Source organism: Corvus hawaiiensis, chromosome 15, assembly GCF_020740725.1.
Source record: "Corvus hawaiiensis isolate bCorHaw1 chromosome 15, bCorHaw1.pri.cur, whole genome shotgun sequence".
Lineage (NCBI taxonomy): Eukaryota > Metazoa > Chordata > Aves > Passeriformes > Corvidae > Corvus > Corvus hawaiiensis.
The window spans coordinates 13915531-14059709 of NC_063227.1; the positions used below are offsets into that span (position 1 = coordinate 13915531).

The 144179-nt window shown below is 37.3% G+C and overlaps 1 protein-coding gene across 2 annotated transcripts; it reads left to right on the top strand.

Annotated features, from left to right (window-relative positions):
* Positions 1–1889: 1889 nt before the first annotated feature.
* GABRG2 (gamma-aminobutyric acid type A receptor subunit gamma2) lies at positions 1890–69042 on the top strand. Of its 2 annotated transcripts, XM_048320186.1 has the most exons (10): positions 1890–2016; positions 25970–26118; positions 27741–27808; positions 28564–28784; positions 31833–31915; positions 32600–32737; positions 61552–61704; positions 63248–63453; positions 65582–65605; positions 67048–69042. In XM_048320186.1, the coding sequence occupies exons 1-10, from the start codon at positions 1910–1912 to the stop codon at positions 67321–67323; spliced, it is 1425 nt and encodes a 474-aa protein (XP_048176143.1). In that variant the 5' UTR covers positions 1890–1909; the 3' UTR covers positions 67324–69042. The 2 variants fall into 2 exon arrangements, with proteins under 2 accessions (XP_048176143.1, XP_048176144.1); XM_048320187.1 differs by lacking the exon at positions 65582–65605.
* Positions 69043–144179: the final 75137 nt, after the last annotated feature.

Genomic DNA, 144179 nt, shown 5'->3' on the forward strand with positions numbered 1-144179 from the left:
TATATATAGATATGTATATATATATATATAAACACAGAAGAAGAGAGATACAGAGAGAGCATTTGAAATATTTTATAGCTTTCTATCACTGAAGAGGCTGTATTTCATGAGCTGGTGGAATAACTTAATTAACAATAAGACCATTGGCTGGAAATATTAAGAAAGAGGCTTGCAACTTTTTACTTTGTTTGTAAACACTGATAATACTGTGTTTACAAACACTGATAATACACAGAAAAATACAGTGACTGTGTTAAATACTAGCCCACATAATCATCGAACTATCCAGGAACCAAGACATATTTCATTCAACTAATAATATTGATCTATTGTTTATTGTTAAATGCATTGTGTTTGGAAACAGAAAAAATTAACTTGATTGCTGAAGGCTAGATCTATGTTTTTAGAGACTCTGAGACAGCAACTACTGTATCTAATTCTGATGGATAAATTTCATTCTGCATTTGGACACAGGGAACTAACAGATTGTCCAGGGTATTAGAAGGTTTCAGCAGAATCTGTGTCACATTTGGTTCAGACTAGACGAAGTACAGCAAGAAATATTGATGTTTTTATTTTATTGGGAACATTTCACTTTCCCTTCATTTAAGTTTTCTTTAGGATAATTATTTATTTATTTATCCCTTAAGTGTTAGAAAAATGGGCTTGGGACTGAAAAAAAATATTCCTGATGACTAAGTTTGCCCATTCCCCCAGTTCATAAATGTCATTAGGCAGGCTTGTTTTTGTCCATATTTACTTTAATCTAGACAGAAGAAATAGGGGAGGTAAAAAAAAAAAAGTTATTGTAGGTTGTAGTCCAAGTACCTATTTTAGACTGAAGTGCTATTACTTTAGGAAATCATGAGATTCCCTGAATTTTTTACTCCACTATTAGTTGCTAAATTGCATTTTTGGACAACGGAACTTGGGATTCTGGTTCCAAAATTTGGCAACGTTCATCTTTTATAGTGCTCTAGTGTTTCCTCTCTGGCCAGGAAGTGTTTCCTGTGTCTGTGTAGCTTCATTTTATTAGGGGGAGGGGAGATAGAAACCTTGCATATTCCCCCTAATCCTATCACACATTAAATCACCTCATTCATACCGACTCCACCAATGCCGCTTTCCCCATTTCCTGAGTTACTTAGCAACAACCATTCCTCCCTTTTCCACTCCCCCATCCAACCTTTCATTTTCCCCCCCCCTTTGCAATCATGATTTCCACACTGTTTAGAAAAATGAGGATGCTCAGCAGCATAGGGCAAGCTTTTCCTTCCAACCTCCTTTTTTATGCCTGCCGAAAATCCAGGCTGCCTGCATATGTGTAATCAAAGGTTAAAAAGCACCCTGGCTGACACCACGCATGTGTTAATCTGTGCTGCAGCAGAGTGCATCATTTCCACTTTGACCTCAGAGTTAATCTGCATTCAGGCAGAAGCTCCATTGCTTTACTCCTTTTTTTTCCCCCCCTCTCATTTACTCATTGTTGCTTTATTGGATTTTGTTGCATGTGTGTCAGTGGTTCCGTAAATGTGTATGTTCTCCTTTCCTTGACTGTCTTTATTCTGTGACTGTCTGTGATTTTTGCTTTTTGTTTGGGTTTTATTTTTTTCCTTTTCTCCAAATTATATTATTTCCCTAGATTTGGAAGCTGCCTGCTGCCTGAGGTGACGTTTTCTGATTATATCTGCAAAGGGCTTGAGCAGATCTAATTTCTCTCGCCCTGCATATTAATTCCCGCAGCTGGGCGCAATGTCTCATCCCACTGACGGGACCTGGTAGGGAGGAGGGAGAACTACTACCAAAAAAAAAAAAAAAAAAAAATTAAAGAAGGGGACGGATCCATCTGCAACCAAGAGGAAAGGGGGGAAAAAGCTGGGGGGGGGGGGGGGGGGGGGCTGGAATAGAGATGATTCCTCCAAATCCAACAAGCCTGGGGAGCACTGCATCCTTGAATCCTGCATTTTCTCTGAAAATGATGGTGTGGGCACTTCTGTTCCTCTCTCTCATCCAGAGGTAAGATGCGTTTTCTGATTCTGTTTGGGAGGGTGGGGGGAGAGGGAGGGCTGGGGGGGGTGAAGAATCTGAGAATTTGCTGAGCTGTGGTGAGAATACCAGAGGTTTGGATAGTGGCATTGCACTCGTGTATCTCCTAGCAGCTGAGATCTTAGAATGTTTTATTTCTCTTACAATTTTTGTCGCTCTGACATGGACAGGGAGGGCGAGCAGCGGGTGTGTGTGATGGTGGTACATGCCGGGGTGTTCATAGAATTTGGTACCATATTAATGAAGCCTTTTATCTCTGAATTAATTGCTTGCTCCGGTGCATGGAGTTACACGGCAGCTGTGTTTCGTGAGCAGAATGTCCTTGCATTCCTGCTTGTTTTCCCGGAGCGGGCAGCCTCATCATGGCTGTGCGGGGCTGCGCGGCGGCGAGCGGCGGGCAGGGCTGAGCACCAAGGACAGGGATGCGGGTCCCGCACAGGTCCCCCCGGTTCCACACAGCTCCCCCGGGTCTCTCACAGCTCTCCCGGGTCCCTCACAGCCTTCCCGAGTCCCTCATAGCCCCTCGGGTCCCTCACAGCCCCTCGGCCCGGCACCATCCCTCCCGTGCGGGCGGCCGCGGCTCTCCAGGGGATGCGATAGTTTTCGGATTCGCATGAGCTGAATGTCTCCAACAGCATTTCCCCCCACACCCGACGCGCTCTGCTGACAGACAACCTGTGCATGCTGCATATGTGCATCGGATACCTAAATGGAAAAGGGTAAAAATCCCAACAGCAGAGGAAGCAGGAGTTCATATGTGGATGAGCAGAAAGTGGAGGGCGGGAGTATTGCTGCAGTGCCAAGCATTGCGCTGGAGCAGACATTCCTGCACAAATGTGTGGACTGTGCATTTAACAGGTTAGATGAGAAAATATCTCTGCACAGCAAAGCGTGTGGCCTTTTAAGAGGCAATAGACTGCTCCCCACAGCTGCATAAGACATGTGGTCACTAATATCTTTGAGAAGTTAGTGCCCACTCTCTTTGCTACTACTAATGCTGGATTCACACAGGCTCCTCAAATTTACCTTCTTTCTCCTTCCTTCCTTCCTTTTACCTGGACACAACCATACCAAAAAGTGAGTTCTTTCTGGTTTTTTTATTTAAGAAAAATCAGACTTCATACCAGCAGTGGTAGGATCCTAGATCTAAGCCAAATAAAAAGCCAAAATGATTGGCCAGAGAAATTAAATTGCTGGGTTTTCAAGTAACTTTTTCACACAAAAAGAACTTTGTAAAGAATTCCTGTGAGAAGAAACTAAAAATGGTTGAAAATTGAGTAGAAAATGAAATAAAACTCGGTGAGTCTACCATGAGGGTACTTCGGTGTTGGGAGTAAGACAGGTGTGAGGTATGTCTGACCCTTACAGAACCAGTTATGGTTAACTACCTGAACACAGAAATGGAAAATTAAATTTTTACAGGATTTTATGACATGGACTTTCATATTATTTTGACATAAAACTTCCACTAAAATAATCCCAGATACTTATTTTAGCACACTTCCTTCTTTTCACTCATCTTTCAGAAAAACATTGCCTGAGAGGAATTTTGCCAAAATTATTTCATAGGCTTTAAAAGAAACCCTTCATAATGCACCTTAAAGTTTTATCTCAGCAAAAAGTTCTGTATTCTGTTCACAGCTATCTATCTGATAGCCAAGATGGTTTCCTCTAACAACCTCCTGACCTCATAATTTTAAAGAATAAATCATAGACCGAGAAATAATAGCAACACGTAAAGGGAAAATTCTTCTTAGTGCTTTACAGAAACATTTCAAATAAGTCAGCATGCAAATATGATTTTAATTCTAACAATAAGGACATTTTCCTCCTCCGTTTTGAAAGAAACCTTATTATTAGTTTTGGAAACTCAAGGACCAAGACAAGAGTTATAAAAGTTGAACTTAGATACCATTTATTTATAGCCAAGATGAAAGGTTTTCTGTGTTAAAAACTCATCAAACACTTCAGAAGGAGGGGACTATTATATTGTGTGTCACTTTTCTTGGACACTGAAATCCTGAAGGGCCAACTGAACACTAGCAAAGGTGCTCCATGTTAAACATCTGAATAAACGTGTTGACATCAATCAGAATACACACAGAACTTTAAGTATTTGCAGAATCTGATCAAAGTAATTGAACACATTTGATTACCATTGCTGTGCAGAAGTTTGAACTCTATTAATACAAAAAATTACTATATAGAGAAATTTATTGTTGCAAAATCGTTAATATTTAGAAGACTGAAGACAGAAGAGGAGAGTTAAGACATCAGTCAGGCAGTAATAGAAGTAGCTAAAATTCTAGCATTGATTTCGGTAAATCATGATTTGAATGAATTCAGAACAAATGTCATTTTACAACACTGCGGTATTTTACCTTTACAGAATTTGTATCAGTTTTATTAAATGCACAAAATACATCCTTACAACAGGGCACACTAAAGTTTTAGGAAGTGCTTTCTTACAGTTGGTTTCTTGATATTCATAACTGGACTGCAAACTCCTTGCATAAATCATCTTACCCATCAGATTACTGTAACAGCAGTGTGCAGTCCATCACATGGACTTGGGAGCTATGTTCAATGAAAATTAGTCAGATCATGCTCCCAGTTCCTAAAACTTGTATATAAAAAATTTTTGGATCCAGAGACTATTTAAAATTATTATTAAAACCCAAAAAATTGTACACCTGATGTGGTTTAATTGGAACTACTTATCTGATTGTCCTTATTGAACATACAATAGGTATTTAAAACATTACATGCAATAGAACTCACCAGCAAAGTTTCAAAATTATGTAATGCTGTACTCTATACACTATTTATATGTGGAGTTTATCAGTTATTTTTGCAGAGCTTTAACAAATTGCCAGCAAAAGCTACATAATACAGTGGAAATTAATGTTCAGGTGGGAAATGTGGGACTTTTTTTTTTCACTTGTTAGTGCCCAAAAAGTTTCATGGCAATGTTTTTACGCTGCAGCTACATGCCTAAAACAGAAGACTGTCAAGACTGATCCAAAAAAACCCCCAAATAAAGCTATCATTTTAGCATCAAAATAGTTTGGTGCCTAAGTGAGTACTTTTTTTTTATTAGTAAATTACTGAACATGGGTGTAAATAAAATTGTTTTGCTCTTGTAAAGTGATGTGTTATAATAACAAGGACTAAAAGATTATCTCTCAGAGGGACAGTCACTTAGAATTACTGTAAAACTTGCTAACATCAGTTTGGCGTTAATCCTGCAGCTGTAGTTCTTCATACACTTCCAATACACAGTGTACAACACTAACACTAAGCCAGAGGTCTCATTACTGGAATAAGGAGTTGCTCAGCAAGAGACAATTCCTCACCTCACAAGGATTGGTCCCCTTTAAAGAGGCGTCATGACAGAAGATGTGAATCTAAGTGCTATTAAAATATGACTTCATCCTTATCTATGATATTATGAAACTGAATATTTTATATACTCTAGTGTTTGTATCAGCACAGCTAAGGCTGTGTGGATGCAGGACCTGCACTACTTGAGCATGTCAGGGGGAACAGGGGAATGAGCCTACCTATGAGTTTTTCATAACCATGCTGCACTCCTGACTGCTGTGAGCTGTAATACTGGGACACAAACTCAGAACAACTATTATTGTCATAAAAAGAGTACCAAAACTACTGACCTAAAGTAGATTTGAAAATTAAGTTTAATTCTATTATAAGTAACTTAATGGAGCAAAAAAAGACTACAGTCACTGTTTCCCTACTTGAAAATATATGATTTAGAAATATGGATTAAACCCTTTAACTAACTTCTGCTGGAGTGACTAAACCACCTAAACATAACCTGCATGTCAAAACTCATGTATTCCAAAATACTCCAGTGAGTACTCAAAGCGATGTTAGTTGTCTCTTGAAAAGTCTGCATCTTTAAAAATCTAAAAAGTGAAAGCTGGTAATAAAAAACCACAGAAACTAACTATAGTAAAAATATCTTAGGAAATTAATTTGCTCTTTTAATATAATATTTCTCATATTATTGATATTATATGTCTTCTTCATGGCCATTCAAATCATGCTTTAGGGTCTTAAGTTTAAAATGTTCATGATTAATGGTAATCTGTAAAACGCATCTTGTTGATTTGGATTGTGGTTGCATTGTTTTCCTTTATGCTACATTTGCTTTATTGACATAGGTCACTAAATTCTGTAACAGTTGCACAAAAATTTAAAAGGGAAGAATAGGAGTGAATGGATGAAAGGAAAAGAAGCAAATGTCTTGTCAAGGGGAACTCTTTCTAAATCTCAGTCCCAGTACAATTAAACTCCTATATTCTTAAGTAACGACCACCACTTTCTCCAATAGAAAACTGAATTGTGAATTGAAAAATAAATTATTAAATTATTAGATAAAGCATTAGACACAGCTGAGCAGTAACATGCGTATAGGATGGTTGATTTTTTACAGTACCTTGTAGATATACATCCAAGTGAGCTCCAAAGCAGAGGCAGTTTTAAGGTCACTAGGTCTGACTGGCACTGTCCTGCAGAGAGAGATGGACTGGCTCATTCGAAGCTGGCTCAGTACCCTCCAGCCTTCCCCTTGTTACAGGGAGTGTCAGCCACTCCAGCTGTAAAAATTCTATATACTCCTACATACAGAGATTCCATCAGGGTGATCATTTGATTACTTATTTTTAGCTTTCATCGGGATAACTGGAGTCTACTGGGGTTCTCTGTTGGTACAGTCTGACCTGCAGCTTTGCAAACCGTTGTACCTGCAGCTCCACCCACAGAAAACTTTAATGCAGAAAAAGAGGTGGCTTGTGTGAGACTGGCAGTGACTTCTGTAAGACTGCAAGTGAAGAACAAAGTAGAAGCTGGGGGCTTGATTAATGTGAATTCAAGCTCAGAAAATCACACAATCACTGAATAATTAGGGTTGGAAGGGACCTCTGGAGATCATCCAGTCCAACCCCCCTGCCAAGGCAGGGTCACCTGGAGCAGGTGACACAGGAACCTGTCTAGGTGGGTTTGGGATCTCTCCAGAGAGGGAGACTCCAGGAACCTCACTGGGTAGCTGTTCCAGTGCTCTGCCACCCTTACCACAAAGAAGATCTTTCTCATGTTGAGGTGGAATTTCTTGTGTTTCTGTTTACAGCCATAACTCCTTGTCCTGTTGCTGGGCACCACTGAAAAGAGTCTCAACAAATATATATAAATACACAGATTAAGAAAAAAACCGCCAAAACCTGACATAGGTTGTCAGATCTGAAGGAGGTTTTTTTTTCATTTTCATGCTCCATAGCCTATTTAGTGTTGTACTTTTTGAAACAGATTTCTATTGCAATAAAAATTTCTTTTAACGCAAATGATAAGATATAATTGTCCATTTTCTCAGTTTTGCCTACTAAGAAACCAACACCCTATTGACGCCTAATGCTGAAAATCTCAACAGTTCTGGGAATCTTCTCACGTGACAGGCTTTGTTTTATCCTCTCGGTAATCCCTATTCCACTGAAGTCAGTCTGTTGCTGAAGGAAAAGCCAGGACATACCCAGTATAGATTCTTACAGGTAGTTCTGTGCTCAGCTAAGAACTGGGAAATCACCCAAAGTTAAATTAGAACTCAGTAAGGATCTTCAAAAAGTGTTCCTTACACTGCATAATGCTTTGCAGAAAGCTCTCAACCTACATTCCAGCTAACTGATTTACAATACCTCTAAATATTTTTTCCTTCAATCCTTCTTTTTTATTCTATACAGATGATCAACTAAAACTTTACACTCCAGCTCACAGACTGTAATGCAAATTGATCTTAAGTGGCACATAGGTCTTTTCCTGGCCCTCTGGACACAAAGGAATTTCTCGATTCTAGAAAATGAGTTGTTTTCTGTTAATGGAAGTTCTGAACAAGAACCAGGGAGGCTTTTTGACAATATAGGAGAAAGAGATGTGTTCATTTTATTTTTAGAAAAGAGATGACAGCTGATAGAAATGGACATCCAGATACCTTCACTGGAAGTAGAGGTAAACTTTCTGGGCTCAAAGCAGGAAGCTATTTACTTAGAACAAGATGAATTCCTTATACAATGAATAAAAAGACTGCAGAAAGTACCAGGAAAGAACCATAAATTCCAGAAAAAAAGAGCTCATCACCACAGTCAGGTAACTATAATTATTATTAGGCAAGGAAGATCCTTTCTCATAGAATGAGACTAAAACTCACTCAGCACCGATGAAATTAGGGACTACAACTTCCCCTAGGGAAAATACTCAACACAAAATAACCAGGGTGAAGAGGTATTTTTAGTGATGGAGAGATAAGAAAGGAACAGTACAAAGTTTACATTTTAGATGTACTTTTTAGACTCAATATGGTGAGTGACTTTTGATGACTTTAAACTTAGGATTTATTGCATGCTTCCTTGTGATAATGGATTATGGCCTAAATTGTCATGATGCTATAAAAAGCAGAGCATAAGAGTCTGAATTCACCTAGAGTGTATACCTATGGAGGTGTAATGTCTTTACAGGAGTTTTATTTATGTGAGCACCTGCCTCAGAAGAGCTCTGGTGCAGTAAGTAGGAGCTTTGCTGTTTGAATTGGGTCTGGTTTCCTATTTTGATGTCCAGAAGTAATCTACTTATTTGATTCTCCTAATTAAGAAGAAGTTTAGCTTTGCGTTAAGCCAGAAAGTGGAGAAAATAGCAAAACAGAAAATAATATTCCTTGCTTTTAAATTTGTAATATGAAGCGGTTAGAACTTAATTTATATCAGAATGTGTAACCATCTCCTTCAATGGGAGAAATTTACAAAAGACCTGTATTTGTTTTTTCATCCGTATGAAAAGAGGATGGTAGAGGGAGATAGTGACTACATATTTTCATAAGTTCTGACACCTGCCAACTGGCTCAGACAAACTGAGGCAAAAGAGGGGCAGTGGTGGTAGGTTGAAGAAAACTATTGAGAGAATAGTGAGGATTATATCTAGTGTGATTCTGGGGAATTTGTATAGTTGTGACAGGAAATTAATATGCGAGTCTTGTCAGTCAGTCTGACACACAGTGATATCCTCTTATTTATATAACAGTAATATTTTTAACACAACTGCTGTCAAAAAAAGGAGGCTTTAATGCTGATGAAAACTACCAGTGACTGCATAAGCAGAAGAGAAACGTAACAAATACCTTCCCATGTAAATGAATACCTCAGCTGCATAATGTTTTTTTCATGTGAAGTCCTAAGCAACACAGAAAAAGTTGACTACAGCAGCTTTACTTGCTCTCTCTTATATAAAAGACATAGAGTATGCAGTGAAATTATCCCTGGCTGAAAACTTACAAAAATGATTTTTTTAAAAAAGTGAGATGGTGCACAGCCCAAATATTTATAGATTCAAAGGGACAAAAAATATTTTAAAATCTTTTAAAATCCATTAAATTCACTGATAGCATTTCATTATAGGAAATCTCTAGGTGCATGTTTCTGGAAGAGGAGACACTTCACCAGTGATATTTCTGCCCTTATATTTTGCTCTTATCCTCTGCTATTGGCAGCTGCCAGGTGCAAAATACATGGCACAAAATATCACTGATTTGACCCAGAGTAATGACTACATTATGCTTACTGCAAAGTGATAGCAGGCAATAGAAATTCAGTAAATCATACAAGAATCTTAGTGCAACAGAAAATCACCACTAAGAAAGAAAATCACTATTGTTTAAATCAGATTTTCATACCTTGAGGATAAGTTCTATTTTTTCAGATCTAGTGGAAGGACATTTTCACACATCTTCAGTAAAGAACAACATAATGTGTAGGCCTAGCTGTGAAATCTGGCCATTGTGTACAAAACTAAATATTAGTCTTACAAGACAGAACATTCATCTATTTGCAGACAGCCGCAAAACATTAAACAAATGTCATTTTTACTATACCTAAAGCAACATACACAGATTATTACCATAAATAAAAGATCAATATATGTAAAAAAGCTATTTAAAATAAATGAAGGATAATAATGAGTTTTTGGAAGGAATGGAATTAGAAGTTATTTACTTTTTATGCTTGCGTTAGCTCTTTCCAAATGATGCAGGTAACCATGTATGAAATGGTATTTTTTACTGAATGTCATCTTGGACTTTGGTGTGAACCCTTGAGATGGAAAGCTACCTTTTTTTCTGAGCTACTTATCTTCTTCAACTTTTTGAATGCTCCATGTTCTGCTGAAAAATACTTCTGGTTCTATACATTCCTGAGAAATGCACCTTAAAGGATATCTCATGCATACCCATAATAATCTTCTGCCAGAATTCCTACCCCCCCAAAATTAAGTAGGTAATATGAGAAAATTAGTGTTTTTCTTCATTAGTGGTTCAATGTTATATTGTGTAACACAAATAGCATGTTCTGGTCATATGAAGCTTTTGTTAATCCATAGCAAAATATCTTCAGATCCAAACAGAAATCTGCCTGCTGGAACAGATTGGAGATTATCCACTGAATTCCACTTTCATTTAATTCCCTTAGATTATTTTTCAAGAGAGAGAAAAACAGACAGCAGAAGAAAGAACGAGAAAGAGAACCATTAAGAGCAATTAATCAGATAATGCTAGAAAGCCTTACTAAACTAATCAATGTATTAGTCAATATATTATTAGGTGATGGGACCTACTAAACTACACATATGGGACCTACTAAACTACACATATGTTTGCTAAAGCTGGAGAAGTGTGTCACCAAAGCAGAATGAGATGTGCCCATGACAACCACATACAGAGATCAGTTATCTCTTGGGCATTTTGTGTACATCCCATGGAAGGGCGGTAGAGTTTGTACTCTGCTTTTCCTCTCCAAAATCTGGTGAAGACACAAAAGACTTCACACTACAGATTAGCACTAAAAGGGCTTCAATCAGGTGGACAGCAGAAACTGAAGCAGGCAAGGGAAAACAGTTTATCAAGGAATCTACAATGACTTTTCCCCTCTGCTACCCTGATTAATGCCTCTGGTTTCTACTTTTATAGCCCTAAGAGCCATTCTTCCAAAACTTAAGCTTTTAAACTGACTCTCTGTGCAGAAAAATAATCACCTGACTCCCCCAAAAATCAATAACATAATTATATATGTAGACCATTAGCTCATGCTTATTTTTGGGAATGGACAATATTTTCAAGACAACTGTGAAACCATGGCACAAACAGAAAAAACAGGAAAGGCAAACAGGCATAAAAATGTTAGTGAATGAAGAATGCCACCATATATATATAATTAAAATTACAGTCAGCTTGACCTTCTTAGATGAATTACTGATAGTCCTTAGAGTTACTTAATTCAGAGAGTAAGGACTTCAGCAATGAGTCCAGGAAGGTTGTACACTTGCTATGAATAAGAGGCAGAACTGAGCCTGGTCTGGAAGTGAATTATGAAGACTGGAATTATAGAACATTTTTAACATAGTGAAAAGAAGCCTGCTTCACCTGCTTCAAATAGAAAACAAGTGGAGGGATTGGGATGATGAGTTATTATGTTCAAATTAACAAAGATGATAAATGAAGAGCAACCATTTGCATGAAGTGAAGAGAGCCTGGGTGTGTTTTGGGAGTCAGAGACCAGAGACATTCCACACTTGAACAAGAACACAAGTGAGAAAGCTGGTAGTGGCTTCAGAAAGAAGATGGGACATGTGAACCATGTAAAAATATTTACACTGCCAAGAACTGTCTTGATAGCTGAACTTGAATATTGAAAAGACACCTTTTGGATTCTCTATATGTAACTTAAATGATGCATTCTGCTCCTCCAGCCTGTGAGGGCTCAAATGTGTTTTGAGTATTACAATTTTGTTTTGTAATGGAGCAAAGAAATCACTATTTTCTGGGAAGGTGAAGATTTGAAAGAGGGGAAGGTTACCAACAGTAACATACTTGGAGGTCCTTATAATACAATTACAAATATTGCTACTCTTTTACTGAAACAAAAAAAATAACCAGTATCACAGACCACAGTGTATTGAATAAACATTGGATATTTGTAAGCTCTTTGGGGCAAGAACAATCAAAAATACATTAACAATTACTTTTCTCATTTTATTTTCTGGTTTCTAAAGGAAATGATAAAAACCTCACTAAGCTGCTTTAAAGACTTATAGCATGCACTTAAAATTACTTAAAACCTTAATAAGGCTCTAATGCGGCACATGAGATTAAAGTCATGACAAATCTTTCAGGCCAAATTCCTAAATTCCATGTCCAGTATAACTAACAAGGCTCTGAAACCCGTATTTAAGAATCAATGGTGAACAACATGAAAATATTATTCTCTGCACTGGTTATTGTGATCCAGAACTACAACTCTGCCTCCTTGATGTCAAAAGGTTGTAAATCTAAGGTACCGCTATTTTGTCCAGGTGAGGACAGTGTATCTTTCCTCTCACCACATGCCAGCAGCACCTCTAGAGAGAGTTCATTGCTCAGAAATTAAATTATGCAATTCTAAATTACTTGCTATTAATATCCAACCACTTTCAACCACTGTTTTACCCACTTAATGCATTTTAACCACTTAATAGCCAACCACTTTTACTCTGGCATACTTCTTAATATGTATTATTTCTATAATGAGTTCCAAAACTTACTATTCAGTCATCTAGGGATTACATGTGTGAAAACAATCCATATATAGATTTGATTTTAAAAAGGAATAGGAATAATTTTAGCCTTACTGATTTCAAAAAGTGGATTTTATTTCAGACTTTGACATAAAATTAATCTTTGGCCAGAAACCAAGAAACTCAGCTCTCATGGTAACTTTGAAAAAGTTCTGGGTATGTGAAGGCTTAAGGAGAAAACTAGAAGGGAAAATTGTTAGCAGCTTTAATTACACAATTTGTTAAGGAAGGAAAAAAAAGAAAGGAGAAAAGTACTATATCTGTGAAATAAATTTTTATGTTACCATCCCCAAAGCTCTATATCTCTTCATCTCTCTATAGTAGATAAGCATAGATGTGATTAAATTCAATGCAATATATATTCAGACTAAAAAATGAGAAACATTTATTACCTGCAATCATTACCTGCATATGCAATTTTCTGAGCTCCTCAATAAAATAGTAATGAAAGGATTTAATGAAAAAGCCCAGAAGTTTAATAGTCAAATTATGTCCAATCATAAATAGTGCGTATTTTAAATAGCTCTCCTTTTAGTTAACAAGTAAGAATTCCAAATGGTATGTAAACAATTAATTTCTTTAACAAAGATGTCATGTCTGCAACGAAACCTTGAAAAACAGGCTGAGGCAGCTAAGCTGGGCTTCAGTTTTGCAGGGTTTTAAGCATTCAAGCCTTTATCCAGGAGAACACTTTTATTTGTCTTTAAATGTTTACCAACATGGTTTTCTGCACGAGGATAAGAATACTGAGCAGCTGGCAGTATCGAAAGCATAATCCTGGAAAATCTGACAGATGTAAGCTAAAAATGCAACATTTGCCAGCAAATATATTCCATTTATGTCCTCTCTTCTAAATTATTTCTTTGGTAATCTGTCCTGGAAAACTGTAGATCTTAGAATAGCACCTGTTTTTTATTTAACAAATTATCCTGAGGTGTGTTTGCCAAATTCCCCAGGATCTCAGGAGAATAAATTGCATGTAAAGTTTTACTTCAGTGGCTTCCAGTGGAATTTCTTCTTATCAATACTCTGCTGTTATTCTGCATAAGCCTGTAGCTCCTAAAAAGCTGCTGGATTTGTAGCAAGGGAAAACTGAAGATGGATCTATCCATGTGGGAGATATGCTATGATTAGTAAAACATCTTTATCCTCAGCTTCTGTTCATCTGCCATTATTTTCAGGGGTTTGCAGGTGTCCATCCTCACCTGATGGTCCCATCAGCATCTGCTCAAGCCATGGAAAGAGTCTTGTTTTTAAAGAGTTCCTGATTATGAAGTTTGGGTAAGATCCATAAAGGACCAACAAAATCTCTGAAGCCTCATGGTGCCTCCCCTGTACTGATAGAAATTGGGGTCTGAAACCCTCTGCATTTTGCCAATGAGCCTGTTCTGAGTTGCCATGATGCTTTGTCCAGATACCCTAAATTCCATAAATGACACCACACGTAGCTGGTGCTTACATCTCTTCCAGGGAGACCCCACAGCTGGGCATGGACTAATCCGAGATGACTTAGTAAGGCCAGATGGTAACATCCCTGCTTGGTCTTGTATCGATTCACCATTAAAGCTCTTTGCTGTCATGCCATGGGGGTGCTCCACAGAGCTCTGATGGAGCCAAGGAAACCTGATGGGGAACTGGACACTGTGGCCTGAATATATGGACACTTTGGTTTTCAACTGAAACAGTCTCTGCACCACATTTAGTGGATCCTTTGACTTAGCCACAGTACAGAGCTGCAGGAGATGAGGAGACAAGGAGAAAAAATAAAATCCTCTTACATAATCTCTTGAACTGAAGGAAACATTTTCACCACTGTATGTCTTTCTGGACTTTGTATCATTCCCTGCAGCATCTTCAGCACCCTGTGCTAAATATATTTTCAAACTCTAGTTACATGAGTATACATGTCTTAGGCGTTAATATGGTTTCTTCTCTCCAGGAATTTCTGAAACAAATTGGTACTAGTGTTGGATAAACTTGGCTCCAAATGCAGTGTTTCAAAATAATGCTTTTGGAATATGTCTGTGTCATCCATATGTCATCCACAGTAGTATGTCATCCATATTACTTCTGACTCTTGTAGCCAGTTACACACATTAATCAAACCCACTCTTAGCTTCTGCTTGTACTTGGTTATTGTTCTTATTCTTGCTCCCTTTTCCAGTTGTGAAGCATCCAGCTTTCTCTAGCCCTGAATAACACCTACTTATAAAACAAGTTTCTAGTAGCTTTCTCTGCAAAATTTTCTTTCCTTTTACAAAGAAAAACTTCTCTGACCATAATCGGAGCAATGACAACTTATAAAGTAAAATTCTATAATGCTGATGAGAGTCAAAAAAGGTATGCCAAAATATTTGTGGAGGAAAAAGAAAATTCTGGGAGATATATATTTGTATGCGTATGGAATAGAAATTGCTCCTACTTTCCTGGTGTTTTGACGAGCCTTAATAGTCACATTCAAATGCAAAGGATGGGAAGATAGGCTTTGCAGTGATCATCATGCCTAGCCCACTCAAATGTCAAAAACTTCAGAGCTAGGTAGAATTTGCATGTTATGTGCCTTACCTTTTACTTATTGGAGATTGATAGAGAAATAAAAAGATAAGACACTGAGTGAGCCCATACACAGTTTCTTCTCATTAAAATAAATTTACAGAGTCACCATAATATTTATTAGTTAGGACCTTTAAAACAATTGACCATTTTTTCAGAAAAAAGATTCTGAAATTCTTGCACATAAAGCTGAATATACTTGTCTCTGGAAAAGAGCAGCATAAATAGGCAAGTAAGATGTAGCAGTTTGCATCACGATTTATGTGACGATTTTTGGAACCACCGTGAGTGAATTCAGCCGCAGCCCAGCAACACACTACAGCCACTGCTTTGCACAGAGCCTGCATGGCCTCAGGACAGAGGCTTGTCAGGCCAGCTGGGTCTGAACTCCTCTTGACCTGCCCACAGCTTCATTTTACTTGGTTTAGCTGCCACAGCCATTTATCTAATTGACCAGGCATCTATGGCTAATTTTTTTGACTTTTTGCATGGTACAACCAGAGTTTTATTTAAACAATAGTAACAAGCCATGACTCCATGGAGAATGAGTTACTGACATTGCTGTGTAGTGTGGAGAAATCCAAGGCTACTACAACTGCAGAGGCATTGAGAAATGGACTTGGAATGCAGCATAGCAGGGTAAAGGCACAGAATCATGGAATCATTAAGGCTGGAACAGGCTTCTAAAACCATTGAGTCCTGTCACTAACCCCACACTGCCCTGTTCACCACTAAACTATGTCCCCAAGTATCACATCCACATGGCTTGAACACTTCCCAGCCGGTGATCCCAGCACTTCCCTGGGCAGTCTGTTCCAATGCCTGACAGCCCTTTCAGTGAAGAAATTCTTCCTAACATCCAACCTAAACCTCCCCTGGTGCAACCTGAGGTTGTTTCCTCTTGTAATATCCCCTGTTACCTGGCAGAAAAGACTGACCTCCACCTGGCTACAACCTCCTGTCAGGGAGATGCAGGGAGTGATAAGGTCCTCCTTAAGACTCCTTTTCTCCAGGTTAAACAGGCATGGGGTGACAGGTAAAAAACTCTACCTGGGTGGATTTTAGAGCAGAGATGCTGACAGTCCTCACCCAGAAGCTGGTATGCTTATATGTCCCACATGACTAAGGAGACCCTGAGATGAAACCATCCTGATAGTACCAATCACCAAAGAAAGTTCATCAAAACAAATTCTATAGGGGAATTGCAGAATAGTTGTTGATGATTTTCCTACTCAGCTGACATACAGACATTAGTTTGCCACTTACATTCTTAATGTATCACACATCTACCCTGTTATTAGAACTAAATTCCACATCCACCCCTGCACAGTCTGTTTTATGAGCATGAGTGCAAACAGCGTCTTGCATGATATAGGTTGGTTTATGTAGGAACACATGGGTTACTATTGGTTACCGTGCATTAAAAATGAAGTTAAATCAGAAGCATTGTTTAAAAAAGAAACAACAAAAAACCAGTTTAATTTTCACCATTTGCTTACTCTTATTCTGTGAATGAGTTAGCATGATGTAATTAAAGATGTGTATTGAGCAGCTATTTTCTGTTCATTCAGCTCTTTCTTCAGACACATTTTTATCTAAAAACATTCCAGTAATGATACTTCCATGATCTAAGAGAAGTAAGAATTATTAATACACTCAGAATAAACCTATATTAGTTTCATATTTATTTTTTACTGGCTCCCTAAACACTTACCTGACCCACTTGCTTTACCAACAATATGGGCTTTAATGTTGCTGGTAAGCACAATGCGAAGTCATTCCCTAAGGAATGGTTAGAGATTATTTCTTCCTCCATCATGAGATGATTTAGCATCATACCCAGTCTTCATCTAACACAAATAATAAGGGACATTTATGTGCTTATGAATGTTGTAAAAATGGTTTACACTTACATGCAGAGCAGGTATCACTTGGTTTAGCACAGCAAGTAGAAGAACACTAGTCCTTCAGCTGGGGTAAGCATTCCATGTTCCATGTTCCCAGCCCAATACTAGGAACACTTCATTATAGTGCTCTGCTGTGTACTGAGATGTAGAAGACAAGAATGAAAACATTCCCTGACAGATCTAATTCTAATAAGGATTTATATTCAATTTAACTTGAATTTATGTTCAGCCTAACTTAATTTATAGCTCGCACTGGTAGACCAATAAAAGCAAAAGGTATTTTAAATCTCAAAAAAATGCTCAGGAGTGTTACTCAATAAGCAAAACTGCTGACATTTCTAGCACCTCACATGTTTGTTTTTAAACATTGACAGATAGTGATGAGAAGATGACTACATCGTGAGTGACTGATTCTAGAAGTGACTTCCTTCTGGGTGAAATTATCATTGCACAAAAACATTGTGCAAGAATTTTTCAAAACCACCAATATGAGTGCCTCATAGGGTATTACAGAACAAGAACCTATTTTTTCATTTCTCAAGTCTAATCGAGCAATAGAAATGGGGTTTTTGAGTTAATATTGTTTAGATAGATGGCTAGAAGGCATCCACGTTTTCCTAACCTTACTCACTGAGAAGAGAATTGAGCTTTTTAATTTATAGTGAGATTTTAGAGCAATCTTTTATAAAAGCAATGTGCATCATTGGGGAAGAGATATCACATGGAATACTAACAGGTGACAATTATATAAGATAAAACACAGCCAGAAAGAATGAAATGAGCTCAAACTAAAACAGACCTAATCAAATCACATTTCAGTAATGACCGTTTACATCTTCTCTTGAGATTTGCTAGCTATATTGGAAATCTGTGGGAACTGAATAATAGCAGCAGGCAAAAATCATGCCTTAGATTTCACATTCAGAGATGCATAGAGTGGTTTAAAAAAAAAAAATTAAAAAAGAAGAGGGAAGGGAATGGGAGGGGAGAGGAGTGGCAAAAAGAGGAATGTGAAAGAAAAAAAGAAACCTTCTAAAGTTGACATAATTCCAAGATTAAAACTTTTACACTTAGATATAGCTAGATACCTTCAAATAAAGCAGATCAACTCAAGCTAACCCTATGAAGCAGAAGAATATCTGTAGCTGTTTTTCCATTTTCTGTTTGTTTCTAATGCTTTTGCTTGCTGCTAACACGAGTATCCATAACCACAGTGAAACCAGACAGAGAAGTAGATTATATAACCTCCAGTAAATAAAATATAAAGAAATATAGTCATACAAAATTCCAGCTCAAAAAAAAAAAAAAATTTGAAATAATCATCTTAAGTTATGGAGGATTATCTGAATCATCCAATCACATCTTACACTCCTCCAGAGCTCTCGTAAGTATATATGCTGCACTTCAAGCTCAGGGTGTTCAAAATGAATGATGTATGCTTGTTTCTATAATTATCTTTCTATTCCTTACTGGCCTAAAGAAGTTTCCTTCATCTCTCTATCTCTTTGCTATCCTCCCTCAGGGTAACATACAATTCCTCTCCATACCCACAAGTTTTATAATGTGGTGTAATTCAGCTTTGTTTAATAACAACAATCTGTTCTGATAGACCTGGAGATGTAAATCCCTTATCAATTTATTTTACAACATATCTCAATGTTCTGCTGAAGAAACAGATTCTAGACTGGGTGCTACATTTCAGCTTTTGGTTCTTTGCCAGGGCTGCTAACACTGGTCCCTGTTTCTGGTAATTTTTGTGACAACTGGCTGTGAGCCCATTTTGTTGCCACTAGAAATATTTTAAAAGGGACAATAATCCTCATGGTCACTCACGACTTGAATCCAATCAGTTGTGCAATGCAAAAATTGCACTACAGTTTTTCAACACAGTGAACTAGAAAACACAGTAAATACTACAAACTAGAAATTTTATTGTTAGCACTCTCAATAAATGCACTCCAAAGGGCTTTTTGAAAAATATTTTCATGAACTGACAGGAACAAAACAAAGCATAAACCAAGTTAAATTTTTAATTTTAAACCTTTCTTTATAAACACTTGCTGTAGCCACATTCAGCTGAATCTGAAAAGATGGAAAATATATGCTTTAACAATAGCTACAAAGAGCAAAAATTTATTACATCTTAGGTGCAGTAAATGTGAGTGCATGTCTTGGGCAAGATGTACAACTGTAAGATAAAGCAGTCTGCTATGAGTGACAGTTTTATAGACATGAATACAAAACCACCACTGCCATATAATATTTTAGAAGTCTGTGAAGAGGTTTAAGAACTGGGCTGCTTTACCCAAAATGGCTGACAAGCATCAGCGAGGTTACTGGGAGTTGCTGAATGACTACAAGAAAGCTTGTAAAATCCACAGCATGATCCACAGGTGCTGTGTTGCCAGGTATCATCTCTTCATGGGAACAGAGTGTAAACATTCACAGGAATCCAGACAGCTTTTAAATCTCAGGGCAGGCACAGTTTTCAGAAATGACTGATTTCTGGCAGTCTGGGGCCTTCATGTTCAGTAAAGATGACTGAGAAGTCATTGCTGGGACCACTCATTTGTGCTCCTCTAGTAATTTCTGGCTCTTAACCATTTTGAGACTTGTGTGGTCAGTCCCATAGTTTAAGTGTTTCAGCTGTACCTATTTCTTTATGAGAACTGTAATATTCTTTTAATAATTATTTTCAAATACACTTCAGTCCCTCTGTGACTTAGGGATGACAGAAAAATTCAGCTTTGCTTTGTTTTAAATAATAATGATTTCCTGCCAAGGTTTTAACTACATTACATAATTTGTGTAGTACATGGAATGATAGGTGCAGCAGAAGCAGTGCCTAGGAAATAAACTATCTTCTACAGATGACCTAACTAAAATCCACACCACCCAAACCACTGAGTAGAGGTCAAAACTGTTTTCTTTCCTCCTGTTAACTTCCTCAGCCTCCCTTACTACACGAGTAAAACAAATGGCCAAAATACAGCTTATACTCCCTTGTGGCCATGTGAAACAACCTTTGCTGAAAACACTGTGAATCCAGGATTTCAGGCTCTTCTGGAACATTATAGCTCCATCCAGAATTGTAATTGCAGCAGCACCACAATTCTAGGTGGAGGGAGTAGGACTACAAGACAGTTTCTCAGTGATTCTTAGTCCAAATTTCTCAACTTCATTTTCTATTATGGAACTTCTGATAACTGACTGGATCTTCTCTTTTCCTCTCTAAGCAAAGCATCCAAGTTCCCATCTTTGATGTGGGAAACGATTAGGGAAGAGATTAATCTTCGCATTACATGATTTGCAGTCCTAAGAAAATTGAAGATTGGGTATTTGTGATGAACATTTAGTAGTAAAAGAGAAAATACGTGCCGTTTTTATGGCAAGAATAGTAACTCAGTCCTGGGCATAGCCTTGGGATTTAATCCAAGGACAAATGGACAGAACAGAAACACAAACAGGACAAGAGAATTCATGGCACAGCTTTGTGAAAACATTTTCTGCTTCAATCAAGATACCTTTACTTAAAATATGAGTCAACAAGGGAGAATTTAGACACTGTTAGATTTCCAGAGACACTGTATTCTCTTACACATCTGCCATCTCCACATACTCATATGTCACATCTGCCTACAGCATCTCTGTATGCACAGTGGGAACCTGGTATACATCTTTCCTTCCCAGTGACCATAGTCTCACCATGAATAATGTATGACCTATAGATTAGGGTAATTTTCTATGCACATCAGAGAATGAATTGAACTTGACTCTTCATTAAATTGAACGGTGCTGTTGGTTGAACTGGCAAGCCATGTTTCAGTTCTTCCCTGAGATGTAGAAAACATTGGTGCTTTCAACGGAAAACTTGTTTTTTGTTCAAGTAGTTTATTAAATCTTTGCTGAAAGCTCTGTAGCCTACTTTGTATAAAAGATGAAACTGCCCAGATTTTTTGATAAATAAAATTAAGTTTTTAATTAGTTTATTAGTTATTCAGTACTGCTACAGGTCCTTCCCTTTAGGCACTTAGTGGCTACTCTGATTCTGCTTGTAAACAGCAAATATTGGCAATTAACTCAGGTGAAGTTTCACAACAAAATTCTTGGTAATAGTTAAATTTAATTTTTTATATTTAGAAGACATAGAGGACAGAGCCACAGCAGGTACAAACTGGTATAACTCATTTAAAGTCACTGGAACTATAGAGGTTTTGACGAGCTAAATATATGACCTCATATCTAAAGTCTGAAAGACTCACCAGCCATGGAAGTTTTTTTTTGCCAGAGAAGAGTATGCTTTCCCTTCTATTCCTTGTAACAAGATATGAAAATCATGTTCCTGTGGATTAGAAATAATACCTTATTTCAAAGGGATATCCTTAGTGAGTTATTGCTCACTACTTAAATAATCTGTCCCCCAATTTAGACTGTAAAATTATTGCTGCTGTCTGCGATATTAAATAATGCATGGCCTATCTTTACCAACACATGGTAGTATCTTTCCAAGAAACATTACATAAGATTCTCCTGGCAATCACATTAGAGTGTCTCTGATATAGAGATGACAGCAGAGATCATCCAAAGTTAGAGTGTTGACTTTGTGTTAGCAATTAACTAAAACACAGTAGTTTTGAAATGGGTAACCTATGCTTTATGTTAATTTTTGAACTAAAGAATTTAAGCCAAAAGGCTTGAAAGCATAATAATGTAAGACAGTTAGATACCATTAATATAAGTATTTCTTAAATTTTGCTAAAGTGCTGATTATTTTTACATAGGCATCAAACTTACTTGCAGGGAAATGAAAGCACAAAAGAAAAGAAATCATGCTGAATCTATTAAAAAAAAAAAGATTCCTGAACTGTATTGTGGACTTTTGTGGCTTTGGACTGCTAAGAGAATAGTGTATCAGCACATTAACAAAACATTTAAGTAATGGGCTTGACCATGTCTTCTGAATAAGGATCAATAAAGAAGATGGAAAAAAATTGTTTTCCTAATGCATCAGTGATTTCCCAGCAGAGATATCCTTTTCTACAATTTCAATGTATTTCCAGTACAGAAATAATGACTTTAGTGCTAAGGGGCCCATAAAGGAGGATATGACAACAGAAGTGAGCGTCACTTCATTAATCCTTTTTCTCTTGACTGGTGACCCCAGTTCTACCTGCAGTGGGCACCTCTGCCCACCAGGATTACACTTGCACCAAGAATGATTAAATGTTGCCCAGAGAGTATTGCAAGGAAATGTATGGATCAAATACACAGGCAAAGATCTGAAGAATAAGTTCCTGAACATTTAGTTTGTGTCAGCCTCAGTTTGTGCTAAAGTTACTCCTCATCAGTTAGCACTCAAAAGAGCTACATAAATGTTATAAATCAAGTAAAAACTTCAATGTAGGATTTGGATTAATACGTGTTTGTTCTAGGGAGGAAGCCCCTGACATGGTAAAAATCTCATTGGTAGAATGAGGTTTTTATGTAATTGTAGAGTGAGATACCATTTTATAGATCTTTGCATAGATTATTAAGAAAACCAGATCTAAATTAATAAATTATTATTAGCATCAGTAATTTCTGCCCTCTTCCTGCTTTGTGAAGAAGTATTTCAAGTAATTTGAGACATAAAAAGAGCTCCCTGAATGTTAAACACTTGTGGATACACATGTATCTAGCTATGGTTGTGATTACCATCACAGCCACCACAGGCAGACTCAGGTGGCAAAATGAGCAGGGATTGGACCAGATGACCACCAAAAGTGCCTTCTAACTTTAATTACTCCCTGGTTTGAAGTTTCAAGCTTGGGTTCTGACCCTCTTAAGTAATCTCTTTTCCAGCAAGGGAAATGTATGTATTTATGGATTTATGTAAAGCAGTTTTGCAGACATCTTGCAGTGGCATTAGTATCACAGTGGGAATATCTCATATGGTGAGATTTTGTATCAGTGTCTGAAAGATGAACCTTCAAAAAATTATGGTTTAATCTGCAAATAGGTAAATATGTTTCTTTTCATATCTATATTACTAGATTTGAAAATTTCTAGCAGTCAGAAAAATAAAAATAGACTTCAATATGCATTTGGGTGGAATCTAGGCTTTAACAAATTTGGTTTGGACATTAAAAGCACTTGCAAAATTTCAGCCATATAATCAGAAAGACTGAGCTGAAAGTCTTAAGGAGATGAAAGGGGCTTTGTCATTATAATTTTCATTGTATTAATGGCATTGCACGGCTAAAGCTCTGCTCATCTGTCTAGAGATGCACCTCTGATTTTTCTGGCTGGAATGCAGGTTTACACAGACAGAAAATTGCATACCCATGCTAACTTATGATCCTTGTGGCATTCTTATAAAAGCTGGAATTCAGTAGCATTTTTCGCCAGCTGCATTGGCTGTGTTTTATCTCCTCTGTCTCTCACTAATTTCATGAAGCATTTACTGGTTTTGGAGACGTGGAGTGCCAAAATGGCTTATGATAAGAGATGAGCAAACATACAGATAGCTATTTCTGTCAGAGAAATAATTTCCAAGAAGGAATGGAAGTTTCAGTTACTGTGGGCTGCTGTTCAATAAGGTTGTTCTAGATCTGAGAAAACTTCTAGACAAACATACTTCTAATCTTTTACTGTCTAGTAGACCAGATTACTAATTAGCTGGTTTGAGTTTTCAAGCTTTCTCATTGCACTGATATTCAGTAACATGTTGCGTTTGTGAAAGAATGCATTTGATTTTTTTCTTTTCCACGCAGAAAAAGGTATTCTTTTCAGAGAACAGCTGTTTAATTGCTTATAAAACATGAATAAGGTTTTTTATACATAAAGTTATTTTTCTTCATTCACTTTGCACAGTTTGAAAACATAATCTAGTGCATTCTGTTTGCAAAGACTTTATTTCAGAAGTATTTCCTTTCCTCCAGGAGAGAGAATTTGGCTTCGGTTATGTTTCTTTGAATTACAATTAGATCTTTGAACTCCAGACAACTTAATAAAAAAAAATTCTCCCAATTTAATTAAATTGGCCTGTTTGTCAGTACCAGCAGAATACCATGGAGCATATTGCCAATTAAAACTCTGCTTTTGATTCCTAATAAAGCACTACAGGTCCAGGCTTGTGCAGCCAGAATGAAGAGTTTGGGTTGCCAGTTCTTCGCCTGGGAAGCTGAAGCTCCCAGATACCCATGGCTGGTGCAGGGCGGGTGAAGTGGTGCCTGGAGGCTGCAGTCAGTGGCTCGTACCCAGCACATGTAACAAAGGTGCAGATCAGATTCATTACCAGCTTCCAAGCTCAACTCAGAGCAAGACTAGCTCTCTCTCCATGCTACACATTCCTAGTTGCTACAGCCCTACGCAATCTCAGGCTGCTTCAAATGTCCCTGTGCCTTCAGCACCTCCTGGGAAGCAGTGTCCTACACTGAGAGGCAAAAAAAGCTACAGCTCTTTCCTGTTAGGCTGTGCCCAGGGTGAAGAAAGAACCCAAAGCCTCTTTCCTAGTGAGACTGTATTTGTGCATTTGGCTTACATCTCCCAAATACCCAACACGGGAAAGTGTTTGAGCCATGCACTCTGAGTAGGTACAAGCTGGATGCAGCAGGGGAGCACTATATGGAAGAGTGTGCAAGACCTCAGCTGAGGCTCTGGGATGAGTCACCCCTTCACTACTGCACCCATGACCATGACCAGCTGCACCTCTTTTAATCTTGTGTGTCAAGCAGAAGATCCAGCCCCCATGAGAATCTGCTTCTCTGTGCTCTTTCCCACTCCTTTTCAGATTCTGTCTGAAACTGGAAAATAATTAATTTTTCTGGTTTTCACCCATTTGTACCCAAACTCTCTCCACTGGCTTAAGACATTTGTAGTATCATTAATATTTTCCATATCCAGCCAGCAGCATTCAAACTTTGTCACAGAAGCAGGTCAGGAAAGAAGGGCACTGGCATATTATGCAAAAAACCATACGGTTGCCTAGCAGTGTTCAGCTGATTACCACTGACATTCTGAAATGAAAATATCTGATTATGTCATATTCTAAAGTAGTTTCAATGTTCTCCTCTAGAACTAGAGGCACTGATTTTGAGAAAACAAAACATCCATTAAGACTAGTCTACACATTTCTGACTCCGAACTTGCTTTTTTTACTGTGCTAAGCAGGTTGAATTAGATCTGCTGTCGTACTTCTGAGTAGCAGAAAAACCCCAGCAGACAGACTTTTTTATCCTCTGTGGGTTCTGGTTAGCAAAAGTGGAAAGGAAAATCCTTGACAAAAATTTGTGCTCAACTTTCCAAATGCACAGTAAACTCAAGTTCATCAGAGTGGAGAAAGTGGAGAAAAGCTGTGTGAGAAGTTTGAATGAATCTAATTATTGGTCTTGTCTTGATGATGTGTTTCATCAAATCATTCTCTCCTATAGAAGTAAAGCAACAACACTGTGTACATAATAAGTGATATTTTGGTGGAGAGTTGCATAAGCTAAGTGACAGATTTATTTCATAACAGGTCCCACCTGAGTCAATGAGAGAAAAAATAGGCATAACAAAGGTGATAAGCGCTGATGTTCCTCTGAACAGACAGAATGTGATCTCAACCGTACTAAAAGGAAACGCTGATAAAGTGAACTGTAACCTCAACTGTTATGCGGCATCTTTAGTGGGAGTCTAGTTTTGAAAATGGGAAATTTTTAAAATGTTTTTACAGTATTATTAAAATCTAAAAGTGTGGGTATTGTCTTCCAAAGTAGTTACCTACAAATTTGTATTTTTCAAGGCTTTTCTTTCCTTCATTTTTATTTCTTTAATAGTTCCACCCAAAAGGGAGATGATGATTATGAAGATTACACTTCAAATAAGACTTGGGTTTTGACTCCCAAAGTCCATGAGAGTGATGTGACTCTTATTTTAAATGGCTTGCTGGAAGGATATGACAACAAATTGAGACCTGACATAGGAGGTATGTTGGTTTTGTTTTTAGACCACTTTTGATTAAGCAGCAAAGAGAAAGAATTTTCATGTCAGATTTTGCTACCCAGGAAGCAGAAGCCATTCAAAGTAGTTACGAGAATAAAATGCAATGCAGAAAAACATCAGAGGTATGTAAAACAGTCATGATTTTGGAAGCTGACATCAATTAAGATTGCTGAATCTATCCTAAGACCTCTAATAAGAGTGAATCAGGCTGCTTTTAATGATTTACCTGCATAGGAAGTTCAGAATGTAACTTCTGGGGAATGAAAAAGCAAGTTTTTCCTCTTCTTTTTACACCTAAGAGATTCTGTTAGAGAATCACAAATAATACATTGGAAAGAAAGGCCAAAAAGAGGGTAACACAGCCTAATCCTTGTAGGATGTGATGGATACAGAGCCTCTGAGGGCAGCAGGCCTGCACAGACTGATGCAGCCTGAGCCCTCACTTGCACAGCAGGGCAGGAAGTGACAGAATAGGGCACAGAGGAATAGGTTCACAAAAGATAACTGCAGTCAAGCAAAGCCAATCTGCCCAGATGATTCCCCACAGTCAATGTAAATATACAGAGCCAAGCCTGGACTCAGAATGGAAGCCTTATTGGATTGAATCACCTTTTGGAGGAATCACCCTCTCTACTGATTACTGAGGTAACTCAAAGGAAAAAATCTCCCTGAATTGCTGCAGGTCAGTTTGAGAAGCCCCATGAGTGCACAGAGCAGGCAGACAATACAGAAGAGGATACACCAGTAACAAGATTATAGAAAAAGGCACAGAGATTTCATGGATGAGGCAGGCAGAGGAAAGCAGAAAGCAGCAAGGTTAATGAAGGAAGCTGTTTCTAACAAGTTTATAGAGCCTTATAAACTAAGGAATTTTTCACAGTGAAGGATAACATGAGTCTTTAACCTTCAGTGTACGTATACAGTGTAAATTAGCAGAGGAATTTGTCTTCACTTAAACCAAGACTTTAGAAACAGAAAGGAAATAAAGCATTCCTAAAAGCATCTGGGAAAAAACCAATCATTCTGTAAACAAGGTGTATAAGAAGAATAAAGCTGAAATGGAGTAATTTCAAAATAATTTAATGTAACAACTATTCTTAATTCTGTCTAAGAGCCTTAAGTATTATTTTGGCTTTAGGCTCACAAAATTGTTACTCACCTACAAACACCTCTGCAGGCAACAGCAGTCATTTTGCATTTGGCATTATTATGTAGAACAAGTGATGCAAGACATCATAAGAAAAATAAGTTTGCTTTCATTGCCAGTGTTTTGTTTTGATGCATTGCTGTGACCTGATACAAAATATAGATCCTCTCAGTCAGACATGAATCTCTCTAAGCTATCAGCACTGGTTTCAGTATTTGTTCTCATAGCATAAGGGAATTTGTTTTGATAGAATAAATGATATAAGAATTTGTCTCAAAGTGTCTCCAACTAATTTCAAACTGAAGACAGTGTTGCAAATTTGTATTTATTGTATATGTACCTTTAAATGTGAGGCAACCACAGAGGAGAGGTGCCATAATAACATGCTTGTGCTTGACTTTCATGTAGTTGATTTTGACCTTCATGGACGTTACTGATTCTTGTTGTTTCTTTTGCAGTTAAACCCACAATAATTCACACTGACATGTACGTAAATAGCATTGGCCCTGTGAATGCTATCAACATGGTAGGTAAAGGACTGCCCATTTTCCTTGTTACAAAGTCTCCATCATTTTGACATTACAAAGCTTCCATTAGTTCTTAACGTTGTGGCATACCTATATTATTTTTAACACCTCATTTAAATTATGGATGGGAGGACTGTATGAGCTATAAATCTGTACAAACAGGAAAACTGAGCTATATGCTGAAAAAATGCAAAACCAATAGTTTTAATATATCCTCACATTTTTATGTGCTCTTCTTTCAAATGCTTTGCAATACTTTAAAACTGACCTTCCAGATTGCTACAAAATTGGGAAAACCATTCATGAGTGATATTACCACTCTTGCCACCAAGAGATAATAAGTAAAAGGCCTAGATCCTCTCCAGAGACTTCACCGTTTCTGAGATTAACCAGGGGGCACAGGCAATTAAAGTCAGCTCAAGCTTTTCCTGTCCTGGATTCAAGGAAATAAGTAATTGTTCTCTGACCTGAGCAGGTGTGGGTTGAGATGCAGGGACACAGAATTAGAAAGATGCATATAACATTCACTTGCACCTTAGTTTTACTCTCAATGTTAAAATAATAAATTGTTTTAAAACAATAATCTTTGGTAAAACATGCCTCAAAAATTCACTAGAAGAGTTTGGTTTTATCAGTTCCAGTATCACCTTCTGTAGCTCACCGTTTTTTCACAATAAATTAAGGAAAGCGTATCAGGAGTTATGTGGAATGCTGAGTGCTATGTTTTCATCAGTATTTCTGGTTAACACAACAGGAATATACAATTGATATATTTTTCGCCCAAACGTGGTATGACAGACGTCTGAAATTCAACAGCACTATAAAAGTGCTCAGATTAAACAGCAACATGGTTGGGAAGATCTGGATACCAGACACATTTTTCCGAAATTCCAAGAAGGCTGACGCTCATTGGATAACAACTCCTAATAGGATGCTCAGGATCTGGAATGACGGCAGAGTCTTGTACACATTGAGGTATTTATACCTAACTTTAATTTCATTTTCTCTAATGAAAGCCAAAGAGAAAAATCCTATGAATTCAGGTCATTTGACATTAACCTGAAAGAAAAAAATACTGAGTTTTCCTATTTATTTATGCAAAAAAACCCTGAAAAAGGGAAGTATTTAGAAGATACCAATTGTATGAAATTTATTTTATATTGGCACAATAAGTTTTATTTCTTCTTATAGATTGTCCTGTCTTGCTCCACAATAATCACATTCCTATATTAACATTAATATAATCATTTTAATAGTAATTAGCCTTCATTTTAAGGTACGTTTTATTGTTTGCCATTGGTTTGGTCCTTTTTACATTTTTGTTGTGTTAAACTCATAAATGTGAAATATCCTTGAAGTAGATGGTACAAAAGGAGCTATTATATACATCAAAGGCCTCTTACTCTGAATTGATTACAATTTAGCCAGATGAAACTCCACCCAGAAAAAGCACTTTATTCCTTAAATATCTCAGGCAAACAAGATTTTACAATCCCAGCATTGAACATTTAACTCAAACCTATGGATATGCCCCCCTCTGTTGCATTGCTCGGTTTGGTTTTGCAAGCTGCAGCCTTCTCAGAAAGCGCTGCGAGGCTGCTTAGGATAGGGCGGCAGTTCCGCTCTTCTGTAGTCCTTCCAGATGGCCCTGCAAACCTGCCCCTGCTAGCTCACAACATGGTAACAGTAAAGGAGGCGGGAAAGGGTCCCTCCATGCGGGCCTCAGAGGAACTTTTATTGCATGTCGACAAGCCAATTCCCAGAGGCAGAGTGAACCACATCCTCTGGGAGCTTGGCAGTTCATATGGGGAGGAGGGAGGTGGGGAAAGCACATGGATGAATGATCTCAGGGCGCAGGGGTGGTACATAGGCGAAGTTGGGGTACTGGATCCAATAGGGAGAACCAGAGGGTGTGGCCAGGGCTAGAGCCAGGGGAAGGGGGGAATACAGCACCACACCCTTCCACCAAAATGGATCTGAACTTGATATGCTCAACCTGTCCAGGTTCCTCAGTCACATGTATAGTTTTTCTTTTAAGACAAATTACCTTTTCAATAATTAAGTTATGCATATGCCATATGCAACAACTCAAATATCATATTCCAAATGCTCATACCTCCTAAATGTGAAAATTCTGTGGGAGTTTTTTTATACTTTTTCTTGCATGTCATGTAATATTTGGGTTTATGTAAACTATAGATAAATACAGCATTTTTTCAAGACAATTTATAATTTAAAATGAGAGTGCAGAATGAAAGATGACAGACATAAGATCATCTGAGTTCTAGACTGCATTTTCTCAAAAGTTTTTTTTTGTTTTTACTTTATTGGGCGCCAAAATTAAAGTTTTGAAGTACACTCATAATTTTAATGAATAGATATGAAGCTTTGGTTAAGACAACCTTTTAATGTTGCAACTGTCTGAATTATGAAAAGGAATTTTATTTCATAGCTATTTAACATTCATTGCATATTGCATTGCCAGAAGAGGTAATAGAATGATCAGAATTGAAATCCAATGCAAATCAAAGTTAGTCTGATAAAGATGAGCCTAGATCCATTTTTCAAATGTTAAATTTGGACTTGTGTACACTACTGTCTGTTTGGACTTTATTACTTTTCTCTTTAAATCCCTTGGTTCCTCTCATTAGAAAGAGATGTATCTGGTGGAACTTGGAAACCGTTATCTGCTATCAATGTCTATTTAGTTGTGCTAGTGAGTCACAGCAAGCACCAGTAAGGATTCAACCTCGATTAACTCAGAAATGAAATGTGATATCACACAGCTGGGATTCTGTCCTGAAGAGGGATCCAGAAGGGATCACTGATTTTTCTCAGTCACCTCCCCCCAGGTTTAAGAACCACCCTACCCAGCAGGAAGTCAAGTATCTGTGGTACTGAAGATGATGAAAATGAGAAGAAGAAGGGCAACAGGAAAATCAGACTTTTTCCTAAATCCCTAATGCAGAAAAGTTTCCTTCTGACTCCATGAACTTGGTGGTTCCAGCATTCCTCTGCATCCTACAGGATAAGACTCAGGGTCATTTGCCCATAACACCTTCATTCAAGAACCTAGAGACAAACCCAACTCACAGAGCTCATCATTTAGACACCGCAGAATCAGAAAAGACTAGAAACCTACAGCTTTCCTAGAGACTCCCTGGGGAACAAATAAACATTTTACCCCACACTTTTCTTTTTTCCCTCTCTCACCCCACCTCTTTCAAAGTCCAAGTATCCTGCAGTTCATGGGTGGGCTGGGAGTGAATGAAAAATGGTAGAGTTTTTAACAGGAACATCAGAGGGTACATTTCATCTTACTTGGGATTTCTGAAAGTAATTGTCTTTACCTGAGCTTAGCACCTACACTACCTGAGTTATCATGGAGACCCTCCTAATATTCAGTGGAGACAAACATCTTTTGGTACATTTTTTTTCTGATTAAATTTAAATGTCTTATTTTGGAGTGAGAGGAAGTGTATCCTCAGAGCGCCTTTGCACTAGCTGTGAAGGGAGTCTAGATGGCTGTCTTGGATGCAGATATCTAAATTTGGACTCCTATCCATCATTTCTGAAATAGAATTTTTGTCACATAAAATACATTTTCCTAGTGCATTATGGCATGTTGTGACACAAAGATTTGTCACTGCTCATGAGATGACCTGCATATCTACTTATGGATTTGTCAGTCATGAGTAATGCTGACACTTCAGATGCACAGGAACAGAACTTTAATACCTTCTTCCATTACACAGTCCGGAAAGTAGATGATCAGGGTCTATGGAACCAAAAAAGAAATATTGCTTATCAGTAACCATGATGTCTTCCTATGCTTGGAATATTCCAATAGTTACATAGATAGAAATAGTTTACTTTATATATATATAAATAAATACATATAATGTTCGTATATTTTGTAGTCAGGATCTGTATTAGTAAGAATCTTGCTTTGCTTGTCATGATGTAGCTTTCAGGACAAACTTCTCAAGTGCATTCCCTATATCTTGATCTATTTCTTTTCAGGCTGACAATTGATGCTGAGTGTCAGCTACAGTTACACAACTTCCCAATGGATGTCCACTCCTGCCCATTGGAATTTTCAAGCTGTAAGTAACATGCTTAAAAATATTCCTTTTTCTGACCCACACTGAACTGCTTATTATAAATTTATTTTTACATACTTAGAGTCAGCGAAGGTTATGTTCTTAATTAGACATACCCCACTGGTTTTTACTTTTATTTTGATCTTATTTTCAGTACATGTATCACAGATGTTCACAAATATCATTAAGGAGTGCTATAAAAAAAATATAACATTTCTGGACCCCATGTGATTAATTTATACTTATATCTGAGCATGAAACAAGAAATTTTTACTTTCAGCATCAAGATGTCATGGCCTCCCACTTTCTCTCTGTGCACGGGTGTTTTACTATTGTACTAGTTGGAGTCAAGAGTCTGACATTTTGCAGTTAGATCAAGGTGTGAATTCCTGATCCAGCTGCAGATGGATCTGGAGGATGGGCAAAATTGCATCATATTAGGTCCACAAAAGTGGAAAACCTATTTTTGAAAAATTTATCTCAAGTGCTATTATAATTTATAATTAATAAAATGTGACATTAAGTAAAAGGCACTAGTAACTTGAGAAAAACATATCTATAATTTACTTACAGTATGCTTCTCCAGTTCTTTCCAGAAATAGAAAGTAGTATTTTTACTCCCCAAAGCACCCTAAACCCTAGCAGTGACTATGAAACAAAGCATTCTGTATTTTCCATTGCAATAAGATGGCTACCCCAGAGAAGAGATCATTTACCAGTGGAAGCGCAGCTCGGTGGAGGTGGGGGACACCCGGTCCTGGAGGCTTTACCAGTTCGCCTTTACAGGACTAAGAAATACAACTGAGGTGGTGAAGACTACTTCAGGTAAGACAACTGAAGGGTTTACTTCCAGGTTCAGTTAGGATTTTATTAACAAAATTAAACCAAGAAAGATACCTCTCGTTAGAACTTAGCATTTACACTGCACTGAACAATTACAGGCTTTTCAGTATCTATGGAACCATCCAGGCTTTGGCATTTCTGAACTCCTAACAGGGAGAAAAACAAGTTGTGTCTACTGTCCATTCTTGTCCTCCAAGAAAAACCTCTGACTGTCAGGACAAAGCCACTACTACAAAGGGTGGATGGGTAAAGGAACTTGCAGTGTTTCAGTGCAGGAAACAGCAGAACTGAGCCACTAAAGGATGATCTGACACTGCATTGAACATTTTACAGTCCCCTTCCCACTGCCAGACACAGAAAGTAAGCCTGCACAGAAATGACACTCGAAGTCCCAACCTCTTCACTACAGAGGCTCTGAATTTATTTTGTTCCTTAACATAAGGCACATTCAACTCCCATTAAAGAGAACAGCCTTACAAATCAGAGTCTCAGATGGCTTTCCTTCATGTTTCTATCTCCTTGGAAACAAGCAATGGAATTTAGAATGATAAATGAGGAAGTACTCAGTGTTTAATTTTAACCCTGCTAACTAAGCAGAAGAATATATTTTTCTAGACATATATATTGTTTTGTTTCTCAGTGGAAAGAAAACCAGTGACTATGAGGAAGGATGTAAAGAGGAACTGCATATTAATATTCTTCTATGTGCATGATATCTCTTTCATTTCTTACTTTCAAAAAGAACAATGAAATTTAAGCAGGTTGGGTTTTTTTAAGGCTGCTTCCAATTTTTACCTTACTTTATAGCTCTGGCAAGTATCTTAATTTAAATTCAGACATCTGTGTTCATTCTGACTTCAGAAATACCCCCACCCATTTTATTTCTAAAATAAGAACAGCATTGCTGTTACATTCAAAAAGGAAAGTGAGATACGCCAGAGTTGAGAGGAGCCTGCTGTACATTACACAGGAGAACAAACAAGGAGATGAAGAATTAATTCAAGCTCCAACTCACGAAGCTCTGGACATTAGGCGCCAATGATGTGTTCAGTCTCATGAGCAGGGCAAAACAGAATGCAGCAATGTACGCCTCATGGAGTCTTCTGCCATTTTAGCCAAGGAAGGTATTTAGTCAAGTATTCAAGAAAACATTTAACTTTTCTCATTTTCCCAGGAAAACAAACATAAAGGTGCAAAAGAGGACAGGAGAGCAGCATGTGTGTGAACCATAGCTGCTAATAACCACCATTACACAGGGCTCTCAAGGCAAAAATATAACAAGCAATACATACATCTCCCCTCAGACAGCACAAACGCAGCAGTGTACCCAAGTGTGCTTCCAGTCTCATCTTGCTCACATTGAAAACTAACTATATTTCAGCCTTAATTTGAATTTCTTCTATTTGCTATTTTCTTTAATTTTCTGCTTGAGCCATTCTTGAATCAACTCTTTTTTTTTTTTTTTTTTTTTTGACCAGAGATAGAAAATAATAAAATCTTAACATGCTACAAGCTTCATATACCCTGATTGAGTGCACTGGTGACTCAAAAGCACTCACTAATGTTCTGTTAATGTGAAGAAGAACAGTAAAACACAAAAGAGCAAAAAATCCCTTTCTCATGCAAAGAAAACCTTCTTTTAGTGTAAAGTCATTCAAGCTTTTAGTATTCACCTGGAGAATTCCTATAATGTAGCATCCATAATTTTTACTATGATGAAACACACCAGTCCGTTTAATTTGCATTAAAGAAAAATAATTAGCAGCTAGGATGCACATTAAAGCAGTGAAAAGTTGTCACTCAATTCCTAAGTCAAAAAGTACATGAAAGCTACTCAGACTCCTGAGCTGCTTTCACAGGCCTGCTGTGTACAAAAATTTGGAAAAATGTCCTGTGTACATATTTCTTCTGCTGCAGTTACCCTATGTTTGATTTTCATTGCTCCTCTTGTTTTTATGACCACAGATACGCAAAAACAGATTTTATTTTGAGATAAGTGTGGCATCTGTTTAGTTAGAACATGGGGAAAAAACCCAACAGCATAGGGGTTGACATGAATCTGGTCTATTTCCTACAAATATTTTCCTAAAGCCACCAGAGCCTAAAGCGTGTTCATGGCTTACTTAAGTGACTTATTAGCATGCTGGCCACTACATTAAGTCCAGTATTCCTCAGACAGACCCATATTCTACCTATAATTACACTCTTAGGATGCACATATTTTCAATAGTTTCATGAACAGTAAGGACAAAAAAAAGATTCCAAGTTTATTAGCAACATAGGTGCAGCCTGAGTACACCAGTTAAATGTTTGAGTGCCCATACAGCTAAAATAAGTTTTGACACTTTATGCCATTACTTACAGTGCTGAATTTCAGTAAAAACTGATGCCAATGCTTTGGCAGAGACAGAATCTGAGGTACAGTGGAGGAGGCAATGGAAAAATTCATGAGATGTTGGAAAGAGTGCTACACTATACTCCCAAATACTCTTCCCCAAAATTAAATTTAGGTGAAAAAAAATCCCAGAGAAATCAGAACAAAAGAAGGGGTGTTAGAGAATACAAAATTGAACAGTTAGAGAACAAAAAGAGCCTGGGGCTAGTGTTACGACATTTGTAACTCGAGTAAACTTTCAGTGTCATGATTTACTCCATTTCAAAACAAATTCTTGTTTCCAGCTTTATACCTCCCAGCAACCAACACCTTGTAGTCCTTGAGGGCTGTGCTTGCTTGGTGTCTGGAGAGAGACTCAGCATGGCTGAGATTTGGCCATTACAAACTCCACTACTCTCTTTCTGTCATGTCAAAGCTGAACATCTGAGCCATGGGCTGAGTTATGGGCAGAGAAGGACAAGGCTTGTTTGAGTGTAATCTTCCTAAGACCTGATGGTCTTGCTGAAATTAATGCATTTATCTGCTGCTCTTCCTTTGCACACACTGCAGAAATGCAAAATTAACTCAAAGGGCCAGATGTCGGAATTCTGTTCCTCAGTTAGCAAATCCCAGCAAATCCCAGCAACAGCTGAAAAAAACCAACTGGAATATTACAAACCATCCCTCTGTTTCTCTTATCTGAAGTGAGTCATCCTGAGTTATCAGCTTGTTTCTCTCCAAACTGAACATTTACATGCAACTTTAATTTTCTTCAAAAGTCACTGACCAAGCAGTAAGAAATTACTTAGCTAATGGAATACACTGTCCAGTAATGGTGGGGACTTTTAAAAAAGTTAACTCTAAACTTTCTGCCCTATGAACCTTTCCTTAAAATAACTAAATAGTCCATATACATTACCTGTATATATTTTTTGGTTTTGCACTAAAATCTACCTTGTGTAAACAGCATTTTAGTTTATGTTTATGATTAGTACATAAAAACATTGTATTTTAGCACAATAGAGTACATGTTAAGACTTAATACCATCTGTGTTATATAAACTACTACAGTTGACCTCACACACTTAGAAACTGAGATGGGTTTAAGATATTTTGTATTATTGAAGTATGTCCATAATCACTGTTCAAACAGTGCATATCTTATTAAGAAACTACCACTTCTCGTGTGTGACCTTTTTGCTCACAGTGTAAGGCCCCATCCACTGAATGGCAATAAGATTCTCCAATAAAAAAGGGATGAACTGATGGAAAAGTCTAGAGAACAAAAATTCACCAGCTTGCAAAATCTGGATGCACACTGCTATGAGTAGCTCTTACAAAGAAAGCAACAAGTGATACCGAAGTATAAGATTTGCAAAATAGAATGCAGACATGGATTATATCAAGAAGGACATGTTGCACTTTGGGAACAGGAAAATAGGACATTTCAAAATTTGTAATTAGTTACTTTATTTAAAGAGAGAAAGATTGTAGGAAGGAAATAATCAACTGCACAAATACAAAAACATCAGTAGTTTTGCAAAAAAAAATTGGGGGGACTGTAGTAGTCTGCAAAGGACAGAGAATGTGATACTATTGCAAAAATCCTGCCTCTGGGATGTATTACTCAGTGTTGTGCGTAAACTTGGGAGAAATATTCACTGTGCTGCTCTGTGAAAAATTTATGTCAAATGGTTGCTGCATTCTGCTTGATTAATAAAAAAATCACTTTTAAGTGCAATATTTTGAGAAAGACAGGGTAGTGCAGGGGACTATAACAAGTAAAGAGTTTAGAAAACATGACAAATACTTGGAAATATGGAACTAGTCTGGAAGAAAATATTATTGGTGATCAAAGGAGTAAAACAAGCATAATGGTTTTAAACCGTAACAATGATCAACAATCAGAGAGTTTATGAAATCATATCACAAACCAAGAGGAAAGGAGTAGCTTAAATCTTGAAATTCTTTCTATCAATAGGTTTCTAAGAATTTCATGCAATTCCTAGACAAATTGCACTTCTACTCACTCTTCCAGTTGTTTTGAACATACAAAATATTGTACTATGCAAAACAGTTTGTAAATGTGTACTTATTCAGGACAGATGGAGTTTCTGGTATTCCCAGTTCATTTCTGTGACTGGGTAGTTCCTTTATTTAGACCAGACATTGTCTACTGCTTATTTACAGAGCCCGTCCTGAATTTTTAATTAGATACAAAGGCAATATAAGACTAATAAATAGCAATTCAACAAGCTGCACAGGAGCCACAAGACTGATCAAGCAATATTTGTAAATGCCTTTTATTTTCTTCCTGTTCTGCATTTTAGAGAGCTAACAGCAGCTGTGCAGTAGAGACAGTGCATTGCTCATAATTGATAAACAAATCAGTAATTAAATCTTCATCTTGCTATGCATCTATTAAACCACATAAGTAAATCAGGGTCTGGTTTCTGTTCTATGAGGAAAATGTGGTCAGGGCTATTATTCTATGGAAGAGGATGTATTTTCACGCTTTTATATTTTATTTCAATGTTGTATCCTAATGAATTGAACTGTTGGCAGACATGCAGTCCCCAGAGGTTTCATAATGCTCAGAAAACCCCAGGAGTCTTCTTCTGCTTCTTTATTAAGGCAAAATATGACAGCTGAAAATCAGATTTGTAGATCTGCATTGGAAAATAGTCCTGACATTAAAAATAGGCATAAGTGGATTACCACGTAGAAATCCCTGCCAGCCCTATACACAGCCTCAGATTCTAGGATGGGTTGACTACAGCATATGGCATATGGCATTGCCAGGGAGATGCCTCGGAGAACTGAAAACATTTCCTGTCTGAAGATTTTAATCTAGTGAATGGGTACAAGATACTGCTACCTGCATCTTGCTTTTGGCAGAATTTAAACATATTTGTATCCACTTTGCAGAGGAGCAAATAATGACATAGTTAGGTGTAAGTCAGAAAACCCAGATAACTATTAAAGTGTTCTGGGTGTTGTTATTGTTCTCTTTATGGCATGGGAAGGTATTTATCTCAATATCCTTATTTTTTTGAAAAAGCTATAATAAATTATTACCTTAAACATGCTTGCTAAAAGAATACTTTCTCTGTAGGACAGTGAAACATTTAAAGCAGAAGGCAGACACAATAGATTGAAAGGCCTATTTTTATGTTTGCTGCCTCAATGGAAATCCTCAATTCTAAGACAATAGCCTTAAGATAACCCTAAAATACATTAATAGATGCACCTTGAGATTTTACTCCCATTAGGAATATCCACCTATCCTAGTAAACGAGTCAACAGGGAATATTTTTGCTTATAAATTTTTTTTTCATTCAAACTCTCCCTTATTTCAACTTGCACGAACCACTGTTTAAAGTTACTGCATCCAAATACCATCATTTGAAAGAAAACACAGGAGGAGTTTAATTATTTGACTTTCATTTGATTACCATTAAAACAGATTACAGACACTTCTCCGAGCAGGAATTCTGCTATGGTGGCAGCTTACAACAGTTTCCTATTGCTCTTAGGGGATAAAAACCAGTCTAAGGTAATTACACCTGCATATTCTTTTGGAGAATAATGGATAACAGATATTTCTAAAATGTGAACAACAAATTTTTCCTAAAATAATCCAGATACTCCTGCTGGTCTGTCATGGATCAAACCATAGTAATTAATGAACATTAGTACTAAAGTTTAACTGTTGAATGGTTCGTTCACTGAAAATAATCTACATTTCAGGATCATGTCTTCAAAGAGTAAAACTGAAGTATGATTCCCTTCATTCCTACCTTTTGTATTCTACAATTTTTTTCAGTTGGTTAGTTGTGTGGCAAATTAAGAATCTACATAAAAATTTACACAACTGAATAAAAAAACTAATTCAGTAAGCAGGCATTTTGAATCCTCCCTGTCATGCAGACTTCCAAGATCTATGTACGTGTACTTTTTTAGAACAGCAAAATTAGAACTCCTTAGAACCATTTATCCTTATATAATCCCTGTAAAGACAGACAAGACTACAGGGAGAAACCAAAGGCTTCCCAAAAAGCTGGACAATGAAGTGCAGACATGAAGGACAGAGACCTGTCCTGGAATGGCTGGGAAGAACTCAGGGCAGATACATTGGAGTCTCTTCTATACTGGCTGCTTCAATCCTTGGCTAAAAATCAACACAGTTGCCTTGCCACTTTCTTTAGTCATTCAGACACCTCTCTTTCCATCATCTGCTCTGTAGTTTCTTTTCAAATCACTATGGACACATCCTGTGGCAGCAGAGCAACAGCAAAACCAAGGCCATCTTAACAGCACAGGCTGAGGCCATGGAATTTAACACAAATGCCATATCCAACAAAAAAGCCTGTGGATCCAAGCAATATAGATAATTAATATCCGGTGTTTCTGGTTTCAGCTCTGTGTTCAGTTATGACCACAATAAAAATGATCTTGCCAGTTTATGTGGCAGGGGGAGTTGCACCCATGTGACATAGACTCCCATCACCCTGCTGATTGCTGTAAGACTCCTTGGAAAGATCTGGATGGTGAGCAGGGAGAACCACCCAGCCATGGCAGCAGCCACGGCAGCAGCCACGGAGCCATGACTGGCATTGAAGGGACATCACCCTTTGGAGTTAGTGCAAAAAGCATCCAGAGCACTCCTTCACTTTCTAGTCTCTTTCACAGTGAGAGGCTAGATCTTTTTGGTTTAATAGGCAGGAAAAAACCCAAACACTATTGCTAGAGAATCAATATGTTTAAAATTCTCACAGAATGAGAAAATCTGACTTTTCTGTTCAGGTTTGTATCTATAGAGATTCAGGTTTAGGCATTCAAATCCACCTGCTTCTACCTATCATATAAAGAGTTGAAAGGCTCTTTGATGATTACTTTCCATCTTTTGAGAGGGGTTAAAGACTTCCTTAAAATTCCATTGACATTAATTCAGCCTTTTTTTTTTCTCAGTTTTTCCTAGAATCAGTGCAACTGACTCACCTCAGCAAAATGAAATCATGACTGTCCCTGATGAAAAGGGTTGTTGGGGCCTGAAATCCTTGTCATAATGACTTCCTAACTGAACAAAGATTCTTGAGGGTCAAGGTTTTTTTCTGAGTCTGTCTTTCATAAGGTTTTCCATATCTAAAAACATGGCTTGTTAGAGCTTAAACTGAGATTCAGAAAAGTCAGATAAAGATAAAAAGAATTAATATACAAGTAACCAGAGAATAAGGGATAATGTGGGATCTTACATGCATTTTCACTGAACTTATTGCTGGGTAATTACAAAAGCACAGATGTTACAAGCAAGATTGGTTTTGCATTAAATATACTTGTGTAGATATAATAGAACACTGCCTTTAAATAATACTTGTTTATTTGATAGCAAGAAAATAATTAGATCTTTTAGGATATTTGAATTATTAAAATTTTTAAAAAGCAGAATATTGAACATTTCTAATTTTATTATAAAATCAGCAAGTTAAGAGGTTGAGTCTATATCTTAAAACACTTCCTGGACATAACTAAGCATAAAAATTTTTGTGATGCCTCTTACGCTCCTATGAATATATTTTCATAAGTACTGGTGACTCCTTGAGACAAAGCATATTATCCCAACTCCCTTTTATAATTCCTGTTTGGTAATGAAATCATCCTACTCCAATCACTGACTGACTTTCAGAAACATCACAAGAGAAAATCATTGTAATGTCACTCTAGCCAGTTGCAGCTAGATCTAATTATAACGAATTGCAAGGAGAAATCTTTGGTTCAAAAGGATTAGACCAGGTGATGTAGTAGTTAAAGAACAATATATAGTCACAATTACTTTAGAATTAAAATAAGTCTGAATATTAAGAATTTTTACAATAGTTAATAAGCATGTTTAAATTACTGATTTAAATAAATATATTTTTAATGCGCTGTTCAAATAACTAAAGTTCAAGCAATCCTGTGATAAATCAGAAGGTTCCTGCACTTCAGCCTTTCATCTGCAGAGTACTAGATAATCTCTGTAGCCTATAAACTGCTCAGCATAAGACTGACAGTCCATGTCTGTACTGATGTTTCACTTCCAGACCCTTATGTTCAAAAAAACATGTTTGTAGTACAATGATTATAAAATAATGTCTTGGACCTTTTCTTCCCTTGGCCTTACTTTATTATTCACCATCTTCCTCCTTTCTCAGTGGAGAAAAATTAATTCATTAAGGATGTTTGAAGATGAGGACAGCTTAATGTTCCTAATGTGTAAAGAGTAAGGATAGTTCATTTGAAATACGTTTAGTTTTACCTGGGGCACATATATGTCCTAAATAATAAACATATTCCTCTAAGGCTGTTCTTACAGAGTTAAATCCCTTCACTTTGCAAGTGCAATTTCTAGTTTCTCAAACCCCTGTCATTACATTGCATTTTTAGTAACCTACTTATCTGTTTTACTGGGGGAAGTTGTCACTGTATTTGAATAGATATAATTGAAAGTCTGGGTGGAAGTAAGACATACAAGTCTATGTAACATGTAACAAGAGCTAGGCAGCATCCATGGGAGCTAGCAATACTCAAATCCAGCCAAATGTAAAAAGAACTTGTAAAAATAAAATAAAACTAAATTAACATCTCTAACTTTGAAGAGACCTTCACAGTGAGCTTTAGTTTTTAATTATTTTTATCAAATAAAATGGGAGAAGCAAAAAGAAAATACACTAGGGTGTTACATGAAAATGTGTACATGATGTACAAACTACTGCAACTCTCCGTTGTTATCTTGTGACTACAAAATATTCTACTTACATTTTTAGATACATGTTACCTACAATTCCATATCGCATCCTACAATGCTGACAACACATTCTCACAGAGGAATATAGTAGCCTAACATTAAGCATGGTCATAATATTCAAATAGCTATCATCATCGTTGTATACTTCTCAAACATTAACTCCCTCATTTTGTATTGTTAAAATAAATTCTGAATTGTAAATAGTGTGTTTTAACACTGTCTTTTGAAACAAGGCATAATTGCCCTCATTTCAATGTACATTACAGAAGCTAAAAATACAGCCACTTATCTCTAAAAGTGATACAGTATATTGAGTTCTTTGCTACTCTCAAGAAGATTGCATAATTAAGGCTAAAGAGCTGCAGGATAAAATTTATGTAATAATACTTTCTTGTATCATGCCCTCCACAGGAGAATTTGAAAATATTTTTCAAGATTTAATGCACAAAGTAGCACAACACCCTTTGTCAGTCTTAATGCTAGAGACTAGAAATGTTTATTAAACTAGTCATTAATTGCTATTTTTTCTTTCTTGTCTATTGTTCCAAGAATTGAGAAAATTATGAAAAAAATTGACTAATGCAGATAATGTATTCTGGTTGATTGGAGTTCAATTTCTTCTATTTTAGTCTTGAGAACATGACTTTGAAGAGGAAGTAAACTCATACTGTGTAGGTAACAACCAGTCATACACAGTTGCTTCCATTCTCAGTGCACAGGTTAAAAATATTCCCCAACAACTCACTTCCCTTGCCTCCCTCCAGAAGTCCTACAATGAGTTCACACCCTACCCATTCAAATTACAGAGAGCAATAACTATTTGACCTTACTTAACCCCCCCTTCTCTACTTTTGCAAAATGCAAAAACACACAATTAACAAAGAATAAGCATTAAATTATTTGATTACCTTCTGAGGCTACCCAGTAATACTTACTCAAAACCAGAAGAAAACAAGTTTGAATGCTTTCAACCATCCTTGTAGTTCATCAAAATTTCCTTTCTCATCTTACAGTAGCAAATGTCTGGTCTAGTAGATTGTTCCAGCTACCAAATCCTGAGATGAAACAGCAGTATCTTGGAACTGCATATGTTGACTTTGGTTATACAAATACAAGAGCAATAACCAGGGCATTCATGACAGCATACTGTCACTCCAGCTATGTTTGCTCTAGTGCTAAAGATTTGATCTAAGAAAAAAAGTTCTTGAGTAATTCTATTATTTGATTTCATCATGGAAAAAGCAAAAACATTACTGAATATGAAGAAAATGAATTAATTTTCTTCCCATTATTATTTTGGAAAGCAAGGATTGTCAACAACTGTATGACAATATTTAGAGAAAAACTAGCATACTTTCCAGAATAGGTATAGGAAAACCTTCAAATATCCTTCCACTCTGAGAGAAAAAAGGTACCTCTGGTGACAAGAAAAGTAAAAAATTTCACCAAAAGAATTTATTATTAGTGAATAGTGCAAAGACTAAAAAGCTACAGTCAAAAATAAATGTATGATAATCATTAGTATGCCTATCTGCATGCAGTGCTGCAGAGACTACTCATGAAAAAAAAAAAACCAACATAAAAATAATTTTAAAGGAAAAAGTAGCTTTTCAGGAAAGGGCAATGAGGAGTATTACTTTTATGGCATTGAATTCATTTACTCTGGAAATGTAAACTTGAGAGATACAAACTCTTTTTTCTTAGAGATAAAATTCCTATGATAGTGGAATTTTATTCCAAAATCAAGGTTGCTAGCTCAAGGTAATACAAATGAACAACAAATAAATAGTTTCATGTTGAGAGCTCCTTGAAGAACTTTGTTTACACCTGTATTTGTGCTTTCCAATATTCATTTAGCATAAAAAGGTGTTCACATAGAGATGTTAGGATCAAGAAACAAGGAGGAAACTACATCAGTAAAACAAATTGTTATTATCCAGTTTAAAAATAAAAGAGCAAAGAAAATTAAGACTGAGTATAAACTGGAAGGAACTTAGAAGGTTCAAAATATACCCAAAAACGAGATTAAAACCAAACGAGGTTAGATGTTGGTGCCAAAAAAATGATGTATTTTATTTATTTTATAATAGAAAGAAAGAGAAAAGGAAGAAAGAAAGAAATAAAGAAGTGTGTGGGGGGAGGGGATGGGGAAACAGGGAGAGGTGACAGGAGTTAGGTGGAAGCACAGCACATCCGAGGGTCCCAACGACATCTTGTTGCTCACTTCCACCTGGTCTGCTGGTGGTGAGGGTCTCCCATTGCCACTGTGGCCACGCCACCACACCCACCACACCACACCCTGCCACACGCCACTACAAAGAGTAGTGGATTAATATATGATTCGGGAAGGTGGGAACGCCCACATGCCTCCCTTGCAGGGGGCCAGTTTGTCACTGTCCCTTGCAACACTGAGGATCTGTTACATCACTTGGGGTGTAGGGTAAGGGCACCCCTTTGGGAGGGGCCTATAATGGGCCATGTCACCCCCTCTGTCCTTCATGTGGATGCAGCTTCTGCCAGGGTGCAGGGGCCCCTCAGATGGGCTCCTCTGCACAGTGGAGGATGGGTGTTCATGGCTTCTGACCAGAGGTTTTTCCAACACACACCCAAAGCCTCTCTTCCCCCCACCTTTTGGTGCAAGGGTCTGTGCAAGCCTGGCAGCTGATAGCCCCAGGGCTGTGGTCTCCACTCCTGAGGTGTTAAGCTTGTGCTCTGTGAATGTCCCCAGCCCTGAGTTACTTTATCTTATCTTCATCAGCGGGCGGTGTAAAGCCTCAGTCAGGGCCCCATTCAGGGTGTGGTAGTGTTCTCTGCAGCTTTTATAATACCGTTTTAAAAGTCCTTCATGAAAATGTTTAAGTCATAAACATAATATTTCAGTCTCTGACACATGTATTTTTCAAACACTACCATCAGTCATCTTCTTTTGAACTTCTAGAAATAATAAAATGTCTAAAATTGATCTGGCTGAGAACTGCTGGAATGCACTTTGAAAACACCACTGCCATTTACAGGTTAAAAACTGAAAGTCATGTTAAAAACTAAGGCTCCAAGTTCAGTAGAGTAAAAAAGGGTAAAGCGGTATTTTAAATGCTCTTTGGATACTCTTTCTCTCCCACATGCAGTATGTGCACGTGAACAGCTAAGTGCTTCCTAGGGCATGTGGCCAGCAGAGTTGAGCCAGGAGCAGACCCTGCTGCTGGGCATGGCACTATGGAGGAGCAGTGTTGCATTTACCTGGTGGGAATGTTGGTTTCCAGAAGGAAACTGGATGGCATTTCCATACCTGCATCACTTCCAGGAAACTCATGAGCCCCTTCAACGCAAATATTTTGTTGGGTCTGAGAAGTTAATGTTTGCAATTTTATTGCTTTGCCTCTTAGGCTTTGAGTATTCTTCTCTCTTTATGGCATCTGAGGTAACATCATGACTGTCCCAGAGAGAGTGAATGACCACTGCATCATTTCTGCAGCCAATCTGTTACCCCACCCTGAAGTCTGGCAACTTCTACAGAAAGATAAATGCAACACACATTGAAAGACTCTTTTGATCATATCGACCTTTTCTGATGCCTGCCACTTGTTGCAGCCTTACCTCTCTTTTACAAACACAGGGCCTGAATTTCCAAAAAAATAACGTAAGAGACCCCACAGAGATCTGGCTTCCAGCGACATATTACATCGCGATATGTAGGGTGCACTGCAGCCTACATGGTACACCTCAATCCATAGCTCCCTCACCACAGTCCTGGGGGACTCCAAATGCATGTTTCTCTGTATGCCACACAGTGCTTCAGATCCAGAATTGCCAGTTCAATTTTAAAAGCTTCCCAGGACATAACATTTTCAAATGTTAAAAGAAAAAAGTTTTAAAAAGACATTACCCATGGGATTCACAGTGTTGTAACCTCACTTTTAAGAAAGTATTAAGAGGTTGCACTTTTGGGCCTGAAAACACAATGTGATGGCAATACACACTGTGACATGGAATGGGGACTCCCAGGGGAACCTGTTTTGTACTAGTTGTGAACGTTATCCTGAATATGTCTGTTTGAGAAATAAATAGCTCTTCAAAGGTATCCTCTTGAAAAGAGCAAGACATTTAAATACCTTGTAGGATTTGGACTAGGGTGATTACATACACCTAGAAGCTCTACCTCTATCTGTGAAGCTGGTAACTGAAGCTTCAAGATAGTTATCTGTAGTCTTTAAAGATTTTTTTCACATCCTGTACTAGATTTGTTTGACTTCAAATGGCAATATTGGCTATAAATTATTCATGATTCATAGCTGTCTCTTTAGAGACATGATCTTCAAACAAAGCATCCTCTTTAACTCTGTTCTTCCCTTCAGGCCTGTTGAATGCAGGCCTGTGGCCTTACTCTTGGTATTAAGTACAATTTTAGAACATCATCTCTTTGTTTGCCATTTTTCATAGTTTCCCTTTCTTTCTTAATTTCTCAAACACCTGCTATGTTTTTTAAACTCTACATTTATTCACTATTTTAATAATAACCTAGTTCCTTCTAATTCGGTGTCTTTATTTCTTCTCTGATTTTAAAAATCCTTTCTTTCCCCCTTCTAATAGCTAAAGAGATACTGGTTTTAAAGGCTTTTTCTTCAACATTTTTACTTTCTACCTGATGTCAATAATATCCTCCTAGAAAGCTCAAGAGGTTAAAAACACACCCAAACACATTTGCCATCTCCTTTCGTAGCATATAAATAACTGTTCTATTAGAGCAAGGTTTTTTTCCGTTTCATTTCCTCACCAATCACACCTTAGACAATTTTGCAACACCTACTTTAGCCAGTGAATGTTTCTGCTGCTACCTGTTAACTTTGATTGTGAACAAGATTAATTTGCACATTGATGAAGATTTGCACCTGGCTTCTGCAAGACAAAACACTAAAGAAATCAGAAACAATTTGGAATCTGCACACAGAGCAGGCCTTGTTCTCAGGCAAACCAATTGCAGGAGAATGAAGATCATGTTTACCTTTCAAACACTAATCCACAATAGCCTCTTCTAGAATAATGTCTCAAATTGAAAAATAAATATATTTATCATATTTTTATAAAAATTTTTTCTAAGTAGTTCTAAGCACCAACAATAAGAACATATTTTTAAAAGTCATAGATCTGAACTCTGGAGCACTCTCTTCCAGGTAATTTGGTAATCTCTTTATAGTTATGGCTTTAAAGTATGGTTTTAACAGATTTTAGATACTTACAAAATGTTGACAATAAATGAGTTACTCTCAAATAAGTCTACATAAATACAGTTCCAGATTCTTCTAGTGGAAATATTTTGCTTTCATTCTGAGCTTTTGTATGTATGTTTTGTAGGATTTGTGGTATTTTAAAATCAGAAGTCATGTGTGTGTGGCTGTATGTAATACAGTAATATATGTAACACATCACTTATTTCTGTAATACACGTGACTTCATAAAATTTATATTCCTTTTATTAAGCTCAGTTCATGGAAAAATGTAACACTACAGCTCTAAATCCTATGAGGCAGGCACCCTTCTTGAAAAATGCACATCTATGGGAGCAGCCTGCTCCTTTATGGTCTTTCACATCCACAGCAGGAGAAAAGCACAGCTCACATGGTTGTGAATGCACTTGTCTCACATGTGAGACAGCATGTTCTGCTCACAAAGGAGGTAGGCAACAGATATGTAATCACTGAGACAGAAGGTTGTGCTTCACATGCCTTGAACAGACCATGCGAGATGAAGCAAATTGTTTTGTTCTTTTGAGCACTGTAGAACTCTGATAGAGCTAAAAACTATCACAACTATCTTGGCTTCAATTTTAGGCAGCCATATATTAATAATTAGAGGAAAACAAGTGCACTGTCATCCACCTTTAAAAAGACTAAGATCATCTACACAGACCTATCACCACTGTCACCATAAAGCATCTGGGGAGGAACTCAAAACTGGAGCAGCACTGTAAGTTGCAGGCATAGGTGAGAAGCTTCCTTGTGTTTGATAGTCCAAGAAATCAGTACTTCTGTCAGGCAACTGTTTCTAAGGGTCATTCTACCAGTGTCTGTGTCTCAAGAAAAGTAATCATTCCATTCCTCAGCAGTCCCATGGCATTCTATATAAGCAGAGAAAAGAGATAACTCTGCCTATAATTGAGCAGTAGTGATGCTGGGAACCCTGAGAGCAGCTCCATTGGGCTGTGGGTTCAGAAAGTTGTCATGTAACACCTTTCCTGGTATACAAAGGGACCATACATTGCTACACAGAGGTACTGAGATTACCATGGTAATGAAAATTATAATTAAAAACTAACAAGCAAAACAACAATAACACCACCTCAACAAAACTATGAATACTGAAACTTCACAAAAAATGTATTATTCTTCTCCCTTCTTTCCCCTTACATGAAATACACATAACAGAGAAATGTTCAAGACTAATTCAAATAGCAACTCCTCCTGGTGTACCCAGTTTCCATGTCCACCCGCTAACAAAGATGAACACTACGATATGCACTGGAATTCCCACACAACAAATTAGCATTAGAACTCAGAGAGGTGTGTGAACATACTTCCTTCCTTCCTGTGTATCTGGGTAAACCATGGGTTTCTGAAGAACTGAATACATCAACAAGTAGCCGTGGAAAGCTGATTGGGAGAATTCCTTGCAGGTTTCTGCAAGCTTTTCAACACGAAAGCCTTTATGATAAACCCATGAATTATTAAGCAACAGAATTATCTTTGTTATGTAATTTCATTTTAAGTCGAGATTCAACAGAGGCAAGTAACAGAAGTTTAAAATGCATTTATGTTTTTCTGCCAGCTGTATCTGTCACTGATAAAAGAAACAGAAAACTGTGGACTGTCTCTCTCATAGGCATAATCACTACCTGGTTTATACACTTACTCAGATATAAATTAACTAGTAGATGAAACATTTGGTTACTCTTCAACTACATAAATATCCCATAAGAATCAAGGGTATCAGGAAGTTCAGAATTACCACAGTCATTCAAGAAGCCATATCACTGAGTGTTTTGTCATATTCTGAATATGGAAACATTTTTTTAGTGAAAGGTGCAGGGATCCAATCCTACATGTCAATGACATAATAAAACAGTCAGGCATTTTCCCACATAAGTTTAGAGCAGAATCTCCAGATGCTGTTGGAACACAGTGTGCATGTGTTCCAAACGACTTTCATGGGCTAAGAGAAACAGCTGTTCCATCAGAGACGTGGGACTGGACTTGAGATCTCTTGCCTGCTTCTTCAATGTCCTGATCAATAATCCACACCCATTCTTTGACATGTTTTTGGGCTATGATGTTTTCCAACAGGACAATTTACATTTTACTATGTATCTTTGCTGGGTTCTTGTGCTCAAAGACATTTTCTTTTCTTACTGAGCTCTCTAAAGCCCACGACATTTGGTAGATGACCACACTGCATTGGGTTTGATCTGTACAACTTTTGTTCTTGGATGTTTTGCCTTCCAGGGTCTCATATTTAAGTAAAATTTAGTCTTTTCTTGGTTACTTGAATTGGTTTCCTGGGGGTTTAAGACTAAATATCCACTGATTAAATATCCTAAAATATTTAACGGAAGCTAAAAATAAATGGAATTGAAACACTCAAAAATAATAAAAAAAAAAGTCTATCTAATGCTGGAATCTGAGCAATAAAGCAGGATGTATCCCTCCCAACATCCCTTGGGCTCTTTGTTTATGGTACTGTCTTCCCAGTAATCTCCCTGTGCACCCACTGGAAGTGAGATGCTGGTGTTTGAGTCGTACTTTCTTGTATAAATATTTCTTTTGCTGGGGTGTTCAGACAGAATGAATCTGTGAAATCTGTAGCTCCCCTGCAGAACATTGCCTCCACACAGTCATGCCTTCTCTCCTCTGGAGAGGAAGTAGAAGGAAACATCAAATTTTATTGCAGCCTCAGGTTATGTACTACTGTCTCCGGGTCCTGAAAATAACTGGAAACATCCAAATCAAAGATTAAATGTACTGTATCCTCAAATTCGTCTTCTCTCCAAATGAAAAGTGTTCAGAGGAGTTCAAGAATGACCTCTGCCATGCAAGACAATTCACAAAGATATAAAAGCAAATATAATAAGGGGTGTTTATGAACTACGTAAGTCATGTGCAGTCTTTCAGCAACCTGGACTTGCACAAAGCTCATGAAACAGTACTAATTTCAAGGGACTTCTCCAACATGTCTGTAAGACTGTTGTTATTTAGACCAAAATTATTAAATACTTGATTTTTTTTCCCTCATGGCATTCACCAAATAGGCCTGTATTGAATTTTTATTAGCGGTTTTTAACCTAGACTCGAAGTGTAACATTTATTTAATTCCCATTTTTACATCTTACATTTCTCTTATTACCCCTGGACTTGCCCAAACTCTCTTTTCAGACAAATCCTTTGCAGAGTTGTCTAGAAAGCCAAATATGTAGACCTATTGTATGGTATGAATCTTGTGGTTTGCCACCCAATAAAACAAAGACAATCACCATTTTGTACTTTCTTTCTCAGATGCAAACCGCTGAAAATTTCAACATGATAAAATTTACATAGTTTTGACAATCTTTATTACATGCCATTTCATAATTCCAATAGTGTGTTTGATCTGAAGTACCATGGATGTGTTGTACTTCATGCTTTGAACTACAGAAACAGAAGTTATTTCCAGTTCTCCCTGTAGCAGGCAGGTTTGGATGCTGTCAGAAAGTGGTTATACCATCTGGATACCTTGAAATGAATGAAATATAATAAAACATTTTTCTTATTTGTTTACATTGGTGATTGCACCATATCAAAACCCGCATTATTATGGCAATAGGTTAAATAATCAAAATTAAGCAAGTCATTATTTTAAACATTCACAGAGCCCTGCTATAGGTGCATAATTTTCTTGAAACAGACAGCTTTTCTTGAGGTATTCAGGTAACAACCAGACATCCAAAAGAGCCAAGGACACAGGATGTGTCAGGCACAGCAAAATTCCTGACAGAACAGCACCCTAGCTGGTGCTGCTGCCTGGAAATGATGACTCTGCTTTTTACCTTACCAGGGATTTCCAGTCATCCTCCCATTTTCTCGTCTCTGAACTGGATGACAGTGACTCAAACAGTTTCTTTAGAACCCAAATGACTCCTGACCATTCAGAGATGAGACACTGAGCTCACATCCTTGGTTGATGCTTCCTAGGCAAGGGGGGAATGGGAAAGAGAGCAGAAGGTTCTACAGTTTTAAGATTATTTGCACATTGGAGCATAATGGTTCACTCACAGAAGTTGCAGCTTATTGCTGCTGCCACATCTAAATACTAATCCTGCACACTAAAAGCCCTCCTGTGTTTGCTAATGCCAATGTAATAGCTTATCCACCTTCACAGACAAGCAAACAAAAAAGTTGTTTGTAAATATGTCACAAACTAGGAAAAAAATCGTATCATGGGCAAATATGTAGGATCAGTAACATTCATTTTCCTTTCAGACTTCTGGCACCCACAGATGAAACCTTAGAAATAAACACACCTAAGTTTACATTCAATCCTTCAGTACATTTCCACATACTGATATTTTTCAGCAACAGAAAATTCTCAGGCTAAATCTTGTCTCTATGATTTCAAAGAGAAGGTGGGAACAGTAATAGATTTTAATTACTGTCTAGTGTCATTACATTCTTTCCTCCTATAATTAGAAACTAATGAGATATGGAACACATTCTGTCAAATGAACTGAGAAAACAGCATTTCAAGTGGAATGAGCGGCCAAGGACCAAACAAAATCCAGAACTGTTGGGCAGAAAGTCATGTCATACATAAAGAAATTTCATTTGCTTGGATGAGTGTAATGATTCATCTCATTTTGCAGAAGTTTCATCAGCCAAGATTTTAATTTCAAAAACATAAACCAATTGCAGCTCTCTTCTGCCTGCTCCCACAGGAAATCAAGGTGTTTAATGCCAGACATATTCACACACAGACATATACCTTACTTCCCTAATTTTTAAAAACTGTCCCCCCAAAAAAAAGCAAATCTCCCATCCCCTGCTCTCTATCCAGCTGTGCAATGCAGTTAGGATTCATCCCTTGGAAGGAAAATTGAAAAGCAGTCTTGCAACTATCTGAATCTCAGAGATAATCTTATATAAATGGACTACAGTGCAAGCTATGTCAAAATCTTGATGTTGTTTTACCTCATTGCATAATGAAACTATAATCACAGCTTAGAAATGGATATTAAAAATTTCTATTATTATATTTTTTGGGGAAATCACTCAGTACAATTGCTGTGCTGTATTGGCAATGACCATGGCTCACCCCAGTCTTTGTGTAATGCCAGCAGTCAGGTAGGGAATGGCACTGCTTCCATGTGCAAGTCTGTTAAAAGCAAATACCGGCAATGCCATGGCATATTTTCTTCCTTTGTCCTAAAGGCTAAATATTTACATCATTTTATTTCACATCATGACTTCTCTGTGACACAATAGTGGTATTTTGCAGCTAAACCTCAGAGGGAAAGAGATTATTGAGCATTTTTGGAAAGGAAGAGACTCTGGGGTTTTTTTAACTCTCTGTCCTTATGTAGTCTAAAAATCTGTCAATGAAAGAATAAAAAGCTGTGAAGGACAGAACCAATGAAAAGGGCACTTGGCAAAGAATGAGATAACAAGAAGGTCTCATGGTCAGATACCTAGGGAACAGTGTTCTCTCTGATTTTACCTTTTCCCCAGACTTTTCATTTCTGGTTGTGGGAACAAATAAGTCTCATACATATCAGCTTGTGATTAGCACTGTGATCAAATTTCTGTCCTGTCTTTATGAAAATGAATTCAGTCATGTGCCCAGTGATCAAATACTTCAGCCAAAATTATTTTCCTGACATATATGTAAAAACATTGCACTGTAAGAGGGAATGTGACAAAATACCAGTTTTAGAAGTACATTGGCACTGAACTTGACAGACTTATGAACTTCCTGATCTGTTGGAAAAAAAAAAAAAGAAGTCACTTTAGGTTTTAAACAAGACAAATATTTGAATAGGTTAAATCTGAATCCTCATAGAAAACTATGTGTTTAGAACAAATATCATATTTTCTTTATGACATCTCACTGAACCGTATCTGCAGGCTGGCTCAGTACCCTCACCGAGACAGTAAATGCCAGCGAAACTCCAAATATAGACTGTCTCAAGGCAAGAAAAGAGATGGGCACAAAAGCCAAACGAAGATGCATCAGAACAAGTACACCAATCTTAAACTATTTACATGATTTTTCATCCTAGATTAGAGCTGCACTGTACAATGTAATGCGCCATCTGATACTTGCTTGATTTGGTAGAGAGGTGTAATTCCTGTCTCCCATTCACCCTTTTTCCTGCCTTTTCTGGGGGCAGGGATCTGCCTCCAGCCACTGCTGAGCGGAGCGTACACCAAAACTCTGGTACCAACACCTGATTTGACATAAAAGAGAAAAGGCTTTGTCCATGTTCTTTTTCTTTCATTTTCTCTCCACTTGCAGCAGCTCTTGGTAACCTTGCTGCCCTCCAGCGTGCCAGGAAGGCACACAGTGGGAAGGAAATCAGCTGCTTTACAGGCAATACCCCATAAGTTTACCAACGAGTTATTTTCTATTATTGCAGAATATCTGTCTAAAAATGGCAATAAGCCTGACTCTTTTATGAAGGATGCATTTAGAATCCTTTTGGTTGCATTTACTATTATTTTAATAGTCTGTACTAACTCAGCAACTTTTTAAGAACTGAGTGAATTAGAAGCTCCTATAGGAGATGTTCATAGACATCATGCACCACTGTTTTAATGGTATTTCTACGTACCATAACTAAACCCAAGAAAACACATCTATTCCATCAAACTACCATTTACCAATTCCTTCTTTTAAAATAAACCAAGAGTACTAGCTCTGTCTGCTGCCTAACAGAAAACAAGACTGCTGGCCATGCTAACAATAAAAGAGAGAGAGAGAGAACAAGGATGTATCTATTAGCTATTTATGAGAAAAAGAAGATAAATTCTGCTGCCACAGTTGTTCTTCATTAACAATTTATGCAGTTTATATTCATTACTTGTAGCACAAAGGTGATGCTACTTTGGGGATATTTCTATCACACAAGAGTTGGTTTAGTCCTTAAAAGTGCTCCTCTAATAAGAGACCCACACAAGTCAGTTGTGCCATTCAGTGTTTGTATAAACACTCAATGACAAGAATAATTAGAAATTTTTAAGATTCAGTTTTCCACTGGCAGACTTGCAAGCTTTTCTCATTTCTATCCTGAGGCGACAGTGCCCTCCTGTGGCACGAGGTTTTTTTATTTGCTTTTTCCCCTATGCATACTCCATCCGGAAAGATGAACTGGATAGGGTTTCCCATCTAGAAGCATGTCATTTATTTATATACTTGTTTATATGAGTTTATTTTGAGAAAAGGTTCCATTTCTATCTATATTTTCACATGTCTCTTTAAACAAATATTTTAAAAAGTGCTTGCTCTTCTCTGTATGGTTTCTGTATAACTTTAGGAGATAAAAGCCCATTGGGAATCTGGACAGCTGGTGCACCTCTGTGTCTGTAGGAATCATGTGGTTGTTATTTGCTGCACTAACAAAACTGTGCCTATTACATACCATATAATCTGTGACCTACATCAATCCTAGTTTCTAGTCATTTGATCTGTCCTTAAGGAGCAAATGATGGCTAGAAATTCTGGGAGAGTTTGGATAATGCATTACTCTTCCATCTGACTCTTTTTGGCAGTTTCACAAATTCATGTAGTGGAGAAAAACTTCAAATTTTAAAATAATATAATAAAGACCACTTGGTAGCTTTTGCTGGCAATTATTGATTCATTACCAATGTTCTCCTACATAATTTATTTTCTCCACAGATTTTTAAATTTTAAGCACAAAAAGCTCTAAATTAGAAACATTTTCAGAATTACTAAAACAGACTTTGATTTTTATACTACTAAACAGTGACAAAAATATTTAAGGTATCTAAATACTCAAAGAAAATCCTGTTTAGACCCTGGGATAGAACACTTGCCATTCCCCAGGGAGAAGAGCTCCACAATGAAACTCCTGACACCGTGGAGTCAGCATGAGGTGATGAGCTCATGTGCTGTAAACTCTCAGCACACAGATTCTGGAGATTTTAGGTAGTGGAATATATAAAGGAACCCAGTTTGAGAAGAAGAGAGCCACTTCTACCATCCATCTGTTTTTGCGGTGCCATTCAGAGTGGTGTGTAGCTTTGTAAGAAACAGAGAGAAATAAATTCTTCTTATAAACTCTCAAAAACCTTACACATATGGACATGTCTAAGCACACATTCACTGTTTTCCAAAGCTTTTAAGTTAGCCAAAAATGACTTAAAAATGTGAACCCATAACAAGGCAACAAGGCCAGCCCTTCACCTAATTGAATTTCCCTGTCAAAACTCCATATCCTTAACAGAAATGAAACAATGAATTTTCCCCACTCAAAAACCATCTGAGAAAGAACTGAAGTAACACATAAAAATAACCTGACCATGTGGCCAATATATGATTTTTGAAGCTCTTCTGTAGTTCTTTTAATAATTTAAATCCAGCAGTATTTTAAACAACAGAAAGCAGAATCTCATAATACTGAGAGACAATCTTATCTCTAAGTGTTGCTACCTGAACTATAGTTAAGACACCAATTTTTTTGGGTGTTATAAAGCTGTTCTTCTCTCTTGCATTTGCACTAGCTTCCAAATCAGTTCTGAGTACAAATTAGAGGCTTTTTCCCCCAGTACCTTACACTTTACACAGTCACTTAAACATGCATAAAGAGCGCACTAATGGGTATAATTTCCCGTTCGCTTCACACAGGTATAAATGACTCTCCAACCAGGAAGCAATGAAGGATCACACCCACCGTGCTGATTAAATCACTTAAGTACAGTGTACATTCCCCCGGCTATGCTTCCTGGCACAACTAATTTCTTCTATTGAACCTTTGGGACCTAGGCCAGCACATAAGGACAGATGGTTCTTCAAATCAGGAATTCACTTCTCCTACTGTTGTTCCCCTACTGAGCCCAAATCCTGGTATTCAAATCACTATATCCCACAACTACAGGGTAGGAGGAAGACCACAATTTCCAAAGTTCATGTTGACTGCTATGAGCCTGTGTAAATTAGGATGGAACAGGACTGTTAGAAATAAAACCTTTTCCAAGGGCTTACTCAGGTCACGTGCATTGAACACTGATGCATTAATCTAATTTTCAAATTATCTCCTACTCTGGAAATGACTTAAGGTCCATGCACTTTGTGTGCCCCAAGAGAAATATTCAACTTCCCATTCAGAGTGGCAGCACGAAGATGCTGTGTCTCAAGTCAGAACACTGCTCTGCATCTCTTTATCTTTCTCTTGATCTTCCAAACATAATTGGGAGGAATATGCACTTAGTAGAAAATACGATATGAGCATTTACACATGAGGATAAACATGACCTGGATACCATTTTCCTGAGGGACTGAATTCTGGTTTAAATATATGTCACTGAAGAAACTGGTTAACTTGCTATTTTATCTTCATAGGAAGAAGATTATGTCTGTCTATATGCAGATGCAAACACAGATGACTACAGAGGAATAGGAGAAATATGTATATTCAGAGAAAGAGAGGAAGGGTCTAAATATATGAAGGATGAGTTATTATGCTCCTCATTGTAATAAGATTATTTTTTCCAGAGAAATTTTGTATTTGTTTAAAAATTGAAAATTATCTAGGTAGTATTTTCTAGACACATGTAATAGTTCTACATATCTCAGAATGTATGGTAGGAATGTAAGGTCTCTGGTGAAAGGCTAAGTAATCCAAAATCTTCTAATTAGGATGCCAAATGTCAAGTACTTAAGGATGTTGTCTTACAAAGATACTGCCAGGTTGCACTATCATTCATTTCTAAAAAACTCCAAAAGTGTATTAGTGCTCCAAACAGCAATCTGGCAGTCTTGAGAAGCTTTCTTGCTGCAGTAGACAATATTGGACAAACAAGAGCCAGAGCTCAGGGAAAGGGGATGAAATAATAATGAAAAGATTATCAATTTGCCCAGGGAGGACTAATAAATGACACTGTGCTGAGGATCAAGTCTGGCCATTTTTTACTAAACTAATGTCTTAGTTTGACAACTTCATGCAGGCATCACACCAGGAGTGAAAATCACCTGAGGCACAGAGATAATCTGAAAATAACAGAGTATTTAAGCTGGTCTCAGCTAAAGAGCTGAGAAGTGCATGAATATAGTCAGAAAATAAACCAAATCTGGATAAAAACAGGGCTGAGGCAAGATTCTAACATGAAAGGTGTGATTAAAGCAAAGTACTGTCAAGTCCACATTCCACAGGGGTCTTTATGCATTTGACGTTTTGGATGTATGTGTTGTGACCACTGAGACTGAGTCCTGAACTTCACATCTTTGGTCTTGCATTATTCTGTATGTTCAGAGTACTTTTGTTATTCAAAATCTCAGAACACCTGCTGTTATATCATTCCAACATCACTTAAAGTAAACTTGGCAATCCCAGCAAGATACTTCTCTGGAGCATCCTGCCACTTAGTCCTGTTTTCCTTATCTCTTTATTGTCACAGTTTTCCCTGGCTGGCAGTTGCGCACCCATGGCTTTTCACTCACTCCCCATCTACCACCTCTCCCCAGTGGGGAGGAGAATCAGAAAGAAAAGGTAAACCTCATGGGCTGAGATAGGAACAACTTAATAATTAAAACGAAGTATTATTATTAGAAATATTTTTATTATTAGAAATTATAACTGTAACAATAAGGGGAGAAAGTAACAGAACCCAAGAGAAGCAGGTGATGCATAATGCAGTTGCTCACAACCAAAGACTGATATGCCCAGCCCATCCCCGAGCAGTGACTGGCAGCTCCCAGCCCACTCCCCCAGTTTATGTACTGGGCAAGACATTCTAGGGTGTGGTATATCCTTTTGGCCAGTTTGGGTCAGATATCCTGGCTATACACCCTCCCAGCTTTTTGTGCAACTACTCACCGGTGGAGTATGAGACAGAAAATTCCTTAACTTGGGGTAAGAACTACTTAGCAACAACAAACATCAGTGTGGCAACATCATCATTATCATGCTAAATGCAAACACAGCCCTGTGCCAGCTACTCAGAAGAAAATACACCCTTGTCCCAGTCAAAACCAGAACATATTCAAGGCCCGAAGAGATATTAAGTACATTACAGAATTATTGACTTGCTTTGTCTTGGCAATTCCTAAATTCCATTTGTTTTTCTACTTTTACCTTGAAAAAAAATGTCATCTGTACATCCCACTTCCCAAAACCCCAACAAAGCAAGGTAAAATATTAACATTATTCCTTTCTTTCGTAAGGATCTCTGAAACATTCCATAACACAACAGTGTCTGCAGCATCAGCAGGCTTTCAGATTAGAAAGTAAAATGTAATTCAAAAGAATTTACACATCCTTGAATGACTCTTCAGATTGGTCAATTCCACACTGCCTGCCAAGTTATAGTTGACACTGAAGTTTTTGCTTCCCCTGATTTATCTTCTCCATTAGTAGAAACTTTAAACCTCATATAAAATATATACGGTCTCTTATTTCCCTGAGCTTTCAGTAAAACATTTCGAATTCTACAATGCATAAGAAATAAGGTCTGCCAGAACAATGCTGTGGACTTTGAAATATCAGAAACTGATAGAGTTTCCTACAGATATAATTCTGGAGTAGTTTGGATTTTTCATGCAAGTGTCAATTAGGGAAGAAAGTCTTTGCATAAAGGAATGTGCAACAATATTTGTGAGGGTTGAAAAATCCTACAACAATTGTATCACTTTTTAACTTTTGGAATCTGTTAGCAGAGAGATGTTCTTTCTAAACATAATTGCTTATGAATTCGTGTATTAAAAAAAAATAAGAAAGAAAAGTAAAAGAAGAAAGAAAAGCAGAGGGAATTGTGTTTGATTAGACATGAAACACTTGCATCTGGAGTGTCTCCAGTTTGTGTAGCAAATGTCCTGTGGGCACTGCTAATGCTCTATGGGAATGAATTGTACTCTGATGTGCATCTTCAAGATGAGAGAGAATTCAAAGTTCTGTTTCACCACCAGTGACTGGACTAAGGCCTTTACAAGTTGGTTTATGTTTTAAAAGGTCTTATGGATTACATTATGAACAGCAACAAAAAAATTAAAATAATGCATAAAATATAGACAAGTCTCCATGGACACCAGGGGATTACCACCAAAAACTGACCAAAGAAATGTAAATGGAAATGGTCTATAAAATGGAAGGTCTGAGGCTACTCTCTCTCTCCACACATAGATGTATATTAACAATTAACATCCATATGTTATCCATAGCCTAAACCCTTGGGCTAGGTTTGCACACACAGCTGTTGAACAAGGACAGTGAGGGAGGGCTTAGCACTATACCTCGGTCTAGGTCATCTCTATTTAGCTCTTTTCCTTCTCAGCACAGGTGCTGAGGTTTGGATTTGACGCTAATACCTGTAGGAATGTTCTGGCTTGTGTACCGGAGTCTGATATTTTCTGTTCCTTTGCATACAAGGCAGGCGGGCTACAGCTGCCAAACAGTTGGGCAAAAAGACCTGTCCAAGTATAGGACAAAAAATGAGGAGAAAGTAGTTACCTGGGATCTGGTACATCACTCATCTACTCCAAAGGAGCCCATAGCAGTTGGAACTTCAGTAGAAAAAACAAGAACAGCAATAAAACATCTGATTTTTAAACTTCAGTTCTGGGCCTTTTGTACCTTTTTATTCTTATCTGTATTTGGGTTTATATTTCACCTCTTACTTCTGGAAATTCATTGTCCCATTAAATTTATATAGTAACAGTGAGCATGAAACACTTCTCCTTAAAAATATTTGCATGGAAGTAATACAGCTACTGCTTAAAGTGATCTCTACGATATCATAGCAGAAAAAAATTGAAATATCAATGCTATTAATAGCATATATGAAGGTGAATGAATAAAAGGACAATTCCCAAAACTGAAAAAATAATCACTTCTTGGGAAGTTAATATATGATCCACAGAGATGAAGAAATGAGTCATACTGTAATTTTATGGCTTCAGCTTTGCACTGCTGCTGCTGCTGAGTGGTGTTTTTTTAGGTAAGTTGGTTGGGCTTTTTTGATATATGAAAGACATGCACATATAATGCAATGTTAACTGTGAACTAAGGAAATAGTAAGACTGTACTTATTACAACTGTTTGCTCATATTCAGATGTATCACCTTATAAACTGCATATATAAAATTTGGGGGCTTTATGTCTTTGGTTTAATTATAACATAATTAAATTAAAACCAGTTAATTCCAAGAATATGGACATTCAAATTAAAAAAAATAACAAAGAAGCACCAGTCAAAAAATATCTCTGAAGTTTCTTCTCTGGTCAGGTTCAAAGGGATTATTCTGGGGGAAATTAAAATTTTAATTATGCCTGAAAAGAGGAACACAATGTTAACTAAAGGTACTGATCTAAGCAGAACTTGCATTAGCCACAGAGACTCTTTGATAGTGCTGGAAAACTATCTCACTCTAAATTTGCAAATCATATCTTGTTTCCATTAAAGACTTCTCTGGGCTGCATTTCACTGAATTGCAATGAAGTCTTTGTAGCCTGGGGTTCTGTAATTCCTTTGCAATCAAGATTTTTCCCAGAAGTGCTGTAATCTGAAGTAAAGATAAGAACTGAGAACTAGGGTTGTTTTTTTTAGTTTAGAAAAATAAAACCATAACCAAAAAAAAAACAACAAACCCCAAAACCAACCCACACCCCCCCCCCCCACTCCGCCAGCCCGCCCCCCCCCCCCCCCGCAAAAAAAAACACATCAAAAACTGAAGTTTTGCTGTATCCTTGAATCCAGATGGAATTTACTTAATAATTTGAGAGGGAAAAAGAACCTGAAAAGACAATCACAAATTACTGAATAAGAATGATGTGTTATGTACACCAGAGTAACTTCTAACCCAGCTTTTGGGGTCACTTAGGAAATGTGGGTTCCAATCATTTTAGAGGAGAAAATACAACAGATGATCTGCAGGCAAATAAAAAAATGAATTATTGACACAGCATAGCCCTGAAGAATAGTTAAGAACATGAATAATTTAGGAAGTACATCTGAAAGCATGTGACATTTGAGAGTGAAGTTGGGAGCACACTAACAGGGACACAGAGACTCTCAGAAGGCTGGACCCCCACCACACACTGGGGTGCTGCAAGAGGATCATACCAGGCAGGTCTGGTTATGAGGAGTGACTTGGGTAGAAGTCATTCTATGCAAGGGAGGTTACCCTTGAAATCATATAGTGAAGTTACCTAAGTGAATCTGCTCGACTTTATTTTCACAGTGTGGAAAATCCACCGGATCTTGAGCTACAGCAGTGTTGAAGATGATGTATGCATGTATTTGTCATCAGTATATCTGGTGAATCAGTTTAATATTTATATACACACACCCCAGACATGGAATAGGAAACCCCTAGCTCTTACATACAAATGTTATGCTGGTTTTTTAACATATTATTCTATTTTGTTCTGCTTTTGTTTTACAGGAGACTATGTAGTCATGTCTGTCTTCTTTAACCTGAGCAGGAGAATGGGTTATTTCACTATTCAGACCTACATTCCCTGCACACTTATTGTTGTCTTGTCCTGGGTCTCTTTCTGGATTAATAAGGATGCAGTTCCAGCCAGAACATCACTGGGTGAGTTTATCTTTCCTGTTTTCTTCAAGCATTATGATGTTTAATTGACACTTCTGCAGATCACCAGTTTGTAAATATGAAAAGAGACAACTTCACATGAACTCTCCTCATTTAGAGGAATGCAGTAACTTCCAAGGAATAACATGGTCTAAGCTGTATTTGCATCTCTTCCTTTTTATGATGTCAGATTCTGACTATTGTAAATTGTCAACAATAAAAGCTGTCACATTTTTTCTGGTTACAGCAGTATTTTTTATAAACATCAAGAGGATGGGGACACATGGTTGGATTAGAGGCAGGATGCATTAGTTTCACTCGTTCTACTTCCATATCTTGGTGACTGGCAACACAAATTAAATAATTACCAAGAAGGAATCCACCTTTCTGGGGTGTGTGTCCAAGCAGTAATAAGGGGAGAATGTACACCATGACCACTTTAGAGACCAACAATCAAATGTAGACTTCAGGCAAAAAAATCAACTGAATTTGGTAGTATCCAAAACCTTATACATGAAAATGTGACATGCAATTAATCACAATTAGAAATTTCTACACATGTAGCAACTTATCCACAAATAAACTAAGAGAGACCAAATTAATCTTGCTTGTGCAAAGCAGCTGTAGTCATAAGAAATAGCAAAGCACAAACATTCAGCTAGAGAAACTTTAACACATTTTCTTCTTCTACATTAAATCCACACAAGTGAGAATTATTTCAGTTTTTCCTTCTGCATTTTCATTTCTTCACAGAACCACAGCAGAGAGCACTGGAGTGTAAAATAAGGGACACACTTGTAATTCCAGTCTCCCTAGAAAGAAACATAACAGAGGGCCAGTGGCTCCCATAACAGAAAGCTTTAAGCATTTTATTGTTTTTTTTTCACATCCTCCTTAAAAAGAGGTTATAAAAATCTGCTTTAAAGTAGTACAAAATTAATAAAGGCATTCAGCTGTTACTTTAAATTTTACTTGGATACACAAAACACACTTATCCCTCTGTTGAGAATAAGTCTATTTGCACCACTAAGAAGGTAGTATCAATGGTGTGAAATTTGCCATATAAAATGTGGTAGATTTTAAATGTTCTGATGCATTTTTAACATTTTTCACATCACAGTACATACAATAATGTTCTGAAAGGGAAGGGATGGTGAGGCATGTCACAGTACTTCTCTTTTGTAGACCCTGCTCTTGCTCTGTTTAAGAATTTGAACACATAAACACTAAACTTCAATTTTCAATAAAGACTCCCCAGAAGCCAACTACAAAACCAAAACCCTGAATTAAATTTCTTAGAATCAGAATCCATCTAAACAAGTATTCTACAGAGCAGCACTGGCAGTGACCATGTAAAAATGTTGCATACCCCTGTTAATCCTCTAAGCTCCCACTGAATTGGCATTTCACTGCTAGAATGTGCTATTGAATATTTGTGCTATATGTTTGAACTCTAGGCACACTTCAAAACCAATCAGAGAGAAATAACTGGCAAAATCAGTCTGTTACTTGAAGTAATATTATTTGTTTTCTATCTATCTGCTAGGAATTACAACTGTCCTGACAATGACCACCCTAAGTACAATTGCTCGTAAATCTCTTCCCAAGGTCTCCTATGTGACAGCAATGGATCTTTTTGTGTCAGTCTGCTTTATTTTTGTGTTCTCTGCACTGGTGGAATATGGAACTTTGCATTATTTTGTCAGCAACAGAAAACCAAGCAAGGATAAAGACAAAAAGAAGAAAAACCCAGTATGTATCTTTTTACCAGCAAGGCCTAAAATTTAATTAGTTTTTCTGAGAGAGCATTTAAATCCTTCTTTATAATGGCACCTTTTTTCATACTTTTCTATTACATATATACCCATACTTTGTAACAATAGGAATGTAAATATTCACCTTGAGAATCAAAAGCTCATGTATTACAGTTTTCTGGATGCCAGAGAAAATAATTATCACGGTGTCCCACAGTGGTAGGGAGGAGAGGAGAAATCCAACAGGCAGGAATTGTGCAGCAAGATTGATTTATTTAATTATTTTACAAACTCTTTTATAGACTTTTTTCTTCATAGTCTTAATTGGTCAAAGGATCAGCCACCCCCTTGGGGTGATTGGCTAAAATCCTAAAACATCCATTGTCAAAATATTTTCCTACTGTACTATAAACAAATCTTTGCAAGGTCGCAGGTGTTCATAGTTTATAGAACTCTACTAATATCTTCCATGAGAGAGAAAAATATCTCACGGGACTGGAAAGAAGCAAGAGAAAGTCTTGCTAGCTGCATATTTGTATCCACAATTAATTTCTTAGGATAAAGATCATTTTTAACCAAAGTGTTCTGCAAATCACAACTACCAAAGCCATTATTTATGCTATTTATAGATCTCTTTATAGAAAAGATCTCAGTTTCTGTGTCTTAGTATTAGCAATATTCTATGCCATTAACTTATGTCCACATTATTGACATGGCAATCTTGCTTATCAGGAATACAGTTAAACTTTAACATTCAAACTGTGGTGTGTGCTTTTTCTAACTTCCCCTTAAGCATCTCTTTCCTTTCCATTGTTTCCCTAAATTCTTTTTCTTGTATTTCTTACCTCATTTACCTACTTCTCTGCCTTAGAAAGTGATTTCGCAGTAGTTTATAATGATACTTACAGATATATGCTACCCAATAACAAAAAAAAAATGTATATAATAGCAACAATAAAAAAATCCTGAAAATATGTTCAGTAGTGATTTGGGCTTTTGCCCAGACAGGGAAAGAATTTGCTGCTTATTTTGTCCAGGACAGATTTCTCCCTGCCTTTGGCAACTGAGCTGGCAAATGTATTGTCTAGAATCTCTAAAACATTTAGCCTAATCATCTACCAAAAAAACCCTAAAAAACAAAAACAAACCCAAACCAACCCCACAAAACAGAAAACCCCACAAATAAACAAACAAACAAACAAACAAACCCACAACAAAACCCTCAAACCAACCAACCAAAAAAATACGTGAATTTTGTAAAGGAAAAATGTTTTATGTTAATAAAGAGTATTTTCATCTCCATTTCAGGCATCTAACAAAGAATAAAGTAATTTGGATTTGCTCTGGTAAAATATTCAAGGACTTTTGAAGATATTTTCTTTTAGTTTTAAAATACATCACAAAAATGGATATAGAAAAATAGCAATTAAGGAACTTTCACTACAAACTATTCCTATAATTTCAAGCGTAAAAGCTGCTGAGAAGTAGACTGTAATAAAACAAAGTAATGATAAAGTGATGTGTCCTGTGTTAGGTGGAAATAAAAGTGTCTGCGTGTATGAGTGTCTTATGGAGTCAGGTAAAGGAGCAAAACTAAATACACCTCAGATTTAGTTGTTTCACTTTAAAGCATCCATAAAAGGACAAATAACTTGTTCTCTACACTGCTTATTTGTGAGCATCTGGGAAGAAACAGAACTATAAATGTTTGCCTGAATCCTAATCACAGAGCCTAAAAACCTCAAAAGTAGAGTGTTCAGGGCACAGTCTGCAGCTAAAAAGTCTTCTTTCTAAAAAGTGCTTCTATAAACTGTGAATGGTCTTTTTCAAAACAGCTCAGCATAAAAGACTAGAATCCCCTCAGGACATGAATATCTAAAAGGAGTTTGATATCTTACGTCTTTGGCCCAGATGTAGACAAGACAGTGACAAATTGAAAATGTGGGGATTTATGCTACAGATACTTGTCTCAACTGCTGTAATACCAACCTTTCTATAAATTTAGTTCTTTGTGACTTACCATGTTTCAGAAATGTATTTTTAATTTACATTATTTTTGTCTCTCTTTCCTTTCTTTAATTTAAAACAAAACCCTCTGATTCTCTTTTCTGTCTACAAAATGAAAGCTTCTTCGGATGTTTTCCTTCAAGGTATAATGTTTTTTGGAATGGAAATTCACTGCATGCAACTGCTGAATTTAACTGTTAGAGTTTAGATAAGAGTGGTGTTTTGTTGGGTCTTTTAATTAATGAGACAACTAAGCATTCTACTCTAGGTACTTCCTAATTAAGTAGAATGGTTACATATTTCTAAAAAATTTGTAGAGTTGATTCAGCAGCCTAAATACAAATGGACTACAATTCTGAACTTACCTAAGTTCAAGAGTGACCAACATTACTGGATTGCATGAATTAAGAGAGTTTAATTTTAAAACATTTCTGCTCCTCTCTCTGAATTTGCCATGGGATCCAATAACACCAGCTGTCGTAAAAACCTGCAATACACCCTTTTAGAACTCAGCTCTGACCCTGGATTTTTAACCTTTGTGATTTCATTCCTAATTATAAAAGCAAGACTGTTCTGATGTTGACCTGAACGAAACTCAATGTCATCATCAATTACTCAAATGCTGTTCCTATTGCAAAAAAAAACGTCAGAGTTTTGAAAGGGTTTAAGATGCATATAGATTTTTAATGTTGTCACTGGATCAACACACTTAGCAAATTAGCAAATATATCTAGCTGTGTTCCACATCTAAACCTTATCCCCATACAGAAATGCTGATATTTTATTTAAAAAAAAAGAAGGGGGAAGGGGGGAGGAGAAACCACATTAAATAAATTACATTGAATTTACATACTTATGAAGCAGAATTGTTATGCTACCCTAAAACCATGAAATTTCAATGCCTATCATCCCAGTGTTCACCCAGGGCTAAAATGTGTTTTAAATGCTGAAAGTGCTCAATTCATTCTAAATATATGTGTGTATATATATATGTACAGCTACTATATAAAATTCGGAACATGTTGAACCTTCTAGTTGGTGAACATTAGTAGGTGGTGAACTGCATATATTCAAATAATTGGAGAGTTTTATAGAGATTCTCCTAATCTTATTCAAAAGACCTAGTTTTTGCCTTTTTCTTGTATATATGTATTTGCTTTCTCAACATGAACCGGCCCTATTAAAATCCTGCATTTCTAATTGTTCAGTTCCTTTCACATGTGATACACAAACTGCTTTCAGATATCAAGCAACTATGTAAAATATAAAACAAAAATTCAAAATACCATCAATTACATTCCTGGATGCTTCATTTAACCTCTAATATTTACTCGGTTTAGCTTTGAAGTTCATTGCCCATAGCTGTTAACTTTAGACTTATTTAGGTTGCTTTCCTGTAAGGGGGATGATGTGATTAACTTTAATTAGCTCAAGGTAATACCACCATTAGAACACCTCAGCAATTTCCCATGTACCCCCCCACAACCATCATGCTCATGTTGACCATTATCTCCTGGCTGGTCTGGTGATAATAACAACGTTTCTCCCTCTGCCATCTTTTTCTTTTTTTGCTACTCCACCTTAGGCACCTACTATCGACATCCGCCCCCGATCAGCTACTATTCAAATGAACAATGCTACACACCTCCAAGAAAGGGATGAAGAGTATGGGTATGAGTGTCTTGATGGCAAGGACTGTGCCAGTTTTTTTTGCTGCTTTGAGGATTGTCGGACGGGAGCGTGGCGGCATGGCAGAATACACATCCGCATTGCCAAAATGGACTCCTATGCCCGGATCTTCTTCCCAACTGCCTTCTGTTTGTTTAACCTGGTGTATTGGGTATCATATCTGTACCTGTAAAAGCAGTAGGAAATCAGTGATATGAGCCTTACTCACTGAATTTCTTAAGAGAGATGGTTTCCTAAATCCACTTGAAGTATTTATGATGCGCTTTATAGTGACCTGAATTCTTTAGTGCCATAATCCCGTAAATATCAGTCATATCATTTGTCCAAAATTTGCCATCAGGTTATTGTGAATTACATGTCCATTCCATATGCCAAAATAATTTAAAAATAAAATCCTGTAAACAGGTAATATACAGCTATATCTACTGGAATAGAGAGAAACAGGGCAGACAGGGCAAGAGGAGCATAGCAACATCACTTAACAGTTGATACTGTGATTCCAAACAGGAGTGAGAGAGAGGAAAATTCCTAGGTAAAGTGCTGTACAGTTTGTTATCATTGGCTATAATTATGCTATAGCTTTAGTCTCTGTGGGCTTTTCTTTTTGGAAGAGTCATCTCTCACTTTGAATAGGTATTATTAGGCTAGGAAAGGTAACTTCTACTCCCACCAAGATGAAAACAGAACTTTCCCTTTGCCATCCCTTTAAGAGCACATGTACAATGCTGTAAATATTTCAATACCTTGTAGTACATAAAGTCTAATGCATGCATCTTTTGGGGCCAAAATAAATGAAAAAAGGTACCATAGAGTTTTGTCTTTTATTTTGTGTCTCTGGATGTGCTATTGTAATTGAAATGTGGACAAACCTAATTTTCTTTTTTCTTGAAAAACTGCCCGTTTCCCTCATGCATGGAAGATCCAAGCAGACAGCACTGTCATGCAAGACATTAGAGAAGCCTTAAGGATTCAAATAAATAACATATAGACAAATCTGTATGGCCAATATAATAGCTCATAAAGTGTAATGTATGTGTCCTCTGCAGTTGTAGCCTTCATTTCCCATTGATAACGTTGCTCTATTTCAACTCAGTCTCCAGTAACTATACATTGCAAGATCAGCTTCCGAATTTAATCCATGTGCTTCTATTGTTCTTTTCCCATGTTGAGCTCTACTTTTTTTCCTAACACAAGTGTTTGTGGGGGTCTTTTATTCGTTAATCTAGTCCAGAAAATAGCTTTTATTCTAGACATTATTTTTACATAAGAGCTTCAAGTTAATTTTGAACATTAGACTTCGTATTGTATATATACACACAATTTTTTGCCCATTCATGTCCTTGATCAGCAATAGTTGTTGTCAGTGCTGCTTTCACTCAGTGAGTACCTTTACTACATCAAACCTTTACCATGGCTAGCACAGAGTTTATAGATAGCCTTGAAAATGAAATGGAACAAAGGGTGTCTTGGCTACTAAATCACATGTATGCAGTTATGTATGTATTTAAAACCTTCAACCCACCTGGGTGAATCTTGAAAACCACTGGTTTTCAGAACCTGTATGATGTTCAATTATGCAACCTTAAGCACATGTAAATATGACTGACAGTTTTGGAGTTTTTTTTATTGTCAAAGATGCAAAATGTCACCTCCAGAAAACCGGGCTCGCAGCTTGAAAAGGGAGATCTGTAACTTATCACAACAGAATTATTATTAATTAAAATGGAGGAAAAGGAAAGTTTTCCAATGTTTGTATAGTTTTGGAAATAAAAATGTATAAAAAAGGAATATCCCTTGATCATCAATTGCTCCTACTCCAGTGTATTTTAAAACATTTTAATAAAGGAATTGCACACACCTGGGACTTTTTCAATAAAACTGCTGCACTCAACTCCAGTTTTTCTGTGATGAGTTTGTTAAAAGCATGCTTTGAGAGCTGGACTGCTTCACCAGTTGGATTCATCAGCTGCCTAAATATAAGCGACTATGATCCCTATAACCCTTTGCACTGTCTCATTTTGTAGTCAAATGGCTTACACATAACTTTCAAGAATGTAGACTAACTCCTTTGAAGGTTATCTTATTCTAAAAAAAAAAATATTTAAGAAATCACTGAATTGGAAGTACTTTAATGAAGAGAAAAACCTTCCTTTATCTACTTAGATAGTCTCCACTGTCTGAATGAGTGTCAATCACCTTTCACACGGGAAGGTGTTTCAACTGGTACCAGATTGATCTCTAATTTTTTTTTTTTTCCCAGTTGTCAGAGATTTAAGAGCTTTCTTTTAGTCTCTTGCAACTAATAAGAGTGACTAATGTTATACATTTAAGGCTTCAATTTTTCCCTGGATTTTTTCTCTGCTCCCAAGTAAGTTTTATACATATCAGTATGAAACTCAGCCCAAACCAGCCCTCAGTCCAAGTGCATTTGGTTAACATACATAGAATTTTTTTTTTTCCTTGATCTGTGAAATTAATTAATTAGTGACACTGAGCCCTTCAACCTAGTTTCAGCCATCAGGTTACCTGTGCCTAAGAAAACCTGCGGTATTGATGAACCAGATGCAATAATGAGGAACAAATGATCAGATCCCTCACTTGTGCAAGTTTGGCTTCTCCTTCCAGCAAGGGATGAGTTAAGTTGTTATATCCCCACCTCAATAATGCAAACCACACAAACTGAAAAAGTGTGCCACATCTGCCTTAAGGAAGCGAATGAACTTTTCTCACCATACATCACGACACAAAGTAGAGGAAATAAGACCTTAATTAGTCATTACCCAACACCTCGCTCCTGCCACATGTACTGAGGGGTTTTGTCATTTCCTCCTGGGGAAAATGGAGGCGATTCAAAACAATGGTTCATGGAGAAACACATAATTCCCAGTAATATTTTGACACCGAAGTGCAATCTAGTGCTAATTAAGTGTTCCCTCTAACAGGGATTATATTATCAGTACAGAAACATACCTTCGTGTTGTAAAGCCAGACTGCCACCACAATAAACAAAACAGTAGGCAAAATAACATTTGGGTGTGCTGTTATTATTCAGAAGAAAACTACCCAGAAACCTATCTATATAGACACATTCACATATACATATTATAGAAAATATTATGCTAATATGTACATTACACATACTAACCCTCCCAGTTGCATTCCAGGGAAGAAACTTACTGCTGATGCATCAGGCTTGCTGAAATGTTTTCAAGCTCATCACACTGCAAATAAATATTACTGCTCTGGGATGTGCCTGAGGGTGTTCAGATCGTCACTGAAAGTTTTATCAAGTGTACTCTAGTGGCACAATTATTCAGTTGCTATTTATATTCCAAGAGTATGTAATATCCTGACCGAGACAAGACACTGTTGTCCCAGGGATTATACCAAAACAGGACACCTTCAAAGCATTTATAAATCTTTATACACTTATACCATTTACAAACACAGATTGTAAATAAAGAGCTGGTATTCAGGGAGATCATGTGACTCAACAATAGTTCTTCTATTTGTTATGTTACCCAGCCCCCAAAAAAATATATTCTGCCAAGCCAATATGGAATAATTTTAGCCTCTGTACAATAAAAAATGCTAACTATGCACACACACAAAAAGGGGGGAAAATAATCAAGGAGTCTGTTTTTAAATCCACTCTACCTCATTTCTACCTCATTTTCCCACAGTTATATAAAGCTGTAACTTGGCTGGACTGGCCCAATAACATGTGTCAGTTTCAATGACACAGCTATTGCAGCAAATATTGGAGGTACAAATATTTAGACCTCCTTCCACCTGTGCCCCCAAAGCCCTTCAGTATTAAAATGTGTAGGGAAAAAAAAAAAAGTATACTTATAAAATAATTAAGCAAGTGAATAATGTCAGAAAAGGAACAAGAAAAATCCGTTAACTGCAAAAATTTTAGTGGATAGCATTTTTTTATATGCAACCAAAAATATTTTGGAAAATATAGTTTTGGATTATCTGCCTTACCACTAAATCTGAGTTTTGTAGGACTGTGATAGAGATGAGATGCAAAAATAAGGATCGGAAAGCAAGGACTTTTCCAGGTTTGATGAAGTGTTTCTCATGCTTCAGAGGAAAGGCAGGAGAATGTGAAAAAAGACTTTGCGGGAGAATTTGATAATTAAGGAGAGAAACTGAGGCTTGGATATTAAGAGATGCTGAAGTCAATATTAACCCGATCTGCTCTATCCAGGCTGCAGCTGAGAACTGAATTAGACAAGCAAACAAAAGAATTTATACATTAATGGACTGAAGTGGCAGCCCAGAACAACAAGCTAAGAAGGCATATTAGAGGCAAAATGATCCACAGAAAATAATTTTCAAGGCTAAAATAATGAAGGTTGCAGTCCTCTGAACTTTTAATAGAGTACCTTTGGGATTCAGGCTTCATCTACATGCACAAAGGCACAGATTTTAGTGATGCCATTGTTGGGGAAGATGAAACAGGAAAGCCTTATAAATATGGTTGCCTGACAAAAGATTTTGGGAATATGAAAACTACAGGCGACATCGAAATGAAAGCCACTTTTGAAATACCAAGTCTTAGTTACTGAACAACTGGAAAACAATGGTATGGCCGACTGAAGGTAATCCCCTCTTGATTGAACAATACCCTCTGCTTGCAGGCAGGTCCAAGGGTCAGAGCAGACCCTACTAGCTCAGCAGAAGGGGTCCAAAGAGTAGTCTTTAGAAGTTAAGATGTAACACTCCATGGTAATATAAGAACTCTTATAGGCTGTATGTAAATGCTATAGGATTTGTATCTTGTATTAGATTGGTTAGTGACTATTAGAATATTCAGTACAGAAGATGATTTATTGTATTGTAACCAGGACTTCACCATTCCATTCCTCTCTCACTCTCTCTCTTACTCTTACACACTCTTACTCTCTCTTCACACACACTTCTTCATTCTCATTCCTCTCGCTCTCTCTCTCTCTTACCCGCTTACTCTCTTGCTCTCTTGGGCCTGCTCAGAGCTGCCAGCTGTAGCTCTGAGCAGTGCCCCTATACCCACGCCCTTTGCAATAAACCTCATGTTCCAAGATCTGCTTATAGAGATCTCTCATCACCGTCCGTCTCCGTCCGTCTCCAACCATCAGTACAGACTGAACCCCAAAGCTCCTTACATGCCATGGCAGAAAGTTAATGTTATTTGGAAATTATTAGCTACAAGATGAGGACTTCATGAAAAATAAAGTCTGTTCGTGGGCTTCTGCAGTTTAGGGACTAAAGCCTGCTATTTTAAATTAAGGGATCATCCAAGGCAGAACCAAGTAATAAGAGTGAAGAAAAGAAGGAAAGTAAAATATAAAGAATCCATCTAAATGTAACATAATTAGAGCCCAGGGGACAAAATAACATTTTAAAAAGCAAGTGTTGTCTTTAAAACAAAATTTCAGTTGCTTTGCTGAGAATTTAATTAAATCTTACGAAAAGCTTCACAGATAAATCAGTTTATTATACCCATGGGAGATCTATTGTTCCATTTATAAAAATTAAAAGCCAGTGCACTTTCCCCTCCTTATTTAGTAGGATTCTGTAGATGAAAAGATTTAGACTTCCTACTTACAAATTACTGTGGGGCTTTTTTTTAAATCAAGATTTACAATGACAAACATACCTGTTGAATACGCGAAAGACAGCTCATGACCTTTAAAGGATCTTGAATAATAGGCATGAACTAAAAGCTTGCTTACAAGTCAGAAAACATATTTGAATAATTAATTCCAGGAATGTCAAATTACTTCACAAAAACATTTTAAAAAAGGTTGCCTTTCTTGTGGGAAACAACAAAACCAAACCACGGTATGTTAGACTGGATAAGACATTCTCATTTGGATTCACATAAAATTCATATTGATTATCAAAGTGAGAAAAGGGAAAAAAAAAAGAGAAAATATTAATATCGCTTTAATTCAGCCAGTATGAAAAATATTAGAAATATCAGTCTTTCCACCAGAAACATGCTTTTTAATACTGGCATATTAAAACCTGTATCTGGTAAGACTTACTCAGCCATCACTCTTTTTAGAATTTTCAGGTGTATGCTATAAGCCTAACTATAGATTCAGTTATTTTGCTGTGAGAAGCCTAATTAATTTACGCACAGAAAAAAAAAAGGAAAAAAACCACAAAAACTGCCACCAACTTTCCCCAAAAAGGCTCCAAATCAAGACTTCTCATTTCATTCCTAAAATGAGACACAAGCACAGAGACATCCACACAGCTAATATTACAAGATGTCTATAAAAATAGCAAATCATGCTATAAACTGCTTGAAAGTCAGACAGACCTGCTAGAGATGATTTAGCATAGCTGGATACTTTGATGTATTAAATAATAAAAAAACCCCATGTAAATTTACCATGTTTTTACTAAGATAAAAAAATTTTAAAACGTCTCCATGTTTGTATAGACAAAACAATGAATAACCATAATTTATCAGAATTCATTTCAGTGTTTCCCTTAGGACTAGAAGGAAAAGACTCTTCAGGTAGTTTTAGCAATTCTACAGTCTCACAAATCTATTCTGATTTCAAAAGCTTTTCTGCTTCTCATTCTTGTTCTACTTATATCACAACTCTTTAATCTGCTGCCACAGCGAGATTTCTTACAGAAGAGAGCACTTTCCTTGTGCGCTTTCCAATTCCTTTGCCCTCAGTTACATTCACCTGAATTTGACAGCTTCCTGCTGATTTAGCAGTTCTGGATCTTTCTTGCACAAATGCTTCTGTCCCATAAATCACCACCCCACAGTTTCACCTAAATCGGTGATTCCATTTCAACCCTGAAAAATTATTGCAATTTGAAAACTATTGCTTCTAAAGAAGCTGTAAGTGAAATCATAGAGTTAATGAATGCAATACCAGGAAACAAAAAAGAGGTAAGACTGACCAATTGCTAACTTCAAGTTCACCTTTATTTTACTTGCTTTCAGGAGAGCTGATGCCGCCAGCTCTTGTTATGGCCCATCCCTTTATGCTGAATTGCTCAGAGTGCCCATATCGGCATAATCTGCAGACTCTGACAACATCCAGGTGTGGCATAAATCTCACCCAAACCATGCCCTCCCATATAGGACCTGTCCTGCTGGCTTCAAGCACCTGAGGGTACTGCCTACAGATGCTGAAGCTCCTCAAGTATTTATGGAAAGCAAAGACAATGGTCAAGCCAAAACAGACATCATCGATTCTTTCAAACCTCAAGTAACACCTTCCATACATTTCTAGCTGGTTCCAGTAGCTTTGCCAATTTCTTAGGAGTCTTCAGCAATTCTGCTGGAAAATTATACACTGGTCAATCTACCCTGGATGGCCCTTCGGAGATTCTCAGCATCAAAGAATCACAGGTAGAGACTATACAGGCAGGAGAGAAGGTAGTTTACTACATGTTATGTTTGAATCAAAATAAAACATTTGTTCTTCAGCTCAAGTATTTGGCATATAGAAGAAGTAAGTCTAAAAAACAAAAACAGTCCACAAAATAAAACTGCAGCAAAACCTGCTTAAGAAATGTAAAGTGTAAATGATACATCTCTCCTGTAATTGCGTAACTTAGAGCTATTGAGATGTGAACAAAACTACAGGATGCCTGCCTGGTAAAGTAGTGAACTGGGTGGCACTGTTCAAAATCTTTGAAATTTGAAAATAATCTGATCCAGTTTTTTTTTTCCCCTCTGTTGGCAATTTTGTCCTTTACAGGGAATTTAAAGATAAAACAGGTAATTTAAGGATAAAATCCATCCCAAATCTGAAATAATATTTGCTATGGTAATATTTCCTAGGGGATGAGCTGAATACAAGCTCATTGCATGAACACACATTTTAGTCTCCAGAGGATGTTTTTCCTTCCTGTACAAAGGGGAAGAGCCTATAATGCTGAGTTAATGCAGACACATGGGTTTTGATTATGCAAACAGGCTGAAGTTCACATCCCATGTACATCTGAGATAACTGTAAAAATTCTTCTGGGGATTTTGCCAAATAAATGCTAAGTACTCTGTTATTGCTCCTTCTGCCTTCCCTCCCACCCTCCCTGGCATCCAGGCACAGAAGAAACGAGATCCCAGTACTATTGAATTCATACATGGTGGAAAGGAGAAGTAGAAGGGCAGAAGATGCTCCTTTTTAAAGATGCCCTTATTTTACCCCGTCATCCAAAAAAATCCCAAAAAACCCCATAGAACTAGAAAGTGGTATTTGGGAGGAAGTTTTAAAAAATAAAAACTCTAAATTAACTTTTTAATAAACATTTCTATGTAAAGAAAGAGACAAGTATTGGCAGTTTAGTTTCTGTTCTCTATTTGTCTTTCTAAACATCTTAGAAAAATTTAGAGTACTGTAATTTAGTAAATTAGTGTTGGTAGACTAAGACCATCATGACCATTCCTATAAGAAGTAGTACACCAGATCCCTACATCATTTTGATTACTAGTACAAATAATTATATCCTACCTGAATCACTTATCACTGTTCCAATAAATGGACTGACATTCTGATGTTGCCTAGAAAATGTATTCAATGAACATTTTGAAACAGAAAAGGAAAGTACCAGTTTTTCAGGTTTAGTTATAAAAATCTTACTAACTTGAAAAGTTCTGTTTAACTCATAAGTAGTAGGCAAAATATTAAACAGAATGCTAATCAAAATCATTCATGCCACAGTAGAACAGGATGCATTTTATCCTAAACAGCAACAGTTTCTAAAGATGTTCTGCAATTATTACCAGTTACGAGGAATATGCTTTTTGAAGAATTAGAATACAAAAGAAGTGCTTTACTTATAAAGAAAAAAATTAAAATAATTACATAGGAAATGAAAGTAAAAAGAAAGCAGTCAAAAGAACTGTATCTCTGAAAAAATGGTAAAATAATGGAAACCATAAATTAAAAACTTACTAGATACTTTTTAAGAATTAACATTCTTAAAGTTTACACTTCTCTTTTCCACTGATTTGGAATACATTATTATTCAAAAATCAGAACCATTGGAGAGTTATGTCACAACTAGCAATGAATATATCCCTACCTGAAAGTAAAGTTACCATCCATAATTAGCTCTGTAAATCTGCATTTCTGTTTCGTTTCCTCCTGTTCAGCACAAGATACCAATTTTCTTTCTAAAGCCTTCTTTGCACAATTTTCTTAAAATTTAAATATCATGTCACCTGTCCTTAGTATATTGTTGTGGTGGCTGATTAGCCCGAGTTACAACAGGCAAAGAGCTCTCGGGTAAGAAAGTCCCTAATACCAGAGACTTCAGTCAGCTGAGGGTGAGAAGAGAAGCCTCTCCCAGAATGCTTTGTTCTGTTATGGTAATGTACCCCAGTTCTGCATTCCTGGCTGGCTGTTGGCTGCCCAGCCCCCTTGCTACCTTATGTGTTTCATGTCCTAGAAGGTTCTCCACTCCAGGTTCCCCCCATTGGCCCTTGTCCCTTGCCACTCTCCCAGAGCTTCCCCATTGGCTCCCATTCCCCAGTCCCACCTTTGTACCACCCCTGTGCCCTCAGATCATTGGTCTCTGGTGCTTGCCAGAGTGGGCATTGCACCCCCCTCTGGTGCTAGACCCTCCATAGACCCTCTGTTGTTTCTTGTCTTTGTCCCTGGGTCACTTTACAGTGTGGCTGCAATAAACCTCCGTCCGTGGAACTCTGTATATACAGAGACCCTTCCTGCCTTTTTGCTGTCGAGCCATATTACTGAAGCCATCCGCGTGTTTGTGCGTGCACATGTACGTGAGTGTGTGGCTGATCCTGCCGAGCGGCTTCGCTAACAAGATGCTCTCGGAAGATCGCTGCACCCCGAGCTACAGCACAGAAGCCACAGAGAGCCCAGGACAGTGATATTTTTAGACCATTAAAACCTAAGGAGAGAAGTTAGATCACCAAAAAAAGGTAACTTGGCAAGTTACCACTTAGTTGTCTATGGGAACTTCAGAATTTGTATCTTCACTTTTTCTCCAGATCTCACGTAGAGAAAAAGCTGACATTTCAATAGTGTATGTTGTAAAACTCAGGTGAAATGGCCTTCAAACTGACACAGGACAGAGCTCCTTCATGTAACGTGTCCAGGCTCGTAAGGAGCCTTCAATCCCACAGACCCGCCATGTAAGGCGGAGGAACCAAAGAGGGACCAAAGAAATCCCTGCTGGGATCTCCCACACAAGCTCACAAGTGCAGAACAATGTTCTAACCTGCATTAGCAAAAATGCCCGCAAAAGGTGCAGAACTATCTCTTAGGTGTGCCTTGTCACGTTTTGTCAGGGATTTTTCTGACTACACTCAAACTCACAGAGAGGTATAGATGGCAACAGAGATCCACAGATTAACATAAAAAAGATAGAAGGAGACAGTTACAAGGTTCTTCACAAGTTAATGAACATTTTTTCCTCAGATTGTTGGACAGGTACATACAGGATTTTAAAGAATTATCACTTCAGTGATACATCATCTCTTTGTAACACTTTTTTATATAAAGTTAAATATTAAGGTGCATAAAGAGTCAATATTCATTACTGTGTATCTCACTCATACCTTTAATATGCTTGCTCTACCACTAAATGTTTAAAGTACCAGCTGGGTATACCATCTTCATAGGTAATCTTCAATTTAACCATACTACATATTTTACAGTAAATATTGAAAACAAGAAAGTGGACCATTTTATGATTTTCATAAACTATACCCAAATATTCTTTGTGAAATATTCTACTTGGAGAGAAGGAGAAGCACTGCTTTGCATTTTCAAACTGTCTAGCAAACTGCCCAACCCCATTAAGGAGGGAAGCACTATGAATGTCACCTCTAGACAGAAGGGGACCCTCTTGCCTCAAGGGATTTCTGGTTTGGGTGTTTTTGCAGGTTGGGGGATAACATATAAAGATATACTGCATTATTCCTTCTATTTTGAATCTAAAACGTCTCTTTACCTCAAGTTAACAAAGCCTATAGCAATCTATAGCCAACATTCAGGCTCTTTCAGCTTATTTATTAACCTTATGAAAGTAGTCATCTTAGTTCCTTACCAGCAGAAGGAAAATATGATCTCACATGTCAGAACAGGTCACTCATGAGCAGTGAAAATGCCAGGATTTAGTCTCTCTGTCCCCATAGTAATTCCCTAATTTTTGACTTAGAATTTTACATAAAATTAAGATTCTCCAGTTTCAAGACACCAGAATCCTCCTCTAGGTGATCACCCTACAATTGTACCTCATAGTAACTCATGCAGGCAATCTTGGAAGAAATTCCATTTTCTACTGTAGAAACCAAGGATGTGGACCCTACACCCATTTCTTGAGTTTAATCCATTTAAGACTGACATACATATTTGGAGGCAATGAGGAACAGAAAATGTATTTCTGAAGGCTGTCTTTGAAGAAGAATAAAAGGTGGAAATGAATGTAAATCCACTAGATGGTAGGAGGATGACTCGGTTTCTATATTGTCTAGGACAAAATGACAAAAGTCCTAGGGAGACAAAGACTGCAGCAATCCTGGACACCTTCACAGAACTTTCCACCTGTAGTGCTCTACAGTCTCCATGATCTGCAAGCAAAACAAGGACAAATTGGCTCACACTGCCAAGCAATTATTCCTACCAAGAACTTTTCTGATGATATTGCTATTGGAAGAAGTGGTAAATGCACAGGCCATTTGTTCAAGCCTCTTCTCACTTTTTCCATTCTTTCAAGTCTGTTTGTTTCCTCCTTGACCTATTTTACAGACTCTGGAAAAAGTGAGAAATCACCTTGAGACACCATTTGCCTTTCTTGTAAACATTAAAATTGTAAGCAGAGGATGTCAGATGGCTATCAAGAAGCCATCAATTTAAGGTTTCCTAATGTGCAATTAAAAAACAACTTTCTATTTTCACTAGTTGGAAAAAAAATGTTTTGCTTGCCAAACCATCACAAATTCATTTCTTTTGTTTGTGTAGAAATCTTTGCTTGACTGATACTGTAAGTCTAAAAGATTGACTATTATATGAGGGGTCACACAGCTGCCCATTGCACAAAACTTAGGTTAAAATAAAACAAGGCATGTTACTCTCAGCTGAAAAGGAACCTGATTCCATGATGAGATGAACAGCATAAAAGATGAGATATAAACTCACAACAACTAAATGTGAACATCAAAATACACTGTCTTTATGTCAGATGATGAGTAAAAAGTAAAACCTTCCAATAAGAATGTTTTAAAATGTTGATATGCATTTCAAACTCTACTGAAGTTGCCTTTGAAACCACTGCTGTCTGTGCAGCACCAAAAAGATGAATATTCATTTTTTGCTTGTAGTGCAGAGTTAGCAATACACTGAAATGTAAATATACCCCCAACACTGAAATTAGCTGAATGTTTGTACTATGCAAATTTTATATTGTTAATAGATGCATTGTTTGGTACATTGAATTTCTCTGATATGGCTTCCTTCTTCAGCATCAAGTGGGTGTATGGAGACACACTGATACACTGTTAGTCTGACTTCCCACAGGGATTAGGCACATGCACAACCGCATCCCTGAACCGGAGGCCTAAATTTCAGATTACAGCAAAGTTTAGAGTTCCACTGCAAAAACCAACATTTTTGATACTTTGACATCTAAATAGACAAAGGAATGCTATCCTTACAGAGAAAAGGAAAAAAAAAAAAAGATACAAGCAACGTGAAGACTAAACTAACATCCGTACAAAGTTTATATCAAAAGATGTAAACTGAACTAGAATCCTTTGAGGCCCAACTTATGCCTTAATCACAGATCTGTCCTTTCTATGCCATAAAATGGAAAATCTCCCCACCTGCCTGTCAGCCAGTGACAGCATTGTAAGAGGATTAAAGATGAAAGGTTTACAGAGTTTTTTAAACTGCAGATCTTAGCGATTCTTTGCTTTCTCTCTCATGAAGATTTTATATTTGTTCTCACTTTGTATTTCAGTTTTCCTAATCTAAAATGAAAGTCATTGAGACTGAAATGTATGTTTTGGTCTTTATGCACTGAAAACACAGCAAAGCAAACTGTCAGTGAAAATACAACTGTGAACAACAACAAACTGCTTAGAGCAAAAGGATGGTGAAAAGGATTCTTGCGTAAGAAACAGAAATCATTAAAAAGAGCAAAACCAGTATGCAACCAAGCAAGCAAAGCAGCCTATTATGCAAACACAGAAGTTTTCAGTTTAATTAAAAATACGTGAAAAATCTCACCATCCCTCACAGAGGATCAGCAATTATTTTCTGCAAATGCTTCTGAATAAATGACTCGTTTTCCACAAATTCTGCAGCCCTTGTCATTTTTCCTGGGACTACTCATAGAATAAAGAATGACACAATGCAAATCCTAAAATAATTCACAATTACATCAACCAGGCAAGTTCATTTCCCTTTTCTTAAAGTCATACAGAAATCTAACAGATTTTGTGGGAGGGAAGAAGAGGGGTTTTGTTCTGGATAAAAGTCCATTAGGACTTCAATGTTCTGAATGTGCAAATCTGGAGAGGAAGTATGTTAATGGCAATGTGATACAGAGCCTTGCACCCCCAACTGATGCACTCACAAACTGTGAGCGTCTTCCATATCTCTTAGACCCCAACAGAAGTTTGTCACAATGCATGGAACCCTAGTGTACCCACTTCCACCAGTACCAAACCTGCTGAGAATGTACTGCAACCCTGCATGTACCCCAGGTCAGAATGGAACCATAAGAGTGTCTCACTAATGGGGCAAAACAGATCAGGTTATATCGTATGCACACCAGCCAAAATCTCTGACCTGTTTTCTTCTGAAAATCACTTTGAATCTTGGAAGATGCAGCAGAACACTGGCACTTGTGTGCTGTGGCCATACAATATAAAACATGAGCTGTTGCAAGCCAGTATTTTCTGTCTACAGTGAATTTAATTGATTGGTTCCCAAGCTGTGGGTCTTGCTGGTTGTTTCGTCACTTTAAAACCAAACTCCAGGGGTGATGAGAGGTGGCAAGACTGTCTGTTTTGATTCTACTGCATCCTATGGCTCTGTTTTTTAATAAGCCATAGCTGTTGGCCTGAGATTGCATGGAACACTCCCTCCTGTTTCTTCCACAGGAATTTGGGAAACATGTTGCACTATGGTGTCCACCTGCTTGGGGCGAAAAATCCCTGTAACTGGGACAAAACCTTTTTAGCCATCACTGTCTCAAGTACCGCTTCCTTTTTTAGGAATACAAAGGATCATTTTGAAAGTGTACTTCTAAAGACCCCAAGATCACGCTGTGATTTTGTTTTACATCTTTTTCTCTTGTACTTCTGCAGCTCCCTGAAGCTTTGACATCAGTTTCTAACAGCACAGACATACTCGATTTCAGTTTTCTCTTGAGCAACATATCAGCAAGTCACAACTATTGCTCCATTGTATTGTATTTTGACAGCACTAAATGTAGAGTGCCCTGACTCCACATACCTTTGTACCTCAATGTCTCTGGTTGAAGAAACATCCTGGACCATCATCCTGCACACAGAGCACTTTCTAAGAGTCCAATGCATCCTAAGTTTACAATGGGATAATTCAAATCACACTAAAGACCATATATATATGAAAGTTCTTAGCATGGGCAGCAATCTGATCTATCAGTAGGAATACATGAGTTTGCAAACCTTTTTTAACTTCCTATTTTGGAGCATTAGTGGATTGCATTTTATCTCCTTCTCCTTTTTGAACCTCTAACTCTGCCATTGGGAGTCCGAACTTTTGAGTCTCTTGTAACTAACTGGCACCAGTTTCCACTGTAAATATAAATCAATAAAATAATTTCATACATTATTATTAATTATTTTGTCAATTTTCAATATTCAGTACCAACAAGAAATTGCAGGGTGTTCTAGCAGCAAACTCACATTAAAATATCCATATTGCTTGTTCTGGCATTAGGAAACATTCTGCTCCGTATTTAACTTCTCTAAATTTCTTGATTAACCTAAAAATTTGTATGTATTGCATATTGGTGGCTTGCTTTGAACTCTTAAAATAAGTTAATTTACTAAAATCATGACAGCTTTTTTTTTCCTAGCTTCTATAATCTTGATGGAGCTCCATCTAAAAATCAAAACTGAAAAAAATTAAGACCTATTTCCTTAAATACACATATTAAAATAAATTCCATAGTTACATTATGAACAGAACAGCCATACACAAACATTGTGGTGACAATTAATTGAATTGATTTACCCTTTTTATTACTCAAAACTATCTATATTTTATCAATTCATTACAAGTTCTGCATTGCAGCCTATAGAGAACTCTCAAAATACGAATTGGATTGCTCAAGTGTTCAGTCCTGTGCCTTGATCACCAAACTCAGATTAGATACATTCTGTTCCTGATTGTTTAATTTGAACTTTATAAACTATTTCTAGTTGTTAAAATCAGGTTTTGATTATACAAATCTTAGTACTACATAAAAATTTGCATTTAATCAGCATTCACACTAAACAAATCTCATTTTAAAAGAAAATTATGGAGAGGCAGCACATGAGGGGTAAATATGGTAGATCTAGCTAGTAATCTAGTTAAAAGTCAAAATATTTAGAAAATAATTTACCCCTCTACATTTCGGCTGCACTCATGAACCTCCAAGTTTCCTTTTTCTGAAAATGGAAATGCACACCACATAACCCCATTGTTTCCCTGCTCTGAGGTTTGTGCCTCTTTCAGGACAGCAGCAACTGTGCCAGAGAAAAGAAGGCAGGCAGTTGATATGTTCCATTTCTCTCTACCCTGCAAACAAGTACATACTTTTGTTAGAAACTTCTGAAATACTAAAAGCTATCTAGACTGGAAAATACAGAAATACAATCTTTATTCAATTGTAGGACTTCATTATCAGTCCCCAAACTGTAATTCTTTCCTAGTCTTCCTGTTGCAACAGCTGTTCGGAAACTTAAGAACAAGATGTGTATAGCTGTGGGGACTCAGTTGTGAAACAAAAACCCTCCTCATTTTTAACATTTAATTTTTAAAGAATGAGAACAACAAAACCCCTCCATTTTCTAAAAGCCAAGAGGTAACATTTTACAACTTTTGTAATGAAGTAGTTTGTCCATATCCCAAAGATGAATTTTTTCCTTATGATTATTCAGGCTGAAATTGTGCAAATTATATTGATAGTCAAATATGACATGTAGGTAAGTATTGTCACTGTCTATGAACTATTTAAAGTAGGTTCTTTTATGCAATGTGTAACTTTAGACCTCCAGTAAGTGTGACTATTAAGCATTTTGTATATATATTTTCATCTGTTCTGAAGCACTACAGCACCAATGGAAAAACCCAAATGTAAAAGTACATTTCAGTTTTCCTCTGAAGAAAAATTTGTAATGTTTAATTTTAAAACTATTGATATTTTTTCTGTTTTCTCTTTCAGTTTCCTTAAGCCAGAAAAATAGGACATCTTTTCCTTTCTTTTGAAAAAAATTATCTCAAATTAATTAATGAAATAATTTAGGAAAAGCATCTGATCTCATTCATTGGCTTTCTGTAATCTATTCTGCTCCTAGAGTCTCCTAATTATTAATTAATTAGGAAAAAATGAAATATCAGGGACGGATTTAGAGTAGAGAAGTGCAAGGAATGGATCTACTGAGAATTCATAATTCATCGTTCGATAGCAGCAGCACTGACTTACACTAAGATCATAAGGTTACTCTAGGATTACACTCATTGGTGGGGAAAAGCTTATCCTGGGAAAGCCTGTTTTCTGGCTCTCTCTGCAGTCTAACTGCAGAGACTTCAGGTGTTCGTGAAACACCTGGTGGTCTGGGAATAGCCAGTTTGGTTTTCTCTTTCTGAAACAGTGTCATATTATGAAAGTAAATACAGTTGAATACAAATCAAATATTATTTTCTTCTCCATTTTCAAGCCAAAAATTATATTTAAAAGGGTTTTAACCACGTACTCTCCTTGATTCATACCACAGACAATGTTTTGCTGACACAAGACATCTGTGTAGTATTATCTCTGCCTGCCCAAAGTTGCCTCACAGAGGGGAAATATTTCAAACTTGAAGGCTACTTTTCACTGGAAATTTGAAAAAAATAGGTCTAGCTGAATCACAGAGTCTGGCTCCTGAATGTCTGAAAGATAATGGACAGAGACACCTAAGCTAAGTGCTGCTTCAGGCAGAAGCTTAATTTGAATTTGCAGGGAGACTAAATCAGCACCATCATTAGAAATAGCAGGACTCAAAAGCGTAAGACACTTAATTAACGTTTCGCTCCAAAGGACTGATCTTCCACATGGAAGCTGGTCCTATAGAAATGGGCACTGCCACCATCTGCTCTGTGGATGAACAGCAAACTTCACAGTCCTCACCTTTGGGGAGCAGGAAGTTCAGATACTTGTAGAAAAGTGATTTTCAGAAAGCTTTACTCTGGTTGTAATCCAGGAAAATGGCCCTTTGTAATTAACTGTGTAGGAATCCATTAGAGAGGGACTGAAAATCTCAAGTTCCTGGGCTGTCAGTGACCTAGAAAAGGCAGGAGAGTATTGGCCGTTCTGCTGGTCCTGCTTGGAAATGGCACTGCAAAACAGACCATAGTCAGGAAAGATCAGTCACTGCAGCGTTCTTCAGAGGCAAACCTGAAATTCATTTTGCAACTGAAAGACCAAGACAACAGTGTTCATGTTACCTAATTTTGTCTTCACTTTTTTTCATAGCTTCTGAGCACCACAGCTTCTATTGCCTTCAGATTTGAAATTCAGGTCACTAGAAGTAACCAAAACCAGTTTTGGGCCAAGTGCCCAGTACCAGTTAGATATTAAATATTATTACTGAGGCAGGAAAGAAACAAGGGACCTGCTGGAGAAATTATGACTAATAAGCACTGCCAAATAAACCCAAAAGGTCTCTGGAAAGTTGCCTAAAATACTTTTATAATGCAATGGATAAGGCTGAAAAACAATTGTATTAAAAGATTACAGTGTGATTTTGGGGGCAAAAGAAAAGCTATGAGGATATTTAATGAAAAGAGTTTTTAAATGCCAGAAGGTTGGGTCCAAGTTGTGTTGCCTAAACAAAGTACAATGCCCTTAAACATCAGCACAAACAAACTAAACAGTACACACTGCTGACAAAAAAGGGCTTGTAGATCTAAATGGAAGCTGAAAAAATATATAGTGGACTAGCAAAGAGAGTTTTCCTGTTTGCTTCTCCACAGTCAGAACAACTGCAAAAAACACAGCAAGTCAAATTTTCTAACTTGATTTTCAAATTCTCCAGAGATAGCGCAAGCAAATGAAACAGATTTAAAAGCAGGTCATGTGGAGTACATAATTCCTAAAGCTTGACTTTGAGGAGAGAGGCATAGATGTCTTCCTCCTTGCACTGCTATAGTTGGAGTATCTTCAATTCAAGCATTGCTTCTTATTTCTGCCTTCATAGACAAAAACTCAAAAAACTCTACTAAATTCAACTCAACCAAACCTCTGATTATTTTACTAGAGCTACCTTCTCAAAAAATATACTTTGCTCCTCCAGACCTCTTCCTACCTGTTTCCTTGCCCACTTATATCTGCTCTGGTTTTTAAGTCTCCTTAGAAAACAAATAAAAATATGCCAGCATTCCAAATTCAACCCTTCATCCTTTATTACTTTTCCTGACACATGAAAAGCTTTTATTCTCTTGAAGGTGACAAACTACAACTCAATCTAATTCTCAAAAGGTACTTTTTAAGAGTGTTAGTCAAACCAGAAATAAATAAAGTGGCAGCTGTGTTGGAGGAATTGTTGACAGAAAATATCTGAATGGTTGACTGAAACCCCTCCAAGAGAAGCTTTCAGTAAAGTGGTACCAGACTGTAGAAAGAGGTGTCCATTCTCAAACATTTTTTTGGTCATTATACTATAGACTTTTATTCCCTTCTGTGTTTGTCAGGTTCTTGCTCCTCTGTGTGCCCAGACCTATTTTTCAAACCCCTTGTCAGGGATTTAGGTCCTTTGATGTGCCTGGCTTGTTTTCGGTCCAGACAACTCCTCAGAAAGGCATTCTCCCAAGCTGTTACACTTCATCACCATAAAAGAAAGCTTTCTGCCAGTGCAGTCACACATCTCCCCACCTCGTGCCAAGGTGATCCCAGCTGGTACAGGGTATGGACCGACCAAGTCAGCGGCCAACTGCAGAGCAGTTGTATTAACACTGAAATGCATTTACTGGCAACAGACAGATCAGTAAGAAAGCATAAGCATATTTTTTCTCATTGTCTCATAAATATCCCTATTTATTTAACAGAAAGAGGGTCTTTGGGAATGCTATTTGTCTCTTTTCAAACCATCTACATCTTCATACAATATAGAACCTGTTCAATGGCAGGCATTTAAAAACTTCATTGTTTGAACAAACACATATTTTCGTAACTCTTTTTGTAAGGTTATAGTTTGATATTAGAACACTTATACTGACAGATACCAAGCCTCTGTTAAACTTGAGCAGAAATATGCCTCCTTTCATGAACAGAAAAAGCATTTCATTGCTTAGGTTAAGCATAAAGCAAAGTAGAAAATGTTCCAATGTCTTTCCTGTCATTTGGGCTGACCAAAACAAAGACAACAACGAACAAATCAATGTTAGAGCCATAACAAAATAAAAAATTTAGGGAAGAAGATATTCCTTTGAGTTAAATGGTCTATTCTCCTGCCTCAAAGCAGGTTCAGATATGCCTAGCTACATATTCCCACGAATTTTTATCTAATTTTTCCCTAAAGATTGACAGTGATGCAGAACCTGCACCCATTGATGCAGAGCTGTTTTGAACTATAGTCAGTTACTTTTTCCTCTTTTCATTCTCAGGCTGCCTGTGGTTCCCTTTACCAATTGAAATGTTCAATCCCATCCCTTAGCAGACAATTCTGAGTCCATGAATATCATTTGGGGTAGTTATCACAAGTGCTTCATGTTCAAAATATGTATGAGGTGTTAATAAACTAAGTAATGCAACATAATTTTTAAAAAATTTCTGATTAGGTGATTCATATAAATAACCAATACTGCTTCAAGTGAGAGCATTCTCTTTGCTGCAAATTACATTTCAATTGCAAATACACTTCTGTGGACTTTTGGCTTAGCCTTTTAATTTAACGAGAATACAGTAAGTTTCTTATCTTGAATATTACAGAAAAGTTAACAGAAAAAAAGAAACAGCATGTAAAAATTTAAAATATGAGAAAGTATTTCTGGTTTGTTTCTCCTTCAAGGTGAGTTTCCAGTTGTTCTTATTTAGGAATACAAAATGGTTAAAATCCAACAGTTTGTTTCTTATTATTTATTTAGCTTACTGACAGGGCTAGGGTGGCTTACTCAGTTCTTCCTTCACACCCCTCCTCTGGTACCTTCAGCCCAATGACAAAAACGAGTTTTCCAGTCATTTTTCATCTCCAAATATTGCACTACAATGGAGGTTCCTAACCTGGGTATTTGAAGAATTTGAGGAAATTACTTCACAAGGGCCTATATAAAAATATCTGTCTTTTCTATAAAACAACCTAATGAAATGAAATAAAACAAAATTAAGTATTTGTAATATACACCACTGTCACTGGAATAAACCCAAGTAGGAAAAAATTAGTAAAAAGAAATTAAAAAATAGGAGCATCCTGGAAAGTTGCTAACTTTTCTGCTAGCGTAACTATTCCAGTTAATAATGTATTTTTATTTTTTCCTAACTGAGATAATAACAGCAGTATAATCCCTAATTCCAGGTAGAGTTGCATCATTATAACATGTAATATGATTTAATCCCCTTCTTCCTGTTATTCATAGCTGCTGGGTTTTATGCTTTTGCTGTAGTGAAACAGCTTCCCACCAAAACAACTGACTATGTGTGTTTTCTTGCCTATGGATGCTCACAGATCTGATTTCTACCTTAGCTTGCAGAAGCAGCATAGTCTAACTTCTAAACAACAACATTTCTTATTTCTCCTATATATGTTAGTAAGAGATTCCAATCCCTCTCAGTACCCTCTTTAGGATGCAGTTTGGGGTTTTGGTTTTTTGTTGTTTTCTCAGAAACCTACTTCCCCTTGAGCTCCAGCTGTACAGCAGCCCCACAGACTCTTACTGCACATCATTGTGTCCTATTTATTCTCTTCACTTGACTGCTTTCCTTATGCTCTGTAGTTTATGACTCAGCTCAGGTTTTGAAAATGAGGAAGAAAGGAGTCTCTGTGTATGCTTGGGAATAATCTTCAGTGCTGTGATATGAAAATTCTGGGCTTTGCCGCTGCTACTGATAACCCATTATGAAAATAGTACAGGCAACATCTTTACTCACCAAATATTTACTCTGATGTGAAGTTGCTAAGTTTCTAATTCCTCTTGTACACAAGAGGGTCCTGGCAGAGCAGTATTAGCATAAACCTTACAAGATCATAAAATTATCGAATAATGTTTTATAACAACATTAAAGTATCTGGCATATCTAGATAATAGTATCTTCCTAAAATGCATGTTCTCTGGAACTGTTTTACAGTTAAATAGATTCACACTGGTATTAAGGACTTACAGGAAAAACTGCCCTAAATAATGTCTGCAGGATCCAAAACACAATAAACCTTTAGTTCCAAGATACGGAATGCAAAAAATTAAGATGTAAAAATATTTTTCTGTAACTTTTTCTGACGTTTTGATCAGATCAAACTGTAATACGGTGGTTTTTCATGTACTGTCCCCTATTTAATAAAAATTAGGATAGAAAACTTATAACGGATTAGTGCTTCTTACATATAAGAAGATTTTGTCCAAATCTACTTAATATTATGCATTCACTTCACATCAAGACTCCCGGGATATTCTTTGTGCATGTGTTTACTTCTGAGCTGCCTTGCAATGATCTAGCCCATGTAACTCAATAAGCACTACACCATTGCTAAAAATCTTTTATTTTTTTCCTGTGTCATTTGGGAAAATAATATTAAAAAAGTATTTATTTAATTTTATTTTTATTATCGTAGTCTATGAAACTTTATCCTTCCTCAGTACTATTACTTCTAGTTCACTCTTTCTACCTGTGTTTCTTCCTCTCTGCTTTACTGAAGAGTGGAAAAAGTATTTGCTGAATACTGGGAAAAAGCACAGATCTTTCAAAAATATAAATGTGTAATTATTCCTGCTTTAATAGCTAGTAGAGGTTGAACTCTACTTGTACAAATATTCTTCTGCTTTTTCCCTTTTTTTCCTCAACTTCGTTACGGAGCTGCAGCTTTTATCACAGGACAAATCAAGGGTTCCTGCTCCATAACCAGACCAGCAAGTCAGACTGTAATTTTGAGTAGAAGCGGATCTTCCATATTGCTAACTAGGAACAGACAAACAACTGTTCTGTTGCACAGAGGAATATTGTGCTTGGAAAACAGATCAGTAACATTCAAATGACAGTTGTCTTGAAGTTTATGGATCACAAGCCTTAAATATTGTATTTGTTGAACCTTTGCGGTACCAATCTCTCATAAAATAAGAAGCAAGAAAAAGCTGTGTGAGTAAAAAGCTATCCACCCTATATTGGGCAGGATCCGATGTTTACTTTTATTGAAAACACTGTTAAAAATGTTAACATTGTTAAAACGGGCATGTAGCTCCAACCATTCCAATTTGCATTATTTTGTGTAAATTTCCACACAGTTTGCACTTAAGTCAGCTAAAGAAGTCTGAAGTTGGTTTTCTTGTGAATAAAAATGTAAGACTAAACACTAAAATCCCCTCAACCTCTGAGATAACAGACAACCTTCCTCTAGAAAGACACTTTTTACAAACAAATACTGTTCTACTGCTTAGTCCTTGAAGCTGTCTTTGACCATTTTAGGAGTAGAATATAATCAGGAAATGAGCCAGATATGAGCTAAGTCACATGAGGCAACAGCAGCCCTGCTAGTTCCAGGTGATGACTTGATTCTTACTTTACACTAGTAGTGTAAGGATGTTTCTGGACTGCTGTGCAATAGCATCCTTTGTGAAGAAGTATAATTTCTTTAATTTTATGCTGCTTATTCAACATGATTTCTTTAATTAAATATTTGATCTGTATAACTAGATGAATATCTGGAGTCTAGAAGTCTTTTTCTAAATGAAAGGAATATATTTCCTGTGTTTATAAAAGCAATATCAAGTACAAGTACAGAAGTCCTTGCTTGTTTTTCTTTAGATGATGCATAATAGGAAACAGCTCTGTTGCCATCCCAGTGCCATAACTGAGGCACTATGAGACACTGTGCCATTACTAGATCTAGCAGAATAACACCTGTATTTTAATATCTCCCCTGCTTATCCTGTTTGTAAAAAAATATTGGAGAAATTAAAGGAGGACCAACACTTTTTCTGTATGACCTGATGTTAAGCTTCATTATTTTTCACAATCAAAAAATTTTCTGTCTTTAAATTCATCCTCTTTTATGTTCCAAATGGAAAAAGAAGGTCACTGCGTTCTATGCTTACCAAACTGCTATGTTACACCTGAGAAGTTTGGATTCTGTTTTCAGGTGTCTAATTTAAATGCAGTGGACTCTCTGAAAGTCCAAGCAGATTTGGCTGCCAAAAGCCGCAGTATAACGTGCCTGCTGCCAGACTGAATGTCATCATAGCTCCTCTGGTCACCGCTAGCAGAAGGACACAGAAAAGCCCTCAGGATTCCAAGGAAGACCTGCACAGTGCAGCTCCCTGCATAATTACAGTTTAACCCCAGCCAGGAACCAAGGACCACACAGCCACTCCTTCACCCTCTTGCAGCGGGACAGGAGGGACAACTGGAAGTATAGAAGTGAAAAAACACAGTGGGTGAAGAGGAGAAAAAGCCCTGATGCCGTGCAAGCACGGCTCAGCAGTATCTAAAACATCCCTGTGCTAGCAACACTGTTTTCAGCACAAATGCAAAACACATTTAAAGTTAACTCCATCCCAACCAAAGCCAGAATAATCCACACTGTTTCTGATCCATAAGGGGCGGTGGTGCGAGAACACAGTTTCAGCAGACAAAGTAAGTTGCCAAAAGAAGCAAAGCAGAGTCTCCTACTCTTCCTTAGCTGCTTTCTGAGGGTGCATAACAAAGCCACTGTGAAGATGAGCAGATAATATCTGGACAAGCCAGATTAATTTTATGGGTTGGAAAATATCTCACGATTTAACAGTATGCAAATTAGTTGCCATTCTCAGATATCAGTGACGTCCTGAGAATACCTGGGTGCTTTGTGCTTATAGAAACAGCCGCTTGCAGGTCCTTTTAGAAGCATATACAAATTCACATTTAGATCAGTCAGCTAAGTTATTTGATGTTGGTTTTCTTTAGCTAAACTGCTTGGGGCAACTGAACTAGAGGCTGTGTTTGCCAGGGAAAAACCTGGTTGCCAACAAGGCTAGCAACTCAAAACACATTATAACACATGCTCAAACTTATCAATGCATGTTTTACCCTCCTGGTCTTCCTGTTATCTGTAAAAAGAGTAACTTCTTAATTTGTATTGGGACTGATTAGGAAGCAAATTCTAGATTCTTCAATACTGATCTTGTAATAGTTTTACACCTCTATTAACAGCACTAAAATAACTTAGGAGGTAATGTGCATTAAAATTTGTAGAACATTTGTACACTACCACTTATAATCCATGTGGAAGTCACAGCAATCTAGATAAGCACAATAAACTTCAAATGAGAGAGAAACTATTACAACATTTGCTGACCTTGACAGTCATAAATCCTGCTTGGTCAGGACCATGCCTATTTTGCAATATATCTGTCACATGAAAACTCTACTGTGCAGTTAGCAGCCATTTATGTCTCAGACCATTACTTCTATAAAGAATTTTTAGAATTTTTTTTCTAGACAAATATAATCATGTTTTTAAAAAAAAATACAGTTCCTCTTTGTAAAAGTAAGGATCGGTCTATGCATGTATATAATTAACTACCTAAGAGAACTGCTCTCACTACCAGATCGCATGCACCTTTTCTTACTCAGCTGCCTTACAGAGTGGTGTAGCTTATTTTTGTCATCTCAAGCTTTAAGGCTTTATTTTTCTTTTAATCTTCGATGAAGAAACAAAAGCTTCACTCTCTTCTCTAGCACCTTACATGAACACAACTTACAGGATGATGTTTATGTCATTTCTCCTTTAGCTTATACATCCCTTATTCTTTATCCTGTGATAGTACAGGTGGAACAGAGTTTGCATGCTCGTGCAGTGTCCATAGACATCACAAACTGGAAAGTAACCTTACTCTAAGTCTCACTTTTAAGACTCATCTCAGTTATAAGCAGATTAAATTCAAACACTTCACAATCAAATTAAAATTAAAAAACATTCGCACTTGAGAAATAAAATGCAATCCTGTAATTTGAAACGTGTGAATATTCCGGGGTATACCTTATGCTAGCACACAAGAAAAACTACTTAAGAACTTATTTTAACTTACTTTCTTTAAAAGTCTTTAACTAAATCTGGGGGCCAGTGCTACAGTCAGCACGTTTTGATTTGATTGCAGAGCCAAGTTCTCATTTTCTCAGTAATGGAACTGAACTTTGTCACTATAAAAATCTCACTCTGGAGCTTACAGTTTGTCTGCTTAATGGAATATTCCTTGTAGTAAGTTTGTGTCCAAGATAATTATTAAGAGGAAATGTTTTATAAAAATGTTGAAGGCTTCCTGCTCACTGTATTTCATCTTGAATTTTAAAAAAATCCTTGTTTAAAGCTGACAAATTCTTTAGAATATTTTAGTTTATACATTTTTTACCTCATTACCCATCAATATCTGTGAAGCATGTACAGGACAAGCTGTGGGACTTCCTACAGATTATTTCATGATGTGCACAGGAGAAAGCAGAAAACCGTCACTCACAGATTATGCTGTCCATACCAGGAGAGCACAGTTACTGCTGGTACATTTTCTCATCAATACGAAGTTTACGTTTTAGAAAGTACTATCAATTTTGCATCTCAGTGCTTGACTGTTTAGGTGAGTCAGTAGCCATTCCAACTTCTGTTCCTACTCATCTGCAAGCAGACTTCACCCTATTCTCTGTCAAGAACTTCCGGACAAAAAAAAAAAAAAAAAAAAAAAAAAAAAAAAAAAAAAAAAAAAAAAAAAAAAAAATCTGTCTACCAACAAATGATAGCATATAAATAAGAAAAATAAGAAAAATACAGTCAATCTCTTAATTGGGAATACAGTTTCACAGAAATGTCATGTTAGCATTCATATACTATTTATTAATTTGTAAGGTCAAATACATTTAGTTTTGGGCTGCCCTTTATGTCAAATGTCTTACTTCGCCACATGTAATGAACAACTGTAAAGGTTACAGACCAGGAAACAAAATTTGAGAGGACATGGTATAGCCTATCTCAAACCGAACAACTATGACATTTTTGTAACAGTGGAAATGTAAACTAGCAAGCTTTCTAAAATGCTTTTTACAGTGATGAAATAAATATGCTAGTTCATCAGTTATGCTCTGCTATGCATCATCGTTAAGTATATCTAAGCATACTTCTGGGTTTGTATCACAAGTAAGATTGATTACTCAACCACTGCATTCAGTAATGCCAATGCCAGTTTGGTTAGACCCCACATACAAATGGGCACTTGGAGTCCAACAGAAAATTTCTCCAAGCATTAAGAATGCACAGTGTGTTTTTCATGCCCACCTGAACTGTTGCTTCCCTTTAAGCTGGTCGAATAAGCACACAGTAGCAGAGGCAAAGAAGTAAACAGAGGGGACTCTCCATATGTGTTCCACACAAGGTTTACTCCAGCAAAATGGCAGGGACGAAGAACCAGATTGGTAGGAGGGTCCAGGGGTCTTATACTGGGTACAAGATAGGTGGGGAAAGGGATCACAGCCAATGGGATAGGGGCAAGTAAGCGGGGTTGACAGCAAGGGAACCAATGGGAACAACACATAGGAGGGACTTAGGGAAGGATCCAATGGGGCGTCGAGGAACGAAGAACTTTCTAGAACTGATACATATTAAAGAAGGGAAATGAATATACATAACCTCATACATAAAACAGGACTGGGAAAACATTAACTGATCAGGGGAAAACATGCAAAAGGCAGAACAAGAGAATCATGGGTTGTCACCATGACTGTGAGTTACATGCTAAACTTGGGTTGCTGACCACCGCAGCTGGTTGTCTGAGTTCTCCTCAGGAGACGGAATGGCTGGAGCCACTTGCACCACCATAAGCAACAATGTTTAGCAATCAACACAGTAATAAAAGGCAATTAAGGACAAATTGTACAAGGTCATAAACATATCCTAGGAATTACCTGAAAGGAAAGATATTTCTGTGGATATACTGGAAACCAGGATCAGCAGTTTATATTGTAAGAAGGAATTTTGGGCACCTAGTTTCTTTTCATCCCCTTATTCAAATATTCAGTATTGGCAGGCAGATATGAGTATACCTAGTTCAGGTGCACCTGAAGCTGTGAACATTGGGAGCTAGTGAATGCCCATTTTTCAGTCATTGCATCATAAAACAGCTGAAATATTTGCAAACATCACAGGCATTAAAAGCAAGTAAAGATTGTAACTTGTGGACATCTTCAAAACAGGAAATACAGTTGGTCTTCAGAAATCAAGTAATAATTTTAAAAAATCCTTATTCCTAAATGCACTTTCCTGCATAAGCTCACAAAGTTTTCAATGCATTATTGGCTCTTTGAAGAGCCTCCAGTGATAAAAAACAGCTGGAAAGTTAAGCTACCAGTCCTCCATCTGAAAATCTGAATTTCTTTGGGAGCAAGAACAGACAAAGGAGTTGAAGTGTCTAGTTGCAAATTTGTTCAGTAGAAGGGAATTGTCACAGAATATCAGAGAGCTTCCTTGAAAAACTGTAGGCTCCTGCACAGAGGAGCCTTAAGAAAGCCTTAAGTCAATTTTCCTAAAGTTGTGTAACAAACTGTACAAAAAGGTCATAAACTGCGAACATAGTGAAAGTATTAATATCCTGAATTAAATACTTAGATGAAAAGGTCAAGGTTAGAGTGAAGGGAGAGGAACAAATATAATGAAGTTTTGCCTCATAGGAAAGACATTATGGCTTAGAAATAGGAGCTATCCCTCCTCTCTTCTCTCTTCTTAGGACTCTTCAGAATTAACCAAGACATCAAAAGTATGCATTTTTCAATGAGACAGTGAGAAATGAAGTCAATACTGATTCAAGGCTGTTACAGTACATCTCAACAGTAGAAACTGAGCTGCCTGTGATTTAACTTTGCAATCCAGCCTATAGTATTTCTAAAGTAAAAAATGAAGATCATAGATATTTGTTAAAAGAATATGCTGAAATACTTTAGGAAGCAAAGAATTCTGGACAATTATTAAAATCCTTTTTCATGAGTTCAAAGAAAAGAATGTACCATTAACTACTTTGTAATATCTGCTTGTGCAATGTGTACTGAATAATAGGCCAGAAGTTATTTAAATTTGCCTATTTAAAGGCATTTTCATGGGGCTAAATTTTTTTTTATGAAAGACTGAGATGTTTTCAAATATATATTGATTGAAGTACTATTACTTAAGACAGTGAATCACAAAGTACAAAAAAATCTCCGACCAGCAGGTGCTGATATGTGATCTCAGATTGCCACTTAAAACATTCATCAGAAGATGACTGCTTTCAGGACCTGATTTTTTTTTCAATGAAAAACATCTATTCATAGACACTGAGCTAAATTTGCCAGTTTAGGAGGTAGAAACTAGCCAGAGGTAAACACAACAGCAGTAATAGCAGTGGAAACAATAAATATTGGAAGAAGTGTCTGTCATTGTTAGAGCGAAGACTGTTACAATCCTCCAAAACAGTGTTCAATGCTAGTGCGTGGCTCCCTTCTAAAAGGCAACACAGATATCCAAGCGTCAGTCCGACAGAGTCATTCCATTGAGTCAAGAATCTGGCCTCATGCTTTTGAATTTGAATAGTTTAATAAAACTACCAGGATCTGCATAGTCCTTACTCTATTCATGATCTTACTTTTGTGTGCATTGTTTTAGTTCCTGTCCCTGAGGCATTACAAACAGGATGTTTTGCCTTCAGGATGCCAAAAAAATTTCTACCTATAGTTGACTCTATAAAGCAGTGTTCCAGTGTTCACTCTGACCCTCTCCTCATTTCCATTCTGTAGATCTTTTCCTCAGCACTTGGCTATAAACTTAGGACATACTCAGCATATCAATTGCTGGGTTCAAAACCTACTGAAGAGCACACCAATATAGGTTGCATTAGGGGTTTCTTTAACTATTAGGATAAGAAAACAGGGGTTGTTTCCAGTGGCCTAAAATTAAATCTGAATAACTGGCAAGTATCTTTCTGGAAAAAGGCAAACTGTGTAACACATTTTGTACATTCACAAAGGCCTTTGAACCATTACCTTTTCTTCTAGATATTGTACCTGGTTTTGAGCTGGCACAAGATGAGAGCTAAAAGTTCAGCCTTCTCATACTTGTAGAGCTTCAGAAAGAAGTCGTATACATTAACGTTCTTTAAAAGCACATTCATTGTATTGTTAAAAAAAAAAAGGCATTTTGGCTGGAAAAGAATTTTAAGCTCAAGTAAAGGAAACTCCTTTTATGACAAATACCAGGAAATTAATATGGGATATATCAGTGAAACCAACAGCTGTAACATGGATAATTTTATTTTGTATGGAAGTTCAAATGACCATGTACACCGACAGTTACTTTTTTGTGTACACCATTTAACAGTTATTTTCTTGCAGAGTTCAAAAGAATAATTATGCCACTTAGAGGTAATGGTAAATCCTCAAACTTGACAGATTCTTGTCAGAAAAAAACATATACTGAAGTTTTTATATATTGCATTATTAAAGACTTCCTGCATTATTCTCTCCTATCTTGCCTCCTGCAAGCCTGAAATAATCTTCCAAGTACACTCCCATTCCAAGAAGTCTACTTGCAGTTCTTCCCAGGGCTCTGCATAGCTGATGTTTTTTGATCACAGCCTGCTCAGAGACAGCAGAAGAAATAGGACCATGATTGTGAATGGTTACAGATCAAGAGTTTTCAGCAGTGCATTGCTCCTTGTTCCTCCTGCAGCTGCGAGGAGAATCTCATTGTTCCTGATGCCACATGGGCAGCTTCTGGCAGCAGCCAACCCTCCAGCCCTGAGAAGAAGCTCTGGGTCTGGCTCTGTCCTGCAGCACCAGGACATGGGCAGAAGCTGGACACTGTTTGGGCAGGTGACACTGTTGGAAAAGTCAGGTTCATTTTCCATGGAAAACCATCCTCCCCCCTCTAACAGACTGCCACTCTCAATAGCCACTGCCCTTGTCCAACCTTTCATTTTCTTATATCCTACACTGGAAGCTAAGCTAAAGGTGCACATTTTGAGAGCCCAGAATTCAGTTTGCAAAGGGCTGTGCATTCTACCTGCATGATTAAAGCTGAAAGGGCCATGTGATTACATTTTGTGTGTCCACAGGAATCTTTAAAAGTTGTTGTTCCCAATAAATGAGACAACACAAAGTGGCTCTCAGCTTCATGATAGTATAATTTGATTTATTGTTTTGTATTTTTTTGTTAGAAATAGGCCACCTTCCTATGACTATGAGACCTACATTTTTCCTAAATTCAGAGCAGCTTTTGAAAGAAAGATTTTCTGTGAAAGGAGTTCAATGGACTGGATTTTTTTCTCCAATTATGTTCAGTAAATTCCTGCTGTTCCAACATTAAATAAAATTCTGTATTAATGAATTCTGTGTGTAGGTGGCTAATTGCATTTGGTATCACATTGAAAAATTCACAAGCAAACATGTCTCTCATTTCAACTCTCACCATCTTTTTCTCCTCTAATCAACATTAGCAGCTTTACAATGCAACAATCTAGAGCATGGACTGTTTCTCAGGCTGCTGAAGTTACTACAACTTTTTCCTTATGCCAAACATTAGACTTATTTCCTGCCCCACTCCTACCCCCCCACCCCTTCATTCCCCAAGAAGAGTAGAAATCTCATATTCTAATAACTCTTCTGGAAGACTGAATGCAGGATTTTGGAAGGCTCTTCAGCTCTAAGCACTAAGACTGAACCAGAACAGCTGAAGAGCTTGCAGTATAGCTGTCTCTTGGCAGTAATCATTTATTCCAGCTGAATGCTAACAGCAGTCATTTACTCTAACTGAATGCTAACAATCCTTTCTTGAGTCACACTGCTGTTATCCTGCTACCTATTGCCTGCAGCAAAGTCAATACAGTGTTTCTAAAAATAATAATAATAGTGATAAAACTTTCTTTTAAAAAAAATTACATGGTGCAAGCTAGTTTAAAGTTGGACATTTTGAGAGGTCAGAGAATTTAGTATGTGAAGGGCCATGGTACTCCCACTCACATGGTTCTGAGCCTGAGCCAATTACCCTGAGTGCAGCTCAATGGCCTCTGTCCCTGGCAAACCCAGGGCTTTACTGCATCATTACTTGATGGATAAAGTTGGCTTCTGACCTGATCATGCCAGTGCCTTTTGCTACCTCCTCTGGCTTTTTAGGAAGATCTACTCTCAAGGAGAAGACTGCTGTAAGCTGCCTCAAGCTCTGGTGTCTGATTGGTTGAAACTCAGATACCTGGAAGTTTTCATTGACAGGGCTTGGAGCAACCTGATCTAGTGAAATGTGTCCCAGCCCACAGCAGATGATTTGGAACTAGGTGACCCTAAAGGTCCCTTGCAACCCAAACCATTCTGATCTCAAAGCGTCAGTATATGCCAACTATACCAACTCACCAAATTTGATTGTTTTTTCATTTCTTTTTAGCTTTTTTTTTCTTTTTTCTTTCTTCCCAAAAAAATATTTAGATAGATATTTTATGTATATAGATATTTTATATAGATATTTTAAGCAACAAGTTGATCAGGATAAACACAGGAAATGCCCATGACTAACCATCTCAGAGGATATTATCAGTTTAAATTACGTACTTCATTATCCATTTTTAGTCCCAGGTACTTCTGAAAAGTCATGAAACGAATATATTAATGAAATACCTATTAGTCATCATCACTACCCAGTAAAATACAAATTGGAGCTGAAACTGTAAAAACAGTCAAACAAACCAATGAAAAAGCAAAGAAATACTTTCACATGAGCAAAGAAGAAAAATTTTATATAAATGGTGAAGCAGCAGTTTACCCCATTTCCAGGTTGAGTCATGGGTGCTGTAGTGCAGGTATAATGCATATAACAAGACACCCTGTATATTCTGGTGCATTATCAGTGAGCCTTAACTGACTGACTAATTTATGAGGTGCAAAAGGAGTTTTCTGTCAAAAAACAAGTCATTTTGTTCTGCTCTGCCCCTGCCCAAAGCTCAAGCAAAAGGTAGCTTGTATTTGCCATACCAATTAATCTATTTCTGCTATTGCCAGCTAAAAAACCTCATTCACATTCTGGAACACATGAAAGAGAAATACATTTGCTTTTAGGCCTTTCAAAAATACAGTATGTTCTACACAGGGTGGTGCCTAGCTCATTGCTCTGTTGACCATCCACGAACATTGGTATTTGTCAGCATTCCAGGCAGCCAGCCATGCTTGGTTCAGGGCTGTTTAGAAAAGATTTGGAATAGCATTAAGCAAATAAATGCAGTACTTCATAGAACATTAATGATTGTCATAACCAATAGAAAACATTAGCACACAAAACAAAACAATGGGTTTAAAATGCCCACAGAGAGAGATTCAACACCAGTTTCCTTTGCAAACTAAATATGCTTTGAAGATATATCTTACAATGGTTGATAAAGCAAGAGGTTTGACAGGGGGCCAATTTAAAGCAGCCTTTTTTCAAGTTGTGTCTGACTGTGAGCCAGGTAGGGAATAGCCTGCTTCACAGACGAGTGTTCACTTGCAAGGGTTTTCCCTATAAATTTGAGTTAATGGTGAAGAACAGGAATAAGACTTTCATAGTCATGGATTAAGGGAAACAGACTCAGCGGTATACTCTGATTCTATAAGAAATAATTTCATTTTCCCTTCCTTTTTGCCGGTTAAAGAATTTGTTAAGCTATAGTTTGTTTAGCAAAGTCAGTTTAAAATCAGTTTACTGAGAAAGGAAAAAAAGAGGATCAGTAAGAAAAAAGAGGATCAATAAGAAAAAAGTATCTGTATCAGGTTACTGCAAACACCACCAGTGTTACTATTATAGCAAGCATAATTTTAATTGTAACTGGAGGAAAACACCCAAACCCCAAAAGCCACACAGCTGTCCCTTTTATTTCATGACAAGTTTCTCAGTGTTCCTCATTCCCCAATGGTTAACAGACACATTTTGTCATAAATCACTACAAAAAAATTCAGTGCCTTTCTCTGGTTGCAGCATTTGTATCCGAAAGAGAGGTTGGAGTTTCTGTGTGAAGAGGGTGAGGTTTTGACGTGGAGAGCTTATTCACCACCTACTGTGTTCAGGTTGCAGAAAGGATTTCTACACAACTTGCCTTTAAAGCAACCAAAAGAAAAGCGTTGTTGTTACTAAATTCAAGTTTCACATTTAACTCTTCTATTTTATTTTCTTCAAGCAGAAGTTGTGCAAAGCAGAAAAACAGATAACTGGGAAAAAACTAAATTTTAAACTGTATTCATAATACAGGGAGAAAGCCACAAGAAGCAGTAGAAGCTCTCGAGCAGGTGGCAGTTTTCTTCTGTATCTAAGAGGTTTATCATCAGGAATTCCATGGCATAGGGTTGTGTAATACTTTTATGAAATCAAGCACCCTCCTCCGTGCTCTTTATTATAAATTTTTAAAAACCATGAGTCATTTCCTCATCGATATTCATTTGTCAAGCACAAATTTGCTTCATTATATCTGGTAACTAAGGATCTAAATAGTAAATGGGTGACAAAGAGAGATGGTGAGTTGATAAACTAGATCCTGTCCTCCTCATTTGCATATCACCAGGCTGACAGGCTGCACTTCATATACACTTCTTTTTTTAGATGCTTATGTTTATTTATCATGAGGTTAATTCAGCATGCATTCAAATTAATAAGCATAATTTTGTCAAGGTCAGTAGGTTTTGGACTGCAGCCTAAATGCTCAACTTCTTGTCACTGTTTTCCCTATTAAAATCAGGGCTTAAATAGAAGCTCAGTATATCAGACACTTGAGTCATAACCAATTTCGTTCCCCCCTGGGGTGGATCCTCCACTTTTCCCATTGGCTAGCACTGACTCATTCTGTACTTTTGTCATTCCTATTTTTTTACCTCCTTAAAAACATTACCTTAATGTGAATATTGTTTAGGTGGAGGTTTTTAACTCCAAGAATATTCACATGAAGCTATACATCCCACTTTTATGTAGACCTTTTTTTTCTTTTGCTTTAATTTATTGTACTTGCTTTTATGGTTTAAATTTAAGTCACGGAGTACTCTGAGCTTCTTCCTATAGCTCATTTCACCAGTAACAGCTAACTCACCAACTACTCTGGTCACTAACACAATAAAGGGTTTGGCTAACATAGAAAAAATTCGGTCCATTTTTAAGTATTGAACTGGAAAGGGAGGGGAAATTCCAAGCTAACAACAGTCCTTTCTTCAAAAATAATCTATTTTCCCACCTTAATGTAAAGAGTGAGTTGAATGAATACACGCCGTAAGATAACAAGCAGTAATCTACCCTGAGGGTATAGTACCATGCAGGCAGGAGAGCCCACATTCTTTGTGCAAAGCAGTACGAACTGATATGGAATTTTTAGCCATCATCCCCCCAAGAAATCCCAAGCAAGTCAGGAAAAATATCCTTTTAACTGCTTCCGTGAAAAACATTGCTCTCAGAAACTCTTCTGAGAAAATTAAAACCTACACTTCGTAAAATTTACCCTCCCTTTTACATAGATGCAACTTCTCTTCCCAATTATTTTTCTGCTTCTACTCACAGGTCCCCCTGGAACTAATAAATGTTACCTACCAAAGCTGAATCTTAATCTGACTCCACAAATTCTGAGTGAGAGACACAACATTCCAAGTTTTAATAGATGGTTTGTTGGTTCAAATTTACATCCACAAAATATTACAAGATGTGATGGAAATCTCCTATCTTTGCAAAGTTTCAGTAGGTTCCATCACAGGCCTCTGGCACTAATTTTTCTTTTTTTTCACCCACATATTTTAGTCCATGAAATGTACTTTGCGTCAAAACTTTTTTTTAAAAGAGATTTGTTGGATAGATTTTTTTTTTTCTAGGCATCTCCCCAGATGTCCACCTTCAGGTTTACTTCAGAGAAATTAGTTGAGCATTTGTCTGTGACCTCTCTGAGGTTTCTTGAGAGATGACAAAAAACAGTGATGTCTCAGAGGTGATGTTTAGCCTCCCAGTTTATGACTGCATGCCTCTGTGGTATCTGCTCCTGTTCAAAACTGAAAACTTCCATTTTTGCTCATATATTGTTTGTTCCCTTCTGTCTGGGGCACACACATCACTCCAGTGGAGACACACAGGCAGAGACAGAGGGGCAGATGTCTAAATATTATTCAGGCAGTAGGAAGCTAAGCGTGGAACCCATAGCAGTGTGTAAGCTACTGCTGGAGCACGGGAAAAAGGGCAGATATCCTGAGGACACAGTGGAAGAGAACATACAGTTAGTTGTAAATGCAAGGAAATATACAGTCAAAAAACAAAGTTACAGTGGCCTGAGCTACTTATTACTTGTTCTTGAAATAGGTAAAGCTAGAAGGCATATGCTAATAGTGCTACAATGCGTCACTGCTATCAAACACCATTAACTGCTCCGACTTCTGAGTGTGTAGTTGTTATGAATGGATGATGTAGGTTTAAATCTGCTCTTGCCTTTTGCCCAGGCCTCTGGCAGCAGGCAGTGGTTTTATTGAGGTGTCCAGCACCCCAGGATCCACTCTTACTCACAAGTTCTTTAATAATGGCTGATTCAGTCTATTATAGAATGAATTATTTATTAATAGGCACAAAACTAACACACATAAGACTTAAAACAGACTATTACTACACAGGAATAAGACAAAAAGGGGATACTAGTATAATACATGCAGAGTTAAAGGTACCATTAAATTTACAGCTAGCTAAGAATCAGTATAATTTAGGACCCATTGTTTCTTACCATCCAATCTTGGTGGAGTACACATCGAAAAATCCTCTCTCTCAATTCCCGGGAAAGTGACCTGAAGTTGCATCCAAGCTCCAGGGAGAAATCCTTTTGCACGTTCCAAAGGAGTGTGTAAGAGACTTCCGCCTCTGTGATAATTCATGTGGACTTTTATAGACATAAAAACCATGTCTTTTGGTCATCGATGTTTATTTTCTTTTATCTCTTTCCACATCTGCTCTCATACCACGATGTGTACTTGAGGCTGGAGTTCTAGACTCTCAGTGCTTGGAGGTGACCCCTTTCTGGGCTCTCTGACCCTTTGCTGGGCTATTAATCTGGCCTGAGTTATCTCTTCCAAATGCCCCAGCCATGAGAGAGAGTAGTCCTGTAAGGACTGGCATGAAAAATTCTGGGCTTCTATTATTCCTGTATTCTGAGTAACTGTCTTTTCAAAACTGAATTGTACTAATGCTGCAGTGGGAGTGCACTCTTCGATCACACATCAAAAAGTCCACACATATAATCCCAGTCACGGCAGTGTGATCACTGTCCATGTCAAGGTTTATCAGGCAGCATTTCTCATGCTTCATTTTTTTTCCTAACATAGGTATTCACAAAAAAATTCATTCAGGTGGAATTAGCTGGTTGCTTCACAATGTCTCTGATACAGGCGATATGTATATACATGATATAAAGCATTACTTTCTTCAGAAGCAAGAGTAGAAAAAGGATCATAGAACATGTGCAGCTGACAAAGCCCCTAAAGACTCCTGGTGCTGCCCTCACTCTAAGTGATTTACTCTATCAATCACTGCTAAATTTATCACCCTTTTAATGGACAACTTCTTTGCCTCTAAAATAGCTGACAGGCTTCATTTTTGATCAGGGCAATATGTAAAGTCTAATTTTGGATCTTATCAGTGCACATCTTATAGGTTATCTTTCCAGTCATATAGTTGAGTTTCCCAGAATTATTATTATGCAAGTTGTGATAGACATCACCTTGAATCGCATTATAAAAGCACTGAATTCTTTTTTTTAAAAAGCAATAATTAAAATTTTATAGCTTTATAAGTAATTAATTGCAATTACAGCTTAAGATCAAAGACTCCCCAAGCAGAAGTCTTAGAAGTCACAGTACGTACTAATTTTCTTAAGATCATATTGTCACTTATACTATGCAAGCCTGATGACAGCTGCCATCACTCCAATCCTGCCTATACAGATATGAAAAGGAAGTGCTAGAAATTAAATTTTCTAACATAAAGTTACTCCACCCTCAAGATATTCATATTTATCTCTGAAATCTGTCATTTTTCTGAAAGGTCTTACAATTGATTCCGTTCCTGCCATCTTTATCACAACAAGACAGATTCTACAGGACGAATTTTTAATAGCTATCAAGGGTTCATTTTCATTGCTCATTTTATAGTCCTGATATATTTTCATTTATGGCTGACCAGTTATATTGAAAAAGACTATAGAAAAGAAGTGCTAGGTCCTCTCTTCCTGTGCAGTGTCAGTAAAATACAGCAAGTCCAATTCGTCATAGTATAATCAAAGATCTTCTAATGACTCAGATTTCATATTCACAACCTCAGTTCCACCAGAAACACGTATTTTTTAGCTTTTCTTATTGAAAAAAAAAAAGTGGACTATTTTTGTCAGCAGCTAAAACACGGACTAAAATGTGGCAAAACCTCAAAGTCCTCATTTTCAGGTGATGAGCAATCTCCAAAAATAAAATTTGTACATTTGTAAATAAGACCGAAAATTATGTTACCCAAACTAGAAGCATAGAGGAATGTGGCCCTAAAAACATAGAGACTATTGTTTAAATGTTTGGCTCAATTCTTTCAGGTTGATCAATAGCAAATTCACTAAAAAACTGAAGATTTTCTCTAAAGGAGCTAGACTTCATTTTACAGAAAGCATTGAAGTACCATTTAAAATGTAAAAGGCTTTTAGGAGAATTGCCCTGTATTGCATTTGGTATTTAAAAACATTCCACTTTTACATCCCAGTGATTTATAGTTTTTGTTGTACGTTGTATGTTGTATGGATGTTGATGTAGTGGAAGAGAGGCCACAAAGGTACGTACAAGTAAGCTTTTCCTTCTTCCTCTTTGATTGCTATTTCCTAGTTAAAGCTCTACTACTTTAGTAAAAACCCACCATTTTTGTAAAAGCATGTAAAACTATTTACAATAACAAGTAGACTTGAAATCTCTTCTTAATCTATCTCTATTTGCCCTACAAAAATAATGGCATGATGCATACTGTAGGATATATTTACATAAATCAGACTCCTGAAAGTTTCTCCTGATAATTAAATAGAATGTAATTGCTTCCTAATTAAGCTTAACCTTCCCAATCTCCAGAAGAAGTAATTTCAATAAGTTAATAACCAAATGAAAACAATTTTAGTGTATATGATCATGAAAATTTTACATACATAGATGTTGAAACTTTACAAAGAGAAGCCTGAATAAACAAATTTAATTTACCTTCATCAAGTGCTTTTCCTAGAATATCAATTTGGTCTTTATTAAAAACCTGTCATTTCTTATTGGGATGAATGGTACTTTGCTTTTTAATTTAATTTTTGAAATATATTCCCAATTATTCTTTCATCCACTAGATGATTTAGTTACACCTTATTAGCAGATAATTTTGCACTGGAGTTTGAAGCACCTTATAACTTGTATTTATTACTTGGATTGTCTCTGAGAAGGTGACACTTTCATTAAGTTTGCAATTAGTGCAGTGTGTTATATAGGCTTGTGAGCTGCTGAATTCTTCTTGGTACTCTGCACTCTCTGTGACTGTTTGATTTGCTTTGCAGCCCTTACCTTTTACCCCCCACAGACTACTTTTCTGTTAGTCCATTAGCCTTTTTCATGCTTTTATTCCTGCTTCCATGACCTCTGCTGGTATTTGCCTCATATTGCAGCACATTTAGCTGGATCCACTAGCATGCCACAGGACATGGCAAATACATATTAGTCTTCTGTTATGAGATTCTTGTTAAAGGCACCCCACACCACACATCTCTTTCATTCAAATTTCCATTCATCAAGTGACAAAACTGATATCAGCTCTCTATTCTTGGGGATGGTTCTGCATTATCTGTTTCCCACCTACTTCTTACAGCATTTTAACCATTTATACACATACTACTAACCACAAACCCTTCCGTCCAGAGCATCCTTGCTCTTCTTACACTGGTGTATAGATTCTGATTTTGGCTTCCCAGCAGGTTTCTGAGGACGTAGTGGTTATGTTCTGATCTCTCACTTGGTACCCCTCAGATTCACTAAGCAAACACTAATGTGTCTCATTCAGTGAAAACCCAGAGCATTGCCGGAGTAGAGAGTAGGTAATCCTCGATGGTGCTTCACCAGTGGTGAAGCAAACCACTGATAAAAAAAGACAAAAAAAGACCTCAGAGAAAGAACAGAATAGACAGACACGTTGCATGACCTTGAATAAGAGCCAAAAATTTAAAGATTCAGGTTCTACGACCCTGACAGAAAATAACTTAAAATAAGAAAAAGAAACTATTATATGATTTCTGGTTTAAGAAGGACTAAAAGAATCTATAGTCCTTTAAATTGTCTATATGCCAGATCAATCATCTTTTACTTAGTCTTAAATATTGCTACTTATGCAAGAAGCTTTTTTCAATGTAACTGACAAGAAAAGCAACTGAGGGTGTACAAGGAGATGGATGACACATACAGAAGAAAAGGGAATGGCCAGGTAGGGACAAGGGAGAAGAGATTCATTGCAGAATGGTAAGATACCATGACAACACCAGGGATACACATACAGGCATAATGTTCCCAAAGATCGATTGAGATGGCATAACTCTGTCTTGTTAAAGCACAGGAAATTCTTGCAAGGCATTTTTGAAAATGAAATGCTAATCACGTAGTTCCAATATATTTTTCTGTTGCTTATTTAAATTTGTAAAATCTACTGATATAAAAACACCTGGTTTATCAAAAGCTATTGAATAATATTTGAGGAATATTGAATAAGATTTCAGGAACGTGAGGTTCTGTTATTAATGTTTAAATCAGCCACTTCCTTTCTTGGTACTGTTCTTGACCCTGTTTCAAGCCTGGTCTTATGATTTCCAGTTGCCTTGTTTATACAGAAATTGCAAGAATTGTGGGAACTGCATCTTCCATGGGGCTGCACCTCACCCTAAAACACAGTATAATTTTCCATGAGAACTAAAATTCTGATTCTTAAAAAAATAACAATAAATTTTTGTTGCAAGGCTACCAATTAGCTCCATGTACAGGCTGTAATTATTCATTCACATGTTCTATGGATCTTAAAACTCACTTCATGCAGGCTGTTTCTAAAATAGAATGATAGTGATACTGCCTTTTATTATTTAAACTCAATCTTGGTCCTAGATCTGCCTTGGCACTGCGTCACTCTTCTATCTCAACCAATTAGTTAGATTTAGCAGTATTTGAGGTGATATGAAATAATAATAATCAGCAGTTTGAGAATCAAGTATATCAGGTTTAAAGGAAGATACTAACAATCATTTACTACAGCAAGAAAAACACAGTCTCGTTTGAACCAAGGGTTAGCAATACTCTAAGAGCTGTACATAGAGTATAAGCACTCTTTTAGTGCTTTAGCGCTTAGGTTACAGAGACAATTTTCTTTCTTAATGTAAGTGATAGACACACATGGAACAATTGCTGTGTGACACAACAGGCTTTGGCACATGTGCCTCCAGTCAGTGGAAATTAAAAAAGATGTCTGAGTTATTATGTAACAAGATAACATTAGAAGTCACACAAATAGAAGTAACCTAACAATAACCACAGTAAAAATATAAACATTTAAAGCATTCAGAAAGCTGCTTAAAAACAAATCAAAGTTGCTATTCTTGAATTCTGCCTTAAATTAGCCTTTTCTCTTGCTTTAACTCCAACTGCAGAATTTTCTACTCTGTTCTGCCATATACACACACATACACACATCTGCTGTGTATCTGCTAACATATGGTGTTGCACTAATTAATTGCTAGCAATCAGCCAGGCTCCAACTGCTCATATCAAAGTGAGTAACCTCCAGAATATTTCACAATAATGATCATTTTACAGGTTCGTTGCAGTAGCCACTGTTTGGTCAGAAAGCAGCTTTTCATGAGAGAAATGCAGTAATTATGTCATCATTTAAACCTGGGTCTGTTTTAATATATTGCAGGTTCACTGTTACATAAAAGGAAAACATCAGAATAAGTACATGTCAATAAATATCTGGGCATGTCAAAAAATACCTCTAGTAGTTTAGGAACCTGGCCCCACTGATGAAAGCAGAAGTGTGGAAAGCACTGGGACAATTCAAGTCCAATAAATTTTCAACACAACATTTTAAAAGGGTGATGATTTAGTGCCTATTTTCTACTTTTTCCTAGTAAAGAAGCTATTGAAATGCTCGTTTTTTATCACTGGCCACAAAAGTTATTTCTGCGTGGCCTTTTAGGTATTGTGCAATGTCATGTGGCTCTCCCAGTTCTCAATGTGAAGTAGATTTGGTGGTGACAGAGTAACTCCTTTCAGTTGTTGGTCACCTTCTGCTGGTGGGTTCATCCTACTGAGCAGCAGTTCCACAGCTACTTGCTAAGTGACATGGCTGGGAACTCATGTGACAGAGCACAGATCTCATCCCAGTCCAATGTGAATTTAGAGTACTGGAGGCAGCATGGCCCTTTTCACACTTTCTCATCCATGGATTTTCCAAATCAAGGCACAGATATAATAGTAACAGCTTGAAACCTTTGAGGGGGGAAGAAAGCAGTTGTGGACTCTATTCCATGGACTCAAAAGTATAAGTTCTGGTTCCTAATATATTTTTTGGAGAACATCTCATATATGACTCCTGCTTATTGTTTAGGTATTCATGGCATATGAGGAAAATTTAACGTCCTCTGAACTGACCTTATAGGTGATTCAGTGTCTGTACAAGTAGACTAAGAAAGGATCCATGCACATGCCCAGGGATCTCCATGCAGCTAACTACTTCATTGTATTCAGATTTGCTTAAACATGGGACACCAAATAAAACCACAGCTTCATTCAGATTTAATTTAACTTGCATATAAAATTTTGAAGCTCTGTCTAATGTATGGAAGGACCCAGATATCACAGAGACCTGTGTGAGACTGAGCAGGCAGCACAGGATGAATCATTCTATATGCAAACATTTCAAACCATTGACAAAGTAGCCACTGACAAAGAAACAGAAAAACAAATAGGGGTTATCAGAACTAAATCAAGAAATATATGGTACTAAAGTCTGTCAAGCCATTATTTGATCTAATACCACAAACTGGTATGAAATAAAGGAAATTATTGAGATGTACTTCAAAGGAAAACAGTTTTAATCAGCAAAGAAAAAAAACCTTGATAAGAAAGATTCTTCCTGGCCACATAATGTCTCTATTCCTTGGTCATGTAAAGTGTGGTATCCCAGCCCTGAAGGGCAAGCAATAGTAGAAAGTCAGGACCACAGCAGTGACATGTTACAGAACTGTGAGAGTACGTGTTGGTGTAACCCAACCCAGAATCAGCTTCTGCAGATATGACCATGACATTTAATAAAGCAATTATCTGTAGATTTCAGAGGCCAGAACTGCATGAAATTCGCCACTCTCAGGGTCAAAATAGAAAGACTTTCCAAGATGAGAATGAATACCAAGATTAAGCCTCCAGAATTTTCAAGGGGAGACACGGTAGTCTTTTAATAAGAAAAGCTATTTAATTCTACTGTCTGCTCCTCAATGTCTCACTTGGCAGCATCTTTTAATAGAAAACATTTTTCATTGTGCGAAAGTCTGTGTCTGTATCTCATGACAAATTCTAGATAAATATAAACTTTACCACTTGCAATTGAAGATTTTATTAATAGAAGAATTAACGTGACTTTAATCATAGCACCAATGCTATAATTATGAATATTTTATGACTAAACAGTTTTCAGAGGAGTAATATGATAACCAAAACTATTAATTATGGAAAGCAGTGAATTACAGACAAGTAGGAGAACTGCCTTTAGAACAGTTACTGAACATAATTGATAAGATACAATAGTCTTAAAGAAGCTTTGAGATTTGTATTATTTTTCTTCTAAATGATGCAAATCCCTTGGCAGCTAAGTAATGGAATAGATAGATAAGAAGTGTGGCACAAAGAACTGTCACCATAAGGAGGGGCTTAAGAATTGAATGGAGGTGCTGCTCAGACTGCAGGAAGGTGAGCTTGCTCTTTTCCAAAGATCACATTTCCTTTGAGTCCAACTGAATCAAAGATAGTACCTCTGGGAACTTGAAGAGAAAGAAGAAAAAAGAAAAGCACCAGTCTATGAACTAAGGCCTGTTCACTGTGGTAAAACATGGAGTGATTACATAAGGAATGAAAAATGTCGACAATCAGAAAATCAAGTTCAGGCAAAATAGCAAGTACCAGTGAACTGCAGTTCTGTCCACACCTGCTGCTTAAAGCCAAAGTCTTGGTGTCATACAGTTCAATGCAAGCTCCTGTTGTAAAACCCATTTCGGTTAATCCACGGTCCTCATTTATCTTTGTATTTTGACATTTGTGTTCTGAATAGCCTAGTTGTTTCATCTTAGTCTAAGTTGGGGGATTAACACTTACACCTATCTTACTAGAATCTGCAAATTGTTCAACATTTAATAGGATTCGTAATACTACCGGACTAAATGTGAATTCAACCCTACCAGTTTTAGAAAGAAACTTCTCAAACACTGTGACTAAAGCCTGTTTTCCAGGACTTCAAGGCAGCCATCTCTAAAAAAAGCCTGTTTGATTTTGAAAACTTAATGTTTGTTCCTAATTCCTAGCTCCACCTATAGACATCCCATGAAAACCTCTATCTAAAATCCTTTCTAGCCTCTGACAAAGCGTGTAGTATGGTATGGGCAGCTGATCTGAAATAGATGAGAGCCAAACTTGAACTTTCATTGGAGGCTTGAATTACTGGTTTTTCCATGCAGTGTCCCTTCATTGCTGTAATTCCCATTCTTTGCAAAACACCAAGGCTCACAGTTTTTCACTACCAACTCCCACTTAATAATTAGTTTCCTCTCCCTCCCTGCCCTCAGTCTTTCTGAGAAAAGCAAGACAATGACACCTACAAAGTAACAGGAAACAATACATCAAGCAGATGCAATAAGAAATATGTCTATTCCTCATTCTCTTTCTGCCCAGCTCTCTCATTCATCTCACATTCACATTCTGTACTTTTTATGCACTATACAGAATACACTTGTTTTTAAAATAACTTACTGCTATTTGCTCACTGACAGTATATAATCAACATCTCCTGTATGACTCAAGGCTGCCCTACAGAAATTAGTGCACTTCTATTTGTATGTGGGGACTCTATTGATCAGAGCTGCATGTTGCTACTTACATTTGCTCTTCTCATTCTCACTCTCTTGTAAATGGAAAAAACAATTACAAATACATTATCTGTTGTAAAAAGAATTGAACCAAGTGTTATGAATGTGGGACCTGCAATATATTTGCCACTACATTAAAAAAATAGTTTCTCATCAAGAAAAAAGATGCAACATTTATTTGTAACAGAAAATATAGTGAATGGAGCCACAAGGTGTCTTACACTTGCCTAAGCTGATTTTGTTCAATTTACCACCTAATATCAGAGCAGTGTAAAATGGACTTAACATACCTAAATATGTCTGGGTTTGGAGTTGAATTTGTTGTTGTTGTTGTTTTAGGCTTTATTATATTTTTTTTTTTTATTAGGAATTTTACATTTTTAGTAGCAGAATGTGATGATGATAATATAGATCATAATATAAAGCTAGATCCAAATATAAACATATTTGTAACTTCTTGCTACAAAAACAAATCTCTGCAAAACAGTTTGAGACAGAAAAAAAGGATATTAGCACTGCACAAAAAATTATTACAAAGTCTTTCAGAATTAGGTCACTTTTAAGTGAACCATGTGTAATATTCCAAGCCAGCACATTCTTTGGAATTTAAACTGCTGTCGACTTATATCAGTAAGTATAAATTAAGGAAGACAAGCTGGCAGAGGGTGAGAACTTAATCATATTTTTTAGCTACTGTCAATTACTGTCAATAGAAACTCATAGCTGAAGTCAAACTTTTAAAAGTTAAGCTTACAGCTGCTATGTCAAGGAAGTGACCTGAATATGCCATCATGATCTTTCCTCATCCCAGGAGGCCAATAAATGTTATGCCTAAACAAGGAATGAGACTCTCTTTTTTTCACACAGTAGTTCCCCATAATTAACTTCAGTGGACCCAGAGACACTGAAGGCTTGAACTAAGCTTTCAAAAGTGCCATCACAGCATCAGTAGGGGTCAAGAGTTCTTGGCTAGAAGCTCTGCCTGAAGACTATAGCAAAGCCAAAGGAAAATGTGTCTGTGAATGATCTTTCTAAAGTTGTTTTAAGAGACTTTTACCAATCTACAGAAAGACCTTCAATACACTGAAAGTTCTGTTCGGAATCATGAGTTTATCCATGGCCACAGTTATGCTTCTGGTTCCACTAATTGGTCATTCTGTGCAATTCATACCATTCTACTAATGGAGTCGAGTTTAAAGAGAACTAAACACAGCATGTATAACATACTATTAGCATTTTAAATGAGGTAACTCTGAGGGGATAAAAAAGTCAAGTTTCCTGAAAGGAAAGCAAACAGATTGGAGGACCTGGCTCTCAACATTTGTTTTTAATGTGATTCTCCAATGAAAGAGAAGTTTATACAGGTAGCTCCTGTGCTTGTACACATAGGAAAAATAATCTACAAAGATTTGCCAGAGGCACATACGACTGCCTAAACAGTTTTTTGTTCCACAGATGAAGGGGGTTTAATTACTATGTGTTCCTCAGTTAAGCAAGTGAGAGAAAGAACATCACCTGGTTATCTACTGCCTTCTTTCTCACATTGACAATCTAGGGAAAGTATTCCACCAGCATCCTTATACTTTCTTACCTCAGAAGTTGTGATTCTAACTTCCCTGTAACTGCAAATATTCCTTCTCTGCCTGACCCATGTCACCATTTTAACTTCAGTGAAAATCTAGCTATGCTATTGACAGTCCCAGTTATGTCAATCTTTCACTCACATGAGATCATGTAATACAGGGCTTTGTCTTTTCTGTCAACCATCAAAACCTGGATGCAAAGTTTGTACTTAAAGAGAAATTAATTGTTTGGCAAATACAACTCTGAGAAAGGAAAACAAGGAGAATTTTCTCCACTATCTTGCATGTTCTGGGAAAAAACATGGAATAAACCCCTTTAAAACTGTAATTTTGGGATGAACTAGAATGCTAGGAATCTTAAGTGTTTGGGGAACTGGTTACATAAACTAATATAAAATTTGGGTTGAATTCACCTTAAGCATCTGTTTCAGTCATAGACTCAGAAAATAGTATCCCAAACCACCCACAAACTCAAGGTCAAGTTCAGTGAGAACCAGAGCAAAGCAATAAAACTAATCATGCCTCTTTCAGATGACAGCCTGCCAAAGCTTATTTATTCATATATCTTGGCATCTAATGGATTTATGAGCATCAAGGTTGTCTGAGCACAAAGACATCAGAATAGAACCATGAAGAAGAGTTGAAATAGCACAAGAGCTCTGAGTGCCACTCAGTGATGGGGAAGTGTGGGTTTGAAGAGCAAGTGACCAGCAGCTGGGCAGGGACCAGCTACCAGGGAGACCCCACTGTGTGCAGGTGTGGGAAGTCCAGTGGAGTTCAAGTTAATGTGGCCACTGAGTAGGATCAGGGATATACAGAAAAAGGGTGTTCCTCTGATTATCAGCCTGTAGACCCAGGATTAAGCTACTCACGCAGTGTGTGTTTATGTGGAAACCATTTCTGTGTGTCCAGCTCTATTTTGATAGTGTGTCCTTGTGTGTAAACCTATTGCACACAAATGTTGAGCCTTGCATCTGAGTGGGCCTGGGCACACCAAAACCTCAGCAGCCAACCTGGAATCAGGCACAGAGTCTGACAAACTCAGCTCTACCAGAGTGGGAAGGAAGAATCCCTGGGTGATAGGTACACTGGATTCTCTGGCACCAAGGATGAGTGGTAACTAGTTTAGTCAGAGAAATTGAATTGTTACATGTGATTTTACTCATATTAGTCACTCATAACAATTTAAACACATTTCTACAGAGAGCAGTAACCCCAATGGGATGCCCTTATTAGGTGGACATCATACAAAAGTAACACTTTGGGTAAGCAGGCTGAAAGAACTCCCTGCTTTTGAAGCCTCTGGAGATCTTTGCATTTGGATGCTCAATGGACTATCGTGACCTGCAGCTATCCCATGACATCTCCAGGAAAAATCTGAAGGAACATTACTCTGGGTACAGCACTAGTCCTCCATGTGGCTGAGCAAATATCAAAAGGTTTTCAGCTATTGCTTGGGCAAACCCCACTGGGAAAGAGCAAGCATAGGGGACCAAGTCAGCCTAATTGTGCTCACTAAATGAAGAGAAACTGAAAAGGCCTCTCTGATGTGCAAGCCATTATACTTACTTGTTCATCAGTCCTTTCAGATTTTAAGTTAGCCATGTAAGATACAGTAAAATAGGAAGTTATATAGCACAGGCAATTAACCTTCAGTAAAGATCTTTACATGGCCCACTTGACAATTCCATCTTCGTTTTGCCAAAGGTTAAATGCGTAGTTAGAAATTAATCCATCTCTTTTTTAGTTCAGATCTAGGCAAAAAAGTCAGATTGACACAACTGAACAGAATATTCTGTGTTCAGCCTATGCTGCAAAGACTGCTTTGCTGGCAAAATTGTCCAATCATTTCTACAGGATGAAAAGACAATAAAAATAATTCCTCTTAGCACTCATGCTGGTTGAATCCCACAGAATTAATCCAATCTGAAATATTACTTGCCCAGTATTCTGTGAAACCATTTGGATATCCTGTCAAAACTGTGCATTTTAGTTCAAAACATTTTGGATTCCCTTTCTCCTCATAAAACAAAACACTCCAGCTTGCCATTCTCATGCTTTAATGCACAAATAAAATTTAGTACATGATCGCATAGAGCAATAAGAAATAAAATCCTCATGGACTTTTCCTGTACACACAAGCATAAAGCTATAGGTTGAAAGAATGGAATCTTTTCTATTACACTATGCTTATGTTTCCCTCTTCTGAATTTTAACATGCCCTAAGACCTTTCTTTTCTCTGTCCTCACATCAATTATAACACTTAAAATAAAAGTCTAGCAAGCAAAACCAGAATGAAATGTCAAAAGTCTGATAACACTGAAATATTATCTTAGTGTTCTGTAGTACAGCTATTATACAATGAAGCTTCTTTGAATAGAAGAGGCACTTGGAGGCTGTGAGGAAACAGTTTACAGCAAGATCACTTCTATCTTAAGAGAAGATGCCTTACACATTTTTAAAAGAAATATTTTCGGTGGAAAATTAACAAAATTTAAGACCTATCAGACAAGTACTTTCTTAGAAAAACTTATTTGTGACTGTTCTAATAGCTCTGACAACCTGAGTCCACTATTTGGTAAATGGTTTTGGACAAGGTGGCGTTGTAGGGAGGAGGGAAGAGGGATCTAGAAAATGTCATCCCCATTTTTAAAAGGAGACTTGTTATTTTTCCATTTAGACAGGACAGATGTGTCTATTCTTTCATAAAACATATGCCTTACATAAAATGTCTTCATGTAATATAGTGGGGGGAAAAAAACCCCAAAACATTGAAACACCCCCTCTCCCCAGAAAAACTCAAACCAAATAATGAAACCTCAATTCTCCCTGAATCAGATACCTTGAGTGAGGATAGATCTAGCCACAGTAGAAAGGTTAGATCATTAAGGAAAAGAAAAAGCAGGCACAGGAAATCAGTTTAATTGGCTTTCAACTGCCTAATTTGCTACAGCAGTCTTCATCCAAAAAAGCCACCATGTTGTTTTGGCCAACATGCTGAGAAACCAACATCACATCCTTAGTTCAGTAAGGCCAAAAAAAGGGCAGTGGAGAAGCAGGTCAGACCACTTGTGCTACTTCCAGTAATGTAGTACAGTGCAGAGCAAAGACTTAAAATTCAAGCTATCAATATTAAACCAATTTTCATTTAAAGACAAGGAAAGAGATTGTGGTCATTAAATTTTAATAGCTAAAGCTTCACCCTACTCAGTGAGGACTCGATTTCATTGTCAGTGGAGATTCAGAGAGCCAGTAGCTGCAGTGTAATTAAAATCCCATTATAATCACTTCTGTATCTTCAGTGGGGGGTTATCTCAGTTTCCCACACTCCATGAGATAGTCAACTGCTCTTTGGGAGTACTTTTAAAACAAAAATATAAGCATAACACTTTCAAGGTCTGGCATGAAAACATCAACAGTATTTGCAACAGTTTAGAAAGGTGCCCTGTAACAGCATGCTATGTATTAACTGATGATGTTTTTCAAGGATAGGGTATTTTAGCAGGGGCTTGGACTGCAGGAAAGGAGTAGGAGAAGAAAAAGTTTAGCTAGGGAATATGGGAAGGAAGATGAACATCTTGGATTTTACTGGAGAAGCTCAGAAGTTCATCAAGATGTTTTAGTTGCAAGCTAAGGACAGTTGCTTCTTATCCTCAAGGTATTATGCATTTGAATTTTATACTTCTTTCAAGCACTAAAATAAAGCAGTTTCTACTTTAACTGCAATGTTATTCTAATGACAGGAATGCCTATGGCCTTGTCATTGGTGACCTTTAGCAGCTACCAGATGAAAATGACTTCTGCCTACTTGCCTTGGCTAAATTCACTTTCAGGCTTGTAATAAGAAGTCAGAACTACAGTAATGCTTCATTATACCACATAATATGTGCAATTTTCTTATGCTATGTGAAGAAAACTGAATTCAAAATGGAATTTGCCAAGAGAAATATCAAGAACTTAAAAGTCAACAGACATCAGAAAAGGGCACTTAGTTTTTGGCAATGTGATGAAATATGACCTTTGAATTTATTCACATTTGAAAGCTCTCTTCCCTTTTTTATTTTAATAGCACAAATGTAAAAATATTCTAAGAAAATGACAATGGTAATTTCTTAGTTTCATTACTGTTAGCATAATTCCAGAGTCTGGAAAGTTTTATATTCCCACAAGGCTGTGTAAGAGTCTGAGGTTGCAAAATCCCTTTAAGAAAGGGAGGGACAAACCTCATACTTACAAACATAGCAACCACTTCATGCGGATTATTTATTGCACATTATAAGATTTGCCTGATGAGTACGTGTTTCCATTTATCAAAGATACATCTAGACCTTACAAGAGACAGATTCTTTTCTAAAAACTTCCATAATTAGTGTCAATATTTTGAAAACTGTCCGAGAAATTTTCTGGTAGATTCTGTCTAGGATTCTAGAAAGTTAAAAAACTTTCTTAAACAGGAGTTTGAAGCCTTCAGTTCTTTCCTGCTTTAGGGATAAAAGCAAAACCAAAAGGGTACACACAATAAGTAATTTCCTATCTATTATAAGATTATTTTGTTCCCTACTCTTTTGTAGTGTCCAGTAAAATGTGAAAAAGAAAGAGGACACCCTTGGAGAATATCCAACTGAGAGGCAATTATACCTTGCAAACATCTTTAAGACAAGATACCAATAAGGATGTAGGTCCATTTTTTCCTGCCTCTCCTCCTTTCAGTTAAAAAAAAAAAAAAAAGTAACAAAGTGGAATATAAAGTAACTGAAAAATCTCCACACGCACACTGTAGATCTCAGATCCTGCTCTGAATGAAATAAATGTTAAGCAATTCTAATAAATTATTCAACTTATGTTTTTCTTAAAATATATTCCCTGTAGACTTTAATGAATAGATTAAAAATTTCAACTATGACATGATATTTTCTCCTGTTTGATTTGAGAACTAGGTCAAACTAATTTGGGGGCAGGGGGAAGAAAGAACTATTTTTAAAGCTTTGCTAAAGATTTTGGTCTCATTTATAGCATTTACTGTTATCTACCTGAGTAACAAATATAATTTGATATATAGCAGAAGAAAACCTCTGTGCAAAACTGATCTACTAAATATGTCCAAAATTTCTACTATATTAACTAAAATTAGTCTTCTCTGATTTTTTCCTATCTGCTGAGCACCTTTTTTAAAAGTTTGTTATATTGAAATGTTCTGTTTCTTCCACCAGAGCAATTTTTACTCTTTATAGCTGGTAGCATTAGACTTGCCAGAAAGCTCACAGTGACACATGACATCCTTTAAAGATAAATTACTTTGTATTATAACAATAAATATTATACTCTCTAAATGGAAATTGACTTTCTGAATAAAAGCATATAACCTTAATAACCTCCTAGATATCACCATGATTTGTAAGAAAGAAATGGGTCTGGTCAGAGGTAATAGACATTCATAAGCAGGGCACAAATATGATAGAGGTAATGAAAGAGGTTAATATTTAGCAATGGCTTTGTGACCTAGGTAATGACTCCTGGTGTAATAAATGCAGTAAAACAAAGCAGTGCACCCGCAGCGTTTTTTTTGAGACCATACAGCTGGATTCTCTCTGGTTTCAAAACATCTCTTTATAGATTATGAACAAAGAAAGGGAAAATTTACATTGGTTGGATGCTGCTGTGCTGTTTCTAACTCTGAAATATTTAAGAGTTACAATAATAAATCTGCAATAGTAATTCCTACAAAAATAATAGCTTTTTAACTATCTTGAGAACTCTCTGGAAGAAAGAAGTAATATTGCCCTGTTATCAAAACTGGAGCACAAGTACTACAATGATAGTAATTTTTGTAATTGTTTGTGTTTAAACTGTGATCAGGTTATTCCTTTGAGCCACACTGGATCACATTCATCTTTTGCTCACTGAATCTTACCATGCCTCATTTGCCAGTCAAATGTACAATTTTCCAAGCTCCTAAACAGGCATTGCAAAGCAAAAGACAGAATATATTAGTATTCTGTGTGTACAGCTTTCTAGTCCAAAGGAGGGGCTGGCTTAGTCTTTTCATATTTTAGCTGCTAATAAAGTGTTCTCTCATATGAAACTGAATTTCTTTAAAATACCAGACTTCCCAATGAAAGGACATTATTGAAGAATCATCCCAATTTAAAATGTTTTCCTTCCTTAGTCAATGCAGCCAAATAGGCCAGTTCTTTCACAACCATTACCTATTATGTGTTAACTGTTAACAGTGGAAACAGCATATGTTCATTTTTTTCCCTTTGCAATTTCCAATCAAACATGCCCACATGTTTACAAACATTAATTATTCTTGATAATACTATGTGACAAAGCACCATTTTTTCTTTACTCATTTCCCATATAATGAAAAAGTACCAGCTCTTTAGTGAGAGCCGTTATAGTGAGAAAACTACCAAAATTATGCAACAGTAATTCCTTACCATGTCCCTAGACTCAGCAAGCAATATAACTAATACTTTGGCATCCTCAAATGAACTAGTCTGTTAATATGACTAGTGCCTGTGAAGATCCTGAAATTACATGCATGCATCACACTTAATTATATCTTGTTACAATAAAACAGTTTTAAAGTCAACCTTTTCCTAAATCCCATATGTACATGAACTTTCATACACCCAGACATGATACAAAGGTATCCAAGTCAACATTCCCAAGAAAAGATACTGTCTGGGATTGAAAGACAAGTGTCTGCCAAGGAAGGCGGGAGTCTCCCTTGAAATGAAAAAAAAAAAAAAAGCAACCCCCTTCCCTCCGAATTATTATAATTTTTAAATTAAGGGGATTTCAGGCAAAGATATGAGGAATAGGAATAACAGTTCTTTACTTTTATATATATATATGTATAACAAGGCAAACAAACAGCAATAACTATGGCAGTAACAGCAAACAATCACAAACCCAGTCCCAGCCTTCTCGGCTGTCAGGCCCTTTCCCCTCGGGTGCAGTTCTGGTCGCAGCTGGCAGGGGCGCTGGCGGCTCCCAGTGAGCAGGGCAGGTGCAATGGATTCCCCGCGGCTGCAGGGCATGATCCAGAGCAAGCTTGGGGAGCACGCGGCACTGGTGCCCTGGGATCCCGGGAAGGGATGGAACAAAGGCTTCACAAACCCCTGGGCAGCTGATCCCGGTGTCCGGCCGGACTTTCGGGAACAGCAGGCTGGAACAGCAGGGACGAGTGCAAATCCCGGGTGGCAGACGAGATGTATTGAACTCTGGAGCTGCAGCGGGAACCCCAGGAGGTCTTGGCAGGCAGGGCATGTGGAGCTACAGAGTAGCGAAGGCTCGAAGGAACAGTGGGGGCAAGGTGGCCACAGCCCAGCTCCCAATGGGGCAGGGATAGGTGGGCTTGGGAATCCTGGGGTTTCTCCGATAGAAGGAAGGCAGCCAATAAAGCAGAAGCCTGCCATGCTGACGAATTCCTTCCAGCCTCTCTCCCCGTCCAAACACCGAGAACTAACTGCCCACAAGCCCAGGTGAAAAAGAGTAGCACATTGGACTCCTCCCTCAGTGGCCAGGTCTTTTGTTTCTCCCAAGCACCCAGCAATTTGTCGCCCCGGCAACATATATGGGGAAAATTCCTCAAGAGAAGAAAAGTAAAGGGGAACTCCCAAAACCCCAACAGATATGTATTATGTATTTTCATTGTGCAAGTAGTTTTGTTTATAGATTAATCAGATACAAACCCCATGTATGACAGCAGGGAAGCTATACCAGACAGAACCCAACAGGCAGAACATAAATTCAGGGTGCCATTGAATCAGTTGCAGTCAGTAGGGACCTAAGAGTGAGTTTGTATTAAATAGAAAGGCAGCGAAGAAAAAGGAATGCAAAAGAGACTATTTCATCACAAGTTGGAATCTATTTTGTAGGTAACAAGCTCAAGAATGGGGCTTTAGAAATAAGTGGATCCAACCCCAGAAGAGCTGTGTGAAATATCTTTATAGTTAGCTTAATCTGACAATCAGGTAATGGAAGGGAACTGAGAAAACATCTTAAAGCTACAAGCTGCCATAAAGCTCCAAGTATTTGTTTATTCCTCTGCATCACAGTCTCTAAACACAACTGCTTTGGTAATTTTTCACTGGAGTAAAATAAATCCATTTTCACTTTTCCTTTAAAGGCTGCCTTGACTTAAAAGTTATTCACAGCAGTTAAACTGTCGTCATTCTGTTCTCTAGAGAGCAATCCTAAATAGCGGCATCAGATCATCTTCATGGAATACCAAACATCAACTACAAAACTGAGGATCTTGGACAATCCCACATGAAATGAATCTGACTTTTAGGTATTGCTAACACAGAGGATGGGTTTGGAACACACATTACTCCATGGGAAGATTATTTTTGGTCTGTGGCAAAAAGTTCGCAAGTTGGCCCTGTACCTCTGGAGACCCTGAAATTTTTCCCAATTTCTCTCAATTATTCCACTGTGAGATCATTCCATTGTCTCATTCTACACTACTACTGGCATTACACTGAAATATGTTTGACACAACACAGCTTTCTAGGCTGTTTTTACCACCAGCCTGTAACAGAAGAAAGACAGAAAAAAGGCCTCATCCACATTGTCGATAGAGGCAAAACTAAGAGCACATTCCCACATCAATCCTATTAGCCAGAAAAGTTCTGTATCACTGAATTACCAAAATATGGGTATGGATCTAATATCGATACCCAAATGAGACAGACAAAGACTCTAATATTTTCTAACAAATTCTAACAGTTTAGAATTAGAAAGCATGTGTTTATTCCAGTGCCGGGCAGCTGTGCAGGATACTTCCCTAATACACAGTGCAAAGGTACGAACTGATACAGAGTCTATTTATCTACAAAAGTTATGAATATCCAAACTACAAATGCATGTTTATGACATTAACACCTCCCATTCTCCACTTCATATGGAAATTAGCTTAAATGTCATTAAGCATGCATAGTATGCATAGTATGTTCTCTGAATTGAGTCGGTGGTCTCAAAGGTGAAGTAAAAGTGGTCTTCCTCGATTTGACCTTTCTGCCTTCCTGGGTTTTGACAATACAAATTACTTTTGGTGACCTTCCAGTTCCTCTTTGCATGACTTTTGAATAGGTTTTCATATGGGGAGGAAATTGACAGTTGTTTACGTTCCCTAGATTTACTTATCAATGTTTCTGCTTCTCATTCTAAGCACAGCTAAACAAACATAAAAGTAACAGGTAATCAGTTATTTAGTAATCAGTTACTTGCATCGTGAAAACTCATTTCAGGTCCAGCTCTTCTTAACTAACTATTAACTTTTAATTGATTAAACTCACTTCTATTTTAACTAAATTCAGCACGGCTAACCTTCTAACTAAATCGTTATGTTTCTTTTAAAACTCTGTGTTTCATCAACAGATCCTGCTTTCTTTCTAATATCTAGATTATAATCTTCCACATGAATCTTTGTTATTACATCATTAACCTCTTAGTCCGAATTGTGACTCTATTTTAGTTTGTTTCCAAGGATTTTAGTTCATTTCATAATTCTATCCAGTTATGTTACTTTCCAAGCAAGGATTGTTCTTTATTCCATATTTAAATCCTTATGGAATCCAAAGGGTGTCCTTTCATGCAGATACATTAAGTCCTTTAACTTAGTTGGTTGGTTTGAAACATCCTTCGCTTAATTTTCACACCACACTAGTCACATTTTCATTTCTCATTTTAGTAAATTTAAATACACAAGAGCAAATCACAAATGAGTATTCAACTGGCTTCAGCAGAAGTTCTGTGCATTTTCCATGTGAGTTGTTCCCTAAGCTCTATCAAACATACACAGAATAAATATCAGATAGTAATGTATTTATTTTGTACATAATAAAATAAATAAAGACTGAAATGTCTTAGGAAAAATCAAGAATCAAAGATACAAAAAGCCACTCTAGAATAAAAACATTCAATGAGGATTATATTGATAGAGTTAGAAAGAATATTACAGTAAATCAGTCTATACCCCCATTATAAAAGGGCCTTAAAGTTTCCTGATGTAATTTTTATTTAAACTAGAGGGGTTTTTAGATGAAAGCCAAGTCCTCATTTGAAAATATCCAACAATAAATAATCTACTATGAAAATTTACAAATTCTTCTTTAGATAAGCTTCATTTACTGTTTAAAATATTCCTCTTCCTAGTCTGAATTGCCCAGGACCAGGTTGGAATAGACCTCAGGAGGTGTCTAGTCCAACCACCTTCTCAAACCAGAGGCAGCTCTGAACTCAGACAAGGTTACTGGGGCTTTATTGTTATGTGACCGCCCTCATAATCTGGTCAGAACTTTATGTTATACACATCACTAGATGTGCAAATTCCATTAGTGAAATTCAGATTTGTCAAAAGACAATCTCTCCACCCCTGCCGCCCCAAAATTATCACTGCTTTGAAACTGGGTTTTGGACTTGCACCAGACTGAATGTCCCACTCTGTGGATAAGATACTCTGAGTGGTTTGGCTTCCGAAAAGCTTTGGTGGAACAAAAATCAAAGCACTAGTGGGGAAGACCTACTAGTCTAAAACCAAGAGATCTTGAAATGTTAGCACCTTCCTATAAATATGTACAGGCACATGCTATGATGCATGCAATACTTCCCCTGCATTTACGCGCTCTTTGTATATTAATTTTAGAAGCCTTAAATGTATCTTCTACACTTGACCCAGACTCACAGATCAAAACAGGCATTTCTTTCTCCCTGCATTCTCTATCCAGCCCAGATAACCAAAGAGTTTTTTCAATCTTCTCCTTTTCTCATGTTACTTTTCCTTATCTAGGAGTAAGTAGTTTTCTGCTTAGGAACTTGACTGGGAAGACTTCCCTACCTGTTTCTCAGGAGTGTCACAAGTTCCTTCTTTGATGATAATTTATGACCCAATAAGAAGCTACTTTTAGTTATTTACTAGTGGGTCACAAAATCATAAGGCATGAAGTTCTGGTCATTGTCAAGGGCCTATATGACAATTTGTAATAACCTGCAGCTTCCTCTGTACAACAGCAACACAATGAACATCAACCAGTTTTGCCTGTAGCCAAGAACTGACCCAGCTGAAGAATAAATTGAAATTCTATTTACCACAGAATATCTCCTTTCTCACATGAAAGCTAACCAAATAGGCCTACACTGTTAACAGTGAATCATGTGAAGCGAGAACCCTCAAAATTTAATTCATGTGGGTTCTGACCATAATTTCCACCAGTTTATTCATTAAATGAGTTTTATAACAGGTATTATGTTTAGGGAGACCTATAGATCTGTGACAGATTCACTCGCCCTCTTAATCAAATGAGTTATTTTGTTAGAGGCTCCAAAGGAGGTAAAGGCCTGAACTCCTCTAGATTCAATGTGTTCTCTGAAAACCCATAAATGAGCAGTGACAGACACAGTGAGCAGAAACATATTAGCTTGGAACAAAATCATGCAATTAACACATGAACAGCATGTGGCTTTTGCAAGATTCATTTATAAAAGGACAAAGAAAGTTTTGGGCACAAGGAGCCTCAAGCACACCTTTCCCACTGTATGCAATGTGACTAAGAGCCAACCACTTTATTCCATTAATACAACAGCCTAAATAAGTCTTTTTTGACCCCTCCTCACTGGGTAGCAAGGCTGCAGGGCAGTGATCTTCCCTTGAGCTGGGACACCTCTCAGGGTCACTCCTCCAGGCAGAGACCCTGTACCAACAACACATCTTTGCTGAGTAACAAGTGTCACACAACCTTGTAGTACAATTTGTGCCGTGGTAGTTTTGAATCCCTTTTCAAATGACTGTGCTGTACAGTAGGAGAGTGAACCTTTCCATCAAACTTTGTTAAGTTGCACTTTTAGAACATTATATTAAGCCCACTTCTGCTAATACTTTCTGACAGTGCTTCTTTAAGTGATCTAAATCACCGATTCACAACAAATGTGCCATCAGCAGGATCCTAAATCAGGATTCACAACAGGACTGTGCCTTCTTGTAGAGTTTTTATGCTTGAGCACAGTCAGGATGTGCTAACAACAACTACTCTTCTACTCTACAGTGCTAAATGTAAAAAATATGCTTTTTTATTGTACAGCAATAAAAAAGTATATTTTCAAACCATCTGTGGAGGTGATTTGTTCCTTATCCAGAATACCTCTGATGAATTCTACTATCACAGTTTCTGGATCAAAGATAGTGTGTCAGAGTGGAGCTTGGAGGGAATAAGGTGATAAAGTATTGCACAAGAGAAGGGTCTATGATGCTAAGACAACCAGCAGCTAAGTGCAGATTAACTCTAGACTGACATCTGGTTTAAATTTCAGTGTTTGTACAAAATATCAAATACTGAAAGAAGATCAGAAAGATTCAAATTGTATTAGTTTTGTAAATCAAGGACAAAACCTCACCTGTTACCTAACCCTATGCAGCTATATTATGTATACCACACTAAATTATTTTCTGTAATAGCTTCACAAATTAAAGAAGCAATTAGGCATATCTAATCAAATGAGAACTGTTAACATATTTAGTTTTCCATCTTGATACAAGAAATTTTGAATTTTGAGTGACATTTCAAATAATTTTTCCCAACCCAGATGATGATCTGGGTTAAGCAGAACTTCTGTGTTCCATAGTTAATTATAGATAGTGTTCATCTGAAGGAGAAAGGTAATAAAAGGCAACATCATCAGACTCTTCCAGTACATGAATGTAGTTTCTGCGGACTCATCATTTCCAGTTCATATGACAATCTGATTACTGCATGTAGCATTGCAGATGGGATTATGCCATATGCACGCACTGACTGCTCATGACCTGAGAAAGCTCCGTGCTTTGCTTTGAGAAGTCTTGTAATTAAAAAATGAATGAAAAATTCAAGGAATTCTACACAGATACCACAACCAGAATTGTAAAGACTGGCCCCAGAGTGAGACTCACAGATCTGTTTACATTAATGACATTTTATCAGGCTTTGGCAGGTACATAAAAATCTCAACACACTATGTCTTTTTTCCTCTGAGGTCTGCTCTCCTTCAGAAGTCTTTACCTCTTGTCTTGGTTTGAAAGACAGGTGTCTGCTAAGGAAGGCAGGAGCCTCCCTTGGAATGGCAGATGTAACCCCTTTCCCTCCTTGTTATTATAATTTTGAAATCAAGGGGCTTTTAGGCAAAGATGTGGGAAAACAGGAATAACAGTTCTTTACTATTATATATATAACCAGTCAAACAAAACAACAACAACTATGGCAGTAACAGCAGACAATCGCAAACCCAGTCCCAGCCTTCTTGGCTGTCAGGCCCTTCCCCCTCGGGTGCAGTTCCTCTCGCAGCCGGCAGGGGCGCTGGCGGCTCCCGGTGAGCAGGGCAGGTGCGATGGATCCCCCGCGGCTGCAGGGGGCGCTCCGGAGCGAGCTCGGGGAGCACGCGGCACTGGTGGCCTGGGATCCCGGGGAGGGATGGGACAAAGGCTTCACAAACCCCTGGGCAGCTGGCCCCGGTGTCCGGCCGGACTCTCGGGAACAGCAGGCTGGAGCGGCAGGCTGGAACGGCAGGGACGAGCACAAATCCCGGAGGCCAGACGAGATGTATCCCAATGAGGAACCCCCCCGGAGGTCGGGCAGGCAGGACGAGCACGGCTACAACGTAGCGAAGGCTTGAAGCAGCACCAGGGCAGGGCGGCCTCAGCCCGGCTTCCAGCAGGGCAGGGAAAGAGGCTTTGGGATCCCGGCGTTGTTTCCAGCAGAAAGAAAAACGGCTGAAAAAAAGAACCAGCAGCTCCTTTCTCTGCAGCTTCTCTCTCTGAACGCCCAGAGCGAACTGACCCCACACCCAGGTGAAACAAAGGAGTAGCCAGGCCCACCCCACGCCCAGTGGGCAGCTCTTTTGTCCTCCTTAAGTACAGCCATTTGTCCCCTAGCAACATGCATATGGGAAAAAATTCCTTTAACAGGAAAAAAACTAGGACTAAACTAAAACCCCAACACCTCTTCATCAGAAAACCCAATTTACTTGATTTTTGGTCAGAAGTGTGGATCAGGTTCCACGAATGAAACATGAGACAAAATACTGCAAGCACCATCTGGCTTAGCTTTGGAGCTACTGAGAATTATCAAACCAGCTACAGGACCAACTGCAGCCTATAGTTTCCCTTTCAGCTTTCACAATGATCAGGTCAGGCAAAATCTAGACAACCTATTTACACACAGAGTTAGGGGCATTATGAGTTCCACAAAAAAACCTGGAAATTCTTAAATAAAAAAGTAGTATTAAAGAATAAATTCATAAAAATACAATGATCTTGAGTACTATAATAGAAAAGCCTCAAATCAAGTTAGCTCAAACTACAGCCTGAAATTTCTTCTACCAGTTAGAAACAAAGAAGCAGAGTTCTGCAGGTTGGCAGTTCAGTACCACTCTTAAATAAAACTGTGATAAGGAAAATGAAGAGAACATGTAAAAGACAGAAGATCCTCCAAGCTAAAAAAAGAAATTAATACACATTGGTTATGAGATTACTAGAAGGTTTTGCAGCAGTCAAAAAGAGACAGACATTTTGGAATACCATTCACACAGATAAAATAAGGAGAAAACTAATTTATACTAGCTTATATAAAGTATTCAGTGATATAAATCAACTAGGAAATCCTTTCTGGGTTCTGATCTGAAATGGCTAAAATATTTGCAGTAAAATTGAAACTACTACCTACAAGGGATTCCGCAAAAGTGAAAGTACTGTGCTGGCAAACTGTAATTTGCTACAATCAGTAATTCTTTCTAGTTGTGATTAAGTAAAGTGAACTAGATTAAGGGAAATAGCTCTAACACTAATTGCTCTTAAATCTTAGATGCCTACATTTTTAACAACTTTTAAAATAAATGCAAACTTTAACTCAAATGTCTTTTGGTACTTCTTTTAGTTGCGAGTAAGTGAATTTGTGTTAAAAAGTATTGCTGGTATCCAAAAAATCTTTTTGCCTATCCAGAACCTGGCATGCTGCTGCTACTGCTTTCCCTGCTAAACCAACAGTCTCAAAGAAATTTCAGTCTTCAAAGTAGCCTTGAACTTTACAAGTACCATGTCAACCTTTGCCTTTCTCTAGGCACTCAGTTCATGCTGGTCCCTCCATAAAATAGGTTTTATTCACTTTCTGGGGGTGCAGAACATAGTTATGTCTTTTTTTTTATTCTTAATTTACACTTGCTTTGATTTTTCCAGGTATCTCTGTGTGTTGCACTATCCTTAGTCATCAACTTGATCAAAACACTTTTAATACATTTGATTACAGAGAAAACCTTGGAGAAATACTACACTAACAGAGAGCAAGAGTATTCATATTAAGGTGTGATACTTCTGATAAAATTCCTGGATCAGTTTTCACTAAATTCCACTGTGCAGTATTAAAATGACAGACAGGTAGGGCAGTTCCACTGATAAAGGAACTAGACCAAAATTCCAGATCTGTATTGTTGTCAGACTTTTAATTGAGCTTATATGAACTTTAAAAGGTGCAAATCCCAGATTTACATATTTTATCAGTCCCTAATTTAATAAACAAAAACCTCTCACATACACTTAAAATTTCTGCTGCTTCCAGCTGAGTGTGTAATGTCTACTGTCATTTTGAGCCAAAGGTCATAACAGAATGAAAGAACAATGTTAGGATATTGTTTCATTGCCATGATTCATTGTAAGGCTGATACTCTTATCCTGGTTTAAGTTTCATTTGAGTATGATCTGCATGCAAGATCCTGCAGCAAATGCCAGCGCAGGTTTCTCCATGGTCTGAACATTACCAAACAAAGGCTTATTGGTGGTCCTGATTGTGACCCTGATTACCTCTCCTAAATCTGTGCTTTTTAAAACTTTTTAATCGTATTGACAATATATATATACTGATCTATGACTAATTAATACTGCAGACTGATGCTATCTGAAAGAACAACAAAGAATAAGTCGGTGCTCATTTTTCCAGACTGCAGCTCTTATCGAAAGTCTGTGACGAGAAGTTCTTTCAAGGTACCTATAACTTGAGAAAGACCTTCACAAGGATATTAAAATAACTTCTTTTCTTGCTCCATCTCTTTCTTGTGCCCCATCAAGGGACAGACTTGTAAGAAATAGCTGTCCATTTAAGAATAGCTGACCTTACCAGCCTTGCTAAAATTTTATGCTGGAAATTAAGCACTGTCAACCAGAATACTGAGATACAATAGCACAGCTATTGCTGAGTCACAGGATAATAATACAATTAAACAGAGTGGATTTCTTTGCCAATGGCAGAGGAAAAATCATCTGTTCTCCAATGTGTATGGATGAGAAAATCTGCAGAACAGAAAATCCTTTCTACAATCTTAGTGCAAGAGTCTACTTTGACCCTGGTTTATACTCTTGAGGGCTTCACATTTGCTTAGTGAACTGAGGAGTTTTGATATGTGCCCAAATTAAAAAAAAAAAAAAAGAGGAAAAGAGCCAAAAAGGAGGCTGGCAGGCATCTGAATTCTTCTTTTAGGGTTTTTCTCTGGTGCTCTGTGTACCTCTCATACATACTGCAGCAAGGCCCCAGCAGGACCGGACTGTAGTGCTGATGTGCATGTTAATAAAACAGCATTGTTCAAGAGCAATTATCTTGGTCAAGCAGCCTGAATTTTACAGGGTTCAAAGGGACAAGGGTACTATCAGGGGAATAACAAAATTAGAAGGTGATTACATGGATATGCCTGTGTATGCCAGAAACTTAATATTTCCACTTGTAAATGGGTTCATCATGTTACTTCAAAGCAGGAGCTCAGGAGAGACAAATCTTGAGTTCTCAATTCTCCTTTTTAACGATCGCAAAGAAGTCAGACATTACAATTTGACATGTGGCTAGTTAATTTGCCTGGAGGACTTTATGAATATTAATCCTGACACATACAGAGACACTGCACAATTGAATAACAAAGGATAGAGAAATCGCATGTTTAAAAGCAAACCCAGCGACAAAAGGACTGGGCCATTGAGGTGGAACTTCATTTCTATTACAAACATTGACTGGATGGACTGTGAGCATTTGTGTATCCCATGGCAAAGCAGCGTTGTTTGGCTCCAATCTCAAACTGAAGTGATCAGACTCCCTAGTGTAGGGGTAGCTAAACTCCAAGAGGTTTGTGTTAGGCCCCATAGTGCACATAATTTAAAAAAACCTATGCAGTTTCACTTTCTTTTCCTCTACTTTTTTTTTTTTAATCCACTGTGATTCTTTTTTTAAGCTCTAGTATTGTCAAGAAAGATTAACAGATTACCCCCCTAGATTTTCAGCTACATGTGGGCTTTTCTACTAGCTACTGTACCATAGAAAAGCTAGAAATGTTAGCTTCTACAATATTTTTTAAAATTTGAGTCTATAAAGTAATGAATGCTTGGAAGCTCACTAACACAAGCATGTTCTGTTATGGCCGCGCTGGGCACTCAGCAGGGCTATTTATACAAGGGGGACCCAGCCAAGTCCCAGCACCTTGAGGTATGTTGCTTTCAGTATGTCCTGCTGCCACCTACTTGCCATTCAGCCCAGCGCAGTGTGGCCAAGTGTCTGCTGCAATTTGTCTTTTTCTGGCCTTGTTCAATTTGAAAACCAATGAGTGCCAGTTGGACCACACACTACTTCACTTGATTTTTAAGTAGTCCTTCAAAGTTTGGTCCTAGTCCTGGAAGTATTTGCAAAACAACCTCATGCCCAGCACTTAGGAAGTTCTGTTCCCATCTGTGGCCATTTTTACATCTGTGAAACACGCTGAATGTGTTGGGGTCATGGGTGTCCTGGCTGAGAGTCACTGCAAGCCCACCCCACCTCAGCTCCAAGATGGTCTGTTTAGCCTCCAGAAGAGATGTCTGAGAGAGGACCTCATCAATGTGCAACAGGCAGCTCCTCTCTCACCTTCTTTTGTCCTGTAGGGGGGGAAAAAAACCCCAACCAAACAAATTTAAATGTCAACACCTCTCTAGTGCAAGAGCATAAACACAGCATTTGTTAATGATGTCTCCAGACCGAGGATGAGATAGGAAGATATTTCAAGACCCAGCTCTGACCTTAATTATGCCCACATTGCTGTAGGAATGCATCTTCATTGGTTGGGGGGGAAAAAATCCCCCCTCTTTTCTGCTCTTCTAGAAAACTCAAAAGGAGAAGAAACAAAAATGGTAATTAGAATCGAAGCAGATACAGGAAAAATGGCTGTTACTTGTTCAGCATTAGTACAGAGAAATAAAATATGCACCAACTCCTCAGGCTGAACTGAAAGGCAGATTCAAAGATCTAGAGCTCAGGAAGCTGTGAGGCTGGACACAGTGATCAAAAGCTTCAGAACTGGCAGGTTTATCTCCTCCCTGTAGCACAACGTAGCCCTGCAAGAGCATCTCCCCAAACACATGTGCAGATCCACAATATTAATAATCAGCCACTGCTGCCAGGAATGACTCATTCTGCCATTTAATTTGAGACATATGTATCAATGGTCCTAAGTCCAGAAAGATAAGGTTAATATTCAGTGTTTGACACCAGCTGGAAGAAAAGGAAGCTTATAGAAAGCAGGTCTCTCCTGTTAAAGGCAGAAAACACTGATGATGTAAGTGCACTTCTTTAACTGCCATCACATCTCCCTCCCTCGTCCATCCTAGCACCGACACCTTCGTACGCTATTTCATTAGTCACAGCATCTTACAGTCAATTAGTGTAACCAGTCTGCATCTTTCAGTGAATGATAAACACATCCACACATTTCCCTGACACGAATGTGCTGGTTAGGAAGCACATGTGTGCAGGTTTACTGTTATGGTAATCACTGCGGAATTCTGTTACCAGCAACACAAACCCAGGTGAATGTTCACTTATTACAGCAGCACCTTCCTTCCCTCAAAGAGATCACCTGTACCACTTATTATAGATTGTATTAGTTTGTAACATCAAGAGAGAATGATTTATTGGTTAAAAACAAAAAGCAGAGAGGAAAACATGCTTTTCCAAACGTGAAGAGTGGTGCTTTTCCAGACTTAAAAACTTGCCAGGATTTTTAATTGTAATAATGCATCAAATTAAAGCATGCCAGATGAACTCCTTCTGTATTTGAGATAAGAAGCAGATAAAGATATTTATATGTAAACTCCAGTGGAAATACCAATGTGCATAAAATACCACAGGCAGAAAAGATATTTCTTTACCTGTATGAGTTAAACTTGCTCAACTTCAGTCTTCTGCTTAGTATATCCAAAACATTTTCCATCTTGAATACATCTTTGCCTGTAGAAGGCTGTCAGTATTAAAGCAGAGAATGAATAATGCCATTTGACATAAAAAGCCACACTGCATGAAACAGCCCCTCATATAAAAACTATTGTTCCAAGTAGCTTGCAAAATTAAATACTTTACAAATAAAAAGGCATAAGGCACATGTTTAAAGCAAAAACTTTAAGAACTGATGAGGAAATGAGAGATAACAGGAGGGTATTCTATTACAGAAAATTTAGCTCAGGGTTTTGTGTGAAAGAAATCAGAAAAGTCCAGATAGTAGCATTATAAAATGTATTTCCTAAATTTGGAGATGCTCTGGCATAATTACACACAAGGTTTTTCCTTGTCTATAAGACCAGTGGCATAAATATTTTTTTCTATTTCTATATACTTAGCTTGTAATATCTAATATTCTTGTATTTTCAGTGCTGGTCCAGTATGTTCAACACTGCAGCATGGGGGTCTTGGTTCTGTCTGGTAACCAGGAATTTACAGGCCATTTTGATGCCTCTTAAGGATTTCTCCAAGTTTATCACCCAACTATTATTGACTAAAACTTATTGCTTAGTGCCTCTCAAGCTTTTTGCAGTGCATTTACATTTCAACTATGATGAATAATTTAGATAGAGTAAAATATGCCACTTCATTGTTCACTCTCTGACCAGTAATTCAAGAATCCAGCAAACCAGCACAGACTTGACATGGCTTCAAAAGTTTATCCTCCCTCAAAACCTGACATTTTTCTACTTATTTTAATTACTTTTTACTAGATATTAATCCCTCTTTCCCTCATGTAGATTTTCTTACTGCTAAGAAATACTAGGTGGCACACAGCAGTAACATCTCAGCAGCTGAAACAAAGAATTGATAAAATTCTTTTTCAGAATGGCTCAAAGAAGTATTTTACAATCATAAGAAGCAAACACAAGTGGCATGTTGTCAAAAGGAACAAGTAATTTTAGACTAATGGCCAGGGGAAAGGAATGCACTGCAAATTGTGCAAATAGAAAGATTGTAATGAACAAAAGATTATGGTGACTTGTTTCGTGAAGCCCTCCACACACACTGCAGCTCTCCTGTTACCTCACCGTTACAAAGAGCTGCACTCTTGGAGTAGAGATAATGGAAGTAAAGCGGGTTTGCAATACAAGAAAGCTGAACAGAGTCTCCCTGCATAGTCTTGTTCGGCATCAGTCATAGCAATTTTTTGTCACAGGTTAGTGTAAAACAAACTTTTAAGAGCCTCCCTGGTTTAAAAAAAAAAAAAAAAAAAAAAAAAGTAAAATGAGACACTTAGACACAAGGCAAAGAAATCTATGGTTCTTCACATCTAGACAGTAATCTATACCCACCTGACCTGCAAGTACTGTGCATCTACAGCACCCAGCATCACGGCATCAACAAGAACTCAGAATGTGACTATGAAAATCTGTATGTTGTTACTCTATTAGTGTATATTAAATTAGTGTAAGAAATGAGAAAGTGTTCATTTCAGCACTTGTCAAGCACTTGCTCATCATCTTACCACAGCAGCAGTAATTATGGGTATGGAATGGCGTATGCAAAGAAAAGCAGCATGGAGAATACCAAGAAAGCAATGTTCAATATATACAGTTGTTAAATATTATAACTATACTAAGATCAGCTGCAAAAACCTCAGCTGGCAAGGCAGACATGTCTTTATTGCTAATGAGACAGTGCAATTCTTTACATGTTTGCTTCAAAGAAAATACCTAGTTTGTTTCTAATTAGTCTCAAAAGGAGGTTTTCATTGACTAGGAGATTCTCAAATGACAAGAAAAAACAGAGGACTCAGCATAAGTGAAGTGAACAAGAACCAGAGGAAGAGAAGCTGAGTGTCTACTGGACAGGCTTGCCAATATCCCAGCAATTCAATGTCACTTAGAGCAGAAGCATGCAGCAAGTGTCATATCATACTAAGGCAACTAGCACCTTTGAAGAAGTTGCTGATGTAAGGTTTGTGCATGAAAGAAGTTTTAGCAACTGCTGTAGGGGGTTTTGTTTGTTTTCTTTAAAAAGACGAATTAGAATTCGTTCCACAATGGGTAAAGTTAAAAAATGTCATAATCCATTAAGGAAAGAATAGGATCCAGCAGCAGCAGCTCCTTGGGTTTGGCATTTTGAGGAAAGGAGTGGGTGAATGGTAACTATAGAACCACTAATCATGCCTTAATTAGAAAGAATGTAGCACACTATAGGCAAAAAAATGGATTAGGAAAATAAACCTTAAAGGTGTTTAAAAAAATATTCTAAAATTTAATTTTAGCAGGATTAGCTTTAGATTGACTCCAAATTCTAAACCAGAAATTGGTACTTATGCTGACTAATAAGAACTAAAAAAAATTGTTTAAACAGTAGCCTATTTTGTCAAACTTGAATGAACTAAGGAACTTTTATATATAGAACAGGTTAGAGACCAGGAAAAATAACTTCTATCAAAAAATTAAATAAACCAGAGCAATAGATGCACAAGTACATGATAGAACATAATTGCATATGACTGGATTTTTTCAGAGCTTTTTGCCCTGCTAAGAAGAACAGCAAAACTGTCAGGTTTACCTCCACAGAGAAAAGAAGTGAATGACTCCAAATCAAATAAGCAGCTATCAGAGAAGTATTGTTTGACACTGTCTGCAGGGCTTTTCATAGCAATCAGTGAAGCTTAGCTTTTCTATCATAATTTTCATGAGATTCAACCCCTTTCTGACAGCCTCAAGGTGATAATGCTGCTAATTTACTTGCCTTTAAAAAAAATCTTACAATCTGCTTTTTCTTCTGAAATCCCATAAGAAAGATGCCGTGGAGTGAAAAGTTGAAACGTATCTAAAGAAACCACACAGTATACAAATGCAGGGTGCCAGGAATCAGTATGAGGACCTCAGAGAAGAAATTAAAAATACTTCCTGAAACCAAACAGGTGCCACTAATAATAGTCAGGACCAAAAATGTAACATCCTTTATACACATGCTTAGACATCTTGTGATACAACAATAGAAACCAATTAGTTTCACGAACTGAGTATTTGAGAAAAAAATTGGTTTCAGTCATTAACTACCAGAAAAGTGAGCACCAGTTCTTTTCACTGCTTTGCTCCTTAGATGGGAGCCATTAGCATTTCGACTGGTCTTAACATCCCTTTTTTGTTTCTAACAATCAAGAAAGAGGGAACACCCTTGTAATCCAACAACAATGCTTGCATACAGAAATCCATCATTAGCAAGTTATGTATGTTTTTTCTTCACCCATTTCCAGTAGCACAAAGACCATTGTTGAGTATTCCATTAAGTGATCCTGGAGAGATTGCTGGATTTAGTTGATATCTGATGTAGTTTATCAATTGGGTTTGGGTTTTGACTGAAAGGGAACCTTTTGTGTCTGTTACAACAGAGAAAGTTAATAGCAGTTGCTTGTTTCAGTAAAGACACTACTTCCAGTGTAGAAACACACTTAGCATGTGGACACCACAAGGCACACGGTAGCAGGCAAAGATGTGTGACATATGTGAATTTTCATAACCAGTACAAATCTTAACATGTGGAAATGTATATTTGCTTTGCCAGCATTCAAACCTGTAAGCTCAGAAACTCGTCTCCTAATGAACACTCATAGATTACAAAAAACTCACTTGATCTAGTGGGTGTTTAGTCTCTTCAGATTAATAAATTATGAATAGATAGGCCATTTCAAAAACAGATACACCTTTATACCACCTAAATCATTAAAAGTCTGTTTTTGTAAGTAACTTCTGTTCCAGCTTTAAAAATCCATATTATACTTCTTTTTTTATTCACTGTACAATCCAGTTAAACTGATTCTTTACTGTGGTATGTAGGTCACTTGCATTTACTTTGAAGTACTTTATAAACACAGCAGCAAGCTGAAGCTTGTATAAATTTTCTCCCTCATCTTGGTGGTATTACAGTCCATTTAAGGGACTTAACAATCAAAGCACTTGTAACATTTAAACTGAAAAAGAATGAAGTTTGATTTAGACTGATAAAATATTCATATTGGGTCATACCTTACAAGTCTCCAGAAGTTAAAGGCAGTGTGGTTGCAAAGATAGGATAGCAGCTGTATCCACCTATGAAATACTAAGATACAAATGATACAATTTGAAATTACATTATCAATCAGAACTACTGCTCTAGTTGCCTTGCTGGGGAAAAAAAACTAGACTCTACACAGTCTAGTTCAAAAGTAGACATTTAAATCACCAGTGAAATATCACTTATTTGCCTATTGACTCTATGATTTCTGTTCCAAAAAACAATTATTCTAGTATGTTATTACTGGAAGTAGCATACTACTATTAGAAGTAATAATAGCACTTTGCAATTATCTCACATGAAACAGTGCAACTTTCAGACAACTGGAATATTTTCCTTCCATACACACTTAGTCTAAGGGGTCCAAGAAGTCTTTGCAAAAAAGTCAGAGACATTTTCATTTCTAAAGAGTACTACTCATTTCTAAATAGTAGCAGTATTCAGAATGCAAAAACCATTAGATGATTTCCCCACATATTTCTTATTAACAGTAGCCTCTCAGTTTTAAAAATCACGAGTCGTTAGATATTGGTTCTGATAAAACCAGACACCAGTGTAAATGGGCTCCGCTGATAAAGACACTTCATTTTGATGCCTTTTGATCTTTATGGCACCATTTTACTCCTTAATCATCAGATTAAAAATGTCTACTGCTCAACTACTGAGAATTTGACCTATTAGCCTTGATAATGTACCAAAGCAAAATAGAAAAATTAAAACCACATTAATAAATTGAACAAAATGGAATCCACTAGTTCCATTCTGGTTTGCTAAATGAAGGGTTAAAACTTTTCAGTTCCTTTTTTTGCCAGGTGCATACTACTACTAATTTTCTTCCTTTGGTTTCAAATTTGGCCCCTCAAAACCTCTGCATTTAGCAATACACTGCTTTCCAGAAAACAAGTTTTTGAACAGTTCCTAAATATTTTTCCTTACTAATGAATTTATAAAGTAGAAGAACATTTTTGCCTAAAAACAGATAAAACAGCTAGAAGGGAAAAGCTGAAATACAAATGACTAACTAGAGAGCTTTCATTTTTCTTTCCTACTCTGTTATAAAGAAAAAGCCCTTATCTACTAAATTTCCAGTCCTCCTGCAAACTGACTCTTACTCTAATGATCTACAAAGCACCTCACTCAAAAGAAATACTTTCCTATTTATGTCTTTTTGTATCAATTAAAGCAATTGCTGGCCCAGTTGCAGTTAGAGTGAGAAAGGGATGATCAATAGTTAACTCATGTAAGCACAGTTAACTATTAAGAGACAGCAAATGCTAATCACAAAACCTAAGAAGCAGGATTTGCCATAATCTTGTCAAGATAAGAAGAACAAGAATTTGTTTTAAACCAGAACAAAAACTGTTGAATCATTCTACAAAGGACTGCACATGCTCCAGAAAGAAAGGTGAAAAGTGCATTGTGATGAAGACTACTAGCCTTTATCAGAAAGACCCCTGAGGAAGAAGAGGAGCCTTCCTCAGTGCGACCACCAGGGTACAGAGCGCATGCATGGCACGTATGCTAATGATATTAATGACTTCCAAAAGTAATTTGTATAACGACTCCTATCCCAAGGAATGTGATGAATATTCATGAATTTTACCCATAATACTGGACTGTATGGAGTGCTCTGTGTGTGTCTGTTTGGAGGAACAATCCCCCACACACCCTACACCAAATGAAGCAAATACCCACTTCTCTGACAGTGTCTCTGGGCCCGGTTTGGGGCAATTCAAGAGCCTAATTAGTTTTCATTCATTACCTATCACACTTTCAGCTGTGCCACTCAGTTGAACCCAGGACCTTCTACTCAGCTGAATTGCCATGTGCTTATTGGCCCTGGCCCTTACAGAGAGAGGATTCAGCCTGCATCCTAGAAACGGGATTTACTTCAGTAAAACATTGGCACTAAGTCCAATGCTGCAATCCATAAGGGGCCACACAGCTGCTCCCCAACACTGGGGCTGTTCCACTGCCCTTTATGACAGTAAAGCTTCTCCTGAGCCCAGCATTGCACCTTGAGCAGAGTGTGGCTGCTGTGTGTTGTCATCAATGTCCAAGCTGCAGGTCACAGACTAAAGCAGGAAAGGACACTACTCATTTTGGCAGTTCTGCTCTAACTCAGGAGTTTGCAGTTGCACTCATGAGACTGTCTTAACCTAAATGCCAATTTTCTGTGCTGAATAATGGCCCTAATTCAATCATAACTTTTTACTTGTTTTAGGAACTCCATGGAGCTCAACCTTCACATCAGGCCTGTGGGCATAACTTTTCCTGCCTTGATTTCTGACTTAGCACAGCATCAGAGAGAGAACACAGCAGCAAAGACTAGGAATTAACAGCCTCTGAAACATCATGTTTCCACTTTATAAGAAAAAGCAACTAGCAGCTGAAGATGACTTTAATTGCAATCTCATGTAGTAGCCAAGATGATAATATCTCATATTCACCATTTAACACTGCAGCACTGGTTTGGCACAGAGGTCCACAGCAAAGTTCATTTAATATAAATGACTGAACCGCTTAGGGTCAGGAAGGCAAACAAGGGAAGAATTTTTTTTAAGTATCCAGCCTGGATTAATACTGTGATGATAAAGTAGTGAAGGTTTCTTCACTCTTTAGACACAGTGAGATTACTAAAATGCTCATAAAAAGAGTTTACAGCATGAAATCCAATACAGAGGTATAAAGATAATGCTGGAATTCAAAACCACACCTGTTCTTCACTTTGTCAAAGGTTATGAAAATGAGGCAGACTGAATAACTCACAGATGAAACCAGGGGTTACCTGAGACCTTGATCTCTCTCTTGCTGGTGCAGCCACATTGTCATAGAAACATTTTTTTAACTTTATAGACAATTCCTGTATGTGTCTCAGGTGTCCCTGTGCAGGTATGGGGGCCACAGGGAATGAAGTTGAGCTTGGGAAAAAGTTTTTTAGCTTTTCTATTTGTTTCTTGCCATCCAACTCCATTATAAATTACATTCACTTTTCCCAAATCCTGCCTAATTCCCTGTAATGGCAGGGAATCTCCATGTCTTTGTCTCCACTCACAGCTTTTTCACCTTCCTTTCTTCCCCCATCACATTGAGAAGGGGGAGAGAAGGAGTGTCTGGGTGAGCAGCTGGACAGGGTCACCCCATCATTTACGTGGCACCCAATGCTGAACTCAAACCACAACTCTGAAATTATAAAGGGTTTTATGCTCTACAGCTGAGCTAGCTGGCCATTCTCAGCGTGGTATGGCCAAGCTTAACCAACAGTAAAAACAGGCCTTGCTGAACCTGCTGTTATACCAAAATATGTATCTTTTCAAATGAGAGTCCATTTGACTGAGTTCTTGCTGCTGATAGTGTTTTACTGGAGATGTGCAATGCTGTATAAGTATCTAGACTGAACACTGAGAAGAAAAGCACGAACAAGGATCTTCAGTATTTGCATGTCTTTATTAAATGTAGAGGACAACAACTGATTTATCAAAGAAGTTTAAAATATGTGGCATCACACAGAAAACCACTGAGTACCCACTGTACATAGTGGTGTTAATCTAAGCTGGTATGATAATGCAACATAGATTTTACGCAATCTTGAGCAAAAGATGTGGCCAAATTTTAATATTTTTGTCAACCAACTTGTAGAAGTAGTTTTGCAAAAGAAAAATTGGTCATGACTATCACTGTGATCACTCTAATACAGTGCATTGCAGGTAAGATAAGCTTGCTTGTTTTGTGCTTGGCCTAGATACAAAGGTAAATAAAAATAAAAGTTTCAGTTATGTGTGCACAAATAAAAATGCTTCAAGTGCTTTTCTCTGATTTGGTGCAGGCCTGCTTTGCAAAGCTGTATGATTTTCAGCATTCAGATGGAGACTGTGTCCTGCCAAGCTGCTCTCATTAGGATTTTTGTATGTGCACAGACATTCCTGCTTGTGAAGCTGGTTGGGGCTGCAAAGGTTTTCATGTGGGAAAATGTTTAGAGGAAAAAGCCAAGAAATCATTGCATTTTCTTTGTAAGCTCTGAAATCATGACAATTTTTTCTGATCAAACATATCTTCAGTTCTTATCTCTGTCAGTCCCGCCATCTTCTCAGACTTCTGGCACCGAAAAAGCTTTCTGAGTAATGAAAAATACTGCAACCAAGATATCACATACATATGCTGCATTTGAAAAATTCAAAAATTAAAACTAATAATTTGCCTGTTTTTTCTCCCAGATGTTGGCATTTTTTGGGTAAAATGTCCTGGAGCTGTTAATGAAGTTTTTGTTTAGCTTACACTGCCTCTTTATTAAAATTTGTACATCAACTCTAACTAGGGTGGATTAAAGGCAAAACACTTGGCAGTCAACCGTAGCCATGACAGTGAGTACAGAATACTTATAGCAATTTTCTGTCTTTTTCTTGGAAATGACAGTATTTAAATGTGGTTACTCAATAATCATTGTGTTGTATATGTGGTTACATTATGGGTAATGATCTGGAAAAGCATTGTTCAGGACAGGGTTTTCCTGACAAGAAGCTTTTGTTGCAAAATAGGCAATTAATCTTCAAATAGACCATGTAAAAACAGGTGTTCAATGACACACAGGTTGGTGGCATTGGTATCGAAACATCTTGTTTCCTAGTCTGTTGGCACCAGTATGGAGAAAAGAGAGTTTCTGCAGTTCTCCATCCAAAGCAGAATGACACCTTTATAAATGACTTTTGATTCTCAAGACAGCTCTATCTACATTTTCATGTATCATGAAAATTCTAACATTAGAATCTTTTCATCTGAATGGGAAATGCAGCCTAAAATTAGTTACAAACCATCTGCATCTGTGAGCTGTCATACACAATTTCAAAATCTATATTCCTACTTTTTGTGTCTGAAATACAATAAAATAAAGGAACAACATCTTTATATATGAAATCTGTGATTCAAGAAGTTAACATGCTGCTTATGCTATATTCTGCTGTCTAGAAACCATTATCTTGGGGTAGTTCTTTTCTCCACCTAATTACTCATTTCCACATATTTGGATGAAAAGTAAACTGCATGCTAATAAAAAAAATATGTTTCAGCCTGAAGAATTAGATTTTCACATTGGTAAATGCATAACTACTGCTTTCAGACAGAGACAGTTGGTATGTGAATTGACATAATTTCTTTAGACAGAGTTTTGCAGTGGTCATGGTCTGCTGGCTTAACAGCTGATTTGGGTTTTCATGGCAACACAGACAAGGCCTTTTCCAGTTCATAGGAGAAGCTGCTAGAGAAGGGACTAAGATCAACAAGCCCTGAATGTGAACTGAAATGCAAACTATAGAGGTGTGTATAGTGAAAAGTGAAGGAAGTTTCTGTGTATTTACATATTTTAAGGAATGCCTTTGTTGATGAGAGAGCCTTGAATTGATGATCCATTTTATTCCATTGCCAAGCCAACTTCTCAGATGGTAAAACATAAAAAACTAGCATAGCATTATCCAAGTTGGTAAAGCTTTGCCAATACACAGCAACGAGGAGAGGGCTTCCTACCTTCTAGCAAGAAAATTATGTTCCTTTTCTTTACAGTTACTTTCAGATATGTTAAACATTTGCTGCTTTCATTTCTTTTCAGAAAAGAAGTGCAGGTATTGGCTCTTTTTAGAATAGTAAACTTGAGAACTTATTTAATACTCTACATTCTTTGTAACCTAAGTGTGTGTTTTGCTCTGTCAAAAGGGGTCAGCAGAAGTCAACACAGCAGGTGCAAGGTCTAATGGTCTTTTGTAAATTTCAGAATGTTTTTAAAATTTATTTTTAAAAGGCTGAGATTTTTCTTTTGCTTTTCCTTTTGAAATAATGAAATAAGCCAAAATACCAGTCTGATAGAAATGTTGTCAAGTTCACATCATTAGAGAACACATTGTCCAAAATTTGATGTCTAGTCAAACGTCACTAATGTACTTAAACACAAAGAAGAAACAATTTATTTTGAGAATTACCTCTTTTCTAGGGATATGTGCAGAATACACTGAGTCAAATAAGGAATAAAATCTTGGAAGTCATCCTTGTGATAAAAAGAACTAGCTTCTTTTCATAGGTGTTCATATATTTGACACTGGCTGGTGGCTTTTAAAAATGCATATTCATTAGCAGCCCTGCTTTCTAAAATCACTTTATGATCTGGTCACTATTAAACACAAGAGCAGCTGGATACAAGTTAAATTTATGCCTGTCCTTTGAATGATGGATGTCGAAACAGGTTTGCACTGTACAGTAACTGTGTTCACACAAACTCCCTATCAGTTCAAGACTTCTGTCTGAGTGATTTCCAATGCAGTCTGTTCCAGGCCAAGGAGTTGAAGGACAGAAACAAATGTCTCTTATATTTCAGGTGATTGTTTTCTGCAGTATTTGTCACCTGTACTGATATCCACCTGCTCAACTTGTAGGCAAAATTTTTTTCTACAGTGCATTTGGAAGGGAGTTCAACAAATAAAGCTTTTTTCAGTGCATGCTGTTAGACATGAATAAGCCTGGTATTTCATGTATCAAAATTCAGAACTAGGCTTTTGGTCCAAATTAAGCTTCAAAACAGCAGGGTATATATATAAGGTACCCCTTCCCAGCCAAAAGTTACATTTTTCATTCTAATGAGATATCAAGAAGCTTTGCTTCCAAGAATGTTTACAATATTTTTAATCACTTTAAAGAAATTAATAAAAATTCTTTCCTTAATATTTATGGGTTAATATATTTAAATACTCTAGCATGGAAATTTTTATAATACCCTAAAGCAAACTCATCAATATACAACCTTATTTCCCAAAAACTAGTGATAAAAAATAGCTTATGTCCTCAAAAGAATTTAATATTACAGAATACGGTAACAATATTCCTTAATCTCTCAAAAAACCCCAACACTGTTCCAACAGGCATTGACAAGAACAGCTCATTTAGAAAGAACAACCAAACCTACTATTGCCATAAAAATCAAGAGTGTAATTAAAAGAAATTACAAAGCAAAAGAAGCAAAAGAGAGAGAGAATATTTTTCATTTATATACATCTTATATATATATATATATGCATACATATATATATATATAAACTACATTGACCTACATAAAAATCAGTATGGAAATTGCCCACTGTTTTTCCCTGCAAAAATTGTTGTTCATTTATCATCTTGGATTCTGGATACTAAATCCCCTCACTTTCAATTAACTTATACAGATGTTTCTCTAACATTGCCTCACCTTACAAACTGGACAATGTTTGTATGCATCAGAAACACCCCATAAAGGAAAATAATTCTTAAATCATCCATATAATAATCCCCTCAAGAGATCAGACATTGTCCAGGGAATATCCTAGAAAAAACATTTCATGATAGATTGATATGTAGGAAGCATCTACCATGAGCATCCAGAGATTCAGGGCTAGGACTGAGAATTTGTCTCTACAAGCAAATTCTGAGTCTCTGAAGCCTGACCATGCCCTTTCAAGAACCCCACCTGCTCGAGTGACCAAAATTTCAAATAACTTAAATGGAAAGAGGATCAAGCTCTAAGTATTCATAGA

Excerpts from the sequence above, each read along its gene's own strand:
- GABRG2 (XM_048320186.1), top strand. The coding sequence starts at position 1,910 with ATGATTCCTCCAAATCCAACAAGCCTGGGGAGCACTGCATCCTTGAAT. Across the intron at positions 27,809-28,563 it reads CTGTGAATGCTATCAACATG|GAATATACAATTGATATATT; the intron begins GTAGGTAAAGGA and ends TTAACACAACAG. Across the intron at positions 65,606-67,047 it reads TTCGGATGTTTTCCTTCAAG|GCACCTACTATCGACATCCG; the intron begins GTATAATGTTTT and ends ACTCCACCTTAG.